Consider the following 126,357-nt stretch of genomic DNA (forward strand, 5'->3'; position numbering starts at 1 on the left):
AAAATTCAAAATTTTGAAAATAACTATTAAGTAAGGCGGGTTACAAAATATCAAAATGTGTTTAAATGTCAAAAAAAATTCAAAGGTGTTTTTCATAATCTCGTTTAATCTTTTCTCAATTTCCTCAGACAATCAAACAAGTTTTGAAATTGTTAATATTACATTGCTTACCAATGATTCACAGTTTAAATATTAATTTCGACTTTACTATTGACAAGGATTCTAAGTATATATACTTTACGTAACACTATGATTAAAAGAGGCATTCCAAGAGTATATATATATCTTGTAATCTCGAACCTTGCTTGATTTCATTATTAACACGGCCAGCAGTTTTATTTTCAAGAGCTGTAGTTATGTAGCATTCTGAGAACCAAGAGGTGTTTCAAGGGTAGTTTGTGATTTCGAATTTTGCTTTATTTCATTCTTGATAAAGATTCTAAAAATGTATTTTAAGGACGGTGATTATACAACACCTTATGTACAAGAGGCGTTTAAAGAGTCACTTTCATCTATGAACTTTGTTTAACTTCATTATTAGCAAACATTATAAAAATATAGTTCAAGGGTGGTAATTACATAACATCCCGATTACAAGAGTTATTGGTGTATATATATATATAGATTATTTGTGACATTGAATTTCGTATGACTCTAGAAATCGACAACATATTTAAATTGTAGATACATTATTTTCATATTTTTCAGTAAAAATACGGGAAATATGTGTATTAAAAATTTTAAAATATCTTCAAAAATTTAGTTTAATTTTCTGCTGGAATTTCGTTTGGTTATTTTAGTGAAAAATGCTTTCAAATACATCAAAAGCATTAAGTTGGTATTTATGCTTAAATTTAGTTTTATTTTCTCTTTTTCTTTTAATTGTAAATTGCTAAAAGGACGAAATATACACAAAAAAAAAAATTAGTAGTACGAGATAATGAAAAAAAAAACTTGCATTTTCTACATCATGTTTATGAATATACCTGAAATAACCATAAAAAGAAACCTTGAAAATTTCTCTTCTAGTCCCTTAATTTTATTGTTGACATCGTATTTCAGTGGCATTATGGTTTATTGTCATGAAACAAGTGCTATATATGTCATGATAAGCAAATAATGACAATGTGAGAAACAATAAGGAAATATACAAAAAACATTTGTTCTGACTAGACTGGATGTCATTATTTACTTCAAATATAAAGTTCACATACAGCCATAATTATAATTAAACTAAAAATAATACAAATTATGACAAAGAGAAATAAGTTCATGTTTTTGATGGTGCATTGTTTCAAAACTTTCCACTTTTCCTAAAAAAATTTTTAAATCTGAAATACAAACTGCCATGATAATAATTTTAGCCATAATTATAATTATAGATAAAATTTGTCTACTACAAAAGGAAATTTTTATGTTGTTTTTTATAGTGTAGTTTTTTAGCTAAAATGCTTCAAACTTAGTTAATAAAAAATTCTCATAATGCATTAAATTAAATTTATTGTAATGCTAAATTAAATTAACTTATAAAATGAATAAGATGTTCGATATTTTTTAATTTAGTTTCAATGAAAAAAAAAATCTTAAAATGTTTGTTTATTTTGAAGCGTTATTAAAGGAACATCGATTTTTCAATGTAAGTGTGTTTCTAATATTTTTTATTAAAAATAATGTAAATTTGTTAGACTTATTATTTATTTGAAAATCTAAAATTTAGATGAGATGAAAAAAAGAAGAAATAATTATTAAATAATTAGGATATAATAATAAAATATAATAATCCAGATTTCTAATGCCATGGAATAAATATGTTATTGATTTATGAATTAATTTGTTATACTCTTAACGAAGACAGAATGATTTAAGAGATTTTTTTTTATCATAATTATATTTATTACGAAAAATACCTAAAAAAATATGAATTAATCATTATTTTTTTTTCTATTTTTAAAATTTTTTTTATAGATGAAATGTTAGTAGGACATGCAGCTTAAAAAAATCAAATGTAATTTCATTCAATGTGAATTACTTTATTTGATGAAGACAAAAAGCAATAATTTAATGATTGTGAAATTAAGAAAAAAGTATTCTTGATTTAATAGTGATAATCATCAGAATCTGCATAATCATAATCATCATCTTCTGCTTCTGTTACAACAGGCTTTGCGGCTCTTTTAGCGCGAGCCATTTTCTCCATGTTTGCGACAACTTCCTCATCATAATCATCGTACATTCTAAAAAAAATTATTATCACTCAATAGCAATAAAATTTAATGATGCAAAATAACTTTTCAATTACAAATAATAAAAGTAAAAAAAAAAGGAGCTATAAACTAAATTTGGGACTTATATTCTTTTCCTTGTCTTAAGAGTAGTTTTAGATAGTTTCAAAAATCTATTTTTGTTATTTTTATGACAGTTTAAGAAAGAAAGTAAGACAAAAAAAAGAAAGACAAATTTAAAGCATAGTTTAAATAATCTTGTTTATATTTTTAATTAAAGATGGCGCCACAATATAATAAAAAAATACTAAATGTTTCATTTTGATCACAGAGAAAGTTTGGTCAAAGAGAAAGAGAATTTACTTTTCTTCGTCATCATTATAATTATTTTTTTACAATTTGGCACATAATTATTTAAAAAAGCACTTTATGCAAAATTATTAATTATTAAAAATAAATACAGATTTCTATTCTTGTTAAAAATACAAAATTTCGCATGTAGAATTTAAAATAAAAATCAATTTCCCTCTTTTTTTTCTAAAAATAAAAATTTATTAAATTATTAATTTTATTTTATTTTAAAAAAGAATAAATAAAAACTTAGAAATTTAAATTAATTAATTCTAAAAGCAGTTTGAATTATAAAAAAAAAATCGTTTTGAATAGGCTATTTTGCTTAGATAAGTAATATATAAAACATCAGAGAATTACAATTTCCCTTAATATTAAAAGTAGCAGTTTAATAATAAAATATATAATTTCATTGTGTATGTTCATTTTATTTCCGCATAATTTCTATTCCTACTTAGAAATGAAAGAAATTTTATAAATATCGGATTGGTGCTGCCATCTTTATTGTAAACTTAAAACTATTAGGGAAGGTGAGGGTTCGTTGGAAGGGAGTAAAATGAACCCAACGTACATCGTGCTTAATGCGATGAGTTAGACAAAGTCGATAACGTACAATTCATCCTGCTGATCAGCAGCACCTTCTTCAGCAACGAGTAATTCATATTCTTCGGCTGCATATCTATCCCAATCACTAAGTTCTGGTCCATCACCATCATGCTCCTAAAATAAAATACAGTTGGAATATTATTTTTAATGTTTGACAGTTATATTACAAAAAATGACTTCTTTGAAGCTTTCTTTTTTAAAGTATGTTCCAATTTAAAATTAATTTTTAAAAAAATTCTTTTCATTATTGTATAGGTGTTTATTTTAGGACAGTTGAGTTATTTATTAAGTTATTTAATTAGTTATTAAGTTATTAGGACAGTTTAGTTATTTAATTAAGTAAAAACCAAATTATAGAAATCAATAAATAAATAGACAAATAAAACATTAAATAACTCCTCCACGTAATTTATAATTGCATACATTTGAAAATAATTCATCGCTGTAATTCATAATAGTTGTCTGTTGTCATTTCACCCTTTTTTCATATTCTTTTGAAAATAAAGTGAACAGAACAAAATTTTGTAAATTTCTTTCAAAACATTTTCAAGTCTTCATATGTAATTCAGTAATATTAATCCTTGTAATTAATAATTATATTCGGTTGAAAATCGAGTAAGCAAAGCAAAATTTAGTAAGTATCTTTGAATAACTGATGCCTTTTACGTGCAAAAACTTTGCTGTCCTTCATGTGCAAACAAAACTGTATTTTATGTGCAATAAATTATTGTTCATCCCAGTAATTCAAAGCATAAATAGTTGAACATAAATAATTTAAAAATATCGAAGTAGTTTATTATTGATCATTTATGTAACTTGTACACAATTGAAAATATGCTGCACAAAACATAATATAGTGAATTTCTATCATAAATTTTCAGTTCTTTTATTTGCTTTTTTTTTTTTTTTTTGTTTTTTTTTTTGTAATTCATATTTATTTTTTAAATAAAATTTCATTAAAAATATGCTCATTGAAAAAACATTTTATTAAAAATATGCTTATTAAAAAAAAAAACGTTCAACAAAATATGTTTTATTAAAAGTTACTATTGTTACTATTGTTGTTGTAGCGTGTTTTATTACTATTGAGAAAACATTGCATAAAAATACGTTTATTTAAAATGGAAATATTATTAAGGAAGTGTGTTTTTTTGAAAGCATGATTGAATTGAATAGGGTGTTAATCAATGCAATAAGCAACACATTCAATTTCTAATAACGTAATAGCATAGAAAAGGGAAATATGATGTATAATTCTTACTCTTTGTGAGGCAAATGGATCTCTTTGTTCATGATCCAAGTATTTCTCAAGATTGAAGAAAGTGTCAAAAAATATGGGAGTCATTTTACATTTTTTCAAATCGGCGAGGGAGACTTTTCCTGGAACTTTAGGTTTTATAATATCCAGCATCTGAAATAAAGAGATACAGAAATTAGAATGCTTTCAAAGAAGTTATGAAGATAAATTAATAATATAATATTCATTTTTTTTAACTGCTGATTATAAAATTTCTTTATGTACATTAATATAACAGAAATTAATTGCAATGTGTAGTTCTAGAGTTTAATCAGTTACAATACTTTTTTTTTTTTGCCATTCATTTTAAATATGAATTAGTATTTATTATTTTTAAAGCACAAGATTCTTTTTGTGAAATAATATAATTAATCATAAATTATTCTTTTAGCGAAAACGGCACATTTTATTTTTACATGATTAGTTTATGCATAGTTATAAATGATGTTAATAGTGTAAACGAAACGTTTTTTTTTCATGAATAATTAAAACAGTAATCATTGCTGATTTTATTGTAAACATACATCTTATTTATCAATTTCACTTTTTTTTTCATCAATTATTTTATTTATGAATCACTATTTATTTTCTCTAATGCACAATACATACTCGTAGCATAAACAAGACTTAGTTTAGTGTAATAAATTAAAGATCATTACTGATTTTCTTGATTTTATAGATTCCTGATTTTCTTGATTTCATATTCATCTGACTTTTGTCCCATATTATTTTAAATATGAGACATATATAACTTATTATTGGCATTAAACGATTCTTACTTTACAACTCTCACTATTTAAAAACAAATAAAACTTCATTAAGAAACGCTTTAATTTACCTGGCATAAGCAGTCATTGAAGGGAAGTGTTTCGATTCCTAAGGCTTCAAGCCTTTGCAATTGTTCAGCGTAGAAATATTCCAATTCGTACATTGATAACAAACCATCTCCATCTAAATCCATGCATCGGAACCAATACTCAATGCTATAAAGAAATTAGAATAAAAAATAAGTTTTATGGTTAAAATTTTATTCCAAAATACAATAGGAATCGAAGTTAGAATGATGTCTTTATAGATAAACATATTCCGTCTTTGTTTCATGAACATTAAGTAAACATATTTCTCATTAATTTTTAAAGAGGGAGGGGACATATTTGAAAACTACCCAAATTATAGTCTAACTTTCGGAAAAGATTTATTCCCGTAGAAAAAAAAATATGGCAAAAATACTAGAATATGATAAAATTAACCGTGTTGACATATCCGTGTTAATTAAACGTGTTAACATATCCGTTAACACATCCCTCTATGGGAACACCAAAAAGTTCGATAGTTTTTTTCGGAAAGGCTTAGATAATGATTTTGTTAAAATTTACTATTAAATATGGTTTTATGATATATGATAAACTTTGGTAAATGTGGTAAAATTTGGTAATTTTTATCTTGATACCTTAGATCCTTAGAACATGGCATAAAAACCATTTGTTCAGTTTAGTTTACTTTTCCTTTTTGTATATTTCACTAAATAGTATGTGGTATTAAGAGGTATAATTTTTTGGTTTTAGTAACCAAACTTATATGTTTTTTTTTTTTTTTTTTTTTTAACCAGAAATATCTTTATTATGTACTAAGTTAATTTTACCAGAATTTCTTTCTCCGTGTTAAACAATTTAGTTCAATTTATAATGTTATTTTATTTGGAAAAATCAAGCTCTTCCAAAAGTACTCTTTATGAGTAAATAATAGAGCTAGAATCTCAATGTTGTGCTTAAACTTTTTCCGAAGTCATCTAGTCCGTCTTCACGGAACTCACTGCTTCACGGCTCCACGTTAAGTGAGCTGTTTTTAGCAGTTGTTGCTATGGATACTTGGGTGTCTCCCCATTGACATCTTGTACACAGAAATAGTAAGAAAGAAACGCTTCTAAGACGCATTTTTTTGCCAGTGATTTCATACACTGTAACGCAATTGGAAATAACAGAAAGATCTTGTCTTAATTTAACCACAACATTTACCTTATTTTTTTTTCTCTTAGCAACTCTGTGATTTTTAGGTATGTGGATATTTTCGGGTATGTGGTGTGAAGCCCATATAGTTTTAACATTAGAGTTAGGGGAAAAGATGCCGCTTTGCTAAAACTATCTAATAATGATACTAAAAAAATCTGGTTATCACAGTATATCTTCATTTTCAATTCATAAAATTTAAGAAACGTTTAAACTCATGAAATGCTGGTACATATTGATTTTTTTTCTTTTTTACATGATCATACATGTAAATTCATCATACATTCCTTTTTACATGATCTATGTAAAAAGGAATGTTATCACTTGGTCACATTCCTTTTTACATAGAGAAATTGTATCACACTTTGTCACAGTAGGAAATTACGAACAAACAAATAGTCGCGTTATAAGCAAGGTGTTTATTTGTTTTGAATCAATGGTGTAAAGTGTGATTCATTTTTTTTTCAAGATCTCCTGCCCTGCCGTCTTCGAGATAGAAACTCTAATTAAGCAGTTCTACACTAGATGACATGATAGAAATTCTATAAAATATTCTACTATGTCTGAACGCTTCGTTTATAAGTACAGCTGCAGCAATAAGAAAGTAAATAAGGTAGAAACAGATTTAAATGGGCAATTTTTAAATTTCATTCCAACTTCATGATAAAAGGCTATTAATAGGCTATTCAAAGATACATAGGCAATAGCACCATCGAAGAAAGAGCAATTGCTTGCGCAATATTTATGGGCTCAGATAGATTCCGATGGTTTTACCAGGATAGAGCCACTGTTCATACGCCTGAGTCTGCCACCTCCCCAAAGTTCGAACTTGTCTTTTCTGGAATGTTTATTATAGAGATATTTAAAAAATGTTGGGTACATCTACAGCCGAACTAAAGACGGAAATTTAACAAGAGATCAAAGATGTTTTCCCATTAATGTCGATTTATGTTTTCGATGATCTTGTTCAGCGAGTTTAATTTGTCAGTTGTAAGAATTCAACATTTATTGTAAATTGTGTTCAACAAACATTCCTTTTTTTCTTTGTCCATGCCTTGTCCTTCTGGAATGCGTTTTATTTGGAACATGTAGTATTATAATCATTAGCTATTATAATTAGTTAGTCCAAAGGTAACAGTATAAACACATAAGAAAAAACTTCCCAACAATTTTTTAGATTTATTTATTTATTTTAAATTGCAGCAGCACTTATGATATGGAATGTTAAAAAATGATTGCCAAATCCATTCAAAGAATATTTCATTTGAAATGCATCACTTATAGTAAAACCAAACTGAGAAATTATGTTGTTGTTTCTAATGCTACTTACCATTACCAGCGAGCCTGCTTCGTGAAACCAAATGAAATTAAGGCAGAGAGCGAGTTTCTTGTTTTTCAGTGGCGCCATCTATGGCTAAGAATAAAATTTTATCCATATACACGTTTTTGCCCGTTTATAGGGCGAACTCATTCATACATGCGCAGATCGTAATTTTGACCTGAATCAGAGAACGATCAATTTCCAATTCAGTACCCCCAGAGGTATTGATTTGTTATGGAAACTGAGAAATAATAATAATAATAATAATTTGATAAGTTGTTACCTTCTGGGATGCCTTTTATCTTCTTCTGAAATAAGAAACCATACGAATTCAGTATAACTCATCTTGCCTTCTTTTTGTTTTGGCCCCCTTTAAAACAATTCAATACTTCAATTAACTTTACTTGAACGGAAAAAAATAAGTTTCAAATAACTTAAAGAAGAAAAAAAGTAATTATAAACATACCTTGTTACAGCCCCAGAAAATATCCTTTGTATAACACGTGTAGATAAAGCTGAAATATATAACAAAGAACAACTTTGAGAGATAGCAGAAAGCTTCTATCAAAGTTTTTAAAAATTTATTTTCGAAAAGCAAAATACATACGAGATACGTAGCAGATATAACTTATTTTTTAAAAATCTTTGGTGAAAAATGTCATTTTTATAACACTTTCTAACAATTTCATTCGGTCATTATTAATGTCATAATTTCTAATGTTATAATTTCTAGCGTCGTAATTTCTAATGTTTTAGTTCGGAGCACTACCATAATTATTAAAAGAGTTCAAGTTTAAAGTTACTACAATAGGTTAAAATAAATAATTTTTCTAGAATACGGATAGTTTGAACTTTTTCAAATATTTTACTGTAAAAAGTAAATGTAATAAATTTTTCATAAATAATTAAAAAAATATATAAATAAAGTAGAGAAAGCATATAAATAGTGACGTATGTCACCAGTTCAGAATAACTAGGGAATTTTCGGATTAATTTTATAGCCAAATTTTGATCTCACATACTAAACTCACAGATAAATAAATTTAGAAAATAGTCTAATTATTTATTGCAATTTACACTGTAAAAATGCTTTAAAAATTGAAAAATATATGGATTTTTTAATACATTGATTACTGGTCAAAAATTGCAGTATATTAGGTAACATGAAGTAAAGCAATATTTTTTTATTATTTGTATCTATCTATTTATTTATTTTTTGAAATTTTAAAATTACCTGAAAAAACAGTGATATTGTGGTCGTTTGCGTAAAAAATTAAAATTTAAAAAAAATTTGAAATTATGAAAAAAAATTAAATAAAAATTGTAAATTTAGGATAAAATTTAAAAAAAAAATAAATGTTAATCAGTTTCAATAAAAAAAATAATTAGTAAAAATAAGAGAATTCTAGGGGAAATATGTGTGTAAGTATTATATGAATTCCCTATGTAGCTTTTGGCATTGTATGCACAGTACTCAAAATAAAAAACGGAACATCCTGAATAACTTTTGATCTAATGATGGTATTTTCACATTCTAGGACTCAATATGGTTCAAAGGGTGACCTCAATTATGTTAATTAATTAACACAGACTATATTTTGAATTATGAAATTACACAAAAACGTACTATCTCCAAAAAAAAAAAAAAAAAGGGCGTATTTTTAAAATTTAATTTCTTAGGAACAATTTGACTGATTTTGCCTAAATTTTGTATTCAGCTATGTAAAATTGCATTTTTTAAAATGACGTGGAAATTTGTACACCTTACAATTCAAAATTTCTCAACTATTATTAAATAAAATAATGAAAAATAATACCTATTTTCTAAAAGTTATATTTTTGAATGGAATTATCTTTAGATAAACGAATTTTATATTTGAGTGTAAAAATTTTAAATTACTTTTAAAGTTTTTCGAGATGTGGGAAAATGCGCAAAAAGTAAAATAAACATTAAGGGTAATAAACATTAATCCAAACTTTGGCCAAAAAAAGGCATGCTAATTAAGAGAAAGTTCGCTTTTGTGTCTAATTTCGAAATTTTAAAATATTGTCTGGTCGGCACCAATTAATTAGCATATTGAAGAATCATATCATTGGATCAAAAGTTATGTAGGGTAGTCTGTTTATTTATCATTATTGTTATTTTTTGTGCACTGTACTTCACTAATTGTGCTAATAGAAACTTGATTTTTTTTCCTAAATAATTTCATTAGGAGAAACGAGGTAAAAATAAAAGACAAAAATTTTAACTTCAACTTCAATTTACACTTAATAAAGATTAACGAATGAAACGATTATTTAAAAATTCGTGATTATTGCTATCTCGATTTAACTATTCTATATGAACACTACTTAAAGCAGTCTAATATAAACAAAACCGATTCTATATTGACAGTTTTCAGCGATGTGTATTTTAAGTTTTAAACAGAACATTTTTCCAAGTTTGCAGGGTTTAATATTCAATAAATAAAAATTTTTGAGCAAAAAATTCAATATACCTCCACCACTGTGTACTTTCAGATCATTTTGATCAATAAATAAGTCGTGATCTTTATCCAGTTCCCAAAACTTGCAGTATATCACATAGAAATGTTCGTATGAAAAATAATCTGTTATTTGATTTATGTCTTCTTCATCTTCAAGTGTGGCCAGTACCTATATCAAAGTAATAAAGAAAATTAAATGTTAAGTAATTAAATTAAAATATTTATGTAATTTTAAAACAGTCAGAGAATCGATCAAGGTAGATGAATAAAAATAAAAAATACATAAAAAATGTAAGTTTTGTTAATTTAATTTGTTTTTTCAAAATTTTTCATAATATTGAATTAATAGTTTCTACATAAATTGATCAAAAAGAAAAAAAAATTATATTGATGCAAGTTAAGTACATGATTACATAATTTTAGAAAAAAGGAGCTTTATTTAGAAGATTTTGACTGAATTCAGTCGTCGACAGTTTGAATATGGAAGAGAGAAATATTAAGTATGCTTTTAATTATTTTCATTAAATTTTCATGAATAAATTGATGATGATAAACTAAGTTTTTACGATTTTTTAATGTTTCAACCTATTGCAGAGGGAGAACAAAAGTTCCGTCATTTCAGAATTTCTCGTCTTTTTTTTTTTTTTTCCCGACAAAAATATTATGCAATTGCAATTCTTAAATAAACCTTTTTCAGAAAAATTATTTAGTATTGTATATTTCCATGCTTTGAGATTTGTTCAAAAGGTTCTTTATTTTCGCTTAATCTACAAAAAGAATCTTCTCTTTTTTCCCCCCAAATCTGTTTTCGACAGTTTGAACAAAAGTTAAAGTATAGAAAATTTGAAAAACAGATAATCAATGAGTAATTACACGTTAATTATGAGTATTAACACGTTAACAAAATCAAATATAACTAAATTATTAAATAAATAGTTAAAATTTTATGATTTATTTTATTTAATTTTGCACACATAAAAACCTACGAATACTAGCGAATAGTATGAAGTTTTAATAGTTTTTGCAGATTAAAACTATTTTACTTTTCATTTTATTTCATAACTTTTGGTGAACAGCTAAAAATTGTAACAAAAAGCCATCTCTGAGATACGAACTCGGGTCTCATTCTTGGGAGGTGAGAGCTCTATCCTCTAAGCCATCTCGGCTCAAAACTAAAGTTACTTTATTTTTAAACTTTCTTTGAACAGCCGACCAAATGTTGAGACTACGACTACCAATATTCAACTCCGTAGCCTTGTAATTTTAATACCAATTCAGAAGACAAGGGAACTCCTGGGTCAAGTACTGGGAGAAATTTGCCTTTGTTGAAGGCTTCTTGATGGAACTAACCTGCATTTGCGGTTAAGTGGCGAAGAAAACCATCGAAATATCCCACGATTAGCCTGATGGCAAGGGGACTCTAACCCATGATCCGCTTACCACTGAAGACATGTTACGCCAGAATTGTGGTAGGTGCGTGCCGGGTGCTGAATTTATATCGACCAGCTATTGCTGGGATTCGATCTCGGATCACTCTTATGAGGAGGCGAGTGCTCTATCCTCTGAGCCACCATGACTCTCAATTAAGAAATATTAAATTTGCTATCAACTTCTAAAAATTTAAATAGTTTTTTTTTTTGAGGTGTAAGATAAAACAATAATTGGTACTATTTCGTTTCGCACTCCGTACAAAATCAACAAATCATTATTGACACCTTGACATTGTACTGTGATAATAGGTTAATGATTCTGTGTTAATAGGAACCTAATATACTAATATAGATAATAGGTTATATACAGTTACCGGAAACGAAAAAATACCCAAAAATACATTTAGGCCTGTTCTTACCTGTAAGAAATTGCTTCTTCGTAATTCTGGAGCAGTAAGCTTACCACTCCAAGATCTGTTGACGCAATAGTAAATCCTTGCAATTACCTATAAAAGAAAAATTTGGAAGAAAAAAAAATTAAGACACAATTATTAAGACAAAAGTATATGTTTTTTCACGAGAATATATTTACATTGAAATTACAAATTGCAATGGATTGTTTTTGGTGGCTGAATTTGGTGGCTGATTTTGGTGGCTGATTTGGTGGCTGAATTAATTCTTATTTGTTAGCGAAGAGTAAAAAGTTAAGCAGAGAAATTAATACCATTCAGGGTGTTAATAATGCTCTGATTCACTCACGAAAATATAAATCCGTGATTTATTGATGAGTATTTGGAGTTGCAATTTATAATGACATTGTTCAGTGTTAATTAAATATTAAAAATACAATCGTTATTGTAAATTTATTCTAACATGTAGAAGGAGAATTCTCTTCTAATTCTCCTAATTATTTCCTTGTAAATTTTGGAGAAAGAAATCGCTTTATAGTTATTTTATATAATTATTTAGTTTTTTAATAAGTACAAATCAAAATTATTAAACAGGAACTAATAATAATTAAATATTACAACAAGGAAATTTTCACATCAGAATTTGTTTGAAGCTGAATTTAATAGATGGCGCCTAAGAAGAGCAGTCGGCGATTCGCTCTTTTTTCTCTTTTAGGATTCACTTACAGATGCGTTCATTTAAAAATATTTAAGAGTAGTGCTGCCATCTAGCACTTAATTATGAAACGTTTAATTATATAATAAATTATTTACATTTTTGGGACAGAGCAGATTTGAAATTTTTCAGAAATAAGGTCATTCTCAAGACACATTTTTAATTTTTAACTTATAGGATTAATGAAAGTTTAGTTTTAAAAATACTTACCGTGTGTATATATCTAGAATGGAATTCAGTGGCTTCTTTTAAAAATGTTAACCCAGGATGCGAATCAATTACATCCTAAAAACAACAATTATTCATTTATTGTTATATGCTACTCTTTTGTTGAAGAGAGAAAAAAAAATAATAGATGATATTTTAAATGATAATAATCTTTTGGTCAGTTATATTAAGGTAATATATTTGAGTTTGTTACATGTCCCAATTTAAAAGCAATTTTAAAATTTCGTAAATTCCCATTTCAATAATATGACATCTGAATTATTTCAAAGAGTATTTAATAATAAGTGAAACAAATTGAAATTTTATGCTCCCGAAACTGCATAGTATTAAATTAGCTAGTAACTAGTACTTAATTTAATAATTTTAAAGCTGGCAATTTTCAAGTCATTTATGTAGAATAAGCATGTAACATGCTATCTTTTTCTCTCCACTTTTCTTTATATTTCGTTTGTTTTATTTTATTTATTGAATTGTTTTCATTTGATTGGATTATGTACATCAAAAAATTTATTTCTCATTTTCTTTGGTGCTTGCTACTCCAGAATAACTGAAATAATTATGCATAACCTAGTGATTTAAAAATAATATTTAATTGGACACCTATAAGTGTCGTAAGTAAATCAGATTTAATCGTCATGCGCATGCATAGAACCTGATAGGCTTCTGATTTGACAAACGCTACCATTTACCTTCGATGATGATTTCAGGTATCCAAATGTACTAATATTATTCTCTTGGCGATACTGATACAAGGTAAGAAAGCATCTTTATCGGATAAAATTGCGCGAGTTAAAAAAAAAGCTTTTAATTTGTTTTTAATTACTTTATTATTTTTAACTACTTATTTCCTATTTATTTAAATTAATAAAATATTTTTTAATAATATTTCAGCCATTTTTCTTATGTTCCATTTAATTATAGTAAGTAATTAATACCATCATAAGAAAGAACTTACTTGCATCATTGGAAAGAAATCATCATTGAGGAGGTAGCTTCGTTTACCTTTTGAAAGAATGTAAACAAACTTAGAGGCTTCATCATGGCATGTATTAACAACCCTAGATAAATCAAATAATCAGTGATTAGGTTTTCAGGATTTCATTTTATTTTATAACCGGTGTTGAACAGCTAATTCAACTGTAATTATCAATGTTCAACTCCTTAGCCTTGTAATTTTGAACCCTACCCAGAAGACAAAGGAACTCCGGAATAAAGTATTGGGACAACTCAGCCTTAGTAGAGGACTTTTGATGGAACTAACAAGGGAGACTAGGGAAGTGTGACTCGTCAATTTTGAAATAAACTAGTGGGATGTATGCCTTATGAAGAATAATTTTAGGGGGCAACATTCGTTTCGGCCCATAGAGGGTCCTATGAGAGATAAAAAATAATTAAGTATGTAGAAAAATCGGTATTTCATTACTTCAATGCAGACTATTAGTTATTGTAATTATCTCATACTCCAATTAATTTTGTGCTACTTTCACGTACTATATAATGCATATTTATTGTCAAAATTGATTTGGAAAATTTTATATATCTGTAGTTTTTCAGAAAAAAAAAATTAAAAAAAAATTGGCATTTTTAAAAAAAAAAAAAAAATTGGCATCAAATTTTTTAAATTTTTTTTTTCAAAAAATTTTCCAATATTAAAACTAGTAAACAGTAATAAATTTCATTTACATGAGAGTCGAAATATAATACGCATTTTCCCAAACTGATGGAATTGTTTCATATTTAATGTGTATCCAAAAATTTGATTTATAAAAAAAAATTTTTTTTTCATATTGTTAGATCTTACAAAAAAATCTGAAATAATTTATGTGATTGCATAAAATTAAATTGCATTTATAAAAATGTTTTCAAATTAGTAAAAATAGCAATGTTTTGACAAAATATTGAACAATTCACAGGACAATTTTTTTAATAATATTTTAATCTTTTGGCAAAAAATTTAAATTTTTTTGAAACTTTTTTTTTTTCATTTTTTACCAGTTGTGCAATAAAAAAAATTAAGAAAAAAATGTGTCTATTAAAGCGACAAATACTTACAAATTTTGTTTATATAGTACGGTTGACCTTTCAAGAAAAAAAGAAAATCATTGAAAACTGAAATATTTTTTTAAGTTCAAATTTCCCGCCAAACAAATTTGAAAACCTTTTTATAAATGCAATTTAATTTTATGCAATCACATAAATTATTTCAGATTTTTTTGCAAGATCTAACAATATGAAAAAAAAAATTTTTTTTTTATAAATCACATTTTTGGATACACATTAAATATGAAAAAATTCCATCAGTTTGGGAAAATGCGTATTATATTTCGACTCTCATATAAATGAAATTTATTACTGTTTACTAGTTTTAATATTGGAAAATTTTTTGAAAAAAAAAATTTTAAAAATTTGATGCCAAATTTTTTTTTTTAAAAATGCCAATTTTTTTAATTTTTTTTTCTGAAAAACTACAGATATATAAAATTTTCGAAATCAATTTTGACAATAAATATGCATTATATAGTACGTGAAAGTACCATAAAATTAATTGGAGTATAAGATAATTACAATAACTAATAGTCTGCATTGAAGTAATGAAATACCGATTTTTCTACATACTTAATTATTTTTTATCTCTCATAGGACCCTCTATGGGCCGAAACGAATGTTGCCCCCTAAAATTATTCCTCATAAGGCATACATCCCACTAGTTTATTTCAAAATTGGCGAGTCACACTTCCCTAGTTTCCCTTGTAAGCCCGACGGCTAGAGGAATCTAACCCATGATCCTTCTACCACAGAATATATTAGATTTGTTGGTTTCTTTAAAATCAATTTTTTTTTAAAAAATTAGGCGATTTAAACTAAATCTAGTAGCATATTGCACATGCTTTCATATCATACTGGTCCGATTTAAATGAGGTGATCAACGAGGGCTTGTAAAATTAAGGCCGTATAAAATTAGTTTAATTCATGACTTTGTCCAAGTTGGTTAAACTTTAAAATTTGGGCTATTTGTGACATTTTATGTAATTTCATTACTTTAATTTGTATTGTTAGAAAATGATTTCACTTATATTTAAAATAGTATTATTTGATTGACATATGATATATTGTGATTTGATATGTTACATAAATTTATTGTTATATTTGTGTTTTTCAATGTTACATATTTATAAGTTTGTAATATCTATACAAAGGCAGTTTCAACTATATAAAAGCAACTCTTTTAGTTTGCATCGCTTTCTTTTTCAAAACTTCAAAGCGTTTCTTCGAACGAAATATAAAAATGCAGTTAATACGTTTTTATTTTCTCAGGATCGATGAAACCAAAAGCACGGCTCTACATTATTATAAAAGCACGGCTTTTTATCATAAATTTGTGATTTTTCATAATATTTATTCCTTTTCTCAAAGCATCATTAAAAAAAAATAATAAAAAAGATTTTTTTAAAAAGTTTAATTCGAGCTTTCATTTTTCAAAATTATTTTAAAACTTTAAAAATAAGTTTGAAAATATTTAAGCGTAATTATTTTTTTTCAAAATTTGCCAATGTGTAACAGTGGCTTATTATAAGTATAAATTCCTAATAACTTATAATAAATTTACCCGGACTTAATCTCTTTTAATTCATAATATTTCATTTTTTTGAATTCATTTCATTTCATTTAATATTTTTTTATTAATTTCATTTAATAATTTTTAATTAATATCATTTAATAATTATTAATTAATATTTAATAGTTTTTTTTTTCTGTTTTCAAAAACTAAATTTTAAATTTTCAAGCTTGTTGAACATCACACTTAACTGGGAATTATAACTTTAATAATTTTTAATTAATATCATTTAATAATTATTAATTAATTTGTAATAGTTTTTTTTTCTGTTTTCAAAAACTAAATTTTAAATTTTTAAGCTTGTTGAACATCACACTTAACTGGGAATTATAGCTTTACCTACATTCATATTTCTTATTGGCATCATTCCCTTTCAACTAGAAAAACTGAAAAAGGTTTGCTTACAATTTTGAAATAAATGTTAAACATTTGCCACAAACGCTTGAACAACTACAGCTGGAAGATATTTTAGGAACTGTGTTATTTGGGTTACAAGCAATAAATCATAAATTAGCGACCCACAGCATATTAACATTAGTAATATTCCCCCCCCCCCCCGTTCTAGAAGGCCACCTTCCTATAAGAAGGGTCCTTCGAACATAGACGAAGCACAAGTTACACGCACTCTTAATTTTTTGGCACAACACCTTCAAAATGTGTGGTGGGGTCACCCAATCCAAAAATAGTCACTCTCACCTTCTCCAGTACTCGAGGAATGCATCGCAACTGACTGCTGACTTCTTGTCTCCTCTAGCAGCCAGGAAGAGAGGAAGTTTCCAATACAGAGGTAGACCGCATGCCTGAAAATAACAACAACACACATACATTATTATTTTGATCAGTAAAATCCTGTACATAATGTGGTAAACATACATAGTATGGTAATATTAAAATATACATATTATGCTAATTGCAATTAATCCAGTGATTTTGTACATTCACAGGTGATTATTCATAATCAGCAAAATTTAATAAACGTGATGAAGTGCTGAGGATTTGCCAAATTTACAGATTTGCTTATAGGATCCCCAACTAGTAACAAGGAATTAAAAAAATACGGATTATTTTGTAAAGTAACAAAGTCTAATTGAATATTATATTATATTATATTATATTATATTTTATTATATTATATTATATTATATTATATTATATTATATTATATTATATTATATTATATTATATTATATTATATTATATTATATTATAATATATTATATTATATTATATTATATTATATTATATTATATTATATTATATTATATTATATTATATTATATTATATTATACAGAAATCAGCTCCGCGTTTTGACTAATCTTTAAATTTCAAGCTCCCTCTTTGGAGGAATTAGATTTTAATTCATTCATTCTTTAACTTTATTTCTTGTCCTTTTTTTTTTGTTTGAAGTTGGCAATGAATCTTACACTTAGGATAGATTAAAAAACATGTCAGTGTAGGATGCCGGGCAATCACACCTTAAAAAATTATCAACGCAAGGAATACCGAGCGTTCCTAAAGGTTTTTTTTTAAAAAAAAACTGTGTAAGAAATACCGGGCAATGTGATCAATATGCATTTTTCACACATTTAACGAAATACGTGGTTATTAATAAAAATAACTAGATTAACCAGGAAAGTAATCAGGTAAGGAATGTGTAGGCTATTCTCCCGTGTACACTTTCCTGGTATTTCCTATATTGTTGTTCGTTATTTTTTAGGGAAAAAGGTCATTGCCTGTTACACACTTGCCCGGTATTCCTTACACTGGTGTTTTTCTCTTACTCTGTATTCCCGCCTTTAATAGTATTTTTTTTTTGCAAAGATAAACAGCCAATGTATTGAACCATTGTACCAGTATTCCTTAAATTGAATTAATGGCAATTCTTACAAAATATTTGTTGAAAAATATAGGTTTCTTATGATGCAACTTATAACTAAAAGATTTTATGGTCTTGTCAGAAAATAGGCCTGCATTTCAAAATGAAAACAAATTTATATCTTGAAGTTTGTGAACTGAGACAGAGAAGGTTGCAAGTCATAGAACTTCAATTTTAAGCCTGTTTTGATATCTTCTAAGAGCCAATTATTTTGAAATCAATATTAAAAGGCCATTAAAAGTTGTGTTAAAAATACGTTTTGAATTCTATGAGTGTGACGTCTTTTCGACTCAACTTATCACTAAAAATTTTTATGGTCTTGTCAGAGAATAGGCCTGCATTTTAAAATGAAAACAAGTTTATACATATTTTGAAGTTTATGAACTGTGACAGAGAAGGTTACGAGTCACAGTTCAATTTTAAGTCTGTTCTGATATCTTCTTAGAGCCATTTATTTTGAAATCAATACTAAAAAGCCATTAAATGTTACGTTAAAAATACGCTTTGAATTCTATGAGTGTGACGTCTTTTTGACTCAACTTATAACTAAAAAATTTTATGGCCTTATCAGAGAATAGGCCTGCATTTTAAAATGAAAACAAGTTTATATTTTGAAGTTTATGAACTGTGACAGAGAAGGTTGCGAGTCACAGAACTTCAATTTTAAGTCTGTTTTGATGTCCTCTACGAGCAATTTATTTTGAAATCAATATTAAAAGGCCATTAAAAGTTGTGTCAAAAACACGTTATGGAGTGTGACGTCTTTTTGACTCAACTTATCACTAAAACTTTTTAGGGCTTGGCCAGAAAATAAGCTTCGATTTTAAAATGAAAACAAATTTACGTTTGGAAGGGTGCGAATTGTGACAGAAGAGTTTGTAAGTCAAGTGAGCACAAGCGCTCATTTGAAGTAAGCTCAATTTAATTCCTGGTTAGCTTCTTTTTCTGATATTTTTTTTAGTTCACATTTTCTTTCTTCTCTTTAATGACGAAATCCAACATAGGGTTGGGACGACAAAGAAATAAAAACAAAATAAAAAAAAGAATGTTAACCTTTGTGATGATGCTGAATTCTTCTCGAGATGCTTTGCCCTCATTGAGGCCGGCAAAGACGGCAGCCACTTTCTTGAGGTGTATCTCGATGTCTTGAGGAGTTTGGGGCTTGCCATCCGGAAAATGGAATTTAGGAATCTGGGTGCTGCCCTGTTTACCGGACTTGACTGCTTTCCGAAGGGAACTTGTCCTTGGAGTTGGAGCAGTGTTCTCTTTGTCTTTTGATGAAGCTCCATGGTGACTCTAATGAAATAAAAGAAATAATTAACGTGGGGTAATGTTTGTAATCAGTTGGAATCGATTCAACTTTAGGAGGTAGATTAAAACCAGTGTTAAGTAAGCGTTATTTCAACCCAGAATCATTTAATGAATGTTGCTTAAAATATATTTTGCACTTTAGATTAGAGTTGATTCAGAAAAAATGTTTTTAGTATCAGGCAAGTATAATTTTCAAAGCTTTTTTCAATTTTTGGATTTAGAATGCAAATTCAAAAGGTAAGTACAGACTAGTATGGTGAGTGCTATTAAAGTATGGATATGCAGGATATGGAGTGCATGGATATGCAGGAGGATTTAAATCAAAACAGGACACAAGAAATGCATTTTTTAAGAACAATTCCATGTAGAATTAATTTTGAATAGCGATTTAGAAATAAACTAATACCAGAGCCAAAAACACGTGTTTAAATATAAACTCATTTTATATTTGAGTAAGCATGGTAGTTCATCTGATAATTTAAACCGGCGATACTGAAGCTTGCTGTTTTCAATAAATCTTATGATATTGAAGAAACATTTGCGAGATACAGAGAACAAATTATGGGTGATTGAATTTGATACAAAAGGATCATTAGTTTAAATTGTAAATTCGGAAGGTATAAAATATCATAAGAAATTAATATTTAATACCCGCTTTAGGAAAACCATGAGAAAATGTCATAAAATGTTACCAGTAGCAGTAATTAACACAGCTACTGAGTATGGATTCATAGACAATTACAGATAATCTGCGATATAGCATTTGCCGATATTGGCAAGAGTCTACCAATAGGCCGTTTTAGATTTTGGCTAGAAATACTTATCGCTTATCTGAGAAAATTTTCATTGGAATCCAGAGGGAAGAAACCTGTCTATGTAGAATTTGATTGATAAGTAAAATTCAATTGATTCAATTTGTGTACATTATTCGGCATTAAACTAAACAAGAAGTTACAACGTGCACAGTGTATTGTACCATCCGATAGAGATAAATGAAACCTTATAGTAGCAATATGCGTTTATTGTTAAAGAACTGAGATAGATATGGAAAATTCCGTATCAAATTACGGTATAAAGTACCGGCACTTTGGGTGCATAATCTGTAAAATCCATTTTTTGGTAAAATATTATGTTGAAATATTAATTTAATTATAGTTATTCAGTGATTTAAGGTTAATTATTGCTGTAAAAATTATGGCATTTCAGTTTTTTTTTGTTCCGTAACATGTTCCAGTAAAATTGGATTTTACAATAAAAAGTACTGTCAACCTGAGTGCTGGTACTTTTTGTTATATTTTGATACGGAATTTTTTATAGTGAAGTTGAGTATCATACTATTGTGTCATCAACTTCAAGAATTATAAAAATACAGTAACACTCAGCACAATAATGTTGCAATAAATAATATTATAACGATACTATAGTTTAACATGTTCCAAAACTTCTAAATGTGTAGTGATGCTTTACATTTTCATATGATAACAAAGATAATTTTTTAGAATTTTTTTAAAGGTAGTTTAACATTATACATTTGTCTATTTTTATGCATTTGATAAATATTCCTGCTTTTGCGTAATTTACGTAAAAAGTCTTTTAGGATCACTCAATTCGTGTAAATTGTAAAAAATAAAATAAATTTTAGAAAATTTAAAATGTGTGTGTAGTTTTAAATAAGTTACTCGAAACCACAAACCGCATAATTTTATTGCTTTTCATCTTTGAGAAAAAAACTATAGAAATTCTAAATGTCATCAAGAATTATTCCTCCTAATCTAATAGCGATTCTTTTATTATTAGAACTATACCTTTCTTTTTTGAAAGGTATAGTTCTATCGAATGTCGTTCTATTATCAACAGCTTATTAAGATCAAATAAAAGATTAAAATAAAATCAAGAAAACACGAATCAAAAATATAACTTAAAATGCAAGAAGGCGAGGGAAGAGGGATCTTAGCTATAAATATAGCTAACTATAAAATAAATTACTTAAATAAATATAAAAAAACGACGTGAAAAAACTCCAATGAGAAATTATTTCAATAATAATATTTCAATAATATAATTATTCCGAAATAACTAATATTAAAATGCTTAATCAACAAAAATATATCTTAAAATGCTTAATCAACAAAAATATTTAGCTTTAAAGAAATCAGAAATGGTAATTCAACTAAAATAAATTTTACCCTTTCAACTAATTTCAGTCAACAAATTTATGAGATAGAAATTTATAAAGATGGGTAAAAAACACAACATGAAAACTAAAATAAAAAAAAATTTGAATGATGCATTTAAAGGTTGCTGTAGCATTTATATTTGATTACGCTTTGTTATTATTAAAGTGAATCTAAACAAAGCATTTATTAAATAAAAAAGTATAAGCAATATGAGATAATACAAATGGTATGAAATTAATGGACTATTGTCAAAGTATCTAATCAGAAATAGGATTTTAAATTTTTTTAATTTTACTGAATAAATTTCAAATAATAATAACTATCAAAATATACATCCGCAAACTAGAATTCCTAAAGTATTTATGAGCATATAGTTCATTTTTTAATGAAAGATTTTAAATGCTATTTACAATAATTTATTGCCTGTCATGTTATTAAATTAGGAAAATATATTTATCTATTTATATAATTGGTCAAATTATTACTTTTCAAATAAAAACCGAAACTTATACTTATTTTAAACATTTTGGTTCAGATCACAGTTAGACTTCTTCCTTTTCAGCAAGTTCCATTATTGTAGACATTTATTTTCTAGTTTTGAAGCTTTAATGGAAAAATGTTGTTTTGAAAAAATTAGTTTTTTCTTCATTATTCATTAGTTATATATACCATTATATATATATATATATATATATATATATATATATATATATATATATATATATATATATATATATATATATATATATATATATATATATATACCAATATTTTAATGAAGGCAAAATAGTTTAAGCAAATATTCAAGCAAATATACTTAGTACGAAAATAATGTAGTGAAAAGAACAGTTCCTTCTTAAAAGTCATCTTATTTCATGCAACTTAGTGTTCGTCGCAATGTAATTACGCCAATGTAATTACTGTACAACGCGTAGCAATGTAATTTACAAACATAAGTAATTTTTAATAGATAACTTCTTAATAGATAATTTATTAGACAACACAACCATAAACCGAAACCATTTGTTTGATCAACAAAACCATGATTTTCATAGAGAAATACGCATATTTCAAATTTTCTAACTAATGTTTAGGCTAAGACGAAACTATTGGAATAGATTAAGGCTTTCACAAAACCTTTAAAAAAACCTTTTTTTTTTCATCAACAAATACACATGTTTTCAATTTTTAACCCAATATTTAAGTTAGGGTATTATTAGATTCTTGATTAGATATAAATTTTCATAAAACCTTCACGAAAATATTATTTTTTCTGAACAAATGTGCATATTTTCCATTATTAACCCAAGTTTTTGTTTAGCTTTTTACGTAGATTCTAGGTAAGATTAAAGTGTCTTGCGTATTATACATTTAACGTATATTATACTTTATAAAATTTATATTATACGTTACCTAAATTAAACATTTTACGTATAAATTGCTCTACTGCTATTTTTTTTAAACTTACAGTTGAACTTGAAGTCTAAAATATATTTTATGTTTATGATTTCGCCGGTCAGGTGGCAGAGCGGTTAGCGTGCCTGACTGCGAAGCCATAGGCTGCGGGTTCGAATCCCGCTCTGGGCATGGAAGTTTCTCTCTCTCTTTGTGCTGTCCTCTGTTGTGTGTGTGTGTATGATGAGTGAATGTGGCCCACCCTATAAACGAGTTTGTGGTAGTGTGGCGTGGGCAATGTTGCTAGCCCCCGTGACTTTGGTTCACAGGTGCCCACTGAGTAACGCGTAATGAGCAACAATTCTGGCATAGTATAGGCAAGGATTCAAATTCAGGGCCTGCCATTGGAAAAAAAATGTTTATGATTTGAAAAAAAAAAATTAAACTAATGCTTTTGATCCTCCAAAAAATGTTTACACTGAGACGAAAAGTATGGTCCAAAGTCAAGTATGGTAAAGTCAAGTAAGAAGAAAAGTATGGTAAAATTTACCGTGTTTCTAGCTCTATGGAAGCATAAAAAAAAACGATAATTTTTGCCGAATAGCTCTGGTAATGATTTTGGTAAAATTAGCAATAAAATACGGCTTTATTACATATGAGTAAATTTGGTAACAATAAAAGTTTGTTATTTTATTATGATACATACTTTAGAACATGGCATAAAAACCATTTAATCGGTTCAGTTTAGTTTTCAGTTTTGTATTTTTTCCTAAATGTGTAGTAATAAGAGCCATAACTATGAAAACCAGAATTTCCGAGGAAATATTACCATATAAAAGAAAAAATTATCAAATCAATGTCTTAAACACCGTATATTTTAGTTTAAATAACCACAATTATGTTTTTTTATTATACCATTAGTAACGTCATCGCCACACAGTACGGTAATTTTACCAGATTTTATTTTTCTTTGTGTAAGAAATTAAAATTAATTTTTGACCTGTATGATTTTCAACTTGACTAGACATTATTTGATAGAAGAAGGTTGCTATCATTATATATTCGGACAAACTACAATATTTTGAATTATTTACAGTAGGCGCAACCAGTAGACTGTTTAGATTATTAATGATAAAACAAGGAAAGAATTTCATTCATCCAATTAAATGTAAAAAAGACTAAAAGACAAAATAAAGTAGTCTTTTAATGGTTAATACGCACGCAATTGTATTTATTTACTTTAGCTATGAAGTCGGAGTTCCATCAAAAAAAAAAAAAAAAAAAAAAAGATCGATTATTTAGTGTTCCATTGCCGTAAAAAATTGGGAACCGTTGTATCAGGCGTGCTCAGAAGCGTGCTATGGAAGATAATAACCACATTAACGTATACAAAACTATAAAATTACCTAATTCAGCACCAAAATTATGTGTTAAACCAACTTTCTCCTTACTATATAAAAACATAAAAAGCTTCTAACAAAATTTTAAATTCCAAAAAGTTTTTTTTATACACCCTATTATTCAAATTCCATATAAAAACATGCAACTTAACAATCACGATTTCTGAAAAGAAGAAGAAAAGAAAAAAATATCTTAGAATTGTAGAAGTAATTTAGATTTCATTCTTATGGCATACTACGACAAATCATTGTTCCGAAAAGATATAAGAGAAGGAATATTAATAAAGTAAGAAATAAAAAAACTTCAGCTTGTTGACGGATTAAAAACACAAAAAGACGAAATATTCGTGAGAAAAATATAAATAAAAATATTTTTGCATGGGTGAAAAATACGCTAAAAGAAAATGAAATCAAAAAATCGTGATTTCCAAGTGTTGGGAAAAACAAGAATCCAGCTGTATTTACGTTTTAGATAAGCTTACTTTTCAGTATCAAATAAATTCAACGACTCGCGGATATTTATCTTTACTTTAATAGCTATAACAGATAAAAGCATATTTATTGAAGTAATTGCTTTAACCATCGCCTCAGCTATGCGGATGTAATTTGAAGGATATAGTTTAGTTCTTTTTAGGTTTTTGGATAAATAAAGGAAAAGTTTGTTTGGTTTAAATTATTTGAGAGTAATAAACATTTGAGTTCTTCACATGAGACAAATCTTGTTTGAATTTTTATGAAAAAAAGAAGGCATTATGTGCTTTGTGTTTTATTTTAAATAAAAGGGATATCTATAACAGGTCTTGTAATTCACCTTCTTTATGATATCATATTCGTAATTCATTTAATGTTTGATGTACTTACGGAATGTGTTGTAGCTTTAAAAATATTCGATTCCAAATTATGACGGGTAAAAAGGATTTTGAAAAGAAAAATTTGATTTAAATAAATCATGGAAAAACTCTATAAAGCACATTTTTTGTGGATGAAAGTAAGCAATATATGGAATTTATGTTACAGATAACGGTAACATTATATTAGCAAAAAATGGTAATTAATCGAAATAATACTCAGATAATTGACAGTAATGAAAATGAAATTGTTGGTATTATCTATATTTATTAAGAAAAAAATTATCGAATTAAGAAATATATTTTGTACATAATTACGAATTACGACACAAATTTTTATTTTTCCCATTCTTAGCTAAGCATAGATACTTCATAAAACGTAGCATTAGTTTCATTAAAATATACTTAAATTACATTCATTAAGATACAAAATAAGCTTCATGTATGAATGGTAATAAATGGTGCATTATGGTAAGGTGGGTAAATGGTAATGGTGAATAAAGTGGTATATTTATTTACTGAACTTGCATTACTGAAATCCATAATAAAAACATATGGTTAATCTCAAGTGGGATTATTATTCATTTTTAAAAAGTCGAAATTTTGTCAATAATCGTTTCAAGTTAAAACAACAGGCGTAAGAAAAAATTATAGAAAGAGTATACCAATTGAATAACTAATATTTTATAGGCGTCTTTAGAACCCTTACAAATAGCAGCAAGATAAAAAGTTATGAAAAGCATATATTACAGCATCAATAAAAAATATTGAAATGGCGTGATTAGGCACTTTTGGCCAAAAATGGGTTAGCAAAAGTAAGTCACACTGAGTATAGGGTTAAGAAAAATACAGGTCATGTCATCTTTTTATATTTTTTCCCCGATTTTTTTGCTTTTTTTTAACGCTAAAGCTTTTAATTGATCATTCAACTCGGCTTCTGAGATTATATAATTGAAAAAATATTTTTTGGAAAACTTAATCACAGGTCATGCAAGTCTAGTCAGCTGTATCAAATAAAAAAATAATCGTAATCAAAAAGTGGTTGATAGTTTATGGCTATTTCCCTTTTTCTCATAAGAAATGAAAGAAAAGAAATCAATTATGGTATGACAAACCGTTTCTTGAAAGAAAGGAAAAAAAGTAATATGCGAAAGTAGCTCAACCGCAAAATCTCAAATCTAAATATGGCTCAAATACAGAAGTTTTTTTTAAATTAAAATTTCTTCTTTAAATTTTTAAATGATTTTGCGTTAGTCAAGCATATTATGCTGCTGTCTAAAAAATTAATGAAGCATTTTATTCAGAAATTAAAATAAAAAAGGAAATAGGCTAACAGTGGTAATTTTTTCTCACAAAAATTTATTTTGCGTTTTAATAGTGTTTGAATTAAATGATGAATGATAATTGCACTCTTTCTCACAGACTAATACGGTTTAAAGTGTTTAAATTCAGGGCAAATGACACAAATTGATAGAAATGAAATGAGCTCGGTTAATAACTCAGTCTTAGATTGTTAAAAAGATAAGCAGTCTTCAAACGAAATTAAAAAAAATCTTTGCATGCATTGCCAATTTGATAAGACTTTGTGATAAGACTTTTTTTGTTTTTTTAAATTTAGTTTCTACATATTTTAGGTTAAAGGAATGAAACAATGAACTCTTTTCAAAGCGTCTTAACGTGATGGTTTTCATATACGTTAAATAATATGTTATTTGCAATTTGCTAAAAAATTTTTTTCACGATTAAATGCTACAAATTAAACAATTAAGCTATATTGGTATTGATATTAATATAAAGAGTTTGCCATGCGTGATTTCTCTTTTTATGCGATTAAAAATCCTTTGCTTCAAAAATTTAGACAAACTTTTTTTAACAACTTCACGAACTAGTCAAAAAAAGCGTAAATAGAATTTTTCACATCATGGGCAGTACAAATAAATTGAACAAAAAGAAAACTGTTGGTATAAAAACATTAAAATCATCCGGGGCTTAGACCAGTGGTTCCCAAAAAGGGTTCCGCGAAATTCTAGGGCTCCCTGAAAGATCTACTGGGACTCCGAGGGTTAGAATTTATTAAAAAAAATATGTAATTACATTAATATTCTCATTAATACTACCCATTATTTATTTAATATTTCAGAATCCATTATTTATTTCCAATTATTTATTTAATATTTATTCATTCCTATTATTTATTTAATAATACATTAGTACTACCCGTTCCCATTATTTATTCACTCCCATTATTTATTTTATATTTATTCATTCCTATTATTTATTTAATAATACATAAGTACTACCCATTCCCGTTATTTATTCACTCCCAATATTTATATTTATTCATTCCTATTATTCATTTAATAATACATTAGTACCACCCATTCCCATTATTTATTTAATATTACATTAATACTACCCATTATTTATTTAATATTTCAGAATCCATTATTTATTTCCCATTATCCATTTAATATTTATTCATTCCTATTATTTATTTAATAATACATTAGTACTACCCATTCCCATTATTTATTCACTCCCATTATTTATTTTATATTTATTCATTCCTACTATTTATTTAATAATACATAAGTACTACCCATTCCCGTTATTTATTCACTCCCAATATTTATTTTATATTTATTCATTCCTATTATTCATTTAATAATACATTAGTACTACCCATTCCCACTATTTATTTAATATTACATTAATACTACCCATTATTTATTCAATATTTCGGACATTTTTGAGAAATTATTCAAGTAAAATATGACTGAAAGAAATAGCAAAATTTCTGAAAAATATAGCTGCTTTCTAATAAAACTACATTGGATTAATTATGTAAAGGATATGCATTTATAAAAAAATTACTGGAGTATTTGCCATCTAATTTACAGAAATATGTCCCCTTGATAATTATTAATGATACATGACAAAAAGCGTTGAAATTTCAACTTTTTTGACTGCTCTTTTTCATTTTCCTTTCAACGAGAATCGTAATTTAATTCAATTTAGTTTGTGCATATTACAAAAAAACAAACCCAGAACTAGAATTGATGCCAATCTTCACCTAACTGTTTAAGAATATTATTGGCAAATGGATTAAAAAATTTCATTCTTCACATTGAATATTTTTGAAATAGCAATTTTTCTTTGATTAAAATGTTCACAATTGCTGATGAACTTTATCTTGGGGTTTCGCCAAAAGAAGGTACGATTATTTAGTGTTCCATTACCGGAAAGGAACTGGAAGCCGCTGCCTTAGACTAATCAAGACGAAAATGTGTTTATTCTAGAATGTTTCAGAGTCATGGGATACAGAATCAAGAGTGACTTAATCTGGAAACAGGTTAAACGCAATAGGACTGAAAGCAGTAATTGATCCTTAATTAGTATTTGCATAATATGATAAAAGTCTTTTTTTTATGAAGTGGTTTAATCATGTGTATTGAAGGGCTTATCAAAATTTCACACTACATTCAAATTTCAATATATTTCCATTTTATTTTTTTGCGCAAAAAGGAAAAAAAATCGATACCGGTATAGCTCGAAATGCTTTCTGTAACTTTTAACTAAATACTAATTATAAATTCTTTTAACTTAGAAACCAGACTACTACAGATATTTTGAATTTAATTCAGAAAATAAGAAGTATCGTTGCTGACTTTTAACAACACTTTGAGATAATTTATTTTAGATTCTGTGGTAAACGGAATTTTCATTGTAGCACAAAGTTTGAATTTTGAGAACAAACAGAAAATTGAGAGATATTCATGTGCTGGAAACTACTCTCCCATAATCTGGTCTTCCAAAACACATAATTTATGTCAGAATCTATGGCTAATGCAATTTTCATTGTAAAAAGCTTGAATTTCGTGAACTTCAACTTCAATACAATGATTCTATAAATAATTTTTTTTATAATTAAAAGAGAAATTTTGAATCAAATTCCAGCAACGAGCCAGTATTTGACATCTGGAACTTGGTTCAGGAAATAGACGAATATATGAATTAATCATTGAGACAAGCAGGTCTTATTAATCGGCAATTTTTTAGTAAAATTAATTCATGAGCTCACCAAATCTGAGCACGATTCGCCCCGCCGGTAATAGGACACTAATAAGCCTGGAGATGATATGTGACGAAAACTGTGACCGTGATTAGTATCTGAAATCAACTATTATTGATGGATTTGAACTTCAGAAGGAATTATGAAGCGATTGATCATCTTCTACAGTTATGCAGATTAAGCAAGCCGGAACAAAGATCCTTGGAAATATAGTATTTCGTGATGAAAGATATAAACATGAAAAAATTCATACAAAGGATTGATTAGCATTATATTTGAAGAAAACTATAATTTCGCTCCCATGAGCAAGCACCTTGATGATATATTCAAAACAGCTGACAACAAGAATTCTTAGTTTGATCGTCTTATGCGAATTTCATTTATTTTTTATATTCTCAAAAGTGCTATCAAATAATAGGTTCAATGTAGGATTATACATATTGTACTTTGAATTTTAATATCAAGCAAATTTTCTTCAACTTTAATAAGGTACTAAGATGAACAACTTAAAAATCAATTCGGTGTGCCAAACACAAGGTGCTTCAAATTGAACCACAATATCGTATAATTAAGTAAGTTACAGGTACAGTGACGAAAAAGTATAATTCTATGGGAACATAAGAAAAAAGAAAAAACTCGATAATTTTTATCTAAGCGCGTTGTTAATGATTTTGGTAAAACTAACAACAAAATATGGTTTGGTAATACGTTTTAAAATTTGGCAAATATGACAAAATTTGGTAATTTTATCGTGATACTTTAGAACATGTTATAAAAAAATTTATTCGGTAAAATTTACTTATTGTTTTGTGTTTTCAACATAATGCGAGGTAAAAGGAACTATAATTTTAAAAACCAAAATTTGTGTTAAACCGTTATATATGAACGGAAAAATTACCAAATGAAGGGTTAAATACCGTGATATTTTGGTTTTTATTACCAGAATTATGGTTCTTTTTCGGTTAAATTTACGTATTGTTTTGTGTTTTCAACAAAATGCGAGGTAAAAGGAACTATAATTTTAAAAACCAAAATTTGTGGTAAACCGTTATATATGAACGGAAAAATTACCAAATGAATGGTTAAATACCGTGATATTTTGGTTTTTATTACCAGAATTATGGTTCCTTTTTATCAGAAATGTCCTTATCATAAAGTACAGTAATTTTACCAAGTTTTTTTTTTCTCTGTGTAGGAATACCTTATTTGATCATGTGGTTAAACCCGTAATTCAACAAATTACTATGGTTGCAACCTTATTTCAAGTTATGTTATGTTTCAGGATGTTTAACATGCACCAATATTTTTTTAAATGCGTTTTATTAAAATGAAATTGCAAAACTTTAAGAATTACCTATAGAAGCGGGGTAAATCCATATTTTCTTATTTTTATGTGCACAAAATTAAAATATACGCATTTAAAAATATTCGCGTTCATCAAATCATAACATTTTGCTCGTTGGCAGTAATCTTAGGCAGATGTCAAGGCGAACCACATTACCTAGTAAGTTAATTTTTCATATAGCTGATTATTTGAAACTATAGTTCAACTTGCACGAAAGCACTATTCAACTAAGTATTTTATTAAGGCTGAATGAACTGCGTGCAATATTATAAGTCCTTCTCCTTACCGATGTCATACTTCAACCTGCATTGTTAAAAATATTGCAGCACAGTAAATAATATTATTGTACAAAATTCGATGCAACTTTTCATGGTTCCAATTCATCATACTTAAACTTGAATACATGACTTTATTGTACAATTTAAGCCAAACCAAGAAACATTGCTGATTTTAAGGTTGCAGTTAGTTATGGATCAAGAAGCTAATGTGACTGTTCACTGAATGAATGTTTTTGAGTGTGTTGAATGGATTTTTTCTGAGAGTGTGAGAGAAATCAAAAAGTTGCGTGTCATACACTGTTTGAAATTTCTCGGAATAAATGGTTAAATAACAATTTATTCAATTATTACTTTACCATAGTCAAACAAAACAGTTAAAAAATCGTAGATAAGATGGTACTCAAACTGTTATCTGTGAGAAAAAATGTTTATCAACTGTTTTTACCTAATACAGTAAAACAACCAGAATTTCCTCGCACAGACTAGGCCCACGTAACGAAGCCACTTAGTTCTTTGCAGCTGGGTACATATCATAGCAGAGAAGGCTAATCTATCAATCTCATGATCGACAAAATGTGGGTTCGAGTCCCGGCATTGACACCATAATATTTTCTCCCTTCACTTCAGATAAAGAGTTTTCAGTGTCCTGCAATTCCTAACTTGTAACCCCTTCTCGATGACTTCTAGATGGCAGCACCATGAAGTTGCTCAACACAAAATGTCTAGCAATTCCTGTCTCTTACGATAGGCGAAACATCCAGATAAACTAATTGAATCACATTCCACGACTCATTTGATAAAACACAACCTAACTCCATTACCCACCTTACGAAAATTTTGGATCCAATGTCCAGTTAAATTCCTTTGTTACGGTTGGGAAACCATGCTAGTCGTAAATGGTTAAAAAAACATATAGTTTTGTATTCATGGCTTTTTAACTATACTAGTTGTAAGCGGTTTCGAAACCGTAAAAGTAAAAAAATGTTCTTTACCGTAAACTTTACGATTAATTGGATGGACAGACTGCTGCCTGTTATTTTACCTTAATTTTAGAATGAAAATTCCATCAATGTATAGTTGTCAGTATGTGCAGAATTTTGCGAATTGAAAAAGACTAATTCATGCTTAGTTATTTAAGTGAAAAGCAGGGTAAGCGAAAGCACACATCAAATCCATGCAAAGAGGTTAGGGTAAAAGAGGGAAAAGTAAAAGAAAGATGCAGAAGTACTGACCAAGTTAAGGTTCTTGTCGGAATCTGCCACAACTTCCCAAAACTACAAAAGAAAAGCAAAACAAAGCAGTAGTCAGTTAAAGCGACTGACACACACAAAATCATTAGTTTTCATGAATAAAATTCAGACTACTAATTCTATTCACATGCAGCAAAACATTCATTATGTGTGCTGATTCATGTAACACTCGTCTGTGCTGATTTTGCAAAAGGCAGGGAAGCCATAGACTAAACAAAATTGCTTAAAGCAAGGTATTCTAATGAGCGGTGGACGTTGGTTTTAGTAGCCATAGGCAAACCGAAATTTATTATTTGCATTTTCAAATTTCTTGATTCAAACACATAGGAATTTTAATTACGCACTGTTGATGTAAATTAAAATTATAAACCTAAAGTATTGCTTACGCTAATCTGAAAAATTTAAAAAAAGTTATTGTAGCTATACTTAAATCTTGAGATATAATTAAATCATGAAATAATTGTAATAGTATAAAATTTTAGATAATTCAAAATAAAAGAAATTGTTCCAATTTTAATACTTAATCAACTTGAAGCATCCTCTGAAGCAAAGTCCTGGGCCAAAAAAGTTCTGAAATGAGTTGCCACTGTTCCTTCGTGAATTTTCATTGAATAGTAAATATTTTTTAAAAGTCAAAAAAAAAAAAACAAATTTCGCTTCATACACAGTAAAAAAAAAATTATGAAGCAGTAGAAAATTAACTTCTTAACTTCTCTCTTCTTATTAATCATTGAATTAATAATAATCAAGTTAATTCATAATTGAAACACATATAGACATTTTATATTTAAAAATACAGAAATATCTCGCTTTACCGGGATTGGATTATTCCAGTAAAGCGAGAGTCACTTCTTTTATTGTTTCGGTTTATACGAAGAATAAAAAAAAAGGCAAATAGAGGGATGAACTGCACATTTAAAACTATTAAACTTAATTGGAATGATATCGTCGAATCTAGAATAAACCAACATACTTTTTTTTTTCTATAACTTAGAAAAAAAAAGTATGGTTGAAATTACCACAATATGGTAAAATTCTGACTCTATGGGAACACCAAAATGCTTGGTAATTTTTACCAAATCGCTTTGGTAAAAATAACAATTAAATATGGTTTTATAATATGTGATAAAATTTGGTAAATATGGTAAAATGTGATGATATTATTCTGATGCTTTAAAACATGGCAAATCATTTATTCTGTCAAATTAACTTTTTGGTGATATATTTTTTTGCTAAAAGTGTGGTAATAAAAACTGCAATTTTGAGAACCAGATTTTCCGGAAAACTGTTGACGGAAAAATAACCAAATAAATGGTTCAAAGACTTTTTATTTTTATAAGAGTGATGGTTATTTTTACTAGAAATGTTATTATCATAGAGTATGGTAATTTTACCAGAATTTTTTTCTCCTTAATCTAGTTGTAAATTTAAATAAATCATTTATAGTCACGTTCACTCTATTCCCTCTTTAATATTTAAATTAATGTCCATTTTATATAATCGTAATAAAACAAAATTTCGCGCCGTGCATATTTTAAATCTTTTGCATTTTCACCAATCCAGAATGAAGCCTTTTCCGACTTTTTCACTAAATTGAGAATATGCTGCATATCAAATATTTCAAATTATCAAATATTCTTAAGCCTAAACTTTTTCTTAAAACTTAGTTCAACTAAATGCGTCCAAAGTTTACAATAACAGAAAAATTATCTTCAATTTTAACTTCTAAAAATGTCACTTTAGTAATGATGATACACTTAAATTGTTCATGTTACTGTAATCGGTGTATCGTGTCAATTCAGACATTGTATGAGATAATACAAAGTTGCAACTTTAAGCAACTTTTATAATACAAAGTTGCTTAGTTGAATGACATCCAAACTGGTGATGATGTAAACAACGCAAACAACTGTCAGCGTTATCTTTTTAAAGATATCTCAAAAACAGTTGACTTCAGAGAAAGCTTTTGATTTTAAATTAATATAAGACAATTTTTAACAATTTAATTTAAATCATACAATGCAGTATACATGGTTGCATTATGCCTCATTTATATTCCCTTAGAGAAAAAAAAAGATTTAGTTTTTTCAATTCTCTTTTAGATTTACGTCGAAAGTTCTTAAATCCTTTTATATTTTTTTAAAAGTAAACTCTGAAACTGTTCTACACGCATTCTTTGTAAAGACATAAAATAAAAATTATAGGCTTAAAGGTAACGAACCATGTATCGAATGCTTGTTTTTATTAGGAAAAAAAGCTTTTTTTGAAAAGTTTTTAACAATCACATTTGATATCATTACCAATGTCATTTGAAGGACAATTTTTTGAAAATAATCAAGGTGGCAGTGCTAACATTAAAAAACACTTAAGGTGCAGCTATATATTTTTTTAGTAATAAATTCAGTTATGCAGATATAATTTATTATATATATTCCATATTACATGATTTTACGTAACTAGTTTTAATAATTGCCAATGTGACACAAATCAAATTGAGAATTATAAGAAATAGACAGCACTTGCAAGCGCATTACACTATTAATTTATCGCCTTTCTATTTAGTCAAATTATATCACAAAGAAACATTAATAAAATTAAAGAAATTATAAAAGAAAAAGTTCAATTACGAAATCAATTATGAAAGATCAATTGCGGTATAAAGTACCAGAACTTTGGATGCATCTTTTGTAAAATGCATTTTTACCGTAAAATATTATCCCATAATTTTGGCAAAAATATAAATTTAATTCGAGTACAGTAAAAGCTACGATATATCAGATTTTTTATTCCGTAACATGCTTCGGTAAAAATGGACTTAACGGTAAAAAGTACTGGCACTCTAAGTGTCAGTGCTTCTTACCATCATTTTTTGCAATGCAGCTCTTGCTAGCATATCACACTGTTCGCATTTATGGCACAGATTTTAAGATCATAGCCCCACTTAAAATTTATTTTAGAAATTTTTATGACGGAAAATATTTTTTGAAAATCAAATCATTGTCTCATCTTACAAACAATTATTAAACATGGAGTTAGTTTAATTCTATATTATTTTCTTCCAAAATTTACGGTAACAGTTTATTTTACTGCTTATATTATTATTTGGGTTTCAATTCATCAAACAAGTATTTGGTGATTAAGAGTTAAGTTAAATTTATTTATGGTCAGTTAAGTATTTACTTATGGTCAGTTTTAAGAGATGACCCTTACTTATCAAACCCTAGGGGGGGGGGGTATCTTTATTAGTAAATATGGGTTTCAGGATTTTCAAGCGCTGTAGTTTTAAGGTTTCCCAATTTTTTTCAGCTACGCAACCCTAAATAATCAATCTTCTTTCGGCGGAACCCCAACTTTATAAATGAAGTTTATTGTGAACTCTAACTAATTGTGAACGTTATTACCTATATAACTGTAAAACCATTTTTAAAATATTTATTTAGAGAAGTGAAGATTTTTTATTGTTTTATCATTAATAATCATATATTAGGTTTTATATTCGACAGTTAAATTAGTTGTCTTAGTATTTTTTCTAGCCTAGCTGCGAATTTGTTTTTGGTGTATATAAATAAGTTGAAAATGAATTTAAAAAAAAAACAGAATTATAGTTTATTTCTAAATTAAAATTTAAAATAACTGCTATAAACGTTAAAAATGGTTATTAGGAAAACGTAATAATTGTTATAAACGTTAAAAATGGTTATTAGGAAAACGTAATAGCTGCTATAAACGTTGAAAATGGTTATTAGGAAAACGTAATAACTGCTATAAACGTTAAAAATGGTTATTAGGAAAACATATTTCTTTATTAGTTATTTTATTTTGATTTGAAAAGCGCGATAGGAAATAATAATATTTATAAATGCTTATTCCTTTCAGATTTTGTTCATTATATTGTTGTTAGAAATATTATATTTTCTTTTAAAAAATGTTATTTCTATTTCATTGTAATTTTACTTGAAATAATTTCGCAAAAGGTAACCAAAAGATTAAATAAATTATGAATTATAGGTTGGATCTAAATGTATTCGGAGGTTTAAAAACTCATTACTGGCTGTAGAAAGTACTCACAGAATCCCTTTAACTCTTGCGCGGAACCCTAGGGTTCCACGGAGCAACCGTTTTGAAATCACTGTCTCAGTTACCCTTCCCTATTGTTTACCGTTACCTATTGTTTACTGAAATTTATCGCTTTTAAAGAAAACACTCGTTATCAATGACGCGCATTATCTTGTTTGCTTAAGAATATATTTTTCGAAAATATATACTTTGAAACTGTTAGCTCCATAAAAAATATTCCTCACATAATAAAAATTTTATGTCACTTAGAAAAGAATGACAATTTTGTAATGGTCTCGATATAACTCTAAGTAAGCTGTGTAATACTAACCTTTAAAAACCGTCGTTGAACAGACGACCCAATTTTCATGGGTTTACGACTACTAATGTTCAACTCCGTAGCCTTGCAATTTTGAACCCAAACCAGAAGACAAGGTAACGCCTGGATCGAGTATTGGGAGAAATTTGCCTTTGTGAAGGACTTTTGGGGGGAGCTAACCCGCATTTGCGTTGCATGGGGAGGAAGACCACGAGAACCACCCACGGTTAGCCTGACGGCAAGGAGACTCCAACCCATGATCCATCTACCACTGAGGATATTTCACGCCAGCACTGCGATCGGTGCAAGCCGGTTGCGGAATTCGTATCGACTGGGATTCGAACCCGGTTCGCCTCATTGGAAAGCGAACGCTCGTTCCCCTGAGCCATCGAGGTTCATCCCAGCCTTTAAGTATTAAAATGATTGCAATTATTGCTAGCAAATGATTGCAACGGAGATATTTCCGTATCGTCTTCTGTTGCGCCAAGTACAACCGCCAAGGTACCAAATAGATTTTAAACTTGCAATTTGTTTTCTTAAAAATCATGTAGAATAAAAACAAACACCTTCAAATTAGTTCCCTTCTATGCATATGTTCTTTTAATTATAATTGTTTAGAAATTTATATGTGTCTTAGGACTGGTTCAGACTTATAAAAGCACATAAGTCCAGAAATAAAAGAAGCCTAAAACTACTTTTTAAAAGAAAGGAATTTTTTTAAAAGTCCTTATAAGCCGCATCTGACATGCCAGGGATCGTAGGGCCTCATAAGGCTGAGCTTCGATTTAGCTTTAAGTCAAAAACTTTATTAATCGTCACAGAGATGAATAAATTATTTCTAATTAACAAACTATTATAATTTTTTTTAAATATCTAATATTTTATATGCAGAAAATTGTTACTAAAGGGTTAAAATGAACATAAATTCATCCAAATTCGCTCGGCATTCACAAATGTTACTGTCATCACCAGGTTAATTAATTGTTCCGGCCATTGTGCGAAGTAACGGAAGTTTATTACGGGGATTATAAATTAAAAGGATGACAAGTTTCTGACTGGCATTAATTATCTCAAGTTGGGGAATGCAGCGGTTGCAAGGCGAAAATGATTTCAGGCGGGATTTGGCGAATTTCAATCTTAATTTTGAATAAAATTTTATTATAATAAGTGGAGATAATTTATAAGCTAAGTAGTTGTCTTTTATACAGTTTCGTAATGGCCACATAAATACAAATAGCTAGTAAAATTAAAGCGTTTCAGTTTTTGAAAGCTATATTATAGTTAATTTCAGTTCAAAAATTTCTATTAAAAGATAAATTTTAACGATTTTTTAATTAGTTTGGCTTTGAAGGGTGTGAATTTTGATTTAGCAAAATAACAGTATTTTTATTTTTACATGATCTGACCGTCTGTTTTGAGAACTAGTAGAACAAGATACAACTCTTAGAAATGACAGGTTCAACGCATTTTGTATTGAAACATTTGGAAAATGCGACAAACATTCGCTAACTTTAACCGCTAAAACAGGACGTGATAATTCCTTTAATTTTCTATATGTTATTGGTATGTATATTGATTTACAGAATTCTATGGAATAAATTCCGTGCCTAGCACGTTCTGACCAAACATGAATTGTTGGAATTATTGTAAATTAATGAAATTGAATCTTAAAATTCATAAAATATAATATTAGTGGCAAAGGAAAACAGGTTAAAAGAAACAATTTTAGACGAAGTTATTTAAAAAAACTTTCAGCATCAATATACAGCTTTTAATAGAAGGTTTTAAGACAATTGCAATATTTTATTTTTAAGGTATTTCATCAAATTAAAAATTGTAGGAAACAGACGCTAACGGGTTCACAAATAATAATTAAAACAAGAAAAGAAAAAAAACAGCATTGAAATCCTCAGTTGTGATTCGACATAGTTGTTTTTATTTCGGTTTAAGTATTTTCTGACCCCTAATCTGTGCAATTTTTTTCCTTCCTTCTTTGAGAAGAACTCTAAAATATAAATATTAAGAGCGGCAATTACGGAGAACAAAAATAAAAAAAAATATTAATAAATAAATAAAAAAATATTAGTAAATAAATAAAAATAATTTAATAAATAAATTAATAAAAAAATATTTATAAATAAATTAATAAAAAAATATTAATAAATAAATAAATAAAAATATTAATAAATAAATAAAAATAATTTAATAAATGAATTAATAAAAAATAAAAATAATAAAATAAATAAATAAACATTTGAAGCAACAATTTTTAAAAAAAATTCTTGTTGTTTTTTTCCTTTCGCAAATTAGTATCATGATATTTGTTTATATTTTAATGCCAGAGTCAGCAAAAAACTGCCGACCGCGAAAAGATTTGTTTCGACGCTTTCTTGACAACGGTGGCTTCGTTGCCAATTTTGATCTGCCAACAACACAATCATTGCGGACCAAGAACAATTTCATTGTAGGTGCGGTTTAAGCGCGAAGAGTAAGTTGTCACTTAAATTTAGAAATAAGAGATAACATCAAAATGCCGCTTTTCAGTTCTTCGTTGTTTCATGGAATGACGATAAGTTTGTCTCGACTGAATTTTGTAATAAGTGAAAAGACTTTATTTTTACACAAATGTTTTTTACACGTATGAGGACAATGAACAAAAGTTGAACAACCGTAATTTGTCCTAAAGCTTCTTTTTATGAGCACCAGCGCTTAAAAAAGGATTCTTAAAATAATATTTCCTGTCTCTTGGAATTGTATCTCTATGCCGTATTCCTACTTAAATTCTGAAAAAAAATTCCCTGATTTTTTTAAGCTTTTTTTAATGTTTTTTTTAAATACTTAAAAACTATTAAAAACACATTAAAATAATAAATATTGATGTTAATCTATCAAAATTGCAATTTCGGTTTTGTAATTTCGTTTCGTGGTTGAGATGGGCTGACTTGGTGGAGTCTGATTTTCTTGCAATTAATGAAAAGAATTGGAGATCTAAGGTAAATCGGAAGTAGTTATGGAGAAATCTTCAGAGGAAGGCATTGGCCCACATTTTGCTGTCTTGTCAACTATGATGATTATGATGAATTTCGCTTTCAAATACAATAAACACAACACTTTTTGAAAGAGTAATTATAATAGCACTTATTCATGGAGAAGAATATCATGGTAATCAATAACGAGATTTCAGCAAAATTAATTGAAAAATGTCGCCAATTCAAGAGATACCAGATTCTACGATCTAACCATTTTTTTTTTTAATTTCAGCACAGTTTTATATCTACATTTTGGAGAAACTCGGATTAAACAAGACAGGAATAAAATTTGAAATTTAACGGAAAATTTTTCAAAGAGTTTACGTAAAACAAAATGAAACAAAATGAAACAAAATAAAACAAAATTAATATTTCATAAATGAAAAAAAAAACAATAATTATAACTGACGATAACTTAGCTTGAACATTTAATATAATACTATCCCACAGAAAAATAATTTTCGTAAAATTAAACAATGCATCGAAATAATATGTATTAAGAGATTCGTCAGCAATTAGTGCCTGAAAAATATTTTTTTAAACTAAATTATTTGGCTATATTTCATTGAAACTAAAAGCATTCTAATTGTTCGAAAGACATAACAAAGATACAACAATCGACAATAGCTCATAATATATTAGAGGAATTTAAAGGTCCTTATATAATAAATAAAATATGAAGGTTTGAGACAATGAAGAGGTTTATCACAATAACAAAAATATAAAGATCCAAACCATTAGTTTTGAGTTAGATTTTTTGGTGTTGTGAATTATTGGTTTCTGCGAGGTTGAAAGGTTTGTTTTGCTAAAGCTAAGAGAAAAAACGTTCATTTATTGTTTTAAAATTTTTAAAAGTATTTTAATCGATATATTGGAAATTTTTTCAATAATTAACTCGGTATTTAAGGAGAGACATTTAATAAATTTTATATTAGGTCTCCATGTAATAAAGGAAAAATTAGAGGAGTTGTTACACAATATGGCGGGCTGCACATTGAAAGAGCCTTACGTTTGCATTTGTATGCGCATATCCCCTCTGCGCATGCTGATGCACACATATAGGAATTTGCCTCCCGTATGCCTCTTGTTGCCCGCTCGCTCCCTCAACGTGCGGCTCATCTACGAGTCTACAGCAAGGCACTGATTATCATGTGATCGGAAGGGGTACTTTTCCAGGTTCCGCAAATTTCAGAGGCCCCCACATATTAAAATTTAAAAGATTATAATTTTACACTTTATTTATGGTTGCGCTTTGCTGATTCATTAAACTTTACAGTCTATAGTATAATTTTTACTCAAAAATATCAATCAAATCAATGACGCAAGATGCATATGTGTCAATGCTAACTTTAACACCTGGAAAAAAACAGCCGCAGCGTATTTTTATTTAATCAAAAATCATAAGGAGTTTTTAGTCCATTTTTGCATCACGTGAATAGACGCAAAGCACCAATTAGATTCTCCATCTTTGGGGACTTTCCAAACTAACTTAAAAACTGATTGGTTGAGCTTTAGGACACGTCACGATGCGTATAGCAGAAATCGCTCTGTGTACACGGGTATTATTCTGGCATATTTATAGTAAAATTAAAGAATTATAGATTTCATAATTAATGAAAATGTTGGGACTCTCATACTTGACCAGGGCCTCAGCTTCTAATATTTATTATCTTTATATCATATATTCATTTTCACTGAATATATATTTATTTATCATTATAATTCCTAGTGCACTTTAGTATCCAAATAGAGTCTCGGTGCTGTCATCTAGTGTGGCAGAAACTAGACGTCCAAATTAACATGACCAACGGTATCTCACCCATTGTGGTGGTCCTGAAAGAGTGGATACCACCTCTGGAGAAAGCACTAGGTCTGCTTATCGGCAAGACCGATTGTGCAGCTCATTGGAAATAAAAAATATTTATTTATCATATGTTAATCCATTATCCAAGAAGGCCGGGCATTCGGGAGCCATAAGAATTCAGTTTTATTATTAATTGATTATAAATAATTCCGAATAAAACTGAATTCTGAAAAATTTTAGCATGTGTTTGAATTTTTCTAAAAACTAAAAAGACATATTAATCTATTATCGAAGAAGGTCAAGCATTTGGGGGCCAGAAAAATTCAGTTTTATTATTAATTGATTACAAATAATTCTGAATAAAACTGAATTCTGAAAAATTTTAGCGAAAGTAAATTAGCACGCGTGTAAATTTTTCTTAAAACTAAAATGGCATATTTATCTATCATCGAAGAAGGTCGGTCATTCGGGGGTCAGAAGAATTCAGCTTCATTATTAATTGATTACAAATAATTCTGAATAAAACTGAATTCTGCAAAATTTTAGTGCATGTAAATTAGCACGCGTGTAAATTTTTCTTAAAACTAAAATGGCATATTTATCTATCATCGAAGAAGGTCGGGCATTCGAGGGCCAGAAGAATTCAGCTTCATTATTAATTGATTACAAATAATTCTGAATAAAACTGAATTCTGCAAAATTTTAGTGCATGTAAATTAGCACGCGTGTAAATTTTTCTTAAAACTAAAATGGCATATTTATCTATCATCGAAGAAGGTCGGGCATTTGGGGGCCAGAAGAATTCAGCTTCATTATTAATTGATTAAAAATAATTTTGAATAAAACTGAATTCTGCAAAATTTTAGTGCATGTAAATTAGCACGCGTGTAAATTTTTCTTAAAACTAAAATGGCACATTTATCTATCATCGAAGAAGGTCGGGCATTCGGGGGCCAGAAGAATTCAGCTTCATTATTAATTGATTACAAATAATTCTGAATAAAACTGAATTCTGCAAAATTTTAGTGCATGTAAATTAGCACTCGTGTAAATTTTTCTTAAAACTAAAATGGCATATTTATTTATCATCGAAGAAGGTCGGGCATTCGAGGGCCAGAAGAATTCAGCTTCATTATTAATTGATTACAAATAATTCTGAATAAAACTGAATTCTGCAAAATTTTAGTGCATGTAAATTAGCACGCGTGTAAATTTTTCTTAAAACTAAAATGGCATATTTATCTATCATCGAAGAAGGTCGGGCATTCGGGGGCCAGAAGAATTCAGCTTCATTATTAATTGATTAAAAATAATTCTGAATAAAACTGAATTCTGCAAAATTTTAGTGCATGTAAATTAGCACGCGTGTAAATTTTTCTTAAAACTAAAATGGCACATTTATCTATCATCGAAGAAGGTCGGGCATTCGGGGGCCAGAAGAATTCAGCTTCATTATTAATTGATTACAAATAATTCTGAATAAAACGGAATTCTGCAAAATTTTAGTGCATGTAAATTAGCACTCGTGTAAATTTTTCTTAAAACTAAAATGGCATATTTATCTATCATCGAAGAAGGTCGGGCATTCGAGGGCCAGAAGAATTCAGCTTCATTATTAATTGATTACAAATAATTCTGAATAAAACTGAATTCTGCAAAATTTTAGTGCATGTAAATTAGCACGCGTGTAAATTTTTCTTAAAACTAAAATGGCATATTTATCTATCATCGAAGAAGGTCGGGCATTCGGGGGCCAGAAGAATTCAGTTTCATTATTAATTGATTACAAATAATTCTGAATAAAACGGAATTCTGCAAAATTTTAGCGTACGTAAATTGGCATGTGGGTAAATTTTTCTTAAAAATAAAAAAGCATAGTTCAACAAATTAAAAATAAGGTTTACAATGTATGCGGATAAAAATTTCGAATTTAAAGGCTTTTTACGTTTTACGCACATTTTCCTTTTGAAGTATTAAATTATAATGGCGTTTTAATAATATTATAATTTTTTTAAAAATATTAATTTTATAACTTTTTTTGTTCTAGAATAATTGCGTTTTAAATTTTAAAATAAATTTTTGGACCCCCTTTGTTTTGATTATGTTTCGGCTAAAAAAATTTATAAAATAAATAAATAATAAAATTATCAGAATGTCAGAAATTTTAAATCTCTTGACGTCGTGAATAAGAACATTTAAATTTTGAATTTCATTGTTATAATCGGAGTCCGATTAGTTTTAAAAACTATTCATGCTGGCAATGAAGGTCTTATGAAATAACTTTTGTTAACAAGAAAAAAGACCGCCTGTGGCCTATTCGAAGGCTGAAGATGGTGTTTTCCTATTATACAGAATAAAAAGTGCATAAAAACGAAATAAACTTGAAATATTTTAATTCCTCTCTCATCTGAACTCACTCAAACTAAACTAATTTGACGTGTTCTTTTACTATGAAAAATTGAACAAATTATAAAAACAGCAAACTGCGAAATTCTCATGTGAAAGGAAGAGCGTCAAGATAAAGGAATTAAATGACAGTTCTGTATTTCGAAATCCTGATTTATGAGGTCGTTGGTTTGCTAGTTTGCTGTCTTAAATAATTACCCAAATACATCTTTTGAAGCTTAAAAAGAATATTTATAATAAAAAATATTGTTTAGAGGAGGGGATCCCATCTTATTACTGAATAACAATTGGAGAAAAATTTATTTTTTTCTGTTCTCCTTTTTTATTTTTGCAATTGTTGTTGTTATTATTATTATTTTGGTTTTGGAAAGAGAGCCTTTTTATAAACTAAGAGTCTTAGATGTACTACAAGAAAAATTTCTAAAACGAAGGTTTCTATCTCGAACTGAACGAAGGTTCTGAAGAACTTTCTCAAAAATTCTCGATCCGAAATTATTTTGTGACAGTTACGAAAAATTCGAATCTCTACAATTTGTGTAGAAGTACAGTTGTTAGTGTAGACAGAAGTTAAAATACTTGATGAAATACTTGATATAAAATACTACAGTGCTACGGGGCAGTGTATAAAAGACTGAATAAAGACAGTGTATAAAATACTTGATATTTAGGTAAATCAGTTATCATGTAAAATTATTACAAAATTAAAAAAGTGCATCGTAAAAAGAGTTTCGCAAAATTGAGCAAAAATGTGTCAAAATAGCCCCGAAACATATAATTTTCAAATTTTAAAATCACATGTATTCAAAATTGAAATAAAATATAGTCAATTTTGAGCAAAATGCATAGTCTCAAAAGTGAAAGGAGATATGCGTGAAAAAGAATGTTTGTTGGCTGCCGGCAGGCTTTGAACCAAGATCCTTTGTGTTCGTAGTAGGATACTCCATCCACCATAGCTCTAGGAGTCTTAAGAAGCTTTATATAGTGCCACCGCCATGAAACTAACTTAGATCGGTAATTTTAATTTCAATTTTTGTTTATTTCACTACATCTAAAAATACTTTTACGAAACTTTTAAGCAGTTAACCTAATTTTTAAATTATGACTGTAAATGTTCAATGAATGACAAGACAAATGAACTTTAAAATCACGTATTGGGACAAACTAGTCTTCATGTCACAAGCATTTGCGTTATCCAATGAGAAAAAAGTCTCGAAAGCCTATGACGGTTAATCCGACAGTAAAGGGATTTTAAACCACAATTCGTTCACCACAGATGATAGTTTTATGTCAGCTCTGTGGTCTGTGCAAACCGGGAATATAATTCGTATTGACCTGCTATTGTTTTTATTCGAACCTGGAACCTGGGTCGAACCTGGGTTTGTATTCGAACCTCATTGAAAAGCGAGTGCTTTATCCCCAGAGACACCACGACCCTCTAAAATGAAGATTTGGAGAATAAAGAAAAAAAATTTACTATTATTAGTTTTATTACTTAACAAAAAAAATGTGAACATAACACGCACTTATAATGACTTTTTATAAAAATTATAATTAAAACTATTTCGAAATTATAGTTCTTATTATGACATACTTAGTAAGAAATACAAAACTGAAAATATAAATTCAACCAAATAAATATTTTTTATGCCCTGCTCTAAGCTGTCCTGATAAAATTACTAAATTTTACTGCATTACCAAATTTTACCGCAGATTTTAAAACCATATTTTAGTGGTAATGGTACCAAAATCGAAACCAAAGTGATTGGTAAAAATTACCGAGCAATTTGGTGTTTCCATAGAGCTAGAAATACGGTAAACTTCACCATATTCTGATTGCTTTGATTATACTTCTTTTTTTAATATTGTTAACATCTCAAGAAAGACAAAAATTTATTAATATTCAGTTCGAAACTGATGAATAATATTGCCTATAATGATAAATTTATACTAAATTTCGCAAATAATCAAAGTGTCAAAAAATTTAAGTAATAAACTCTAAGCTGAAAAATAGCACTCGGATGAAGACAGATAAATATACAATTTGGAAAATGCTTTCATTTCTGTTGAACCACACCCACTATCATGAGATCATAGCAAAGGAAAAAAAACTGGTTTTGTATTTTTAGAACTTTTATGACAATACTACTGAAAGATAACGCAACTGAAGATTTTTTTTCAAGATAAATTTTCGCAGTTATCTAGTGAAAAGTGAAAAAAGTCCACAGTTAAGTTATAATCTTTGTTCAAATATTTATTCAATTACGTGCATTTTAACTCAATGTAACTCATTATTAATTCATGTATGTTTCTTTTTTTTCAAATTGTAAAAATAACGAGAACTTATAACTTGCTGCCTCATAACTGCTTCATTACTTCTTGCTAGTTTTGTTTTGAATGGTTGTAATTAGTTTCCCTTTTCTTCTCTTTCCAATTTCTGTTTTTTTTTTCGATTAATGACTTTCCTTATTAAAATAACTACAATTTAAAGATTTTTTCTAAAAAAAAACAAACTTTATAGCATTAAGCAAACCAAAATTTATCATAAAAACCATTTGAAATATATTTTAGACATAGCTTTAAAAGTGATGTTTGTTTATTTCTGTTATCCTTTTAAAAAAAAAATAGTCTTAGTAATTGAGAATTGCTCGAAGTTTTAAAAAATAACTGTATCAGGTAACTTAGCAAAGAAGTAAAAAATAAATTAATTCATTCTTAGTAGTTTCAATAGGGAGATTTCGCACTAAATGTGTATGTACCCAAGAAAAAATACCAAACTTACGGGAATGAGAAATAAGAGAATTTGTAAAACCCCGAGAAGTTAAATAACTCTTAAGTAGCGGAATATCATCTTAACTTCGACTGTAAAATCAAGCAAAACAATTACAGCAGAGTTGGGCATTATTGAAGTTAAACTTCTTCAACTAAATTGATTAATAAAAGAATAAATTTTGTAATTCTAAAAACGGTAAAATACTTAGTTCATTGTAGATTTGGAGCAATTAGATAGCCATAATTTTAAACTAAAACCTATTTTTTTTTAATTAATTTATAATTGTTGTAAAATCGCACGATTTAGTTTAAAATTTTGTAATAACGAATCATCCATTGTTGATTTTGTGTTGACGTTCCTCTTAATCTATCTGTAATATGCCCATGTTGTTAATTTGAAGGTGGGTTTAAACAGAAAACAACATTCAACAATTATGAACAGCATGCTTGCAGCTTTGTAAGACCACACAAACGAAACGTAAACATAGGTAAGATCTTATAAACGTGAGCATGGTCAATAACTTTTAATCTTATGTACGGAGTGTACGGAATCTAACGTAATTTTGCAAACTCCTTAATAATAAAATACAAAGTTTACATCTTCACGGAGAAAAAAATTCTGGCAAAATTACCGCACTGCATGACAATGATATATATTTCTGGTAAAAAAAAAAAAAAAAAAAAAAAAATCATTCTAGTTCTGCAGTTGATAAAACCAAACTATACGGTATTTAAATCAGTCATTCTATAATTTTTACCATCCATACGGTTACAGTTTACCGGAAATTCTGGTTTTCAGAATTATAATTCTTAATACGGCACATTTAGTAAAAAATCTAAAACTGAAAAGTAAATTTGACAAAATAAATGGTTTTTATGCCATGCTCTTAGGCATTAAAATAAAATTATCAAATTTTACCATATTTGCCAAGTTGTTTTACAAATTATAAAATTACATTTCATTTTGAATTTTACCAAAATCATTATCTCGCAGCGTTTCGGTAAAAATTACCGAGCCTTTTGATCTTCCCACTGAAGTGTTAAATTTTATCAGTTTTGAGAATACTTTTTTTTCGTTGTATAGATAATACATATTTTAATACCAAAACTTAGAAGCAAAAATAATGAAATATTCCTGATAATTTGAGGTCAAAACTATTATTCCCAGTTAGTCATGGAAAGAAAACATCACTCCTTCTTAACAACAGATTAAAATTCCTAGAATATTTTTAAAAAAATAAATAATTTGAAGAAAAAAACCCGAAAGAATTTAAAGCTCGCTGCATTTTATTTCTTGTTGCAAGGAATTTAAGGAAATATCATAAATATCACGAAGTTATGGAATCCAATCAAGACACTTGAGGCAAGAAATCCATCATTTTACTTTCTGCTCTGCTTCCTATCAAATAACATAATACGAAATGCGTAAAACCAACTCAAATTAATTAGGCGAGCACCGTTCATTTTCTTCCCCCAAGGGAGTTCTATAAAAACCAAGAAACTTTCCAGCAATTCTAAACGCTTTGATGTAACGTAGGTTCTTCCTCGTCAAAGTTGGTGCCTGCAGCGGTCGGTTACCTAATAAGTTGGGAAAGAAGCCAACAAAAAATGCGTAGTCACAAATTACTTTTTCTTTTTAATTTCATCTTCTTATGTTTAAAGAGGATTAAATTAGAAAACACAGTTTATTTATTATTCATTACACTGTGAGAAATTACGGTAAAAAGTAGCGAAAGTGTAACCTGAGTGCAGCATCTATAAAATCAATTTTTTTAATTTAACCGTAATTTTTACAGTAGTTGTTTTCAGATTTTTTGTCGCGTAAAATATTACGGTGAAGAGGGATTTTATGATAAAATTTATTGTCACCTTGGGTGCTACTACTTTAGGTCGTAATTTGATTCGAAATTTTTTAAAGTGTACATGTTAACTTATGTTAACTCATGTTATGTTAACTTTTGTTAAATTTTTTTACAGTGTACATGTTAACTTATAAACTGATTTTAACTGCATTGTTAATATTGAAATTAAAATATTATAATTTTTAATATAATCTTCGTATTTTTAATTAGTTTTAAGCAAGGGCACTTTTTATTAAATAATATTATGTTAATCAAGGAGAAAGGTTACTTTCATCTAAATTTTATTAAAATGATTTAAGTACATTGATATTATCAATATTATAATATTTTTTAAATGAAAAAGTTTAATTTTATCATTTAATGTTTAATTAGTATGAATTAAGAACACTTACTGTTAAATATTTACTTCATGTTCACGCTAACAAAGGAAAAAAATATACTACTATTTAAGTTTAATTGTCTTGAATTAATAATATTGCTAAAATTAAAATTATAATATTTTATAATGATGGTTTTTAATTTTATCCTCTTATTTTTAATTAGCATTAAAGTAAGAACAACCTTTATTAAATGTTTATTTCATGTTAATTAAGGATGAAAATAACTTTCATTGCACTGATTAAATTTCATACTACATAATATTTTTAAATAACAACTTTAAATTGCTTCTGTAGTGTTTAAAGATTATTTCATAAAAACACATTATTAAATTAATTTTACTTTAACAGGTTAAAAAAGTTATTTTAATTTAAGTTTAATTATATATAATTATTTAAGTTTAATTATATACTTTTTTTAAGTTTAATTACACACTTTTAAATGATGACTCGAAATACTTTATCATTAGTATTAACAAAGAAAACTTTTAGTTAACATTTATTTTATATTAATCAAGAATGGAGGTAACCTTTTTTTTCTACGAAATGTCATCATTTTCATACAAAATATCAATTTAATAATTCTTAAAAATTATAACTTTCAATTGCTTTTCTTATATTTATAGAATATTAAATAAGAACATATTATCAATTGATTATCTCACTTTAACCAAAGAATATATTACTTTTATCTAAGCTTAATTGTTTAAATTTAATAGCATAGATTTAATTACATAGATAATATTGGAATTATGATATTCCATAATGATAACTTTTAGTTGTAACTTTTTATTTTTGATTTGCATTAAATAAAAACACGTTTTTTAAATATTTGTTTCATGTTTATTTTTTCAATATTCCTTTTCAGCTTACTTTTATCAAATTTTGATAGCATACATAATATTAATATAATATTACTCATAAATGATAACATCTAATTGTTTTTCCAATGTTTAAAGAGTGTTAAATAAGAATATAATAGTAACTTAATTATTTCATGTTAACAGAGGAAAATGTTAAATTTTGTCTAAGTTTAATTGACTAATTAATGTTGAAACTGTAATATTTTTTAAATTATAACTATTAAATTTATATTCTTGTTTTCAATCCTTTCAGAAAATACTTTTTTCATGTTAACCTTGAATAGAGGTTATGTTTATTTAAGTTTAATTGCATAGAAAATATGAACATTAGATTATAAATTATAACTTTTAGTTGCCTTCCTTATATTTAAAAGATATTAAATAAGAATATATTTTATTAATTATTAACTTTATGTTGGGGGGGGGGAATAGGTTATTATTATCCAAATTTTATGTTATTTATTTAATTTTATAGAATGCAGAAAATTTATAATAATAAAGCAAAATAAAAAAGGAAATATAGAGACTAATTTGAAAGTTATTCATATTACTTTTTTTTTGCATGAAATAGTTATGAAACCTCCGTAAAATACAATTATTTATCTTTTTAATAAATTTTCATATTTCTATCCATATGAAAATCTATACGATAAAAAACCGACGTTTTAAACTATCTATCTACTCTCGGCTACTGTGATTTTTCTAGATTTGTTTCCTTATTTTTTCATTTTTCGTAGGTAACTATTCGTCTTACATTTCAAATCACTGTAGTTTTTTCTCATTCACGCCTGGCAAGTTTGAAAAAGGGTGTCTGTTTTGAAACATTTCAACTGTTATTTACTATTATATATTTTTGAAGCGAATGAAAATTTTAATCAGGTAGTATCTGTCTCAGGTTTACACAAGCGTAGCTATCGCAGTTCATTTCGTAGCAATTAAATGAAACAATAAAATTAATAATAGATGCAATAATGTCTTTTTTCTTATTTAATTTAGGATTACATCAATCTTATGCTTAAATTTCTTAAGGTACTTGTTTTTGTTGTAATACCGATTGTCTCATATTTTAATTACCTAAAACAATATCATTCTTTTACGAAAATGCAAAATATAAAACCAAATCACTAAAACGAGATATATTTTTAACAATTAAATCGATGTAAATATTTTAAACTAAGCAAATAAACTAAACGAATGAATTTTAAAAAAAAAAATTAGATGTAGGTGTTGAATCTTTCACCTTTTGACAGTAAACAAACTCTCGAATTATGCTCTTATTTTAATGAGTTAAAGAGCACATTCTCAAGCACTCGATGAAATGCAATCTTCAATTAAGGTTAACGCAAAATGCCCAACTTGTCGCATTCCATATTGTCAATAGCATAAATATTTGACTGCATGGTTGAACCTTGAAAGACTTCGACGTCTACCTCCAATAGGGCGTCAAGGCCCTTCGCGAACAGGTTAAGCAAAAAGATCTCACGCAACCTCTTAAGATGACAGGTAAACAAACCCACGAAAGTAAAGATTTGAACGACACTCTTTAGGTGAGTTCGAAATAAATGGAGGACTTTTAATCACAGGAAGAGGCAATTATGCGAAATTGTTTTATGGCCTTTTGGAATTGGTATTTAGGCAACGTCGAATACCTCGGAGGTATGGTATGGGATGTTGGAATTAGAACGACTGCATCATTAAGGTGGATGGTAAAAGGGGCTTTCGACAGTGGAAAGTGCATAATTACAGGACAGGGCAATTAAATAACAGTTTCCGTTGAATTCGGAAGGGTTTTAAAAGCCAACTGCAATTAGTTTGCTGGAGCAACAGGAGATTCTTTGAAAAGTTAAATAGTGGCGCCCGTTAATTTGCAACCGATTTTGCATATTGTGAAATGAATTTAATTCCTGGATTTCAGAAAGCCGTATTAGATTCTGAATTGAAATGGGGGGTAATTGATCCTCATGAAATTAAGTTATCTTAACTTATATTACATTGATATGTATAGAGTGAGTTGAATAATATGAACAATGCTATATTAACTTAAATAAAGAATAATTTATGTCACTGTGTTTATGTCAATTTATGTATATAATGAAAAAAAATGGTGTACTTAATATTTAATTCCTTAAGACCTATTCATTTACACCGATTTCCTTCAGATTTTGCTTTTTTTTTTATTTAAAATTATATCCGTTAAAATTATTTAAAAATTTGTATACCTTGCAATTTGAAATATTTTTGACGATTAAAAACTGAAATAATAAATAATTATTTAGAAATGCTTTTTGCGTGGAAATATCTTCGGATGATTTTATAATTGTTAGCAAAAAATTTTCGATTTGCTTCAAATGTTCGTCAGTTATAGCGAAATACGGAAAAAGTAAAATTAACATTAGGGATCCCAAGCTTTTGACCGAATTCCTGATCAGACTATAGGGAACCATATTTTCCAGATTGCGGCTACCCCCATGCTTTGAAGAAGAAATATCCAAATCCGTAGAGAGAATAAGAGGTTATTGTAGGGGAGGTTTGGGTTTATTTGTATTTTTACCAATTCACATAAATAATGAAAGACTAGAAATCCTCTAACTCTAGATATTTATTGAAAAGGACAAAACACACATAAAATAAAACAAGAATAAAAGGAACAGGGGGTTAAGGGTTCGAATTAAACGTCCGTACTTTACGGCGGTTCCTAGCAGACTGTCTTAGTTCACCGCCAGAGGCGCTGTAGTGGGGGAAAGAGGAAAGCTTGTCACAGTATGTTTATTTCGAGAAAATATGTATTTGCGTTTGACTTCGTCACTTAAAATATCAATTACTAATTAATTAACATATTTAAGGTAGTCCTTCAAACTATTGAAGTTGAGTCATAATACGTGAAAACCCGATCATTAGATCAAAAGTTATCTAGGTGTTCACTTTTTAAAAAGAAATTTGAAAATGATATATAGCATTTAGTCAGAACCACTGGTTGTTTTTATTTTTCTCCTGTTTTTTGTTACCAATGCCAATTTTTACTAAAATGGATATGGATCAAGCAGAATACAAATAAACAAACAAATCAGGTAACAAAATTTTACCAAAGGTTAACGGCTTATTTTACCTATCTTATCACGCTTATCACTTATACACAATCCAGTACACTATCATCACATTGAAAAATAATAAAAGTGCCAAAGTGTCACAATATCAGACAGCTGACGATTTTGTTCCAGAACATATATAAACTCCTAATTATCAAATAGCAACCTTATCTGAACATAGAAATCTTTACAACTCTATCTGAATTCCATAAACGTGAAATAGGAGGAAAAAAAAAATGCCCGGATTTCCTCAACCCGAAAATTTTGAAGAAGCGGGAAAGGTATATTTTAAGACAGACAAGAGTCGAATATCCTAAAACTTTTTAGATAAAAAAAAATACTTTTTCGAAAGAAGCCAGAAAACTCTTGTCTCTTAACTGAAGTGACACAGCGAGTTTTTTCTCTTCCATTTCAAACTCGAGGATTCTGAAAGCAACGGGAATGAGTCAGCATCTTTCTTGGAAGATGCATTTTTGACAGATTCTATAATTCCCAAGAATGAAAAGGAAATGCATCAGCAACTATATTTTTGTTTTCTTAGTAATAATAATAGAGAAAAAAATGTTGGCGTGGAAGCTAGTAAAATAACAAACTAAAAATTCCCTCAGTTTGTTCGCAATAATAAATTTCAATACCTCATACACTAAAAGTGTGAATATTTCTTAAGCAATATATATATAAACAAAGATAGTTTTTTTAATATTCAAATAATGTCTCGAATTATTTTGTAGCTTTCAAATTTAAGAAACGTTCGAAAATGCTACAGCATGATTTTGTTATCATGAAAAAGGCAAACGGAAACGTTATAAAAAAACAGCTATTATGAGATGTAAGTTATTTTAGGTCAAAATGTTGAACTAAAAAACAGCAACTTCATCAGTAGTTTAAAAAAGAATTACAATATTATACAGGAAAGATGATTTCAAGAAAGTTACGGTATTAAAATAAATTCTCGTTGAATCATTTGTCAATAGATTTAACCAAAATATTGCTTTATTTTGCTAGTTTTTTTTAAGCTGTTAAAAAATCTAAAAGTCAATGTTTAAGTTTCGTTAATACTATATGAAAATTTTATATAAATTTAACAATGTTTAATTTGAATGATATTTTCTTCTAACTTAAAAGAAATTATCGTCAATGTGAAAAAATGTGAAAAATTATTCGGTTATACACTCTCAATAAGTTCAATTGTTTGACGAGGAGTCCAAACTTTGACAAATGTTGAATTACATCGCGTTTTTTTAACTACAATATAGTGGTATTAAGTTTCATATTATGATTATGAATAAACGATTATGAAATATTATAATTAAACTTAGTACCATAATATTATGGTACATGAAATTTGAACGAAATTATGGTTCTATGCGCTTTAAAATTTTTAACAGTGCAAGATTTATGTAGACATCTAATAAAGTGTTCAACAAATTTGGATGATATATTCTACAAGCATTTACAATATTTAAACGTTCAACATGCAGCAAAAGTTTTTAATAATTTATAATTTCAAAATATAATAATGTTCAAATTGTATCGTATATATTCAAAATATAATAATGTTCAACTTGGTATCATTTTACATGATAATATGACTAAATATTTAAATAAATATTTAAATAAATAAGGTTAATAGTGATACACCAGTCAAGGTTACTAGTAAATTTATGGAATAAAATGGTTCAATTATACTAGTTTTTTTTATTGATTTTTGTTCATATATTTTTGACGGCGTTTGCAATTAAATAATTCTTATAATAAAAAAAGGCAAAAAAAGTTTGTACTTAATTAATTTATTTTTCAAATTAAATTAATTTTTTGCATGTTGTTAAATTTTTTGCATGTTTTATTCTTTTTTAAAAGCGTTGTTTTCAACTCATAATATTTTTGTAATTATTTCGGTCATTTCGAATAATTTATTGTTTTGTTTAAACATCATTCCTTGCAAGGAAATTTTTCTATTTTTCTAGATATCTACATATTTTGGTACTGTAATGAAAAGTTATTTCTATAAATTAAATTTAAATAGTGTGTATTAAATTAAAAATAAATTAGCTGCAAATATTATTTTTCAAGCCATACATAACTTCACATATAGCTCGGACAAAATATTAATTGATTGCATTAAACTAAAAATAAATAAATAATTTGAGAACTTGTGAAAAAATTAGTCAAAGAAGTATTACTTTTAGAAATAAAACTAGAAGAAAGTTTTGCATTTTGAAAATCTTAGTCATAACATTATTTTTAAGTAAGCAAACAACGTACAGATAAAGAAATTGTGGTAAAATTGCAGAACTGTATGGTTCTGGTTAATAAAACCCAAATAAACGGTGTTTTAACAATTCATTTGGTAAATTTTCCATTTATCTAGTAACGCTTTACTTGATATAGTGGTTTTCAAAATCATAGTTTTTATTATCAAACATTTAGTAATAAATACAAAACTCAAAAATACATGTAACCGAATAACTGGTTTTTATGCCATGTTCTAAGGTATCTAGATAAAATTACCAAATTTTACCATATTTGTCTAATTTTATCTCACATTATAGTACCATGTTTTATTTTTAAATTTACCAGTATTACCAAAGCACTTCGTTAGAAATTAACGAGCTATTGGTTTTTCTATCAGAATAAAGCCAGTAACCCCGTTAATTTTACCATATTCTTGTAGTTTTTACCGCACTATTTTTTTCTTAAGACGTTTATAGAAAAAATTAAATCGTTTACAATTTGATAAAAATATTACGTTCAGTTATTTAAATCAAAGGCTATAAATGATCTCGTATTTATTTTATACATGTACTCATTTGGTATCGCATAATTAGAAATGTATACCTAGGTAAATGCAACGGCATGCATTAACGATGTGCATGAAAAATCACAGCACTTTTTAAAATTTTAAAATCTAAGAGTTTCCATAAAAAGATAATTATCTTTTCATATAGTTGTGCTTATGAGTAATAAAACTCAAATTCAATGTTCATTAATTTGCATTCAAATAGATTTTTATGTCATAAAAGTTTATGTGTCTTTAGACTCGTTAAATTGAATTAAACATTAAATTACTTGTATTTACATTGAAAATATATTTAAAGAGAATAAATAAAAAAGAAACCTATCGGAATTAATGTCTAAGAAAACCGCAAAAGATAATTTCATTTTATTAGTTTCGTATATACGTTTCTCCTTCGACTTTAGCGTGCTCAAAATTTTTTCGTGAACTATTTATGCACTTGAATGCGCAATAGACAACATTATATACATGAATCAACCTCCAAAGGAAAGTGAATTGTAAAATTTATTGTTAAATTTTACTATTCTCTAATCTTTGAATGAATCACATGTGGAAAAAAAAAAAAAGGATTGTAAAGTAAATGGAAATTGGTACTTATGTATTAGTACAGAGAATATTCTACTGGAGTATTCCTTATTTTCAACTTTGAATTAGTTAGAAAATAGAAGATTGAGATTTCTCTAGTTGCGCACTTTTATATTTTTTAATAACAAATATTTAACACGATAATCGTTAATTACCAGCTATATCGTTATTTTTTCATGATATGAATGTAAGAAAACTATAATTTTTATGCTTTGTATCTAAGGGTAATAGTACTTTCTTGCCTACCAACTAATTAACTGATTACGAACTGTTTTAAAAATAAATTCTTGAAAGTTGTAAGACTAAAATTGTTTGGAAAATATTGTTGTAAAAAAAGAAAAATTTTGAGACTAAAAGAAAGAAGAAAAAAAAGGGAAGAGAAGTGGAGAGAGAGTCTTATGTTCGAATTGTAAATTCTTCACCAGTTTATGACCTGTTAATAATGATATTTTTCACCCGCAAATATAAATGCGCAATTCATTAAACAATAAATGCATTAAAACTAATTTTAAAATGGTCTATTTGCATTAAAATGTGCATTAAAAAGATTTTAAAAAAATGCAAAATGCAGCTCATTTTTTCAAATGTAGCATTTCATAAGAAATATCTATGTTTTATTAACATAAATAGTGAAATAAATACTATACGAATATTGGTATATAGGGTGAATAGCAATTATCTAACCAACTTTGACACACAACTATAAAAAATAAGATATTTCACTTTCAAGATTTGCAGCAATGAAAATCTAACAATGCGGAAGAAAGACAACAACTTTCCACATATCATACAAATGATAGAACACAATAAAAGTAATTAAGTAATATGAGAAAATAAGAACAACAGTGAAACTAATTAAAGCAACCAATGAAAAAACTGCGTTTGAAAATTGCTTTATGGAATGAAAATAAAATATTACCCATCGCAATTTTTAGTGATATTATGTATCAAATATTGACTGATAATTTTAACGGACATAGTATGTTATAAAAAACCCTGCACTGAACAAATATAAATCAAAATCTTACTTCAGATTTAAAATTTACCATTAGCTTTAAGTATGTGCCATATAATCCATTATTATGCTTTCAGGTGACAAAACTCATTCAAAATGACGAACTATCAAGAAAGTTTAAAAAAAATCTTGTGTAATCCTTTACGTCGTAGAACAAGACTTCTCTATTTAGAGGTTGTTATAAATACATTTTCGAATGGCGTAAGATAAGAAAATCATTGCCCCGTAAACTTCACAACGCCGATGCCGCTCTCTTTTGTTTAAATGAGAATAACTAGAAAAGGTTGAATAGTCTGTGGTTCACTTCCAGGAAACCCCTGATAAAAAAAATTATACACCTCGTTTTTTCCCCCCTGAAAAACCTGCAGAGCTTGAAAAATCTCCTTAGAAAAAGATTTGCATATTTAATGAGGTGGTTTTTAATTATGAAAATAATTTGTGCTGTTAACGAAGGAATGAGATGCAAGCAAGACAGTCAATGACCTGAGAAAATCCGAAGAAACTACTGAGCCATGATCAAAAATATAATTGTTTTATTATTATTTTTATGATTTTTATAATTGATTTTCAAGAATGTAATTATTTTTAAATTAAAATTTAATTTAAAAATAACAGAAAAGGTAAAAGAATTTTAAGATTAAAAATTTTACGCATTAATGTATACTTTTAAAATGAAAACAAGAGTAGAAACTATTTTATTATGGTGGAGTTTGGAAAATTGTGGGTCACGTGGATTCTTAGAAAACGAATTAATATTTAGAGAATGAATGAATGACTAAATGAATTAATATTTAGAGAATACTTTACTCTCTTAAAAATATTCGCAAATATTTTATTTTACTGCGAGTATTCTACACTGAGAAAAAAAATGCAGCCCAAACTACCAGAATATGTTAAATTTACAGTGTTTCTGGCTCTATGGGAACACCCAAACGCTCGGTAACTGTTACCGGAGTGCTTTGGCAATAATTTAGGCAAAATTAACAACAACAGCAACAACAAAAATATAATTTTTTAACCTGTGACAAAATTTGGCAATTTTATCTTAATGCCTTCATGTACGGCATAAAAACAATTTATTTTGTTAAGTTTACTTTTCAGTTTTGAATTTTTTCTAAACGTGTGATAATAAGAACTATAATTTTGAAAAGTAAATTTTTTGACAAACCGTTATCATATGAGCTGAAAAATTGCCATATAATTGTTTCAAATACAGTATATATTAATTTTATTAACCAGAATTAAGTTTTTTTTATTAGTCGGCTTGTTCTAGTTTTCAAAATTATTGTTCTTAAAACCACACTTTTAGTAAAAACTGCAAAGCTGAAAAGTAATCCTCTCCTATAGTAACTGCTTACCCGAAATTCAATTTTTCTAAATAATTGTTCTTATAAACACACATTTAATAAAGAATGCAAAATTGAAAATAAATTCGCTTTTATGGTAACGGTTTACCGAAAATTCTAGTTTTCAAAAATATTGTTCTTATTACCACACATTTAGTAAAAAAAGCAATACTGAAAACTAAATATAATAGAACATATGGTTTTTATACCCTGCTCTAAGATTTCATGATAAAATTACCAAATGTTACCATATTTGCCACATTTTATCACTTATTATAAAATCATATTTTTTTGTTCATTTTATCGAAATCATTACCTAAGTCCATCGGCAGAAATCACTGAGTTTGTTGGTGTTCTCGTGGATCCAGAAACACGGTAAATTTTACCGTATTCTGGTAGTTTTGACCGCAATTTTTTTCTCAGCGTATAGAGGGGTGTTTGAAATTAACTAAATTCTGAACATTTCAAATTTTTTAAGTTTAAGCAATACATATTTTTATTTTGAAAATGATTTAATTTGTATACGTTCACTATAAAATTTTTACTCATCTATATGTTGTTTTTTTAAATCAGTGACAAATTTAGAAACTTGAGCTTTACAAAACCCATCTTGAGGTTTATAAACGGATTTTATTAAAGTTTACTAAAGTTGAAAACATAATTATGTTTAAAACTTTTAAGAGAGGTTGTTATAGATAATATTCAATCAATAAATTAATAAGATTTTCTGGAGAGCTTGCTTAATATAATGTATACATATAATATAATAATCAATTAGTGCTTACAAAAAATTGCTTCAAAAAATTCTTGTTCGGAAAAGAACAAACTTAGCTCATAACTATAACATTAATGGCGTAACTAAAAAAAAGAGAAAAAAAGGCAAAAAAAGAAGTGTTTACTTTAGCTAATTACCAGCAAAGATAATGATGCTCATTTTTAGTAATTTAAACATGTAGTAATCAAAGTGCATAAAAAACTTTCCTAATGCAGAAGAATTTTAAGATAGTTATTTTTCTTAGATAAAGTGTTTTTTTTTTATATTTGTGAGTTCTTATTTATTTTTATAGCTTACATATGTCAGTGAGTCATTTAGATAAAATTAACTAACCTATATTATGTAAAAAATTTATAAAATAATTTCCTGTATAGCACACAAATGAATTATTGAATTAGGTATAGTACAATAAGCAGATAATTTACCAAAAAATTTATTTTGGAAAACAAATAGATTATTTTCTTATTGTCTTACATTATTTCGTATTTTTGGGAGAAAAAAAATTAAATGTATTTTCTTATGGATAGGTGATGTTCCTCAATTTTGAACAATTAAAAAGAAAATAAATTTCATCTAATATATTTTTCTTAATTTTTCATTTATAAATTGGATATAGGAAACATAATGAAAAAGTTTTTAAAAAAATGGGTACATTAATTTTCTTCTAAAAACAACAACAACAACAACAAAAACAAGATGCGACTTTGAATCATACGAAATTTTTCAGATTCATTAGTTAACACATAAATTTATAAAAGTATTTAATTTTTTTACGCTTGCATAGAACAAAATTTAAGGTGAAAATCTATTTTGAAATTCAAAACACCATAAAATAATATTTTCACAAACAAAATCTATTAAGTAATAGTTTAGAAATAAAATATTTAGAAAAAAAATTGAAATAAAATAAATAAAAAAAATCAAATTAAAGGAACACGAATAACGGTAAATAAATATCACTCTCAGTTATGAAAGAACATTTAGATCAAACACGATGTAGAACATACTACACAACTCTTTGCAAGAGTCTGACTTTTACGAATCATTCACTTAACAGAGGATGATACGTGCGTTCATTAATGAAGATGACATTTTCTAATTTAAGAATAAGGGGAAGATGAAAGAGTCGATAAGTGTAGAAAAAAAAAAGCTACTCAACTCGGGGACAACCAAGCCACGTGATCCATCGTGAGAGGCGTCCGCAAGGGACAGCGACCTAAAGCACCCACGCGTGCGCCCTTTCTATGAACGCCCTTTTTTTATTATTATTTTGAAAGAAAACCTAAATGTAAGTCAATGGAACGATATACCAGTGGGCGTTCACATTGTTATACCGTTTAAAAGAGAAACTGAGAAACAACTCTAAACGCCATCTTGTTTTTTCTTCCTTTCAAACTTAGGAATTTTTTCTATAAAAAATTCCGTTTTATTTTGCATTGTTACATGTCCAGCTAATTTTTATTTATTTATTTACGTTATGTATGAAAAGAAAATTTTGCTTTTGATTTTAAAGCTTTCCTTTGTCATATAATATTACCTGTTATGCTAAAAAATGTTCCGCACAATCTCTTTTAAATAAATACAAAAAGGCAAACGAATATCTTTTGCTCTTTTAAACAAGTATCAAACGATAAATTTATCTAAATAGAAAATATCGTTCACTTAAAAAGTATTAATATATTCATGCTAAATATGAGAATGATTAATAAAATGACAAGAAATATATTTATCTTTACGTAGCATGGAATTTATTTTACAATAATATGCAAATTTCATAAATAAATATTAAATGGTACGTAAATTTATTTATTTTTTTCAGTTCTATCTAATAAGGTTGAACCTAATACTTCCCTGTGATTATGCTAAATTCGAACTAAAACGTAGTAAGTTTATAAGTCGGTTTGTTAATGGGGCGTATACATTGTACTATGCCATTTAAGAGAAAAACCAAGGAACAACTCGATTCAACGCTGTCGTCAAGGCTACTTTTTCCTAGCACTGTTACTGCCTGGACTTTCTTTTTTCTTTTTACAAAACAATTCAGGTTCATGTTACGTTGTTCTCGAATTTCCAGCTCAGTTCTGTCTTCCCATGTTAATCGCCTCGGTTATACTATCGTTTGCAATGTGGAAAAGTTACGAGTTTAGTTGTTTTAGTCTACTTATTTAACGCGTCAATGACGATGAGACGGCGTAGCTCATTTGAATGTGAGACGCGTGCTCTCTTTTATCTTCTTGCTTCGAGATCAAGTTTAATGTCTCTAAAATTAGGTTAGTTTTTTTGCCGTCTTTTTGTAATGCACTAGTGAGCGGATGTCCATGGACAAGAAGTTGGGCGCATTTAGAATGTTCAGTCTCGAGTTAAGAAGGAAAAAAATGTACAATAAAGGAGAAAAAATGATAATTTGATGCATTATTTCAGAAGTTTTAGAATATATAGCATTTTTAAATCAGCCCCGAATGCGAAAAATGTGGTTTTGAATAAATGTTTATAATTAAACTGAATATATTAAGTTATAATGTAAACAAGTGACGTAATTTTTTTTTAAAGTAATTCCTTCTCAGGACAACAAAAAAAAGATTTTCTTTGTAATATCTTATTAATCTTACAAATATCGTATATATATTTCTTATATAAGAGTAAATCTCTTATATAAGAGAAAAAAAATTCCCGTATAAAATTAAAATTAATTAATTAAATTTAGTTAATGAATTAATATTTGAAAAAACTGTATAAACATTAAGTGTCATCCACCACAAGCTTAAAGAAATGTATTTGAACTTGAGTGTATGAATAAAAAGTAATTTATTAAGGATTGTATATATAGGAAATATATATAGGGAATATATATAGGAAATATATATAGGGAGAGTGTGAACTAATAGTAGGAATTGAATCGTACTGCAGTTTTCAACTATTTTCATTAACTAAGTACAATCTCAAAGTAATAATTGCATTTATGTTATTTATGCTGAGAGCATTTACTATTAATTGGAATATAACATGAGTTTTATTTGTTAAATTACTTATTAATTGAGGATAAAAACAATATTTATGTAAAAATTGACATTGAATAATATTGAGAGTCTTGGACACGCATTTCTAGAAAAGATATAAGTAGATGTGAATCTTATAAGAAATCAGATAATGCAAAATAATTAAAAATATTAATTACTTAATGCCGATGATATAACTTATATTATCCTTTTATATCGAAATAGTTTTTATCATAGGATTCCATTATTTAACAGTAATTGAAATAATTACTTACTTAATTATTACTCAATTTATTTTTTACATTATATTTTTTATTGTAAACTAATCTTTATTGAGGATTCCATAGTCAAAAAGTAATTTAAATAATTATTTAATTGTTTAATGACGAATCTAAATTTTGTGCTGTCTTCTTTTATCGTAAACTAGCGCTTTTAACAGGATTTCATTGTTCAAAATTCATTGAAATACTTTCTTCTTCACATTCAATAAATATGACACTTTTTTAAAATTATATAACTAGAGTATAATGGAAAGAAATTTTAAGTAACATGTAACGAATAAACGAACAAATAAACTAAACGAATTTTAAGAAAAATATATTTAAAAAAAAAGAAAATATTAACCCCATTAATTGAAATTTGACCTAAACATTCTTAAGATAAATTATGTACATAAGACTTCAACATATTTTTGAAAATTACAATGTTAAGGATTTCTAAATTATTACAGTTAGGAGAACTTAAGAAACTTGTTACTAGAGATATTAAACTAATAAAACGTAAACCATTCAATATTAGCTCTCAAATATCGATAGCATTAAGAATGTCATATCCCATGTCACACATTTTCGCAAGTATTATTAGTGTCATATCACAAATGTTAAATTTTCTTTTGGAAGAACTTTAACTCTCTAACAAAAAATATGTATATTGAAAATAAAAAGTTTTTATTTATAATTATATTTTAAACAATCCTATAAATTTTGATTTCTAAAATAATAAAATAATTTAAATTATCGTTTGAAGATAAAAGATATTTTATTGATTCAAAAATTTAATAATTTTAATAATGCTGCTATGCAGTAATTCATAATTTTAATAATAATAATAATTTTAACATTCTAGAATAAAATGCCATGCAATAAAACAATCAAAGTAAGCAACAAAATATTCAATGAGTTCTTTTGTGTATTTGGCATCTGTAAATGATAAGTTACTTATTGTTACGTTTTTCAAAAATAGCTTTTGCTCTATCAGTTTTTCGAAATTCCATTTTAGTGTTCATAGCAATAGAAATAGAAAGAAATAGCTGTCAAGCCACTTTTCTCGAAATATATCACGAAGCACTTACGTTGTTTTTTTAATTGTTTTTTTACACTTTTTTTTAATAAAAAATTTTAAAAAAAACTTTTATTCGCCGGATTTAGCAAGCAAAATATCTTCAAAACTTTGAAGTAAAAAGCTGTGTAGAAATTGTTAGTAATTTCAATTTCTTAATTCAATCAAATTCATTACTATTGTAATTTATGACATTAAATTGAAATATTATGTAAAAAAAACTGTAATTATCGCATTGTTATTAGCTCATTATAATTTTCAGAACTTAGCAAACATGTGTTAAGAATAGTTTAAAAGTTGAACTAAATAATAACATTAACTTATAGCTTGATGATGTAAATCATTTCCATACGTCACCAAACGATATCAGAATTATTTTGCCTTAATAAGATCAGAGTTCATTACAGAAACACTTCAGGATTTTTTTTACACGCATATGATTTCGAACTGAAATATGATCTTCAAATAAAAACAGCAAGTATTCATCATTTATTAATTAAACTAAAATCGTTCGTAAAATCTTCTCAGTTTTGTAACCGTATCTACTGCCAGGAAGTCATTTGTATGACCCTGTACTGTTTACCAACATTGATAATGTAATCACCGCCCTTAAAGACAACCACACAAGCTGAGCAGTTCGCCCACCATTTCCACACCACATGAAAATGAAAAGAAAGGCGTGGGAAGGCAAATCTGAATGATAATCAGCAAACACTATTCCAACTTAATAATCAACCACAGGTACATAAACCTTTTTTTATACCAGGTTTACATACTTCTCATTAGTGAATAGTGATAAAAATGCATAACAGCTATTAACAACATAAAAATCAATTGCAAAAAAACGAATCACTTAAGGTCACCTCGAGAAGAAAGTTTAAATTGAATTTATAAATTTAAGTTATGCTTGAGTTATAATTAATTTATGTTATACGTGTTTTAAGGATTTCGGTTATGTAAGGAACTATTATATAATGTTTGTGTTGTTAAAATAATATATTTTGATAAAAATATTATTTTTAAAGTAATTTTTTAAAGAGAATTTTTGTTTTGTTTCAATTAGTGAGCAAATTGTACTTTCATGATTTGATACCTCACGCTTGTGAATAGTGATAAAAATGCATAACAGCTATTAACAACATAAAAATCTATTGCAAAAGAACGAATCACTTAAGGTCACCTCGAGAAGAAAGTTTAAATTGAATTCATAAATTTAAGTTATGTTTGAGTTATAATTAATTTATGTTGTACGTGTCTTAAGGGGTTTGGTTGCGCAAAGAACTATTCTCTAATGATTGTGTTGTTAAAATACATATTTTGATAAAAATATTATTTTTAAACTAATTTTTTTAAGAACTTTTTTTTGTTTCAATTAATGATCAAAATTGTATTATCGTGATTCGATACCTCACATTTGTGAATAGTGATAAAAATGCATAACAGCTATTAACAACTTAAAAATCAACGTATCACTTAAGGTCAACTTCTCATCATAGAAGTTATTTAATTTATGTTATTAAGTTAAGTTATTAAGTCTCACTTAAGTTATGTTTAATTTATGCTGTAATTGTTTTAAGGGTTTTGATTAGGTAAGCAATTATTTAATGAGTATGTGGTTAAAATACATATTTTCAGGAAAGTATTATTTTTAAATTAAATTTTTTTATGAAAAAAAAAGAATTTTTTTCAATGAAAGTTCGAAATTGTATTATCAGAATTTCATATCTTTATTATTAAATAGTGATGAAAATGCATAACAACTATTAACAACACCGAAATCAATTTTCAAAAGAACGTATCACTTGAGGTATTATGCATTAGAAGAAAGTCTGAAATGATTGATAATTTAAGTCATGTTTGATGATATGCTTAAGTTATATTACTTTATGTTATACGTGATTGATAGTGATCAAATATGTTTTTTTGAAGCTGGAATTAATTCTGAAATTATTTAAGATAAAAAAACTACTGTATTAAGATTAAAATACGATGAAGAGTAATATATATTTATATGTCTAATGTTTATCCATGGGAAAAATAGTCTCTGTACTTAAATTGATTTTTTTAAAACAAAGGAATATTTTTGAATTACAAAATTGGTGAAGTTAGCTAGTTTCTCCAAGAAACTCATATAATTATATCTTTTTCAATTTAAAGAACTAAGTGGTGTAGAAAAATACATAAACTCCATGTAGAGTAAGTTAATAAAACAATATTTTATTCCACGATTCAGGAAAAAAAAATAAACATTTATTTATTTGCTTTATTTTGAAAAACTTAAAATCATTGAAAACTTTATTTCGATATTTAATTCGACATCTTCAATATATAAACAAATAATATATGAAGTAAATACCCTTTTTAATACTACATAATTAACTAAGACAAAACGTGCACTTTTGAAAAAGTTATGTTTTGAAAAATTTATACTGTTGCAAAAATTACTAACAAATGCAGTGTTTACTGATCATCAAATTACAATTACTGTCAGAAAGTAGGGAGGGATGAAATATAATAATAATAAGGTCAAATAAGGTCTCATAAGGTCAAATAAGGCTCTCAAATAAGGTCTCACGTTGAGCCTCATTATTAAAGAAATAATTGAACCCATTGTATTACTTATTAGCCATTATTAATTCCTGATTAAGAAAAAGAAGGATCTGGGTTTAAAAATATCATTGAAGTTTCATAAAGAAAATAAACAAACGACAAAATATTGAAAAGTAGCTATTCTTAAAAATTAAATTGTGAGTTAATTTACTATTAAACATTTCAGTGACATTAAAAATCATTGAAATAAAGTTTGTTTGATAGTTAAAACTTTTTTTCAAATCTTTACAGTTCTGTCTTTTTTAATTCTCAATTTTTAAAAACATTCTTGAGATTTAAAAAAAATAAATTTTAGGATCTCTCCTGTGGCAACATGCAAGGCTGCTTTCTGAGGCTCTGGAGTTACTGAGAAAATTGCATTTAATTCTGCAGCTTAAGAACTTTAATTTATTTTATGATGTACAATAAAATAAAAACTCAAACCCATTAATTTTTTTCTGTGTTAGGAATAAAGCTTTGAAAACTACATTTTTTTAGCGTGAATTATTCATGTGTTTTTAACGGTAAATTATGACGGTAATAATTTTTCACATGTCATACATAACTTCATCTTTTGAATACATACTTTATTATAACGCATTCAAAAGCATTGAGATAAAATACTTTTTAAATTGTGTATTAACGATAAACTTACATACACTTTAAAAATGCAAAATGAATAATTCATAAAGATTACAGAGTATTTTTGGGACAAACACTCTACTTTTTTATACAGGAGGAAAAATTTGGAAGTAAGATACTTAATTTTAGCAACATTTTACTGAGTGAGCCTATATGCTTCACTTTGTTACTATGAGGGAAAAGAAGCTGACAAGCTTGACGAAATATGCTTCCAAGATAAGATACTGACTTGATTTAGGGAATTCCGATATGTGAGGTGCTTTTTAGGTTTAGATTCCACAAAGGGAAAAAAATGTGATGCCAGAAAATATAGTAAAAAATATTGCTCTTTTTTCGTATGTAATAAAATAACAGTTACATTATTAGTAAGGAATAATTTAGTTTTTTATTTTTATTATTACGAAAAAAATCATTTCAATTAAAGAATAGGAAAATATTTTATAAACACACAAACTATTTTCATTTTAAAAACTGTCTCATGCATAATATCACAGAATATAGTTATGCATACGTGTATTTATATTGGAAGTGTGTTACTATCTTTTCACACTTATTGATATTCTTCAAAAACTCTTTTTAAAAATATCTTTATTTAAAATAAAATCTTAATAAATTTTTATATAGTACACAAAATGTTAAATTAAATTGCCGAAATTGAATTCAAAATGTGTAGGAAATTTAGTTTATTTATTAAGAATAATTATTAATCTATTAAGAATGGTAAGAAAAGTAATCATTATTGATCTTTTCAAACTAACCTTTGTTCCTTAGCTTGTAAATTATTAACCATTACTACAGAAATTTATTTAAATAGAGGGAAGAATATTCTTGAAATGCAATGACTGAATCAATTTCATGAGCATTTAAATAAATAATAAAAACAAACAACCGTGTCATGAGATAATCTCAAGCCCCAACAAGCAGTTAGAGAGTATAAAAACGAACTACGTAGCTAACTTGTATTATACGTTTTCATCAGATAAATATTCAAGCATTATAATAAAAATACAGTATTAGTACTGGATTAATAATTAAAAATATTTACCTGAGTTTTTGTCTGTACATCACTAGTCCCAGGTCTCCATGTGCTAATCAAATTAGACTTCGTTTTATTCCCACTGGATGTTCTTTCCAGAGCTCTGTCAGGAGCACATTCAAATAGTAACACTCTTTCTGCAACTGAACCTTTGGTTAAAAATGGACGAATAGGTGTATGTGAATGGCGGTCTGTTGGTGACAGAGATCTCTCTTTGATGTGTTGCTTCTGAGCAGTGGTCAATTTAGGATGAGGTATTGATGGACTAGGAACATCCAAAAGTCCCTCCATAGAGAGAGTTCTTTTATGGCCACCTCTCTGATATGAGTCCCGCAAAGGGTCAGCCATATTACTGTCAATATCTGTTGTGACAAAGTGTTCATTCCATTTTTGGTTGGAGATATTCTCCCACATTGTTTTAGCTTCGCTGACTAGATGGCCATTTTTGACAGGCTTTGCCTTGTTTTCGTTATTAGAATTTACTTGGTGGACATTTTGCATTCGATTTATGGCATAGTCTACAGCTGACTGGACATGCTCTTGTCCAGGTTTTGGAACAATTTGAGGGTTATAAATATCATTAGCATTTAATTTCAAAGGCTTACTTTGGTCAACTATTCTTCCGGTCTCGCTTCCAATAAAAGGGACTAAATTTTCGTTAAAATGGCTAGCTGCTGCTGGTAAACTATTTTTTGAGGAAGCCGGTTCGCTATAAGACACAGAAGAAAGACTAGAGTTTTGAAAAACAGTAGTTTGAATATGTTGAGGTATTGGCTCGGGTGCTGATGAATTCAATAAGAGTTCTTGCAATGCATCTAAAGTAAGTGGACCACTTCTTGGTGGATCCAAAGATGGCAGGTATGCATCCTGAACAATAGGTCTAGGCTTTTGCACTTGCCGTCTTTCAAGAGAATTCGAAGGAGAATTTTGTAAAACATCTTTTTCTTTGGAAGTGAATTTTGTAATCTGTGCTTTAACACCAGTTTGTTGATATTCCGGAGAAGGTTTTAAGGCTGGGAAAACTGATGACTTCAAAGGCGGAGAAGTTGCCCTTTCGCGCAAACTCTCTTCATATAAAGCGGCAAAGGTATTTAAATGCTTACTCATCTGGTCAAGAGCACCTTCTAGCGATGTGTCTCCTGCAATGTCTGTAGTGTCAGGCAACAAAGGCTTAACTTGGTTTTGAGTTACAGCCTTTTTACTGGAGCCATTTGACTTTCCAGATAATGAAGCATCACTAGAAAGCGAATCATCATCGGATGATCGGTCATCTTTTACTTTCACTTTCTTATCATACTTTTTGATTGAAGAAACAGTTTTGCCAGCAGAAGTTTTTGAGTTTCCTGCTGCGGACTCTGCTTTTTTACGAGCAGCCAAACGAACTTTATCTTGAGCAACGAACGAGCTAACCAGAGCTTCTAGCTGACCTTCCAGATCAACAGCTAGCAAGCTGACAGGATCCAAAACTTCTATGTCAACTTTGTTGGCATTAGCCGAGTTTGATGTTACGACTGTTGGTGAAGTCATTTTGGATATATCACCTACTGATGGACTTTGTGGATTTGAAATGGGTGTCTTTTGAGTAAACAAAGGTGAAGGGGTTTTATTTTGTGGTGTAGATATATTGAAAATCTCACCTACAGTTGAAATGTTTCCTTTTGGTGTTCCTGGTGAGCTGGGAGTTGAGGACAAAGGGGATGAAAGACTACCTTTAGGAGTCACAGGGGATGGCGGAGATGAGGTTGAAGCTGGTGGTATTGAAAAAGAGGGGAGTTTTAAAAGAGGTGAGCACAATCCATAATGAACAGCTTTACATTCTTCAGCAGAAAGCTTAGTAGGATCAGGGCAGCATGGATCGTGTTCTACAGCGTGTACTGTCTGACTACGAGTTAAATCAACGACTGCACTATGATAAAATGTAACTGACGTCACTACGTAATGGCAGCTCACATAATTAGTGAGCATGCTAACGTTAAACCAAGCGTAAGTATGTTTATGATTATATTTAAAGTTAACTTATACAACAATTTTAATCACTTTATTAAAATCAAAAGTAAATAAGTTTTTCTATTTGATTTATAATCGAGATATTTTTGTTTTAGTTAATTTTAATAACACTCTAACTTGATAAATTTAAATAATTAAAAATATTTATTTTCAAAAAAATTACATAAGAGTAATGGCAATTATCACATCTATTAAAGTAAATGGTTTAATTTTCTACTAAGTTACAATAACTAAATTATTTAAAATAGTTTTCAAATCATAAGATGGATATTCATAATAGGCTTTTACCAAATCTTATCGAGTCTATAAAATAATAATTTGAATTTAATATTTAATACAATTTATTAAATAGTTATTAAAAATTTAAATTACCAATAAAGTAAATTTTTAAATTATATCTTCTTCAGAAATGTGATAGTATATTTAACAATAATATTCTTTAAAAAAAATTAAATTTTTTACTCACATGACTTTATGATGTATTCCTTGAAGTCAAATCCAATTTTTTTATCCAGAAATATCTTGTTTATATCAAAATTCATCATACAAAACCTATAATCGGATCTAATAGCAAAAAAGGAATTTTTGTCTTGGCAGTCAACGATGTTTTTAAAAGAACGAGAGGTCTACAAATTATGGGAACCGTTTTAAATTAATTTAATTATTTAAACAAATTGCATAGTATAATTGTGTATTTTAACTACGATAAAATTTTAAAAATAATATCGTTTTCTTTAAGAAAAATTAAAAAAAATATTTAATCGTTTGCTTCAAAAATAAAACTTCTAAACAAAAGTCAGACAATAAAATTCTTTGAAAAGAACGAAACTCTTAGATGAAAGAAAACGATAACTATGAAGTCATCATTTCACAATCAATAGGGTTTAGACGCTGCCATCAATCAAGCAATAAAACGGGATGGGAAAAAAGAATTCCGTGAGACACACTTGTCGAACTTTACTATGAGATAAGCTCGCAGGTAGAGATTTCAGGTTGCAAGAAGAAAGAGATTTAATGAAGAAAAGGCGAGATGTTGTCGTCATGATTTCAAGCAAGCTACATCCATGGAGCACTGTTGCTAAAATAGTTCCAGCCGCCATATAAGGATACGGGCGGGAGCGCTGTCAACGCTCGCCTAGATAGGAGAACCAGCGCGGTTCTAACTTTAAATGAACAGATGAAGATCGGCGTTGATGTTTTGCCGACAATATTCTTTTTTTCTTTTTTCACTCAGTTTCTCCTTCTTTTTCCACAGTTGGCTACTTTATCGCTCTCTAATAGAGAGAATTGCTCGTTCTTTTAAGATTCTCATTTCTCTCAGTTCCGGAGGAGGAAGAATAAACAAAACCCAGTGGAGGAAAAAAAAAGTAGTGACGTAATCTTTTCGCCCCCACTATTAGGTCGCAGAATATGATATATTTTGTGTCAATGTGTAATTAAATTTATGAGGCTTGGATTGTGATAAATTGCTCTGGAGCACCATTAACAGTTGTTTTACTCATTAAAGTATAAAAACGGATTATTTTTGCTTTAATTTTTAGAGTTGATGTCTTGTCATTTAGTTATATCAGCCCTAGGCAAACCAAAACATATTGGATTCATTTTTAAATTCTTTTCGATAAAAAGACAGAATTAATGAAGGAGTAAGTGGTACAATATACATTTACTATTGTAAATTATTAAAAACGTAAATTTCTGCAAAGTTATATCTGAATATCCAGCATTAAAAAGCACAATTAAAATTATAACTAAGCAATAAAATTATTTCAGTTTGGGAAAATCATACTAATTAATAAAATTGAATAAGCAAAACCCAGTGGGGAAAAAGTAGTGACGTAATCTTTTCACCCTTATTATTATGTCGCAGTATATGATACATTTTGTGCCAATGTGTAATTAAATTTATGAGGTTTGGATTGTGATAAATTGCTCTGGAGCACCATTAACAGTTGTTTTACTCATTAAAGACTTTTTGTGCTTTAATTTTCAGAGCTGCTGTCTTGTTATTTTTATAGTGGTCCTAGGCAAACCAAAACATATTTGATTCATTTTCCAATTTTTTTTGACAAATAGGCTGAATTATTGAAAGAGAGAGTGATAAATTTATACTTACTAACGTAAATTATTCGTAACATAAATTTTTGCTAATTTATATATGATTATCTAGCATTAAAAAACACAACTGAAACTATATTTAAATAAAAAAATTATTTCATTTAGAGGAAATCATGCAAATTAAAATAGAATAAACAAAACCCAGTGGAGAAAAATAGTGACGCATTCTTTTCACCTCCACTATTATGTCACAGAATATAATACTATATTTAGAGTCAATTTGTAATTAAATTCATGAGATTTGGATTATTATATATCGTTTTGGTATGTTATAATCCAAAACATATCAAACCATTAATAGTTGTTTTATTCATTAGATGATAAAAACGGATTATTTGGGCTTCTTAGAGCTGTTGTCCTGTCATTTAATTGTAGCGGTCCTAATTGAAATGCATCTAATATGTAGCAGTCCTAATTGAAATGCATCTAATATGTAGTGGTCCTAATTGAAATGCATCTAATATGCTTAGGCAAACTTAAACATATTAGATTCATTGATGATAATGAATCTAATATGTTTAGGTTTAATGAAATTTTAAGGAGATGAATTTTTTTTTTTTAAAAAGTTGTTATATGAAAAATGCATCTAATGTGTTTAATATTAAATGCATTTTCAAATTTTTCCGATACTATACTCGCTGAAAATATTGAAAGATAAAGTGATGCATATTTCAATTGAAAATGTAAATTATTATAAAGTTTTCTATAAATGTTTAGCTTTGCAAACACAATTAAAACTATAATTAAGTAATAAAACTATTTTATTTAGAGAATATTTGAAATGTTCTCTAATGAAAATATTTTCAATATTATCTATATATATATATATATTTCTCTTACACGGCGACAAAAAAAAGCCTCATTACAACTCCCCGAATGACAACGCTGAAAAATCGACCAATGATTGCCGCAAAAAATGTCACATGCCAAATCTAGCTGAGATGGCTCAACATGTAGCACTTTTTAAAACGGAAACGGAAATAATCAGAGAGAGCATAAGCTAGGCAGAAGTGAGTAGTCTTTGTCAATAGATTTCTATTTTAGTATTTTGTCGAAAGCGCTTTCTTTCACGAATTTATATATTACGAATTTATTTGACGATTTTTGATTTATATCACGAATTTATTTGTTTTACTAGAATTGATTTGTTTATGCAGGTTTTTCCATTGCAATTCACTTATTTCAATTTTTAATAGACTTAATTATAGCCAAAATTTTAACTTTTTTAAAGAGATATCAGTTAGAAATTTTATCTTAAGATTTTATACTATAGCACATTTCTAATAGGTTTAACGAATTACATGTCATTTATTTGAATTCAAATTTATTTTAATGACTTAGTATTTACTAAAAGGATGAAAATTTTTTTTTTGAAAAGTTGCTATATGGATTTGAATGATTGTTTTGAATTCTTAAGAATTTTGTGCATTTGCAATGCACCTAAGTTAGTAGCGAGCGTAGCGAGCTTGGTTTGCGAAGCAAACCATATAAAATTGCGAAGCAATTTTCGGGGGTTGGCGAGCGTTAGCGAGCAGGGAGCGCAGCCAACTAGTACAGAATAAAACTATTCGAAAAATTCAATGCAATACCAAATTTATCTTTTTAAGATATTTCAAATATCAGCCCAATTTAGAATATCCTGAAACTGGAAAATAACTTCGATTATTAATTATGACATTATTATTAAGTTTTCCAGTTTAAAATAAAGATTTTTCTTGTAAATATTCAAAAAGACTTAGTGGGTATGACTCTTAGAAGAGTTTAAATAAAATACTATATTTATCTTCTTCCAGATACTAAATTTGGAATAATGTATAACTAGAAAGTAAAACAGGACGATCAAAACGAACAATCCGTTTTATGTGAGGAATAAAGTTTGAAACTTTATCAACTGTAATGAAAATAAATTTATTACCATTTTACGCCTTTGAGCATAGACATTTACGACTAATAATTCATTCCAGTTTATTTGGTTTGAACTTGATATATTGTTTTTGAATTTTAATATTAAAATTACGAAAGTGGGAAGAGTTTATATTATTTACTTTTAATTTTCCTTCATATTATAATTTAAAAAACTAATAAAACTTTGATAAGTATTTATTTACCTTTAATCATCGATGCGCGCATGATGGGATAAATAAATTTTTTAACAGCCACGCATAAGGAATAATTAAAATTCATTGCAACTGATTCATAAATAATTTTAATTAAATTTTGATTGCAATTTCAATATAAAATTATTTCAAGTTGTTCAATATAAAATTAATTTTAATAAATGGTCTATAATTATATAACTTTGCTTTTGTTATAAATGTCTCTGGCTATTTTTAATACTTATTTATTTATTTATTTTTTGGAAAGAAATTAGCTTTCGAAAAGTAAATTAGTTCATTTTTATTCATATGATTACGAATTGTAATTAGGAATGTGTTTAAATACTGAAATAAAAGGACAGTTTTAATTATACTAACACATGCCTTGAGATTATTTTAAACTTCATTCCGATAGTCATGGTTTTTATTTTCACATTATTTTTCATCAGAAGAAGAAGAAAGTTAAAATGTTTCTTCCCTTCAAATTTATAACAGCATTTCTGCTTGTTTTAATTTCGTGACAACATTATTAAGAATGATTTTTATAATGCCTGAATTGTTTTTTTTTATATCACATTTCAGTTGAAAATAAATAAATAAAATAATAAGCATTAAGAATATAATAGAAAGAGCAAAACTTTTATAATCAAACATCGTCAAACAAAAAAAAAAAATCTTTTTTCTCCTTGGAGAAACTATTAACAGTGTTTTTCGAAAATCTTTAGACAAGGAAAATAAGAAAGCTTGAGTTTAAGTGCCGTACACTCAAGGCATAGCTATAGTCTTAAACTATATTTACCATTTTGCCCTAAAGAATTAGCTACACTTTAAAACGTACATCGAGAAAAAAGGTATGGCCAAAACAACCATAATATGGTAAAATTTACCGTGTTTCTGACTCTATGGGCGCACCAAAAAACTCGGTAATTTTTACCGAAGCGCTTAGGTTATGATTTTGGTGAAATTAGCAATAAAATATAGTTTTATAATATGTGATAAAAAAATGGTAAATATAGCAAAATTTGATAATTTTAACATTAAATATTAGAGTGGGGTATAAAAACCAAATATTTGGTTAAATTTACCTTTCAATTTTATATTTTTTACCAAATTTGTAGTAATAAGGACTATAATTTTGAAGACCAGAATTTCCGGTAAACCGTTACCGAACGGAAAAATTGCTAAATGAATGGTTTAAATACCGTATATTTTAGTTTTATTAACCAGAAGAATGATTTTTATTTTTACTAGAAATGTCATTATCACACAGTATGAAAATTATACTAGAATTTTTTTCTGCGTGTACAAACAACTTAAATTTTTAAAAAAATTGTAAATAAAAATCACGAATATGGTGAGATTTTTCTACTTAGAGGAAAATGATTAAAATCAATGCATAATTCTCAATTTTTGAAAATCCTTCTGAGTCTAGTTAACACAAAGTTGGGAAATTTTTTAAGTATTAAAATATTAGGTCCCAAACATTTGCAATTTTCACAAAACTATGACTTTTCTTCTTGCTGACGTTTTGCACCATTTTTATTATTTGCATAGAGGGCGCTGGCTAAAGATAAGTAAAAATTGATCTCAACAGTCAGAAACAACTGATAAATCTCATAACACTTATATATAAATAGAATGGAATTCGCTAAAAAGCGTTGTTTCACGTCATGCCATAGCAAAAGCAGCATTAAAAGTTTATTTTTGTAAAATGTAACTCAGTACAGTGCTCAGCACAGTCAGACGGAGCTCAGTACAGTTCAGTTTTGTATAGTGCTGATAGTCATCTAGTTTTGGTTAGGTTAGTCCACAAGCTTTTACCAGCGTGTAGCATCAAGTTTAAGCCACTAACTAAGGATGTTAAAATCTCATCAAGTTAAGCCACTAACTAAGGATGTTAAAATCTCATCAAGTTTAAGCCACTAACTAAGGATGTTAAAATCTCATCAAGTTAAGCCACTAACTAAGGATGTTAAAATCTCATCAAGTTTAAGCCACTAACTAAGGATGTTAAAATCTCATCAAGTTAAACCACTAACTAAGCTGCTTTTCAAAGCTCTGCCGCCAAGGAAAGTAAAAAAGCCACAGTTTAAGTGCCTTACACTTGAAGAAATGGGATGATTTTAAACTAAATATATATTTTTGCCTTAATTATCTGGGCTTTAGAATAGACAAATAACATAAATATTTTGAAAGATATTAAACTTGTTTAAAAATCACCAATTTGGTGACATTTTACCGACTAGCTGTACATAATCAAAATCATTGCTTTATTCTCAGTTTTTGCAAATTTTTATGAGCCCAGGTAATGAAGTAAGTTTTTAAATATTAAAAAAATTGACCCCAAACGCTTCTCATTTTTACTAAACTGTGTTTTACGACATTTTCAAAATAAGTTCAGACAGCGCTGTCCTTAGATAGGTTAAACTTGACCTAACTGTCATGTGTAAGAGTTGCCAACTCACAGCAGTTATAAAAATAGCATATTATTCGCGAAAAAGCATCATTTCATATTACGTGGAGCCTTCAAGAACAACCTTAAATAGCGGAGATGCTGATTTTGGCGATTATTGGGCATTCCAAAATGCCTCACAGTTTTTCGACGGGTTTAAGTCAGGTAATTTTGCAGACTATTAGGAATGAATCAACAGTATGAGTGTTTATAACACCAATTGCATATTTTCTACTCCGATGAACCAATTTCATATTTTCAGTCATCGTTATCAGGGAAAAAAAACTAGGGATATCAGCAGTGTACTGACCTAAAGATGTTGACTAACAGATAATCTGATCATCCAGAATGTTAAACTATACAACCAAATACGACAAAAGAAGCCATGGAGATTTATTCTCCATAATTTCAAGGCCAACATAATCTAGACCAACGGTATCATGGTATCATGACATGCTAATTCTATTCGAAATATTCAATGTAATCCAAAATATCCTAATCCTACTAGATGAGTTTAAGATAAATTTGCGTCTAAAATGTTTTCGTTAAAAAAAGTTTTGGTGACCAAAATTTTATTCGATTTGAAACTAAGAATGTTATTAAATCTTTTCAAGGCTTAAATTGATTTTATTTTTATTTTTAAAAGTAAATAGAAAAAAATGTACGACATGTTTGATTTCTAACTCGACTCTAGGTAGAAAGTGAAATTTTGCAATTATTTTTTATTTTTTGAATCATTTTTAATCAACTTCAGTTCTTTTTTTAAAACTGTAACCTGCTTTTGAGTAAATAAAAAAAGTACTATTATTTTTTTCATTAATTTTTAAATAGGTGTTTTGTAAAAATAATCCATTCCTTTCCCATTTCCTATACAATTTTCAAGTGCTCCAGCGCAGGATTAGGATACAATTGCCATATTGTATCCCAATCCAGTTCGATATTCGCTTTTATAGGTATGTCAAAATTTGATATTTTAATTTGCTTCTGGGAATAAAATTATTTTTTTTAAAACGACAAAATTTCAAACATTTTTTGGAATTATTTTTTTTATTATCATTTTCTGGACGTAAGAAAGATCGAATAGATTTTTTCATAAATTTATAAACAGATTTTAAATTATATGATATCATACAAATAATTTAATTACAGATTGTCGTTCTGCACTTTAAAAAAATCAATTCAATGTTGAACAGTGAAGTCAGTACCTTGAATTATAGGACGGAGATACAATTTTCCAGAAACCTTAAAGCCTCAAATTGATTCATGCTACTGTTCAAAATGAATCATTACTATCCGTTAATGAAGTTTAAGAAGTACTTTAGATCAAATTTAGCACCATATCAATGTTACATTAAATTTGAACGATATAATGTTTATATGTAGCACCGTATTAAGATTGAAAAGAATCTGAAAGATATTATAATTCAACATTCATCAAAAATTCTTAAATAAAAAATTGGTATTATTTTTTTTAAATGAATGAAATTTTAAAACAAATATTCTTTTAAAATCCATCTTTAAAAGATTTGTTAATAGTTACTGTTAGTTAGACCTCTTCTTAATGAAGGACATCTCATTTTATACAAAAACATTTGATCATTAACTATTAATATTTGTTTTAAAATTTCATTCATTTAAAAAAAATAATACCAATTTTTTATTTAAGAATTTTTGATGAATGTTGAATTATAATATCTTATATAATGTTGAATTATAAGATATTATAATTCAACATTCATCAAAAATTCTTAAATAAAAAATTGGTATTATTTTTTTTAAATGAATGAAATTTTAAAACAAATATTCTTTTAAAATCCATCTTTAAAAGATTTGTTAATAGTTACTGTTAGTTAGACCTCTTCTTAATGAAGGACATCTCATTTTATACAAAAACATTTGATCATTAACTATTAATATAAACTTATTCTAGTTGAACACCCGTTCTGTGTACGGGGAAAAAGTACATAATTAAATTGTTTTATCAACATTACAAAATCATTCACAAAGCTAAGGAGAAATACTTTCCCAGTTAATTTTTTTATATAATTTAAATTTTTTAGTTTATTTTTTATTTGTTACGCTTCCTGGTGGCTTTACATTATTAGATTAATCAAAACACGTATTTAGAAGTTCAGCCTATCAAAATATGAATTAACTGTTCTCAGTATAATTTTGCATAATGCTACTGCTCATGGTGAACTTATGTTACTAAAAATTTACCAATATCAAGCATTTTATCTTACAGTTATCCTTTTCAGGAGCCATAAAACCCGCAATTACGTGACATACAATAAATATTTGTATTTTTATAGTTAGAATGTATTAAGACATCACCTACTACCCTAACACCAGTAGAATAAATCACCAAAATTAATTAAGCATCACTGCCATCAATAATAGTTTAGTGATTTTATACGATTTTCAGAAAGCAATTATTATTTTCCTTTATCAATTTTGCTTTTTAAAACATAGTTTTTTGATACTGCTGATTTTAAATAATTTAGTTTCATTAGAAACACCTTTCAAAAATGTAACTGCAGACAAAATAAATACGCGATTACAGATAACATTAAAAATACGAATTCGCACTGTAAAAACTGGATACTCAACTATCACAAAACTTTCTTTGCTTTTGACGAAACCATTTTCTTAATATGTTCCGAGAGAACATTTTATTAAAGTGATGAAATAACTATCGTCATTTCTCCTAGCTAACTAATTTCGTTAAAAGTAAAGAAATATTCCGCCATTCTTTTTTTTTCTTTTCTTTTGCTACCTCATAGTGTTTAACTGGCGGTATCATTAATTACTTTTTCGGGGACACCAGGTAGGTGGATCAGTGTCACTCCAACAAGACAAGAAGAACAAATAGAGAAATCGATAGAAATTACATCTATGCCCGAATTCGAACCCGGGATCTTCCTGGTATGAGGTCCACTCCTTGATCACCATTCGAGCCGGTCAGTTCATTTCGTCATTCTAGCTTCGATTGTATAGTCTTCATCCCAGTCAGCAATCTCCCACATTCACAGCAATGATTCGTCATATATTTGATTTCATGACGAAATGATTCTCAAAATTAGCGAAAAATAGCTCATGGATTGATGAATCACCAAAAGTGAGAGTTTTATCTAAGAAAAAATGGTGACATTACATGCCATCTGCGTTCGTTATATTGATACCACCTGATATAGCGAACAAAAATATTTAAATATTAAGAAACGTGAAATGAGCACCTTTTTTTTATTAAATAGAGTTGTAAGATAGCAATCATCACTGGTAATAGTTTAAAAAGAGAAAAGAACAGATCCATCTGCAGTTTAATATTAAAAAATAGCTGATACTAAATCCTTGAGAAAATATACTTATTCAAACGTCTCTCCCTTAAATGATCTGATAGAAAGTTTTCTGATCGATTTTTAGAACAGGGAATTGAAATTTCCCTTTATTCTTATTTCTGAACGATTACACAAACAATTCTGGAGCTGTAAGGAGGACAAACAGATATACATAAACTCCTCCTTTTATTATAAAAAGATAAAACTAAAAGTATTCCCGGAATATCTTAAAATATGCCAGCGTAGCATTGCGGGTTATTTTTATATCCCAAAATATTAAATGAAAAGTTAAAGACTTTGCCAAGATTTGTGAAGTTTCAAAGATGTCTAACAAACTTTAGCTGTGTCCTTCGTATAATGATTCTATTCATAGTATTCTTTTAAGGACAATGTCACATAAAATTGTTAAAGATTTGACCCACAAAAATATTTTTATTTTGTTATAGTAGTTTATTCTTGAAGATTGGGTAGATAAAGGCTAAAAGTTTTCAAAATTTTATTTTGGATTTAAGATAGTAAATTCCTTACTAGCAGTGGTTCCCAAATGGTGTTCCGCGGAGCCTTAGGGTTTAATGGAGCAGTTAAACGGATTCCGGGAATTAAGACTTATTTAAACAGATTTTTTTTTTAAATTTTCAACCTATTATTATGTTTAGATCCAATAAATAATTCGTTGTTACTTAATAATTTGATTATTGTTACGATATTAAAGTAAAATACAAATGAAAAAGAAATAGTGCCATTTCTTTGAAGAAAAAATAATTATTTTTGAAATAACTATATATCAAAGAAACTATAAAAAGGACATGCATTTATAAAATATTGCAATAGTACTTCCCATCACGCTGTTCAAACCAAAATAAACTGGATAAACTAAACAAAATAAACTATAGAAACAATTGTTTTTCGAATAGCCTTTTTCAAACCCTTACAGCAGTTTTTTTTTTTTCATTTTTCATTGCAGCGAAAACCATAATTCGACTCTTATCGGTCATATTCGGCTTATCGGCTCTCGGTCAGATATAAAACTTAATTTAGGATTATTAATGATAAGACGATGAAAAAGTACCATTCTTTTGGTTGAGTATTTTGAAAATAACTTTTATTGGTAAATACGTTCGCAATTACTTTAGTTATAAAATCGTGATTCTGTCGAAAGAATGTCGATTATTTAGCGTTCCATATCGAAAACAATTGAGAATTACTGCTTTAGAGGGCATTTTTCCCCCTAGTAATGTTATGTTAAAGTATTTTCGGGATTGAAATTGATGCATTAAACGAAATTAAGTTAGCTTTATACGTATACCTAAAAGTAATTTGAGATTAAAGACAATGGTTTTTTGGTGAGAAAGTGAGTGGATTTCCAAAATTTTATCCACTGTAAAGAAATGGCATAAACTTAAATTTCTGTGCTCATAAATAACCGAATTCCTTAATTCCGAGCTTATACCCTTACAAAAAATTAAAGTGTTTTTGTGATTCATTAGAGATTGTTTTAAGATGCTAAGGTTGATTTGAAGTTGTCTTAAGAAACAACCTCAAAAATCAACGTATTAAGATTCATTATCGAAGTTCAGTTGCCTTATTCACCTTGAGGTTGGCAGAAATCTACCTTATTAGAGCAACAGCTTCGAAAGGTTGTTTCTGAAGAGTACAGGTTATTTTGCTGAAAATAATGAGATGAGGTTGATTTTATGAGGTGTAAATGAGATTGAAAATCAGTTTGTAGCTATTTTCAGTGCAAAACTTAACCTCATTTTCTACCTCAGGTGTATTTTTCTACAATCTCTCTACCTCAAAGAACCTTATATTCTTATCAGGGTAACTACAAACAAACTCGATGCGAAACAATAATAAGGTTCACATTACAAGAAAAAATAGCTTTCTAGTTTGACCTCTCTTCTTGACCCCATGCAAATTTTTACTGTTACCCATTTTTATGTAAACAAAGACCCCCATTAGTATTTTTTTTTGTATTTCAGTATTAAGTTATCAGCATTATCATTGTATTTTTTTGTATTAAGTTATCAGCAGATGGTACCACCAATGATAGGGAGTAAATTAGATTTCCATTAACATTTAAAAAGAAATGATGAAGCTGGTGGAAAGTATACTTCCCATAACCTTAAACTTACCTTACGGTAAAATAATGGGCAACAGTCGGTTCATCTAATTTACCATAAAGTTTCCGGTAAAGAACATTTTTCACCTTTACGATTTTGAAACCGTTTACAAAAAATCAATCAGCAATGCGGTTGAGTTGTGCCTATCAAATGAACCGTGGAATGTGGTTTAATTAGTTTATTTGGCTGTTTTACCTATCATAGACTTTTTGTGTTAAACAGCTTTATGATGCTGCCATCTATGTGCGAATGAGAGTATAATATTCTACTAGGGTCATTAATTGGATGTGTGCAAGACACTAGAAACTCATATGTTGAAGAGAATGGGGGAAATAGTGTATTATAAAAGCTGGAACTCGATTATCCATTCTGTCGGTCAGGAGATTGACATATAAGCCATACAAACTACACGGAACTTTTTGGCGGGCATAGTTGGTGCGATAAAACTCTGGTTGTTTAATCTGGTATTAGCTTAAAGCAGTTAATAAACCATTTTTCTCATAGTTAGCATTTTGAATACCATCTTATTTATGGTTATTTGGCTGTTTTGTTTTAATATGAAAAAATAACAATTACATAAATTGTTATTCAACCATTTATCCCGGAAAATTTCTAACAGTGTATGAAGGGTAAAAGGGAATGGGGAAAATTTTTAAGAAAAAAGTACTGTTATATAAAACTTTTAAATTTTATTAAAAACCAAAATTACACATTTGCACAATACAAAATGACTAATGACAATTTAAGAAAAATATATTTGATTAATATTTAGGCAGTCATAAAATCACAAATTGGTGTTTTCCAAAAGCAAACAGAAACAAGAAATATGTACACATGAAAAAGAAAAAAACTAGTAAAAAATAGTTAAAGTTAACACACGTGCAAAAATGAAATAATACTGTAACAAGTCACGGATTTGCAGAAATACTTTTTGGATGGCTACACCTAGCATGGCTAATAGGTGTAGATAAAAGTTCAGTGTAGATGTTCATCTTTTAAAAACTGCTTGAAACCTATTTTTAGAACTGTTGGACGTAAAAATATTTTACAATTTTAAAATAATTGTTTATTGAGGTGAAAAGTTCAAACATTCCTAGAAAGCAAGAAAGAAACGATGAATGCTAGTAGGAGAAATGTTGGTGTAGCTAATAAACCCATAGATCCACTGCATCTGATACCTAAAAAAATTGAAAAACAAATTAAAATTGGACGAATTTTTTCAATTAAAAATATAATTAAGTAATTTGAAATCAATATTTTAAAGAAAGTGCATATTTAAGAGAATGTGTAACCTGATAATGACCGGATAGAAAATTGCCTGATAAGGACAGATTATTTATTCATATCAATTTTAGAAGTAATGGTTTGGACAAAGTTTGTAATCAATATTTTTATCGCAACATATCACGATATGAATCAATAATTAAATTTCCTGCAAGATATTGTTCCAGCCCACAGAACTAAAGATGCTCAATAATGGTGCAACACACATTTCCTGAGTATCTTACCGCAATAAAATGAACACTTTATGCACCAGCAGTGACTATAATGTTTTTTTCGTCTAATCTATTTTACACATGGACTTCTATTAAACCTCATAAGTCTATGGCATCTCTAAAAAATCATATTTAGTTAAAATTCGGAGAGTTGGCTGTTATTTGATACAACTAACTCCATTCTTTAACAAAAATTGTCAGTGCCCGTAAATAGTTACGAACTTCTGGAAAATAAGTAAAATTAACAGTTATTTATCCAACCATCTTCCTTATTTGACAGAAAAGGCAGGTGCCTGTTATTGTAACGAATTTTCGTAAAATTAGTGAAGTTGATCCTTAATTTATACAGTACATCCTTTTCCATAGTGTAATACATCCTTTTCCATCGTGGTTACAGCATCTTACTCCAAGCACTATGGCTTCGAAACGAAGAACACCTCTGTTGCATTCCTTCTACATAAAAGACTACTGACAACAAACGTATTCACTCATCAACAGATGACAACACTTGAATGTTTCGCCTTAATTTGACAAACAAAATGCCTGAGTCTTAAACAACGTTAGAGCCTTAACTGAAGATTACTTTTACCAGCATAAAGTTAATTTACGGTCAGAGGCCATATATTTCTTGCGAACAATTTACGGCAGACCTGTATTTTCATGGGCTATACGAGCATAAATTTATTTTTACGGTAAGCGACCTTAATCTAGCGATGAAATTGCTTGGGATGTGTGGGTCGAAGTTTTTTCTTACCATATTGGAATTGTATTACTGCATAATCTGATTGACTCAATTCTAGAACAATGAGTGATATTAAAGATATTACTAGCAGAGTTTCGATTATCTGATTTTTCTAGCATGAAACTAAAACAGCAGACTTAACATCCAGTTGAAATTTAGACAGTGAAAAACAGATTGTAAGTAAGCTTATATTGAATATTTACATTTCAACAAGCATGAATATATTTTAGAAAATTTCAATATCGATAATAATATCGATAATAATATCGATATCATTCGATATATATCGATAATAATATTGATTCATTAGTGATATCGACATACCTTCGTGGCTGATTTTGAATTTTATCTGATCCATAGTCTGACATTTGTTATCTGCAAATAAATAAGTAAATGAATGAAATAAATTTAATATATCACATTCAAAGTGTAAAAATAATAATATAAGTAAAATAAATAAGTTTTTCGTATGAATAAAATATTAATGAGTTTTACCTGTAGTTTTATCATCACAGAACTGCCTTGTTGTTCGGGTTTCTGTTTCGTTTAAGCCAACGATTGAGAAATAAAATGGCGAGCAGCTAATATCAGTAAGACCTATAAAAATTTAAAAAACAAATTAGTTTCTTCGAGTGAAAGTTAATGATGACATTTAGCATGACATAAACAAGCGATACAACTAAAATATTAAAATACCTGATTTAAAACTAAACAATTGGAATTTTTGATATTGAATTAAAAATTCACCGAACACACTTATTTACTAATTAAAAAGCATACATAAAAATTAAGTTATTTATTAGTTAAAATTTAACTTTTGAAAGCATAGCTTCCTTTATCTTGTCTATTTTGCATTACATTCAATATGCAACGTAATGTATTGTTCATTTTTTTTATACCTTAATATTAATTATATGATATAATACTGTTATAGTCATAATTAATAGCTTACTTTTTACTTAACTTTTTTAGCTTCATCTTGAAGGTAATGTTAATTAAGGGAAAATCAGAAAAATAAAGATGTCATTTTTTTTACTTATTTAGAAATGCGAAAATCAGTATGTTTTCGATAATATTTGCATAATTTTAAAAGAGAAATGTTCCTTCATTTTAATCGATAATTAGTAAATATATCACTGTATGTTTTTAGATCTGAAAGTTATTTCACGTCCATGTCATACCAGCTCTTCACTTTATCGCAACTCAAGAAGCATAATAACCTTACTGGTAAATATTCTTTCAAATCAGTGAACAAGTGGTAGTTACCGGATGACAAGCCCTAAACTATAGCGCGAGTTTCAGCACATTGAATGTTATATTAAAACTGCTACTGGTGATTGATGAAGACAACACTTAAACCTTTGATCATTCCTTTTCTCCAGTTCCTTTAACCAAAGTTTTACAGTATTTTATTGTGTTCATTGCCATTTCAACAACTATAAAGTCCATCAACTTAGATTTCAAACGACCACACGCCTAAGAAATGGTTGAATCAATGATTCAACACTTTCATAAGGACAAAGAGGGGAGCTGGAATGATATGGGCAAACTAATACTGTCACAGCGCCTACAAGTATGAGTCGACAAGTGTTACGACTATGCAGAAAAATAAACAACTTCTAAAAGGATATAAAATATTATAGAATATAAATGGTATTTTGTATCTCTTTAAATTAAAAATTTGGAAGAACAGCTGTTCGACTTCACGTTACATTCTGTTAGCTGCACAGAAATTTTAAAACCTACGAAGATATGCAGTATTGTGAGTGCTATAAAATAAAAACAATAACATTCCATAATTAATTATAAAATTATTAACTGAAACTTGTAGTAAAAAACACCATGCGAACCGCTATACAAGTAGCATAAATGCTTCCACAGAGTAGAGATACAACTATATTGAGAAATGAAATTAAAAAGTGTAAATAAATGTCTCTTATAAAATTAAACTATACAAATGCAAATGTAGTCTAATTATTTGAAAAATGGAGAAAAGATAAATTCAATTTGTTTATTCTTTAGTTGAAATTTTTCAATTGGATTTCCACTTTTTTTTTCTTTCAAAAGCGTCCAAAATCATTCATTATGCGTCCAAAAATCTAGAGAAATTAAGAATTTGAAGAGAGATTCTAAGAATATCACGCATCTATCGACTAAATGCCCACTTCTCAAATGATTTAGGAATCAAAAAAATATATTACCCCACTCTAAATAAATTCATGTCTGCCTTTAAGTGCCTTAGTCATAAAAAAAAATATTTTAAATTTCACATTACTATTGTGAAAAAAGTTCTTTTTTTAAAATTGAAATAATATTGATATCTAATATGCGGAAAATAAAAGAAGCCAGTAAGCCATTAGGAATCGGTTCATATCACTTCCATCAGTGAACAAAACAGGAAAAGATACTAGAAAAATAGAAAAGAAGTTCACTAAAGCCATTAGATCCTGAAACCTTAGAACGAATGGCTTAATGGCTAAGCATAAGAAATGAGATAAGCTCTTTTCAGAAGACTGGCGCCTATGGGTACCATTTAGAATTAGCATACTAATATTTGTTTGCTTTTTTTCTCTAGAGCAAAATAGCTGAAGCAGAAATTATTTTACTGATAGTCTTTTTAAGTTGGGAGGATTGGGGTATCGCCATCGAGATGTGATGGGAGGTGTTTATTTTCATTATTCTATCATAAAGCTGAAGGTTGTAAAAACAGTATTTTTTTTCCCTTTTGTGTTCGAATGTACTTTCTAAACATTTTTTTTTTTTGCTCATAAACTCAATTTTTTTATGTTTTCAAGGAACATATAAATACTGTTTTAGTTTTATATTCATAATGGTAACAAATATTAAAAAAATTTTTAAAAATATTTTTTAAAATTCATTATTATTTTTTGCTTTAATTATTATTACATATAGTTATTGCAGGGGTGCGTGAACAAAACAACGTGAATAAAGTGATATCAAAATGAAGCAGAACTCTGTTAAGTTATTCTAAAGAAACAGTATTCCTTCTCAATATGGCACTCATAAAAAATTTTGTCTCAACATTTTTTAAATTCTGAATGACAGTTTTTTCTATTTTGAAAAATCAAAATTCATGCTTTAAATTTTTACATCAATGAGGTTAGTTGTATCAACATAAATAAAGCTTCTCAACATCAATAGTTTAAATTGTATCAATTTTAATTGAGCTTGTTAATATCAATAGTGACATTTGAAACAATATTAATGAAGATTTTCAATATAAATAGTGTTATTTGTATTAATATTAATTGAGTTTTTTAATATCAATAGTGTTATTTGTATCAATAATAACGGAGCTTCTCAATAACGAGATATTTAGGTCACTATTAATGAAATATTTTCAATGTCATTAGTGATATTTGAATCAATATTAATGGAGTTTCTCAATGTCAATAGTGATAGTTGCATAAAAAATTAATGGAGTTTTTCAACATCAATAGTGATATTTGTATCAATATTAATGAAGCTTACGTCAGTAGAAATGTTTGTATCTGTGAAAAAGTTTTATTGAGCATATTTTGAGGACGAAGTGCAAAAATTTTTTTTTCAATACAGTGAAACCTGTGTAAGCTGAGCATTTGTTTAACTAAGAAAAATGGTCAACTTATAGATAGAGATGCGGCACTATTTTCTACTTTCTTAAAATATGTTCTCGTAAATATCAAGTTATTCACACATTTCCTGCATATTATTAATTAAAATATTGATAAATATGAGTAAATTTTCGAACATAATTTTAAAATTTTTATTTAGCAAATACTCCATACATCTTAAGGAATAAAGGTTGATTACTAGAATAAATTACAATCTGTTACATATTTTTAATGCTAAACTGATTAATTAACAAAAACAATCTGTATGTCGTGTATTCTAGGTATTAATAAATAATTTCCTTGAAAAAAATAATAATCAATAACTGCAATACAACTGGTAAATTTAAAATTGCATTTATTTTTATAGGATAAAATTTCTTTAGTTATTCTTAATCTAAAAATATGTTTCTTTCTTATTAACAATTCTTATCTATTTTGATGCCAATTGCGTTCCTAAAAGGTGTTGTTTTAAAGTCTAGTGATTTTACTGGAGCAATAACATCATCAAATCACCAAATAATGTATTATAATATATTTTCTGGAAAGTTTATTTCCACGGACCGATCAAGACGAATTCAGGCCCAAGGCCCACCAAATTCTTCGGGCCCCTTACAAAATATTTTGAAATTAAATTACTAAAGTTTGCGTAATATTTCGAGTAATTAGTCATAGAAAAGAATCTATTGAATTGCATGAATCAAGATAAACATTCTAAGAAATTTGGAAAGCAGACAATTGAAGATTATTTTTCTAAGATAAAGTTTGCGCATCTATATATTAAAGCAAAATATAAAACAACAAAACAATGTTATGTCAAAATAAAAATAGTTTGGTGACCACAAACAATTGAAATCAGTGATTTTTGCTAAAAGTCACTGATTAGCTGAATTATTTTTTTATTGTATGCTGTAATTATTTTTTATTTAGTACTTAAACCAACACAAAGCTATCCCTCTTTTCGTTAGACTTTTTACTAATTTTTGAGCCCCCTCCGAGAGGCCTAGGCCCATGCCTATTGGGCCTAGATGATAGTTAGAACCAGGTTATTTCCAAATGGAAATATCGATGCCAACCACCACCTCCCAGAAGATAGAAAGCCTTAGTGCTGATCAATTTAGTAGTCCGACGTGACGAACATAAACTATGCAGTGGAAAGTAATGATCTATGTCACTACGTTCGGACTACTATGTTGCGCAGTTCGGAAATATGTCATTAAGTTTGGAGAACTATAGGATTAAATATTTTGTTTATGGTAACCTGTGCTGAGGCCTTCTTTCTTTTAGGAGGTATTGTGCGAACCGACACAATAGATTAAAAATATCTATGCCAAGTATTGATAATATCGTAAGGACGTATCGATACATTTTTAATATCACTAATCTAGAAATTGCACAATAGAAATTTTTCTACTTTAGAAACTGTTATTGTGAACGATTCTATTATACGCAAATTTATTGAATTTAAGTGAACGAAAAATAATGAAGGTTGATGAATTCCTTTGCGTAAAAATATTTTACAGCTATTATTTTATATTAACAATTCATTTGAATAAAAATTATTGAAAAATTCAATCATAATATCGTAAGGACGCATCAATGCTTTTTCAATATCACTAATCTAGAAATTGCACAATAGAAATTTTTCTACTTTAGAAACTTTTAATGTGAACGATTCTATTATGCGCAAATTTATTGAATTTAAGTGAACAAAAAATAATGAATCTTGATGAATTCTTTTGAGTACAAATATTTTACAGCTATTAGTTTATATTAACAATTCATTTGAAGAAAAAGTATTGAAAAATTCAATCGTAATATCGTAAAGACGTATCGATGCTTTTTCAATATCACTAATCTAGAAATTGCACAATAGAAATTTCTTTACTTTAGAAACTTTTAATGTGAAAGCTTCTATAATGCGTAAATTTATTGATTTTAAGCGAACGAAAAATAATGAATCTTGATGAATTCTTTTGAGTACAAATATTTTATAGCTATTAGTTTATATTAACAATTCATTTGAATAAAAAGTATTGAAAAATTCAAGCAATGAGGATTTTAATCGAAGTTATATTTTTGTATCTAATGTTTCGTAGAGGTAACTTCGATGCACACAAATTCTTCTTTATATCGCTCAAAAAAAAAAAAGAAAAAAAAGAAGATATAAGTGCAAAAATTTGTTATCAGTCACGCGCGCAATCGGCGTCTTGTTTGTCGATAAAAATGTCACTGTATTTTATCGTTTGAAAGACGAATCATAATTTTCTCAAATTCTTATAGGTTGTAAACTTCTTTGTCGGCAAAATAAACTTGGAATTCAGTTTATTCAGTTTATATTTAGGGAGTACTATTAACGAACTGAATAGAAAAAGAATATAGTCTCTAAAAAATAAAATTCTTTTTTTCTGAAAATGTAACAAAAGGAAGTAATAGTGTATGGTTTTGATACAATTGTATGTGCAAATAGAATTTAAAGTGTTTTGTTTAAGAGAAATTAAAGATTAACGTTTATGAATTTCCTGTTGTAAAATGGAATCGTACATTTCTGGAACTTCCCGTCGCAAAATAAAACAGCTGTTTTAAGTATATTTACTGTTATTTTACGCAAAAGTAGCATAAAGCGTCTTAGGTTCTTCTTCATAACATTAATTTTAAAAAATCATTTTTATTTAATAATGGTTCCATTTGCAAGAACAATATAAATTATTTTTGCCAAATGGAAAACAAAAGCAATATAAATTGTTTTCATGCGTTGTGAATATTATTGTCAAAACACTTACCTTTGCAAGGATCTTTGTATGGAAATTGTAATGGACCTGGAAAGAAAAGAGTATTTTTCAGTATTGATATTTGCATATTTAAATAAGATTCTTAAAATCTTTAATTTATATGGTAGAAAAATGGTATATTCTGACAACATTTTCTTTAAAGTATATAATTTCTTTTTTGTCTTCTCGCAAATAATGCTACAAATCTGCTGCAACCCTAAGAAGGTGGCAAGTTAAATTCCACTCTGCTGCAAATTAATCCTTTTTAAAACTTCACAACACCAAATTACTGAAAAATGTGCTTTATTTGAAAATGCATGTTACTTGCATATTTATCGGTTGGGAATAATGAATCTGTAATTATTTTTTATCAATCTTGTATCATTTTCTCAAAAATCCAAATTTTAGCTTAGCGAAACTTCATATTTTAATAGCACACGAAACAACTTACTGTCAAACGTCATGCACTATCACCAACAGCTTGACTACCAGCTTGTTGATCTTGGCGACTTTAGCAAATTTTCGGAGATATTTTTGCTGATATTTAAGCATATCTACCTTGGTAAAATTTCGAGGCTCTTTTTGCATTATATTCTTTTCAAATGGCATAGGCATCCTATTTTTATGTAATTTCCCCACTCTCTACACTTTTCCTCGCTTTGTTTCTATGGTTTTGGTGAATCTTGCCTTTTCCCCAAGGCCTTACATTTCAATAAGTAGTCGAAATATACTGGCATGGGGAAATAGCAAGATTTGTTAAAAAAACATGGCAATAGAAAGGAAGAAAGTGTAGAGAGTGAGGAAAGTACGCACCCATGTGATTTTTCGACTTTTTACAAAGAGTATAGGAAGCAAGATATTCAGATATTCACTTAAAACTTGGCGACTTTTCTCCTGCAAAAATGGTTTGTGATGGAGCATTTTGATTTCGATGTATGAATTAAATACCTCTTATTAAACAAATTACTTAGTTGCATCTAAAAGACAGAAACATTCAGAATTTTTGCACATGTCATTGTTCAAGTTACATTTCGCAACTTATCAAGTTTTCAGAAAATTTGAACAATATTATGGTTTAATCTTTAGTCAATTTTCTGAAAGCATATTCGAGCTTACGCGTACACTTAATTAGAGCAAAATTTAAAAACAACCAAATATAGCATGTAATATTACACTTTAGCGTCATTTAAACTGCAAATATAAGAAATCCACCCTCTCCACATGTTTTGACCAAACAAAGTAACAAATTTTCCATTATTTTTTTATTTTATTTATTTTTTCAGCTAATCATGGATAATTTATTAACCATTTAAAAAAATAAAAGTAAAGGTGGAAGAAAATTTTAAAAAAATTATAACTCATGAAAATCTAGTTTTTTTTTCTTGTAAGAAACTCTTCTGTTTAATACAATAGTTAACAAAATTATATATTTATCGAATTTTTTAACATATAAATAAGTTTCAATTTGAACATTAGTAAGGAAGCACTTAAGAAGTAAAAGTATCAAAAAGTTTTAGTTTATTTATTTAAAAGTTTCATAAGAAGAAAAGCATTTAAAAGTTTTAATAAGAACTAATTCATTTTCAAAAGCTTATGGCCACTAAACACATCTCTTTCTTAATTTCGAAATTTCCGTTATCGTGTTGTACTGAGATAAATAACACTAAGAAAAATCTGTCGCATGTTAATAAGGAATTTTGTACTCACTTCCATTGGCTAAATCATGACATGTTTTTATTTCTCTTTCTGGGTATTTAGTATCTCTACTGAAGCATACCTTGGCAGGTCCGTTGAAGGATTCAAACTATATAGAAACGAAAATTTTAATTAAAAGATTATTTAGCTGAAAAAATAATAGTTAGGAGAGAGTCGGGTAGCTCCGCCCAGCGGGTACCCCCGCCTAACGTCAATTTCATATGTATAGAATATTTTCTCAAGTCAATGTGCCATCGGACATTAATTGTTATATTAAAAAGAGATTATTTTCAAAGTTTCAAGTATTTATGCAGCTGTTAACATGGTAAACAATATGAAAATATGTTGAATACAGTATTCATGAAGTTAAGAAAAATTGGTTGAATGCTTCGTTTAAACTTCATTTTAATACTTATAAAATAATTTTTTCTATACATACAGCATTAAAGTATGTAGTCTTAGGTTTAATTTGCACGAAGAAAGAAGTTTATTTTTGAAAAATTGTTCGAGTAATTACAAATTTACAAAAAAATTGAATTGCGGTGAATGTCAGGTATCACCGCCCAATTTTATTTCGTTGATAAATGTACGGTTGCAAAGATTATTATTTTATTGCTTCAAATTTGAATGTTATATGCATTTTTAGCTACAAATATTGTTGTTATTAAATGATTGTTATTAAATGATAGAATTCACTAAAAGTACATAAATATGTAATAAATAAAATAATTTTTTGATAAAAATGATAAATGAGGTTTATCTATTGTCAATACATTGGTCACTTTCATTTACTCCTGAAAAAACAGCCAAAAAACATAATTTTTGTAACTGGGCGGGGCTTTTGACGCATTTTGAAAAGAGCTGAAAAACATGTTTTTTTAAATTTCTATTTTTTAAGTTAAACTATTCTTTTTTTTTGGTTTATTCTCTTTGCATTATTTAATTATATGGTCAAACAATAGAAACATACAAAAATATTGATTATTACTTAATATTATACAGAAATATAAGCAATACTCCTTAAGTGAGCGGGGCTACCCGACTCTCCCCTACATATTTATACCTTTATTGATAATAAATTTTCTTTAATTTTTGGAAGGAATAGAAACTAAAGGACATTTCTCAATCTAATGGTGGGCTTATGTGTCACGACCTAAACATACACTATAAAAAATTCCTGGTTAAATTACGGTAAAAAAATACCGGCACTCAGAGTACCGGTACTTTTTACCGTAAAATCCATTTTTACCGGAACGTGTTTCGGAACAAAAATCTAGTATACCAATATTTTTACAGTAATAATTACCATAAAATCACTAAATTACTCTACTGAATATTTTAGGGGGAAATAACATAATATTTTACGGAAAAAATGGATTTTTATGGATGATGCACCTAAAGTACTTTATATGTAATTTTTTACAGTAAAGGCAGTAAGGAACTTCCGAATAAATTGGTGGAAGTTTCTTGAAAAATAAAAATGAAGTCTTTAATTTTGAAAAACTTATCGTGGATATGTATTTGAGAGAGATTTTGTTGAGATTTATTGCATTTTATGTAATAATGAACACTTACCGACAGTTTAAAATTTTAAAACGTGCGAACGGGTTGCAAAGTTAATTTGGTAATTGCATTTTGTGTTAAGATTTTAAAAACGCTTCCCTCTTTTTAAGTTTTATCAACAGTTTGTACGTAACACATAGACAAAATAGTGTTAACACTACTTTATTACATTTAATAAACAGCATTTACTGCAAATTTAGCTGGTATGTGTAGAAAACAAACTTCGAAGCAAATAAAATTCAAATTTGAAAATCCAATGTATTCAGAACTGAAACAGCATGTACTCATTTTCGAACAACATTTTATAAATAGTTCAGTTTAAAAATTAACCATTCATTGTGAAGAATTCTTAATATAAATATGCAAATAAAGTTACCACAATTTGCAGATCATTGAAAGATTACTATCAACATTTAAAAAAAAAATGTTTTTTGGGAATTTCTTTCATTGAAAGAGAAACTCAAGTTGTATACATATATGTGCATGGGAAAAACTGTCATTGATATTGAATTTATTGTCAGTGTTAAGAGTACTGATTTTTAGATTTTAAAACATCCTATAATGGTTAACATATAAAATACTCTATGTCTACTATACGGAGGAAATTACCGTTTCTTTTAATTAATATAATGCAAATCTGTGCAAAATATGCTGAAATCTGTGCAAAAAATGCTGAAAATATTACGCACAAGCATACAAAAAGTATTGCATCTACGCAATTTGTATAGCAATTTTAGCATAATTTCGTCAAACCCCAGTATGACATTTTTTAAACGTTTGTGTGAATTTGAAGGTTTTAAATCAAATTACAATCTTAACTGATTTTGGAAATTCATAAAAAAAGAAATTGTAATTAGCAAACATACATAAAATATTTTATTCTGATCGTTTTATTTAATTTTTTTCCAGCCCCTATTCTGTTTCTGCAATATTTTCAAACTGAATCGATCTTTGCTAACTGAAGAATTTTCCAGCACCTGTTTTAAATGTAAAATGGAGAACAAATTCACATGCTTAATTTAAATTATTATGAATTATTATGAAACCTTAAAAATATGCAATATAAATTTTAAAATTTAAATATATTTCAAAGCAAAAGAAAATCAAATTTTTTTTTAAAAAAATAAAATAATAAAGAAATAATATTTTCTAAATTCTCCCTTTTCATACTCTTCTTTTTATTCATTACTCTTTTTCATACATTTAAGTTCTCTTCATTTAAAAAAAAATTTAACAAAAATTTAAATTATGATTTTTAACATCCTGAATGATATGCATTGTATATTTTGAAATATAAAAAAAATACAATATTTTCATACCACAAATTTTAAATTGAAGCTTTTGTAGAAATATTTAGCTGGCATTGACCAATGTTGAATACCACTTGGTGTTATGTAATTTTCATAAATTGCACTTCTTTCACTTCTAGCTTGTTCACAATCAGTATATTGAAGTCTTCCAGGAACTGACAAAAAAAAATTTGTTAATAAATTTATTAAATTATTTACTTAATTATATTTATTAATCAGTTTTATTTATTTTGGACTTAAAAGTCCAAAAATTTAATTTTGGACTTAAATTAATTTTGTAATTTAAAAGAATTTTAACATTTTAAATTACGTCCCTACATTTTAATAGCGTCTAATTTTTTATTTTCAAATAAAACAACAAAAATTTCGTGCAGGATTTTCTTTAATTGTTTGTTTTTCAGTTGATTTTACGTCATTTGGAAAAAATATTATTACAAAGATCCGACTCGGAATTTGCTTAATTTTATTTTCTATTATTACTGTTATAAAATAACTGAAGCAATTTACTGCAAATCTAGGCAGAATTCTATTGTATTTGAGGTACAAAGAGGGGTAAACCACGAGAACCGCTATTTCAACAACGAGAGAAATTCAACACAGGGCCCCTTTACTGCTGGATACATATTTTGTACTCGAATCGAAAAGTTATTAATGTGAGACCTTGGACAGCAATAAGTTGCTCCGGGTATGCTTTACTTTACTTTAATAATAATAATAATAATTAATGAAGGATCTTGCGAATTTGGTTGAAATTAAACTTTTTCATCAAATTCTATTAAAAGTAAAAAAAAATACGCAGAAAATTAGAATAAAATTTTTTATTTAAGATTCGCAAAGAATTGGGAAAAAAAGAGACAAAATAAATTAAATTTTTTATCCAAAATACAAGACGGAAAAACAATAGAGTCTTGTTAAATGTTTATTTTCCAAACAAAAACAATATTCTCCCGAAAATGTTCAAAATCCTTTAGTTCTAAACTACTTATTACACAAGAAGATTACAAGATTTGCCGAATTTGCAATGTGTAGTGAGAATTGCAGCTCTAATTATTCTTGTATGAATACCATATTTTACTCTCTAAATTGTACTTGTAACTCCATTGCTTAAGATATTCAGTGAATAAATTATTATTGTTATTTTAAAGTAAATAAATTACATTTGTATGTAAACACTCCATTTATTATTAATTTACTTAATATGAGTAACTAACAAAAATTTCATTTCGTTACCTGTGATGACTTTGGAATATAATTGTTTTGCTACCAAGTCCTCAATTAAATCAACTGCACTCATAACAAATGTAGTAACGCCTCTGGAGTATTTCTTCAAGACATCAAAGTTTTTGCCAAGTGGAAAAACAGTTACATCTGTGGGTGAAATTTTTTTATACTTTTTTGATAACATAAAAATGTTTGTGTAGTAACACCTATATAGTAATGCAGTAACATCTCTGGAATATATTATTAAAACATATAAGTTTTTGCCCTGAAGAAAAATAGATGGAAAAATTGCTTGAATTTTGATTACAAACAAAAACATTCAGGGTATTTTTTTTAGTATCACTATTTATTAGTATCACAGGGCATCACTATTTTTCTAAGTTTATTGTAATATAAACAATATAAATCTAACATTATAAAACTAATAAAAAACTGTTTGAAAGAGCTTAAACATTAAAAATAATTTGATGAGAAAGATGTCTTTCTTTTAAGTCATTCGCTTAAATACTGTTTCTTTTTATGTGATATTGCAACTTAAATTCTGCATAGATTAAATCGAAAATAACACAGCAAAAACAACTACTATTTTATTTAATAATATGACGTTAAAAAAAAGTTCAGATAAATTGTGTAAGTTTTTTTTCTAGAAAAATATTTTCATGTAATATTCTGCTGCCATCTAATGGCAAAATCAAACATTAAGATTTAATTCAATAAAATTGTATAAAATATTGGGTCTTGTTGTTTCTACTAGAGCCTTCATAATCAGTAAAACAGTGAAATTAATGTTTTCAATGAAACAGCCCGGAAAATTTAAAATTTATATAATTTTAAAAATATTCATTTCATTATTTTTTACTCAATTAAAATAATTGTAGTCAAATCTTTGAAAAGGATTAAGAATAATGGTAATTGTAAAGTCAATATGAAATGTTTGATGCGGTTTAATTTGAACTGATGTATAAACTAACACAGGATTAATTTAAACTAACTTAAATGCAAACAATAAAGTAACTGGAAATGTATGCTACTGCCTGCGCCTTTTGTAAAGTTAAACATATTCTGTTATTTGTATTGATTGCAAATGTTAAGGTTTTGTGTTTATAGACAATTGTCTGAATAATCCAATGAAAAAAACTTTGGGATAATAAGTATTTTAACAGATATTGATGCATTTTCTATACATTTTGAATAGTGTTTCACAAAATTTAGTTTGGAGACGACGAAAAAAAAGGGGGAGAGAAAGAAAATATGTAAAATTTAGTTCGGAAAATAATCAAAAATACTCGCACATGTAAAATTATTCTTGAATTTGGTTATGATACCTGATGGGTATTTTGGAGCTCTTTGCTGCAATGAGCTTATAGCTTACTTGTCTTTAAGATGAATACTTGAGGGTGATTGGCTGGGTTTTACAGGAGATGAATATCAGGTCAGTGATGAACGAAAGATAGAAATTTGAGAAAAATTTAGTTCCAAAGGAGAAAAGAAAGAAAATTACTCGCATATGTAAAAATTAGTTTGAAAAAAAAAAACAGAGAAAAACAATTGCGTTTGTGAAATTTAGTTTGAAAAGAGAGACGAAAAAACTTGCGCAGGAAAAATTTAGTTTGAGAAAAGAAAAAGAAACGAAGGAAAATTTCTCAGGTATGTAAAATCTACTTTGAAAAAAAAATAAAGGGAAGAAAATACTAGTCAGCGTAAAATATAGTTTTCAAGAAGAAAAAAAAAGACAGGAAATTAATATGCTACCTCGGTGTGCTAAATGGAAATCAGTCAAAGCTTTATCAAGTCTGGCATGTTGTGCAGTCTGTCGTCCCGGTGGTGGAAGGTCCTCAGAAAAATCAAATAAAATTACAACCTGAAATACACGAATTCACATTAGAGGGTTGTTATTTTTTACCATTTCAGATAAAAAAAATTTAAAAAAGCACCAAAAAAACAAATAAATAAATCAAAACAGTGAGGTCGATAGTAAAAATATTCGACTCCGACATCCCAACGGCTACTTAGACTTGAGCTATATTTAAATTTCTACAGAATTCTAGACTATTAATATCAATACTAAGTAAATGGTAACAGTTAATTTCAAGTTTTATCGTTTTAAATTTTTCTAAGAAATACGATTAGATTTAACTGTTAATAGAATTAAAATTAGCATTTTTTATCACATATATTTATAGAAAATATTGAAATAAACTTGAATATATATATATATATATATATATATATATATATATATATATATATATATATATATATATATATATATATATATATATATATATAAAGGACTTCTTAATTTATAGGTATAATACATCATCTTTTTATGTAGATAAAAATATACATTTTCTTACCCTTCCATTTACTCCGCTCTTTTGAGTGTCGTTCTCGTTTTTAGCAGTCAAATACTGGTTGAGTGCAATGATCATTTCATCTGGAGCACTGCTGGCAGCTGGATCTAAAGTGCAAAAAAATATATGATATGATATGATATGATATGATATGATATGATATGATATGATATGATATGATATGATATGATATAATATAATATAATATAATATAATATAATATAATATAATATAATATAATATAATATAATATAATATAATATAATATAATATAATATAATATAATATAATATGATATAATATAATATAAAATGATATAATATGACATAATGTAATGTAATACAATGTAATGTAATACAATGTAATGTAATACAATATAATATAATATAATATAATATAATATAATATAATATAATATAATATAATATAATATAATATAATATAATATAATATAATATAATATAATATAATATAATATAATATAATATAATATAATATAATATAATATAATATAATATAATTTCTCTAACTGCCACTTTCATTATCTCCTTGACACAGAATTTCTATTTAAAATATATTTTATAATCAATTTAATTATTATAGTTATGAAGTACAGCATGAAATACTGGAGTTTTTTCTGCGTTAAAAGTAATATCTACCAAAATCAAAGTAATATCAACGGCTCAATTCCAAACAATAATTTTTCAAATTTGCTGATATTACTTGATTAAAAACTTCCTTTCCTTCAAAAATATGCAAATTGGAAGTAACAGTTGACATATTTTCAAGGGCTCAGAAATAGTCACTCATTTTCAAGACTTACCAGATGAGAATTAAAAGAAACTGAAGTGATTTCTAATCAAGCAGCTTTGCGTTTCATAATCACATTTGTTTCTTCTCGTTAGGCAAGTCTAGAAAATGGGAGCTTATTTTTGAGCGTTTGAAACAAGATGACTATTATTTCCAATTCGTATATTTTTGAAGCAAATGAAGCTTTTAATCAAGTAAAAGGTTCAATATTGCTCATAAAAAGATAACGATAGTTACTAAAGCATCTTCCACATGCTGTACTTAAAGAAAAGTGTGCATAAAAATAAAATTATGCATGTAATAAACAAAATCACAGTTGTTCTTTTTCCAAAACCAGCTTAATCCAAAATACTTATAAAACAACATTAAAAATAAAGTGCTTTTGACAATGAAAATTATTTTCAGATAATTATGGATGTCCCTGAACTTTTTTCTTTGTTTAAATTTTTGAATGCGTTTTTTTCATGTAATTGTTTGAGTAGGATTAGTAGCCAAACAACCCAAATCATCTAAATGAAGCTAATATTAAGTTTTCTGCAAGTGTCGTTAATGCTGGATGTGTTTGTTTATGTTAGTTGTCAAAAAGTTGAAAGAAGCACATTTAAGTTAGAGGAATGAGATGTGCTTAAGAGATCGGATGAGTTTCTTGGAATAGCGTGTGCCGATAGATGAGGTGAGAATATGTGACAAAACTTGTAGGAAGGTTATTGCTCCTTAATATATTTAAATTTTAATGATTCAACTTTTTTGTTAGCTTTGCTAAACTAAATCAAATATAATTTTCAAAATTAATTATGGCTTGTCATTACTTGCTCACTTGTCAATTTGTAAACCCTCTCGAGCACAATGTTAGAAATTTCTTGAAAAAAAATTAGTTAAATAACAATTTATTTAATTGCTGTTATACCACATTTAAACAAAACAGTCAAATAGCCATAAATAAGATAGTATTTAAACTGTTAACTGTGAGAAAGACCGTTTATTGACTGCTCTAAGCTAATACGATAAACAACCAGAATTTTATGACACCAACTAGGGCCACCTAATAAAGCTACTTATTTCCTTACAGCTGGATATGTATTATAGCCGAGAGGATTAATCTGTCGATCTCATAACCGACAGAAAGTTGTGATCGAGTCGCAGCGTTTACATCATAATATTTCCTCCATTTCATTCGACACATGAAGAGTTCCCACTGTTCTGTGATTCCCGATTTGTGACACTGGAATACGATACTTTTATTCCTGCATAGGTAGCAGCACCATAAAGCTGCTTAACAAATTCAAATTCTATTATTTCTCATCTCTAACGAAAAGTGAATTAACTAGATAAGCTAGTTAAACAACATCTTAACGGTTCCATGGATCATTTAAAAAAGCACAACCAACCACAACCTAATTCCAATGTTCATTATCTAACGAAAAGCCTAACTACTATGTCCAGTTAATTTTTTTTTAAATTTTTTGAAACCATGCCAGTCGTAAATGGTTTAAAAACTGTATAATTTTCTATTTATTAACCATAACTAGTTGTAAACGGTTTCAAAACCCTAAGGGTGAAAATTTTTCGTTACTTTAAACTTTATTGTTAACTTAATGGACAGATATCTATCGGTTATTTTACTGTAATTTTAGAATGAAAATTGTAACAGTATAAAATTACACCCTTTTTTCGATTACCTTTTGCAATTTGCGTGACTGCGCAAGCAGCACAGGCTGGAGAATAAGTCTGATCCGCTACTGTCTTCAAATATATTGTTCCTGGTGTTGAAACTGATGGGGATATTTTCTGGTCTGTAAATATTGTCATTTTGCTTCCACCGTGGCTAAGTTTCAATCTTTTAGCCAAACCCCTAAGGAGTACAAAGAAAAAAAAATAATGTTAAAGATAAGCTTCACCGATTTTAGTTTGTTGCTGAAATTTATTGCAAGCTCTCTCAGAAATAAAACTATCACTTTCGATGACTTAGTAATTATTGAGTTATATTTCGTTAATTTTATTGAGTTATTTCGTCATGAAATTACTTGACGAAACGGAAAGTGAAATACATGACGAAAATGTTTTCTCAACTCGAAACCTCTATGCACCGTGGGAGAATCACTAAAAGAACGAAACTGGGAGGAAAACTAGACGATCGAAAATTAAGTGACGAAATAACTTGGACCAGAATGTATAGTGGTCAAGGAGGTCAGAAAGACTCTGGTTTCGAATCCCGCTTCTGGCATGGGTGTAAGTTATCTCTCTGTTCTACTCCTCGCTCTTGTATTATTATAGTGACATTGACTCAGCTTTATGATGCCCACAATAAAGTGGCCATTAGAAGCGTTAAATACGTTAGGAACTAAAAGGGTTTTTTTTTTTAATAGAATGACGAAATATTTTGTTACTATAGACGAAATGCATTTTTTTTTAAAGTGTCGATAGTTATTTCGTCTCTTTTTTGAGAAACGAATTTCGTCAATGTGACGATATATTTCGTTACTTATGACGAAATTCGTTTTTTTTGAAAAAGTGTCGATAGTTATTTCGTCACTTTTTTAAGAAACGAATTTCGTCAGTGTGACGAAATGTTCGCATGGAGAATGTACCAAAAAATCTTTCGTCAAAAGTGATGAGAGTCTCCTGAAACTAGAGTATTCATTTTTCACAGTGAGGCGAAACAAGTAAGAATAATTTTTCAAATACCGTCACGCTAACAGTGGTCCTCTGGTTAAGACACTGAGCTGTCATTGTTGAGAACATGGATTCGGTTCCCAGAAATGACTTGAAGCCCATCCGGCTTTATATCGATGGATATCAGTTTGTCTAAGAAATAAAAGAGGTCGGTACGCAATGCCTTCATGTCATTAGTAACGAAATCGTGAAGCCTAAATCTCTCGCCAATATAGGGCACTTAGGGATAAGCTTTATTTTTAATTATTGAAAGAAAAGTCTGTCTTTAATTTTCTTCTTTGTTGGCATAGCTTTACATAGATTCCAATGGATGCTTTAATATTGAATTGATTATTGGCATTGAAGGCTTTGTTTATGACTTTTTGAACTATACTAAAATTTTTGACGCATAAAATATTCTATTGAATTTACATAACAACCTTTTCTTTTTTCCTCCCTTTTTTTTTTTTTTTGAAAAATTTTGTTTAATTTCTTACCCGATAATCAATTGTTGTCTTTTAAAGTCTTCGTCAGTAGTACCTGTATCCAGAACGGCAATAACATCTAGTGGAGTTTCAGATGAAAATTCCTCTAATTCTGCAAAAAAATTTATATATATATATAATTACGCATTAATTGTACGCTGTATTAGCATATTGTTTATGTAATGTATTGTATTCTATAATTGTATCAACAATTTAGAAAGCAATTAAACGCTTTTGTCGAAAAAATTTCTTTTCATTCTTTTACGTAACTCGTCACAAACTACATTTGCATTTTAATAAATTTAGAAAGTTCATAAAAATAATCAGAAAATGTAACATATGATCAGAAATAACAATGTTTCTTCTTGTTTCTATAAAGTTAAGAAAAAATCCTAATAAATATTTTAAATAAAGGAAAACTTAAAAAAGAAATAATTTAAAATTTAATAAGTGGTCATTATTAGCACGTATTGAGATTTTTTTGCAGCTACTTTGGGTTATTTTCAAGCATCATGTTTAATTCTTTATTCAATAATCTCGAAATAAAAAAATAATCAGTAATGATAAGAATAAAAAAAGCATATGATTTTAAATATTATAGTTGTGGTCTAAAATAAACTAAGAATTAATCATAATAAATACAAACTTTAGAATAAGCATAAGAAACTCTAAAACGATTGAAACCTAACGGTAGAAAATTATTAATTTGTAAATATATCGTATGTTTATTCAGAGTTTTTACCATAAACATTATTTCATTTTCAAGCAATATATTTTTGACATTTTAATAATAATAAATTTAATGATACTAATTTTAATGATAATAAATGAATGATAATAAAAAATTTAAATGATAATAAATAATTAAATAAGAAATACGTGACTTAAAATACCTAAGTTGCTTTTTTAACAGAAAAAGAATGAATCATAGTAAAAATCTTGATAAAAAAAAAAGAAAAAGAACTTTAAAAAGAATTCAAGACAGCATTATGAATTCATGATTATTTGTCTTCAAATTTTTCCCCATGCATTTTATTTTATTTCAAGCAATATATTTAAAACAGAAAAACTGTTATAAAAATACTTACTACTTTCCGATAAACTTGCACCACAGTAATCTAGAGTCACTGAAAGAACAGAAAGTATACTTTTTAATCTAAAATTATAATTATCTCTTATCTAGTATTCAATGAAATTTTAGTTAGCTTATAATGTTAATTATCACACAATTTATGTTAATTTATATAGTTTTAAATTACTTTAACTTTACCGGCATCAAAGTTGAAGCATGAAAACATATCTAAATTTTGTGTACACCAAAAATGAAAGAACCACAAAGTGAAGGTCTACTTATAAAAAATAAATAAATAAATAAATAGAGTGAAAAATTTTCTGTCAAAGCTTTTGCCGCTAAACTAAGCGGTGACTTTTGATTTCGACTTGAGTATTAGGTGGCTTATGTCAGAATATGAGCGTGTCAATAAAACATGAAAAAAAAAAAACAGTTATAGCATTTGCAATCAGATGAGATTTGTTTTCCGATTTTGTCAGTCTAATAATATTACTTACGTTATTATAGAACTGTTTTATTCTATTATATTATAATTACGAAATAGGTTGGAACAAACTCTCGATTACTGCTCGTTTCTTTTCAACTGACTGGTAAATTTCAACTGCAGAGAAGCTAAAGCTCGCCAAGAGAAGAAAATATCTATCGCTTTTACCTTTCTTCTCAACTAGTAGTGTCACCTATTGAGGAACTTAGTAAACAATTTTGAAACTTGGAGTGAATAAAACAACTAGTTGCTTAAGCAGAAACAATACATTTCTAATTCATTCTATTTTTCTTTAATTTATTTTCCTAATCAGCTGTCATTTTTTGGAACATTAGGCATCTCTTATCAAGTAATGATAATTACGGATCTCTAAAATACAAATAGAATAAATTTTTGGCAACATACTTACATTTATCCATGTTTTTCAAAACACCCTTTTGCTTTGCTTCGTTATATTTGCCCCATGAGAAGGACAGGCTGTCATCGATTTTGCTGAAAGTGGTACTGGCAAGTAATATGAACAGGTGTACTTGTTCTTTGATCATCTCTTCCCAACTTGACAGGAGATATTCTCTGTTGCAAAAAGAAGCGTGTATGTAACCAAGATCTGGAGTTTTTCCAGCAAAACCTCCTCTACTGTAATACTGGCGTAAGATTTGACTCAGCTTAATGTCCTGTCTCTTTGTTTTAATGTCAGCCATTATTTTTCCGAGGATGAGACCTAAATAATATTTAAATTACACGGAATTAAAACCAATTTTTATGAATAAAAAAAATTATTATTTATTAATCATATATACATGTCCAAATGTAAATATATACGCATATATACGTGTCCAAATGAAAATAGGGCCGCATGGATACAGCAGAACAATGAGGATAAAGCTAGAAAAAATGCATGGAAATGAACTTACTATAGTTTCGGTTTCATAGACAAATACTTTCATCAGTGTTTTGTGATATAACATCGATTTCGGTAATAATTGTTTGCAGAACTGACACTATTGTATGCCTATTTTTGTACCTTTGTACTTTATTCATGTTGCTTTGTATTATTTATAGATACATGTCTTGACGTGATAAATATGTTGCCAATCAGGGCAGAAGGTGAAAGATTGAAATTTTGAAACAGGTTAGAAACAAGAACTTTCGAAGTTGGCAGCGAAATTATAAAAGAGAAAAACTATTACTGAAAACTGAAAAAGAAACCGCGGTTACCGAGAAGATGGCATTGGAGGAAGAAGACAAATCAGTACAGAATACATTTTATTGCAGAATGCTTGGGTGGAGCAGAACTAAGATAATTTATTAGAGAATATGCATGGATATGAATGAAATCAGACTCAAGGGCATCAAGATGAGTTGATGTGTCAAGAATAGGATTCACTTTGCAGGTACCAAAATTGAGTTTTGTGCCGCATTCAATGACTTGTCTTGCTCTTGATGACTTGTCTAGCTTCTTGAATTATCAGTCTAAATTACTGATCACCCCTAGTTTGAAAAGCTCAGCCTAGATTACTTCTGCAAGGTAAGTCGTAAATTTCAAAGCGAATATCAGTGCTTATAGACCCTTACGGAAGTTGAATTTAGTTTGACAAAGCTTGAAAACTAATATTAAAATCAAAACGTGAATATATAGCATAACTACTGTTTCAAAAAAGCTGTAAAAATTGGTAGGCGAATGCTGATAGGGTCTTTTAAATTTTAGTCCAAATTTTTAAACCTTAAGGTATCTTGCTGAATTAAAAACACAAGAAACGCATACACGTAATTTGGCCACAGCACACAGTTTGAAAGCTTTCTAAAATTTATATTTTATTTATTTATTTACTTTTAATTAGCATTCTGTTACTTACCGTCTGCAGCTCCCCTCATGGAGGAATATGAAAATGCCTCATTTGTTCCATCAGGAAGTCTGTACATCATTGGACAGACGTTGCTAGTTTCAATCTCAGAGCCAATAGGGACAGATTTCCATATTCCATTTTTAGCTAAATCCTGTCTTTGCAAGGCTTCAGGTCTCCAACCAGCCATGGCAATAACCTCTGAAAATAATATGGGAAAATCCATTTCATTATAGAGAAGCGTCCTTTTAACGTGATCTGCAGAATATATTTGAAAATCTCAAAATAAAGCTCTCATCATTTGTGCGCCTTTAAATTCTTAGTTCGCGATAATTAGATATTATTAGAAAAAGAAATGTACTTACTTTTAGTGAGTTTAGTTTTTTAATAAATTTTTTTAATCGGAAAGTGCAATTATGTAGAGAATGATAGTTAAAAGTTTTCAAAACCTCAAAATGCTACTTCCTAGTAGCTTCTAAAAGGACTGGTACTTTTTTTAAAAACCATTCTGGTCTGGTACTTTCCATCTGATATTTATCAAATATTATTTGACAAATATACTTTCTTTAAATATTTTTAAAAGTTATATTTATTTATAACAAGTACTAATTTATTGCCATCGGTATTTATGTAGTTCAATCGAAGTATTTGATTGTAAAAATAAAAATAGTGAAAAATTGAAGAAGATTCACTTGATTTATGTCTATTGGTTAACATACGTGCTACTGATTTGATTTATGTCTATTTTTGTCACTTGATTTATGTCTATTAGCTAGCATACGTACCTGCAATTGTAAGAGTGTATAAAGGATCCACAGTTGCTCCCTGTGGAATTAGATCTTTTGGAACATGAGAAAATTCTGATATTTCTCTTTTTCTCCCTTCATTCAATCCAACATAAATACCAGTTAGAACTCTCCCCAGATCAACGGCTTCTAATGACCCTTGAATGGACACAACACCTTGCTCCATGGGGTACAAATCTTCATCATTGTATTGAAAGTCACTCCTCAGTTTATATTTACTGAAACTGATGAAAAACATTACATTTAGTTATAATGAGAGAAAAAAAATATTATTTAATTTTGGTATTAAACGCTTGGTTGCAAAACGTGACGAAAAATTTACTTTCACATAACAATACATAATTTCTGTATCAGTAACCTTACACTAGAGTGCGAATTAATAGCATGGTTTATTACAAGCCGTAAGCTAATTGGGCAAAATTTTTTTAGATCTTGAGCTAAATCACATGTTGCCGTCTCTCCGTCTCTGATCTTACGTAAATTAAGTAAGGAAGTGCGTCCGCATGCTGTTAAAACCACTAACAGAAAATTTGACGAAGGTCTGAAAATCATCTGATTTGATCCCCAGGGGAAATAAGTGGGATATTTTAAGGCAGTTGGCAAATCCCCGAAATAAGCACCTAAAAAATTTCGGCAGATTTGCGCAGCCGAATTCTCGGTTTGCAATATACTTAGCAAACTCACTCCCCAATATGCATCCAAACAATTCAATAAATCGAGTCATACGAGCTGCGGGTTGAGTTGTTGAGCTGTGATTGCTCATGTAATAGTGTGTTTGCATCCTACTGGAGGTGAACCGGGTTCGTGTCCCAGCTATAACTGGTAGATTCGCATACTCACGCGGCTTGCACCGATTACGGTGCTGACGTAAAATATCTTTAGTGGTATGATTCTAAAATAGTGTCCCCTTGACGTCAGGCTAACCATGGAAGATGCTTCTGGCTTTCCTTCCCATGCAACGCAATTCTCCTAATACTTGATCCAGAAGTTCCATTGTCTTCTGGATTGGATTCAAAATTACAAAATTACGGAGTTAAACATCAGTAGTTGTAAACCCGAAATAGAATCGGCTGTTTGACGACGGTTATAAAATACTTTTGTTAAATAGCAATCTGTAAAATAAACAAAAATAAGAAACTCACCTATCGTTGATAGTTTCATTGTCGGGAGCAGCAGCCCTTTGTTCACTAATTTTTCTTGAATTTCGAAGAATTGAATGAGACAGCATGAAATACAAACTGCATTTTTCACCATCTGTAAAAGGGTCCTCAACCTGAGGGACACTCGTTCTACGTTCTGCTACTGGTTCCCAGAATGTTTCGATATCCGCGTAATTCGAATCCTTGGGCGTCCACCGATTAATGTCTCCAATGGGATTGTACTCAATGTTGTCGTATGTGAAACTGAAAATTAACAACGAATAAAATAAAGAAATTAAATACTTGGGAAAATGCAGATGAAAATCTATGTCTCAACATCGGACTTAAAAAATTCAAAAAACAAATGGACCAAACAAATGGGCTAAATTTTATAGATAGCATAGAAATATTTCCTCGCTTTCTGCTCGATTGAAAGATAAAAATTATTTAACAAACTTAAAATAAATTAAAAAGTAAATACAAGAAGCATAATTGCATTTAAATAACTCGCTACAATTAATTTTACGAAATGCGCAATGATTTTTCTGAATTGATATGAAAGCAAAATAATTCAATTTTCGTCCTAGTGTTATAAATCAAAACATATTTTAAATCAGTGACGAAAAAAAAATGTCTCACAAAGAAACAAACAGAAATAAATTTAATTTTCTTTTTTCATTCTCTGCGTGACACGGATGTTTATATAGTTAGTTATGTTTCCGCCTCGTTTACATCAATATTTTGAAATCTTGTTTCATTCATATAAATTTCGATTCCCTGTCTGACGATATGAGTTCTGCAACTCCTCTCAACAGCATTTGAAAATGCAGCCTACCCTGATTTGCCTCTTGGCTACCGTGGTTTTTCTATTTTGCTTTCCCTTTTTATTTCACTTTTTTTGTGGGCAACTTTGCATTTTATTTTTTAAATCTGGGTTTCTTTTTCTTCTTCTTTTTTTTTGTTGCAATCCTTATTTGCAAGTCTTAAAAATAGGCGCCTACTTTTGAGTGCTCAAGGCATGACAACTTCTTTCTCCCTTTTATATTTTATGAAGCAACAAAAATATTTACGTTATCTAGTAAATACTAATAGTTATCTGCTCTCATAACTTTTTTAATGTGATTTTCATGTTTTCTCTTAAATTTATATTAAAAAAGAAAAAGATATCTTTAGTAAACTTGGGTTTTTATTTACAAAAATGAAGTTTTAATTCCAAAGTTTAAAATGTTCCAAAATCAATAAAACACTGAATTTAACTCATTTAAAAAACATTCATTATTCACAAATAATTAGTTTGCTTACTTTCTAATAAAGTAGAAAATCTCATCTTTTAAGTCCTTCGTGGGATTAGCAGCCTCGAATTTTTCTGCCAAGGCGATAAAATTCTCCAAAGTACTGGCCAAAGGATTTTCTTGACCATTTATGTACGGTAGATTTTTCTCATTCAATCTGAAGCACATAGGTGAAATGAATGTTTCAAACTCCCTTGGAGTCATTAAGCCCCATGATGGACTCGATATGAAAATGCCTAAAGAATTAATAAACATTGTTAGCGCATCCATATTAAAATAGGTAAACAGTAAATGCTTAGCATTGGTTTCAAAGCATTATTACAACTTTTGCATGAATTTTAAAGTATTGACAAAGAAAAAAAAAGAAAAAAAAACTGCGCCTTATATAGGGAAAAACAGTACCTTATCTGTTATTATTTCCTGGTGTTCTTTGTGCACACTTCTAATAAAACATTTTATTTTGAAGCATTGATATTAAAGCGACAAAAATTTAAAATTAGATTGTTGCGCGTCTACCACTGCAGTTTTTCAATTCCAATTCGCTAGTATATAAGACTTGTTAACATGATTTTAAGTTAGGATACCTTTTCATAGATGAAGGTAGACATTGTAGATTACACTCTCCCACATTGGTGGACGTGATCAGAACACGCCTACCTCGATAGACGTGTCCACTTTGATTTGATCACCCCTACCTTGATAGATAGTTCACACTAAACAGTTGGCTTGCTATTTGTGACTGTGACATTGCTCTCATCATGCTATTGCAACTCAGTCTCGATCACACACGATGTTGGCTTGTACATACTGGACAGTTAATGGCAACACATGAGTCACCACAATTATGAACTTAATACAGCTCTCATGATCAGCAGCCTAAGTCCAGTGATCTTAATACAGCTCTCTCTACTTCTCTCAAATCAGCAATGAATCAATTAGTGGTATCCGTTCATCAAACTCAATCACAGTTAAAATTCAGGTTGGGGAGTACTGCAGCATGTCTACCATTACAACTATTCACTTTCATGTCACTAGTATATAAGACATGTTAACTCGGTTCTTTGGGTATTTTTTCATAGATGAAGGTTGACTTTGTCGATAACACTCACACACAAGATAAATTATCCATGTGTTTCTGGATGTATTATAATTTGTGGATGTACTTGAATACATAAAACAATAAAATATTCAGTTCTAAATCTTTAGCACATAGCATTAATTTATGAAAAATGTTTGGTTGTTTTTAGGTATCATTAGAGTAGCTCTTGCTTTTAATACCATATGAAAAAATAAAAAATAAAATTTTACAGCATTAATAAAATATGAATCAGATCTAGAAAAAATAAAATTTAGTTTTAGTGAAAAAATTGAAATAAAAAAATTTTTATTTTTATTTTTTAATGAAACGCAAGAAACATGTATTTGTTTTCGAAATAGATAAATAGTAATAATAAATAGAGTACTGGAAAAAAGGTTTTTCATCCAGATATATGTGACTTAATTTAAATATTTAAATATTCTTATTTTTTTTAATATTATTATAGTTTTTATCATAATTAAAAAAAATAATGTTTTTGCAAAATAAAGAGAGATCTTGAACACATTTATATTGAGTTTGCTTTATTTTGGAACATTTATTTTCATTGAATTTCGGTAGAGAAAATCAACAGCTCCTGTATATTTTTGTAGTTGAGTTATATTTCTTCAAAATAATAATATGATTTTATAAAATATATATAAAAAAAAAATTTTTGAACTTGTTTTCAGTATCGATACATGTTTTTATTTAGTGACATCATATTAAGTTATCAAGGATAAAATTTACAGAAAAAAGTCAAAGTTGGTTGATACACTCAGGGATATAAAAAATATTTTATACATGTTTTCCTTACAGTTTTGCCATTAGAGCTGTAGGTTGCTTAAATAAGTCGTAGGACAAAAATTGTTGAACTAGTTTTGAAACAATAAACTTATTTTAAAATTTTTATCATTAGTATAGTGTACTTACTTGTGAGAGCGAGGAATGAAAGAAGCATGATTGTTTTCTGTATAATGACTATAAAATAATGCAAAAATATTATAACACAATAGTTTATATTTTATTTACAGAAAAATAAACATAAAATTAAAATAATTAAATAAATAATACAAAAATAATAATTAAGTGCTAAATAAGTTATCTTTATAAGTAGATATTTGTCTTCGAAGCAAAAAAATAAATAATATTTCACGATAGTTGTTCTTATGAGTATCATCAATAGTTAAAATTTACTCTGAGTTAAATGAGGTTATAACAGTTAAAATGATTGGAATACAAGGTTCTAAAATATAAAGTGTAATTAGCATTTATAAATATTTTTATAATGCAATTATTGTTTATAAATATTTTCATTGTGCAATTAATGTTTATAAATGTTTTAATAATGTAGTTATTGTTTATAAATATTTTTACTATGCAATCATTTTTTTATGAATATTTTAACTCTGCAATTTTTATTTTAAATTATTTTTATAGTGAAATTACTGTAAGTAAGTATTTTTATAGTGCATTTATAAATTTCATACTGCAATTATTTCATACTTATACATAATTTTCATACTTACAAATATTTTCATACTGCAATTATTGTTTTTAAATATTTTTACAGTGCAATTATCGTTTATGAATTCTTTTATAGTGCAATTATTTGTAAATATTTTTATAGTGGAATTATAAATAAAGTTATGAGGAGAAAACATGGAACCATCACTCGAATTAAAAGGGATTGAGAATGAAATAATAAACGAAGTTACTATATTGTTTGTTTTTTGCTAAAAATACATCAGCATTGAGCTTATAAAATTATTGTTATTCATAAATGTAATCTCTTAAACAAAATTTAATATTTTAAGCGTACAAAATTTGTAATTTTTCATCGTGTGAATGTCAAATTTTGATGTACAATACCTTTCAAACAAAAAATGTCTAGACTAAGTAAACTTAAATGTTGTTTCACTATGTGTTAAAAAAGATAAATTTATATCTAAGCGATTAATATATTTTTATAAATTAACATATTTTAATTTATTATCAATTTGCAAACAAATTTTCAAAATCTATAAAATAAAATGCAAAAGAGATTAAAAATTTCGTCAATATTGCACATAATTTTAGTTAATATCACATAGTTATTTTTTCTCACTTGCAAGCTGTTAAGTGCACAAAAGAACTCATTGTCAAAATGAATGCATAAAACATCAAAAAATTTAAAGTTTACGTATATTTCTTATGAATTACACATCAAATCATATAAAATATTTATAAATATTTACGAATATTTTTCTCTCAAATCTACTTTTACCATCTTACTGTTCTAACCCATTAGGAGCCGAAGCTCCCTCCACGGGAACAACTGCACTTTATTTCTTTCGCTTCACCTTCATTTATTAATTTAAATTCCATAAAAGTATCATTAGATATTAACTATGGTAATTTTTATTAATTTTTATGAGAATAAAAACTTTAAAATTAAAATTAAATTCTTAAACTTTAAAATTAATATGATAAAAATAGGTAGAATGAGAAAAGAGTGATTTTTTTCCATTCACTTTTTTAAACACAAAACTTCAAAATAATTTTCCCCCTTAATTGTGGAAATCTTTAAAAGAAATTCCTCTTCAATACCCGTCAAAAGCAGATTCAAAAAATTTAAAACAATGAGTTGATAGCGACCTCCCTGCTCGTTGGTCCCGATATGGGAGCTTGGCGGGACGTGAAGAGAACAAACAATAAAAATAAAAGTAATTAATTTTTTCTCACAAAACCTTTCCCCCTGCTTTATATGCTCATCATTAAATGCAATGATTTTAAAAGCTCCAAAAAATATTGTTATTTGATTTTACAGCGACGATTGGGTTAAAAACAAAGAGCTGCTAGCAAAAGAGCACGCTCGCAAAAATCCAACAAAGCTTTAAGTGCAAAAGAAATTAAAAAATTGAAAATCCTTTCAGAAGATTTTACGAAATCGTTTATTTTCTTATAATTACTAGGCTTTTATGTTATTTACTAAGACAATATTAGCAAAAATATTCATTTATCAATTTAGTTGCAAAATTCAAGAATAAATGTATTAAACATGATTCATAAACTCTTAGATCCTTGCAAACACTGCTTATATAACAGAACAGCTTCTGTAAGCATTCTGTTTAAGTTTTTTGAACCAACCAAAACATTATTCAGCTACCGTACAGAAAAATTGACATTTTATATTTTCACGCACTTTTATAAATTTTAGAGAATGTTGATAACTTAAGAAGATGCAATAACGGGGAGAAATCTTCCTGGTTCGTTCTAAATTGTGTTTCTCATGAACTGATAGTAAAAAATTTGGAGAAATATTTTTACTAGTAAACCATGAAGTTTCTGAAATGCTGAAAAAGCGGTTTCAAAATATCAAAATGAGAAAAAAATTATTGCACGATTACTTTCCCAACATGAGATCCTAAGTAAGCTCGCCACAATTTATTTGCATTTAAATATTTGTAAAGAATTTTTATAAATTAAAACATCATGGCCAACTTTAATTTTTGCCTGAACTCACTTTTCCCTATACTTAAAAATAATCACCAATTTAGGAGAAACAGAATTTGCCAGGAAATATTTCTCCTGTGGTTCAGCGTCCTCTTAAGGATGAGAAACTTTTCCTCACAAATTCTGTGAAACAGCTCCATTGGTGATTTTTTTAAAGTTTTAAGTTTAGAGATAAATGAGTTCAGGCAAGCTTAGAGTAGGCCATAAAGTTTCAATCTCTGAAAAATAATTCCAAAATTTCAAAAAGCAAATAAATTATTGTAAGCAAACTTCCCCATTTCAAAATACTAAGTTATTCTCTCATAATTTGATTTCATTTTGATAGTTTGAAGAATTCTTTTTAGTATTTGAAACTGCATGGCTTGCCCTACATTTGCCTGAGCTCAGTTTTTTTCTATCCTTTAAACTTTAAATTAGTTCTGGAGGTGAAAGATAACTCGCGATCAAAAGTTTTTCCCTTGATATAGATCCTCTTAATACGTTGCCAACTTGAGCCGCCATTTCATGTAAAGTATTCCTTATGAAGCTTGATTATACTAAACGTCAGTTCAACCTGAACCAAAGTATGATTCAGTCCTACTCATCATTATAGTCGTGGCAAATCTCTAAAGCAAAATGGTTGAGAATTCCAATCTTGCGTGAATGTTTGTTCCTGAGAGTGAAGAAATGGCGTTAGAAATTAGTTATAGCCGTCAGTGCTATAATTGATTGAAATTAAAGCTAATACATGTAAATTTCACAAAAGATCTATATGAATAAGGTTATGGAACATTTTAATTTAAGACGATCTCAAAGAAGGGAAAATTTTAGAACAAATGTATTTTGCGAGTTGGAGATATGTTTATTTAGGATTTTTTTTCCTATTTAATATAGGATTAATATTAATAAAATATTAATGAGAAGCTTTTTTTTTTAAATGTATTACATACCTAATTTTAAATTAGAAGAGACTTTTATAATTCACATTAGATTTTTCTCTAGTGAACCACGCCCATGTATAATTTCAGTTTTGACAAAATGGCACTTGAATGTAGAAAATATGTTATTGATATCGAATTTGTATTAAAGTCCATGCGTAATAGATAACAGTTAACAGTTTTACAGGCTTATCTTTTTAGATACGAAAAAAAATTGAAGAATGTTCTCATGTCTTGGTAAAAAAAAAGTCTTCGATTAAAAGATATATATATATATATACTCAGTATTTCAGATTCTCTTTTAATATTTTCTGGCAAAATTACATCAGTATAACTTTGAAATTTGCATTTTAAAGGGAAATTTAGTTTTATACAAATGTCAGATTTTAGATATTCGTTAAATATAACTGTTTTTGTGTAATTTTAGTTTTGTGTAAGACAATTTGCATCATCATTCAAATTACAAGTATATGTACAGTATGAAATTATTAAACTAATTACCTATTCTTAATAACTAACCACATTATTTTATTGCTTTGATATTTTAGCAAAAAATTATAGAAGTTCTAAAAGATGCACAGTGAAAAAAAGTATATTCAAGACTACCAGAATATGGCAAAATTTATCGTGCTCCTGGTACTGTTAGGGGAAGACCATAAGCCGAAATATTCCAACGTGCTTTGGTAATGATCTTGGTAAAAATAGAAATGAAACATAATTTTATAATGCGTGATAAAATTTGGTAATTTTGTCATACTACCTTAACTATTCAGTTAAATTTTTTTTCAATTTTTTTTTACTAAATGTGTGGTAATAGGAATATAATTTCGCTAACCAGTATTTCCTGTAAACCTTTAACAAATAAATGGTAAAATTACCAATTAAATGGTTTAAATATGATATAGTTTCACAAGAATTACAGTATTTTTTACCATAATATCATTACCATACCGTGTGGTAATTTTATCAGAATTTTTTTTCCTCTATTAATCGTTATCAATAAATTCATCTTATAATTTTAACATTAAGCTCCCTTTTCTAAACACAAAACCTCACGCCATTTTTTAATTTCGAAAAAACAACAATCCCTCTCGTACAAATTAAGTTATACTCTAAGTTTATGTGGTCCATTATGCACCACACGTCAACATTCTTTGAAAGCACTTCTGTTACAAAATAAATTTTGCACTTAGTTTAATGTTGTAACAGAATATGTGAAAGTGAAAAATTGTAGTCTAAAAAAGTTACAATTTTCAAAAACAACGGTAAACCAAGATTAAAGGGTATAAGTAGTTCTATATAGGCAACTAGTAACAGATTTACCAGTTAGTTATGTTAGTAAGTAAACTTAAGTTAACTAACTAAGCAAAGTTGTTAAGCTTCTTGAATATTTATATAAGAGAAATGATAAGTTTTTGGTCAGGTATCCTAGGAACTCTCTAATAATTTAAATATTTGAAACAAATTCAAGATGGCGATAGAAATTAAAAACAATAGAGAAAGATTTTTCACATTGGCTTAGTCAACTTAAGACATCTAAAACACTGCTTTGAAAGTGGAATAAAAGCTTTGCATCCTCCTAATTGTACAATGTGCATGTATTTTGTGACTCTAATTGAACCAGTACCTGCACCAATAAAAAAAAAGCTCAGTATTGAAATAATTAATATGGAAGTTCAATGGGGAACTATACCGAATCATTTTAAAAGATTTGGCATTGGTCCAATTTGAATATCAGACGATTGCGCTATACTCCAAGAAAAACCTAAGCCGCCATCTTAAATTTACTTAGCGATAAGGGATGGGGGCTTAAATGTTGCTATTTAGACAAGTGAGGTAAGGGATGAAAAGGGGAGGAAACTTAAATGTTCCTATTTAAACAAATAAACTATTCTTTCCGATGTATTTTTTATACTGAAATTGAATATGACCAAAATCAAGTTGGTAGGATTAATAATTTAATAGTTATAAACAGTTTTACGTGAAAAAAGAACGGTTTTTCACTTATCTAGACAAATGAAGAATTAATTTCCTAAATATACCTCTTTTTACACTGGATAAAACAGGACCAAAAACAAGTCAAAAAAGTCAAACATTTCAACAGTTGTAAAGGTTTTAAGTTTAACTTTTATGTATAATTCTGGTATTTAAGCTAACAACTGTCATTACTATAAAAGGCATTAAAGTAATAAAGTAATTAGACTCGAAAAAAATGAACAGATTTTATATTTGAGGAAACATCACATCTTATTTTTAGGCTGTATATTTTTCTTTAAGTTAGTTAAAGCTGAAAGGGTAAAACATTTTTAAGCAGATTTTGTTACTTAAACAAATTGTCACGATTGCTTTGTTAATAAAATAAAAAAATAGATAAATTTTGATTTAATTATTTTGTTTACTTATGAGCGTTTTCAAAATAAATCAAGCACATATTATTAAATCACGTCTAGTAATTCAAGAAGAACAGTTGTGTACTACGTTATGCTAAATTTGACTGTGAATTCATTTAAGTGAGTTCAAGCTATAAAAAACAGGAAAAAACGGAATTGTCTTACCCAGATTATTTATTTAAATTATATAATGCGGATTTAAAATTAAATTTTTTCATTACTAAAAATCTGAATAGAATTCCTTGACTGCTTATGAGCGTTTTCAAAATATATAAAAGCTAAGGTTTCTGTAAACACTTGTAGGAACTTGAGAACTACAATTTCCTTTTACGTTGGCGTAAATTTGAAGGCTAATTTTTCTCAATCAGCAGTAAAGCTTAATTTTTTTGTAGATGATTTATTAAAAGTGAATATGCAACTCCATTATTTATAAAACATAAATTTAATTACCTTTTGATAATTAAATCCAAAAGGAATTATTTTGTCTGTTAATGAGCGTTCTCAAATTATGTACCAGCACAGATTTCTAAACACACTTCCATGAACTCGAGAACTACAAATGATTATCTAACTGCTACAAATTTAGGCTGTTAATTTTATAAAGTTTGAAATTTTTATAAAGTTAGGAATTTTTTTTTGAACCAGATGATTTATTAAAGCTGAATACTGCAACTCCAAAGTTTATAAAGCATAATTTTAAGAACCATTTGACAACTAAAATCATTTTTCCTGTCTATGGGCGTTTTCAAAATATATACTAACACAGATTTCTAAAGATACTTCCAGTTACTAAATAAATAGTAAGTTGTTTTAAACTAAATTTCTATAAAAAAATTTTCTTTTAATTTTTAAAAATTGAGGATAATTCTTACCTGCCTTACTCTTGATATGTTTTCAGTTTCTATTGTGGAAATGGAAAGGAACCGTTAGTGATAAAATGCGCGCCTTATTGCAGGCACCTAAGGTAAATTTGAAACACCTTTTTTAAGAGTTGACAAAACCGATAAGACGTAGGTATGGTAACGTTAAGATTACGCATTCTGCTATCAGGATGAAAGTACAAGCAGAGTTGGAATATTTGCTAAGCAGACGCACCGACAATACCAGAGGATATTATTAATTTTTTATTTTCTTTCTTTTTTTAACTTCTTTGAATTTTAGGTGCAAGGGCGTAGTTGGCTTTGTCACGATTGGTACCGGAAATGAAAACAAAAACCCCTCTTTTAGAACCTCGATAGGGTCCCACCAGAGAGGTTTATTCATCTTTGAATACTTACATTTATATATGAACATATACACATATATAAATATTTACATAATAAATAATATGTATATTTACGTTTGAATATGAATGCATTATTTGTATGCTTCAAAACTATTTATTTACATAAGTTAATATAACAATAAAATGTTACATTATTTAGTATTATTTAGAAATCGCATATCAAATTCTTTAACTTGATTGTTTGCCGAACAATTCCGATTGAGACTATTTTTATTAAAAGTAAACTAAATTAATTGAAAGGAATGTAAATATTTACAGTTAGCTCTAGAATGGATAGTCGAGATTAAACTGGATACATTGGATAGCATCGAATAAACTGGATACTCTGGATAGCATTGAATAAACTGGGTACTCTGGATAGCATTGAATAAACTGGATACATTGGAATCAATTAAAAGCTATTTACTAACCTAAGTATTTTAAAATACAGAATTTAGTGAAGTACTTTCCCCAATTAGACTGCTTAAAGATGTCAATTGAACAAAATGTCCAAAAATAGAGAGCTTGTAGAGAAATCGGCACCGCTTTTTACTTCTTTGTCAACTTAAAAGTAGTTAGAGTTTGGTTCGGATGTTCTACCCTCTCCATCATATTCAACAGATCTCGCGTCCTTAGATTTCCAACTGTTTTAAAGATTACAAAACTCTTTAATTGAAAGGAAACTTCGATTCCTTGTTAGAGATTAAAACTGATGCAGGAAAATTTTTCCCCGAATTACTGGCAAAGGTTATCGTGGAACTTAATTTTCAAGTAGCCTTAAAAAAAGAAGAAAAAACTGTGATTCGAAATTGCTCTTTAATAAATGTATATCAATGTTTAAATGAGTTATGCTTCAAATCTTCTTTTAAATTAGTTTAAATATTACAGACCACACAGAAAACAAAATTTTTATTACTTTTAGTATTATATGATGACTTAATAGTTTTATCAATCACTAATAAAAGAAATATTTTTTTAAAAATTCAAACAATGTAAGAAATTTATACAAAAACGAAAATAGTGCGTATACCAGAAACAATTTTATTTTCATCCAGTAGGGCTCAAAATTGACTCAGCAAAGCTCCTACAAGATTATTCACCAAAGAACCAATGCATGGGATATTTAGATTTTGTACCGCTCAGGGGGAAGAGCGCTCGCGTAAAATGAGGTGACACAGGCTCAAATCAATGCATTAGTGGGTAGATAAAAATTCTGCTTTCAGCTCGCACCGACGACAGTGCTGAAATAAAATATGCTTAGAGTTAGATGGATCATCGATCAGACGTCCCTTGCTATCGAACTAACAGTGAGGGAAGTTCGTGGTTTTCGCCTCCCTGTAATTTAAATGCTGGCTTGTTCCATCAAAAATTCCTTCACGAAGACTAGTTTTTTTTTCACATCCTAGATCCAGGAGTTTCCTTGTCTTCTGAATCGGGTTCAAAATTACAAGGCTGCGGAGATGAACATTGATAGGCGTACTCAAAATTGGATCGAAGTTTCAACGCCAGTTATGAAGTTTAAAAAAAAGAATTACAGTCCTCTTATATGGGACCTAAATTTATTTCACTTCCAGGGTCCTTATGGACTTGCAATATCGGACAAAGAGTAGGGTGTCAAGATTTTTTTTCATATAGGTCCTAGAAAGGCTCACAACCTTGGTTCCTTATTGCAAGCCAATAAAAGTCTCAATAGATATCAATACTTAATCGATATCAATATTAAACAAATATAATGATTAGATACTCGATCTGTGCACATTATATTATATCACCACACCTGAAACTTTAAGTGACCTATTCTCCAAAAATTATAAAACATTTCAGAAATTTAAAAAATGAAATCAGTGTTTTTTTTTTTTTAATAAAGTAAAAACTTTAAAATGTTTGTTCCATATGAATGTACCTTAAATTCATCGTAATTATCATTTTCATTCTTTTCCTCTAGAATTAAACGATAAGTCTAATTACTGAGATTTTATTCAGCTTTCACCTGGAATTAACTGACGATTTTACTTTAAAAAGCTTTTCAACCAAAGAAGCGATAATTAAAAAGATACATATTATTTTGTACGAGATAATAAAATCATTTATAAATCTTCTAAAAATTTGCGACTAATATCTAATTTAAGCTAGCACTGGCAGATTTCTTTAAAACCCAGTATTTTTTAATTTGGAGAAAAAATATTATGTTTAACTTCTTCAGCTACAATATTCTCCTTGTTTTAAAGAAATACTATGACTATGTAAAACGTATTGAAGAGCATACAAAATTTTAATTTTATCATGAAGAATTTAGTAAAATGAAACGGGTGCAAAAATTATGATCATTAATTTTTAATAAATATATTTGTATTTTAGTTTTCTTACGTCATCTTTAAATAGTATGTTCCATGAGGTAAAAGGAGATAATTTGTAATTTGAGAGGCTTGGAGTGACATTTTGAATAAAATGACAAGTAGTTATTGTAATACACGGAGTAATTTTTTAAATGATTATAGATTTTATTTGGAAGAGACAAATTTTTTTTTTACTAATTCATTAACTTTCCAAAGATTTACTACACTGTTAAAAAATTTTAAGCGATTTGCTAATTTGCTTCAACTTGAATATTGTTTATTCATATTGTCGTGCAAATTTGCTTCAACTTTAATGTTGTTTAATCTTATAATAATGCAATGAAAATTTGTTGCAACTTTGTTGTTTAATCATACCATCATGCAAATTTGCTTCAACTTTAATATTGTTTAATCATATCATCATGCGAATTTGCTTCAGCTTTATTGTTTAATCATATTATCATGCGAATTTGCTTCAACTTTAATATTGTTTAATCATACCATCATGCAAATTTGCTTCAACTTTAATTTTGTTTAATCATATCATCATGCAAATTTGCACCAACTTTAATATTGTTTGATCATATTATCGTGCAAATTTGTTTCAACTTTATTGTTGTTTAATCATACCATCATGCAAATTTGCTTCAACTTTAATATTGTTTAATCATATCATCATGCGAATTTGCTTCAACTTTAATATTGTTTAATCATATTATCATGCGAATTCGCTTCAACTTTAATATTGTTTAATCATACCATCATGCAAATTTGCTTCAACTTTAATTTTGTTTAATCACATCATCATGCAAATTTGCACCAACTTTAATATTATTTGATCATATTATCGTGCAAATTTGCTTCAACTTTATTGTTTAGTAAAATCATTAATTCATCATGCAAATTCGCATCAATTTTAATATTGTTTAACCATATCAACATGCAAATTAATCCGCGTTGAATATGATTACGTGATCTTGGTTATGAATCAACTAGAATGGAAATATGATTCAGTTTTATACCTTAATAAAAAAATAAAAAAATCACATCCACAAGAGCTGGTTGTAGATAAGAGAAGTCATTCAAATTAGAGCTCCACTATTTCGTGATATAATCATATATGGCAGTACTTTTACTTTCGTTACTTGTACCGCCGGTACAAGTAAAAAGTACGTACTTTTACTTGTACTTCGTTACTTTTTAAATTAAGTACTTTTGCTTGTACTTTCGTTACTTTTTCAGGGAAAAAGTACAAGTATTTGTAACGGAAATATCGAATGAAATCGTTACTTTTTTCTAAAACTCGGTAAGCTTTCTAAAAAAAAAAAAGTAAAAAATTTACATTAAAAAAAATGCTTACGTTTTTTTAATTTATAAAATTAATGTGCAATATATATGCATTCACAGCTAATTTCCTGTTTAAATATCCTCTGTTTCAACTTATACTGCACATTCAATTATTTTTTACTAGCTCAAAGATCACAAAGTTATCTGAAAGCCCGTGTTTGCTTTGTTTATGACTGTGCTTTTTAAAACGTGTTTCTAAAGAGTAAAAAAATTTTAAATCAATGGTAATTTAAATAAATAAAAATAAGAAACTAAAAATTAAAATCAATAGACAAAATTTCTTTTTCGTGCAAATCCATAAAAAGTTTGAAAAAATTATATTTGTTTTTAAAATTATATTATACGATTATATTATAAAATTATATAATAATATTCTTCCGAATTTAAAAATAAATTAATATCCATAACTTTCAAAATTAAAAATAACTAAATAAATAACAACAATTTTGCAAAAACATTAAAGAACATAAGAATATTATTCAATAAAATTTTAGGTTACTTTGAATTTTCGATTTCCTAGAAATGTACTTTTAAATCGTTACTTTTTTTGTTTAGTACTTGTACTTTTACTTGTACTTTTTACTCGTTCCTTTTTAAAATAAGAACTTTTTACTTTTTACTCGTTACTTTTTTTAAAAATACTTGTACTTTTACTCGTTACTTTTTAAAAGTAACGTTGCCATATATGGATATAATACAGACTTTATGGTAAAAAATACTGTTAAGTATTGCGCACTGATCGCCTTTCCTTCCTAGAAAAGGTATTTTGGTTTCAAGTCAAAACCTAGAGTAGAACCGCATTACTTCAAAACGGCAGCGAAGTTTTAGATTCAGAAAAACAGCACAGTTTATAAAATAGCAGCGAATTTTCACTATATAATTCAATGTCAAACTGATTTTTCTGAGTAAGTAGTGTAACATCAGTAAATATTTTTTATATGCCTAAAAGGTGAAAAATATAATACATAGTTTAATGTATATTAGACTGTATTTTCAATGAAACTAATCGTTTATTAGATTCAATATTGTACCATTTTACACTTTATGATGAACAAGTTCATATAAAGTTTGGTAATCGGGGAAAACAGACGATAGAATTATTGGAAAAGATTCAAATAATAAATTGAAATAGGTGCCATTGTCTGATAACATTCAAAATTCCTTAGTTATGTTATCCTAAAATTAACTAAATAGAAAATGGAACAAGATTAGATCCTTTTTTTTAGTTCATATATTTAAATGAATAACTTTTGACCTTTTACTTAGGCCATTATCATTTGCAAATGTAGCTGATTTACGAAGAAAGCATATTCATCCAAAAAAGTAATTAGAAATAAGGGTAGAAAATCTTTTGTAAGCAGGAAAAAAATTTCAGGCAATTTTTTGTGTTTTTATGAATAATAAATGGTTTTCTTTTGCTAATTAAAAAATAAATAATAAAACCTATGCGTTATAACAAGAGACATGATTACATTTTTCCTTCACGTCTCATTTTTAATGCAAAAATGTGAACATAAATATGGAAAAGCAAACAGTATGGAAAAACAAAATTTTATAATTAGTTCATCTTATTCTGAGCAGTCTAATCTAACATCAAGACTAAAAATATAACCAAAATCACCACTACACTGTTAGAAAAATCGGTTTTATGTTGAACCACATGACATCACCTTTACATATTATGTGGGTCGAATTCACTGCAGTCATAAATAATGTTTTTAAACGAAATATGTTTCCGTTAAGTTCAAACATAGTGCCGAATAATGAAGTTTCAAAAGTGAGCGAACTAACGACCATATTAAAGGTTGTAGCAACTTTGTTAACTGTTTTATGACTCAACATACTCCATAATTTCTGATAGAGTAATCAAAGTCAAATTACTTACTTAGGATCAATTATTACTGCTGATAACAGAATGTCTCCTGAAATAAAAAATCGATTCTGTGTGGCAAATGAGGCTGTCTTATGGGCTGAGAAGATTTATTAAATTTAGGTTTCTTTCTAGAGAAACAAAGATCTTAATTTACAAAACTCTTGCCAGGTCAATATTGACGTACGCTTCTGAAGGTTGGACCATGACAAAACTGGAGGAAAATTGTGTCACAATATTTATAAGTGTTAATGAAAACAATAACTGGAGAAGGACATTTAACTTTGCATTGTACAAGATTTATAAACAACCCGATATTATTAAATACATAAAAATAAATAGAATGAATTGGATGGCCCACGTGATTCGAATGAGTGATGACAATACAATAAAAAATATACTGCTTTTTGGACCCACTGGAACAAGAAAGCGGGGATGGCCAAGATTGAAAAGGGCTGACTCGGCGGAGTCTGATTTTCTTGCAATTAATGAAAAGAATTGGAGATCACAGAGATAAATCGGAAGACGCTATGGAGAAATCGTTAGAGGAAGGCATTGGCGAGCAGTGGGCTGTCTGGTCAACTCTGATGATGATGATGAATCAAAGTCAAATTTTCATGATATTTTTCCAAGGAAAAATAATAAAACATTTTGGCATATCTAATAAAAAATTTTACATTAAGTTCACCCTAGACAGCAAGCAACCTTACGGCAAATTTTTCATTTTCATTTTTATTAGGTTGTAGTTTAAAGGTTGACTAATTAATCTTTTTTAAACTTAGTATAAATATCAGAATGCGAAGCTTGTTTCCTTAAAGATTAAATAAAGACAAGTTAAAACCTTTACAAAAAATTGCATTTTTATCTTCATTTACAGGAACTGTAAAACTCCTTTTTAAACATTTTCTTTCGTTCTAGCTTTTTCCAGGCTCTCAAATGGAACATTTTGCTTATGTTGAAGACTTACAGGTCAACCTTTACTTTTAAAGTGTTAAAGTAAGTATATAAAAGCCTATTCAAATAAACCTTGTTTCAGTGATGGTCATAAAATCTAAAATAAACCTTGAGAAGGTGAATTTATCCTCGGTTTGAGACTCTCTCTACCCTTGCTTTGCGAATGATGATTCATCCTCGTTTTCAGAAAGTTTTTCTAGCCTTTTTTCTAAAGGAAGATTCAATTTTGATATAAAAGGGTTGTTTATATCAGCTTAATGAAAACCTTAGAGCGCGTTAACTATCATAATTAAATTTAAGATTGGTCCAAGCTTGCGTGGTTTTGTTTGCTAATCATTTATAAACCTTATTGGGCTTTTTGATAATGGTTGTTGCTGGCATAAAAATTACGGTTATATGGGGCATGCTTGAGAAACTAACTTTGAATACTTAAGCTTCGTACTAATTACGCGTTAAAAATAGATTTTAGAAGTTTACGGAAGTATATTTCAACAGTCTGTGAGTCGTGGTGGCTCAGTGAATAGAGCATTCATCTTTCAATAAGGTGACCTTGGTTCGAATCTCAGCGATGGCTTGATCGATACGAACTCTGCACCCGACTCGCACCGACCACAGCGGTAACGTAAAATATTCTCAATGGTAGACAGATTATGGGTTAGAGTCCCTTGCCGTCAGGCTAACTGTGGGAGATTTCATGGTTTTCCTCTCCATCTAAAGCAATTGCGGTTTAGGTCCATCAGAAAAGTCCTCCACGAAGGCGAAATTTCTCCCAATACTCGATCCAGGAGTTCCCTTGTCTTCTGGATTGGGTTAAAAAATTACAAGACAACGGAGTTGAACATTAGTAGTCATAAACTCGAAAATTAGGTCGACTGTTCAATGACGGTTATAAAATATAAG

At 28.0% G+C, this 126,357-nt stretch overlaps 2 protein-coding genes across 6 annotated transcripts; both read right to left on the reverse strand.

The window, feature by feature from the left end:
- Positions 1–2,009: 2,009 nt before the first annotated feature.
- On the reverse strand, positions 2,010–71,498 carry LOC107446821 (uncharacterized). 4 transcript variants are annotated; one of them, XM_087157720.1, is made up of 14 exons: positions 68,341–71,470; positions 32,624–32,665; positions 19,619–19,861; positions 17,385–17,488; positions 14,028–14,130; positions 13,055–13,129; positions 12,139–12,225; positions 10,302–10,458; positions 8,270–8,318; positions 8,087–8,173; positions 5,315–5,459; positions 4,441–4,590; positions 3,187–3,293; positions 2,010–2,234 (listed from the first exon to the last, which is right to left on the reverse strand). In XM_087157720.1, exons 1-14 carry the CDS (start codon positions 70,294–70,296, stop codon positions 2,096–2,098), a joined length of 3,444 nt encoding a protein of 1,147 aa, XP_087013846.1. In that variant the 5' UTR covers positions 70,297–71,470; the 3' UTR covers positions 2,010–2,095. The 4 variants fall into 4 exon arrangements, with proteins under 4 accessions (XP_087013846.1, XP_087013848.1, XP_087013847.1 ...); XM_087157722.1 differs by having other exon boundaries at positions 3,145–3,293; XM_087157721.1 differs by lacking the exon at positions 32,624–32,665 and having other exon boundaries at positions 68,341–71,498.
- An 11,638-nt stretch (positions 71,499–83,136) lies between these two features.
- LOC107436727 (uncharacterized) lies at positions 83,137–118,728 on the reverse strand. 2 transcript variants are annotated; one of them, XM_087157724.1, is made up of 19 exons: positions 118,559–118,728; positions 111,818–111,865; positions 109,820–110,045; positions 108,521–108,781; positions 107,358–107,602; positions 106,585–106,773; positions 105,138–105,449; positions 104,261–104,299; positions 103,185–103,284; positions 101,715–101,887; positions 99,229–99,332; positions 98,624–98,732; positions 96,881–97,018; positions 95,660–95,805; positions 92,790–92,886; positions 91,095–91,130; positions 85,196–85,297; positions 85,025–85,075; positions 83,137–83,640 (listed from the first exon to the last, which is right to left on the reverse strand). In XM_087157724.1, the coding sequence occupies exons 2-19, from the start codon at positions 111,843–111,845 to the stop codon at positions 83,546–83,548; spliced, it is 2,451 nt and encodes an 816-aa protein (XP_087013850.1). In that variant the 5' UTR covers positions 111,846–111,865; positions 118,559–118,728; the 3' UTR covers positions 83,137–83,545. The 2 variants fall into 2 exon arrangements, with proteins under 2 accessions (XP_087013850.1, XP_087013851.1); XM_087157725.1 differs by lacking the exon at positions 118,559–118,728 and adding an exon at positions 115,309–115,405.
- Positions 118,729–126,357: the final 7,629 nt, after the last annotated feature.

This window comes from Parasteatoda tepidariorum, chromosome 2 (assembly GCF_982258835.1).
Source record: "Parasteatoda tepidariorum strain Cologne lab strain chromosome 2, Ptep-v5.0, whole genome shotgun sequence".
Classification (NCBI taxonomy): Eukaryota; Metazoa; Arthropoda; class Arachnida; order Araneae; family Theridiidae; genus Parasteatoda; species Parasteatoda tepidariorum.

Excerpts from the sequence above, each read along its gene's own strand:
- LOC107436727 (XM_087157724.1), bottom strand. The coding sequence starts at position 111,845 with ATGCTTCTTTCATTCCTCGCTCTCACAA. Across the intron at positions 104,300-105,137 it reads TTTGAAAAACATGGATAAAT|TGACTCTAGATTACTGTGGT; the intron begins GTAAGTATGTTG and ends CTGTTCTTTCAG. Across the intron at positions 95,806-96,880 it reads ATATTCCAAAGTCATCACAG|TTCCTGGAAGACTTCAATAT; the intron begins GTAACGAAATGA and ends TTTTTTTGTCAG.
- LOC107446821 (XM_087157720.1), bottom strand. The coding sequence starts at position 70,296 with ATGCTCACTAATTATGTGAGCTGCCATTACGTAGTGACGTCAGTTACA. Across the intron at positions 32,666-68,340 it reads ATGTACAGACAAAAACTCAG|TTTTGGGAAGTTGTGGCAGA; the intron begins GTAAATATTTTT and ends TTTCTTTTGTAG. Across the intron at positions 5,460-8,086 it reads GATAAAAGGCATCCCAGAAG|CATTGAGTATTGGTTCCGAT; the intron begins GTAACAACTTAT and ends ATTTCTTTATAG.